Source organism: Aulostomus chinensis, chromosome 5 (assembly GCF_037954235.1).
Source record: "Aulostomus chinensis isolate RoL2024-O1b breed Wild chromosome 5, RoL_Achi_v1.0, whole genome shotgun sequence".
NCBI classification, from domain to species: Eukaryota; Metazoa; Chordata; class Actinopteri; order Syngnathiformes; family Aulostomidae; genus Aulostomus; species Aulostomus chinensis.
Window position 1 is genome coordinate 21172442 of NC_141324.1, and position 105092 is coordinate 21277533.

At 42.2% G+C, this 105092-nt stretch overlaps 9 protein-coding genes across 12 annotated transcripts; 5 read left to right on the forward strand and 4 right to left on the reverse strand.

The window, feature by feature from the left end:
* Positions 1 to 5304: 5304 nt before the first annotated feature.
* On the forward strand, positions 5305 to 9363 carry LOC147261701 (E3 ubiquitin-protein ligase TRIM39-like). The gene is made up of 2 exons (XM_086203853.1): positions 5305 to 5485; positions 6205 to 9363. The coding sequence occupies exon 2, from the start codon at positions 6214 to 6216 to the stop codon at positions 7858 to 7860; it is 1647 nt and encodes a 548-aa protein (XP_086059979.1). The 5' UTR covers positions 5305 to 5485; positions 6205 to 6213; the 3' UTR covers positions 7861 to 9363.
* Positions 9364 to 10974: 1611 nt separating this feature from the next.
* blvra (biliverdin reductase A) lies at positions 10975 to 16244 on the reverse strand. The gene is made up of 7 exons (XM_086205003.1): positions 16073 to 16244; positions 14974 to 15094; positions 14111 to 14230; positions 13559 to 13656; positions 13332 to 13439; positions 12273 to 12441; positions 10975 to 11749 (listed from the first exon to the last, which is right to left on the reverse strand). The coding sequence occupies exons 2-7, from the start codon at positions 15090 to 15092 to the stop codon at positions 11494 to 11496; spliced, it is 870 nt and encodes a 289-aa protein (XP_086061129.1). The 5' UTR covers positions 15093 to 15094; positions 16073 to 16244; the 3' UTR covers positions 10975 to 11493.
* An 840-nt stretch (positions 16245 to 17084) lies between these two features.
* Positions 17085 to 25102, forward strand: coa1 (cytochrome C oxidase assembly factor 1). 4 transcript variants are annotated; one of them, XR_015115835.1, is made up of 6 exons: positions 17179 to 17702; positions 18072 to 18223; positions 18329 to 18405; positions 18700 to 18841; positions 21531 to 21576; positions 24957 to 25009. XR_015115835.1 is itself a non-coding variant. In XM_086203856.1 (5 exons), exons 2-5 carry the CDS (start codon positions 17609 to 17611, stop codon positions 18815 to 18817), a joined length of 441 nt encoding a protein of 146 aa, XP_086059982.1. In that variant the 5' UTR covers positions 17085 to 17213; positions 17591 to 17608; the 3' UTR covers positions 18818 to 21485. The 4 variants fall into 4 exon arrangements, 3 of the variants coding, with proteins under 3 accessions (XP_086059982.1, XP_086059983.1, XP_086059984.1); XM_086203856.1 differs by lacking the exons at positions 21531 to 21576; positions 24957 to 25009 and having other exon boundaries at positions 17085 to 17213; positions 17591 to 17702; positions 18700 to 21485; XM_086203857.1 differs by lacking the exon at positions 21531 to 21576 and having other exon boundaries at positions 24957 to 25102.
* Positions 24971 to 26311, forward strand: ccr12a (chemokine (C-C motif) receptor 12a). Its single transcript, XM_086203855.1, has one exon. It carries the CDS (start codon positions 24971 to 24973, stop codon positions 26054 to 26056), a length of 1086 nt encoding a protein of 361 aa, XP_086059981.1. The 3' UTR covers positions 26057 to 26311.
* A 1941-nt stretch (positions 26312 to 28252) lies between these two features.
* On the forward strand, positions 28253 to 50343 carry cntnap2b (contactin associated protein 2b). Its single transcript, XM_086203859.1, has 25 exons — positions 28253 to 28689; positions 36364 to 36474; positions 36621 to 36814; positions 37488 to 37635; positions 37997 to 38200; positions 38343 to 38527; positions 38699 to 38842; positions 39152 to 39413; positions 39839 to 39988; positions 40341 to 40503; positions 40614 to 40720; positions 40835 to 40954; positions 41127 to 41242; positions 41916 to 42000; positions 42288 to 42444; positions 43003 to 43130; positions 43263 to 43433; positions 43917 to 44135; positions 44216 to 44452; positions 44540 to 44773; positions 44895 to 45028; positions 45423 to 45516; positions 45703 to 45933; positions 46020 to 46094; positions 46882 to 50343. The coding sequence occupies exons 1-25, from the start codon at positions 28602 to 28604 to the stop codon at positions 47079 to 47081; spliced, it is 3957 nt and encodes a 1318-aa protein (XP_086059985.1). The 5' UTR covers positions 28253 to 28601; the 3' UTR covers positions 47082 to 50343.
* A 608-nt stretch (positions 50344 to 50951) lies between these two features.
* tgs1 (trimethylguanosine synthase 1) lies at positions 50952 to 58154 on the reverse strand. The gene is made up of 16 exons (XM_086205004.1): positions 58062 to 58154; positions 57694 to 57827; positions 57455 to 57522; positions 57124 to 57233; positions 56933 to 57005; positions 56534 to 56644; positions 55750 to 56256; positions 55349 to 55466; positions 54823 to 54909; positions 54471 to 54627; positions 53867 to 54197; positions 53332 to 53481; positions 52945 to 53091; positions 51882 to 52100; positions 51566 to 51642; positions 50952 to 51363 (listed from the first exon to the last, which is right to left on the reverse strand). The coding sequence occupies exons 2-16, from the start codon at positions 57798 to 57800 to the stop codon at positions 51247 to 51249; spliced, it is 2379 nt and encodes a 792-aa protein (XP_086061130.1). The 5' UTR covers positions 57801 to 57827; positions 58062 to 58154; the 3' UTR covers positions 50952 to 51246.
* A 41-nt stretch (positions 58155 to 58195) lies between these two features.
* Positions 58196 to 66467, forward strand: tmem68 (transmembrane protein 68). Its single transcript, XM_086203860.1, has 9 exons — positions 58196 to 58334; positions 58770 to 58921; positions 59730 to 59903; positions 60036 to 60135; positions 60486 to 60653; positions 61007 to 61200; positions 61579 to 61639; positions 61970 to 62109; positions 62321 to 66467. The coding sequence occupies exons 2-9, from the start codon at positions 58862 to 58864 to the stop codon at positions 62423 to 62425; spliced, it is 1002 nt and encodes a 333-aa protein (XP_086059986.1). The 5' UTR covers positions 58196 to 58334; positions 58770 to 58861; the 3' UTR covers positions 62426 to 66467.
* Positions 66468 to 67405: 938 nt separating this feature from the next.
* xkr4 (XK related 4) lies at positions 67406 to 87245 on the reverse strand. Its single transcript, XM_086203861.1, has 4 exons — positions 85989 to 87245; positions 77400 to 77599; positions 76375 to 76729; positions 67406 to 75823 (listed from the first exon to the last, which is right to left on the reverse strand). The coding sequence occupies exons 1-4, from the start codon at positions 86681 to 86683 to the stop codon at positions 75223 to 75225; spliced, it is 1851 nt and encodes a 616-aa protein (XP_086059987.1). The 5' UTR covers positions 86684 to 87245; the 3' UTR covers positions 67406 to 75222.
* Positions 87246 to 88311: 1066 nt separating this feature from the next.
* Positions 88312 to 103181, reverse strand: rnf31 (ring finger protein 31). Its single transcript, XM_086203862.1, has 24 exons — positions 102991 to 103181; positions 101685 to 101882; positions 101285 to 101431; positions 100830 to 100985; positions 100202 to 100258; positions 99448 to 99652; positions 98697 to 98865; positions 98159 to 98292; positions 97774 to 97946; positions 96818 to 97051; positions 96549 to 96734; positions 96283 to 96450; positions 96024 to 96209; positions 95645 to 95851; positions 95373 to 95546; positions 94671 to 94769; positions 94496 to 94585; positions 93456 to 93570; positions 92717 to 92829; positions 92183 to 92293; positions 90652 to 90700; positions 90392 to 90488; positions 90106 to 90271; positions 88312 to 89767 (listed from the first exon to the last, which is right to left on the reverse strand). The coding sequence occupies exons 2-24, from the start codon at positions 101880 to 101882 to the stop codon at positions 89717 to 89719; spliced, it is 3285 nt and encodes a 1094-aa protein (XP_086059988.1). The 5' UTR covers positions 102991 to 103181; the 3' UTR covers positions 88312 to 89716.
* Between the last annotated feature and the right edge of the window lie 1911 nt (positions 103182 to 105092).

Below are 105092 nucleotides of genomic sequence, written 5' to 3' on the forward strand. Positions count from 1 at the left end.
GAAAGAAAATTAATTGCTTCCTCCCTCCCTGCTTCTATACCAGTTGGAACGGCCAGCACAGCGCCGAGAAACAGGGATTAGTGTTTGTGAATCCATAAAGGCTTAAATCAAATATGAAATATTTGAAAACAAATACGGGCATGAAAACACATACGTAAATAAAGCTTAAGAATCTGAATGTGCCGTTTGGATTAGACAGCAACATCAACCACTCATTCTCCCGTTGACATTGATAGAGACAGTGGACTGGACAACCCTTATTTGAATCCACACTGTGTCTTGCACACTTGCTGTACTTCTGTCTCCATCTTCTGGCAGTGAGAGTTGACTCATGAGTCTCAGTCAGTGGGAGTTATATACCGGCTTATTTTACTGACTCTATCTTAGAGGTAAATGTTTCTCATTTTTTGTGCGTGATCTCTCGATGTAAAAGTGAACATTTTCATGTTCAGTATTGGCTCTGTTGTTGTTTGCCATGAATTTAGATGTGGTGGACTCTGATGTCCTGGTCAATTCCTGTCTCTTTGAATAATAAATTCCAAACCTTCCTTTTTTTGTGTATTTCTAAAATGCTTGCACTGCCTGTGTAGGATTTTTTTTTCATACAGGTCACACTGTGTTTAGCCTGTGGGTTTACACACACGTCATCATCCCCGCGGGCATTTACAATGTCCGTCCCCCACCCGCCCCCTTGCACATCTGCATAGTAAACATTCTGCTGCGAGCGGTGCTCCTTCCATTCCTCTTCATTCTACATAGATTCTGCATGTAATCACAAAGTCAACAAGATAACACAACATTAGAATAAAAGCTGAACTCTACGCACATTACCAGCTAGTGCTGGGATCAAATCAGACATCATATCAATGTGTGTGATCCTCTATCAATATCAGTGTCTCGGAGCAGCTGATCATGTGTATGTAAACTCTAGTGTAGCGCTTTAGTCTCATCAGGAAACTATACGACTGAGCAGCTGCAGCCCCGCACCACAAACTAACCTTTTCTGGTTAAACCCTGAGCAGAACAGTCCTTTATTCCGGGTCTGTCTTTGCCTGCAGACACACTGATCAAGTTTTCTCAAAAGTGGGTAAATATTTTTGAGTAAATTGTGTGTTTTTCCTATTCAGTGAGTACTGATGAAGCTGAATATTGAACTGAAAGTGAAACAGAAAGAGCACCAGCTGCTGGCACTAATGGCCTTCAGATGATTTAATGATGCTTTCTCCTCACACAATGTTCTTTCTGTTAATAAGATGTTATCGGACATTGGTCCAGAGCTGAGTGATACAGCTGCATTCATTTTGCAGCAGGAATGCCAGTCTAACCACAGCATCATGGGTTCATTTTAGGCTTTGTGTGTGTGTGTGTGTGTGTGTGTGTGTGTGTGTGTGTGTGTGTGTGTGTGTGTGTGTGTGTGTGTGTGCAGTTTCATTGTTTGAATGAATTCTGAAAATGTCAAAACTACAGAGAAAACATTAAGAGAATGTCTTCACACTTTGTTCATTCTGATTTATGGAACATTTCAGATAGGATTTCAGGACTCGACATGCAAAACATGAACTAGCTTGAGGTTGAGCGGGGACACAGTGAAGTCTCGTACGTTCTCTCATGTCCTTGTCTTTCTTTGTCTTTTCTCTTCCACCCACATAAACAGTCAGGTCAGATTCAGCATGTTTTGGAAAATCATCTAAGTTCTGTCAGTCTCTTGTTACTCCGGTCTAGTCCGAACTGACCCTGTTCAATCACATGCTATAAGTGTGTGTGTGTGTGTCTCTTGTTACTTTCTGTCTTTCTATCTCTAAATGCACTCAAAATATTTGCGGGCTAAAAAGGATTCATGTTTACCCCATTTATCTATTTCATTTTTATATATGCATTTGTAACAAAAGAGTGTTTACTGTGTTTCAGTTGTGTATTTCTATAATCACGTTCCTCATGCCTTTGCCACACACCTAATTTCTTTTGTGGCAATAATTTCATTGTAAATAATAATCATTGTAAAGGTGAAGGACGGCACGGTGGTGCAGTGGTTAACGCTGTCACCTCACAGCAAGAAGGTTCCAGGTTCAAGTCCCGGCTCGGGCACAGGGTCTTTCTGTGTGGAGTCTCCATGTTCTCCCTGTACCTGTACCTGTGTGGGTTCTCTCTGGTACTCCAGCTTCCTCCCACAGTCCAAAGACCTCAAGAGGGGACGAGGCTGATTGATACTCTAAATTGACCGTAGGTGTGACTGTGAGTGTGAATGGTTGTCTGTCTCTATGTGTTGGCCCTGCAATGGACTGGCGACCTGTCCAGGGTGAACCCCACTCGCCCGTTGACGCTAGGATAGGCTCCAGCCCCCCCCCCCCCCCCCCCGTGACCCTTAATAGGAACAAGCGGAAGACAATGGATGGAAAGGTGAACCCTAGAGCTACACTATCTGTTGCCATTGGTCCAGTATTTTGTCTGTTGGATGCTCAGCAGGATTACTCAAAAACTACAGAGTCAATTTTGATTAAATTTAGTTGAGGTGTGAGGTGAGGGCCAAGAAAGAAGTCATAAGCTACAATTTTGGGGCCGATTGGTCATAGCACCACCCAGTGGAAATAGGAAATTACAAGGATTTCTTTTTTGGTTTTTGTTTTTAACGATTAAGTACTCCCCTAAGTGGGTCCACCAGATCCACCTTAAAAATTGTGAGTAACATCTTTAGACCTCAGTGCTGAGTTTCAAAGACTGACTTTTTGTTAGAGTGTTACTGTGGCGAAGCGGCCACATTAGACATTTCAACTTGGTGAACTCTTGGACTGTTAGATTTGAATCATCTCTTAGCTTGCAGCAACCTTTGCTCCAGGATAATCATCAACATGATTTGAGCATGGCATGACTTTGAGTGTTACTGCTCCAAACTGGAAGTTCTGCAGGCCATCCTCTGGGCTGTTTTGACATGGACAGCATGTCAATCACCTGCAGTCTGTTAGGGATGTGCACAGTTACGTTGAGTCTTCCAGTTGTCATGTTTCTTTGAAAAGAAGAGGAAAAATGGTTGTAATATTGTCTCTGTGTTCCTACACATGAAAAGTATTTTTGGTGATTCAACCTCCTCAAGGCAGCACACATAGAAATATTGCACACACTTCAAATACACACACACACACACACACACATGCATATTTATATACGGGGGATCACGGCAGAGTACAGTGTGACAAAAGAAAAGTTGGCAACCTGAGGGAGTGGAAAAGGAGAGAGATGTCTGTTTAAAGGAAATTGGACATGGCGTGGTGGTGAGGTAGAACAGGGAAGAACATGAACAGCATCCAGATCAGTTTAAGAATATGCAGTGAACTCCCAGAGGACTGTACAGCCACACTGCCAGATAGATAAAGGGTAGCATATACAACTTCCTTATGATGCATCCCCTTATGTTTTGTGTTTGCGTGTGTGTGTGTGCGCGCGAGCGCATCACTCTGATAACCCTTGCAATAAAATTGAATTTTCAACACATAATGGTGTTTTTAAAAAAAACAAAAAAACAATTTCAAGTTATCAGCTTATCCCCTGAGTGAAATCTTCTGACAGCATGAAACCTCTTTCTTTCATGAAGAAATTGCTCTTGTTTCTAGTGAGCATCAACAAATCTTGCTTTAATTGCTATTTTCAACTTTACAAATGTTTTCTCTTCTTCTGGCACACTTTTTAGATCAGAATTCTGACTGCTGCTGCTGCTGGAGGAGGCTACAGACCTGAAGAGGCTCAAGCTGCCACGCTTAACAGCACCTGCTCACGCCCCCGTCTGTCCATCAGTCTCTTCCCCTTTTCTCTCCCTCTTTATCTCTGCCCCTCTCTTTACTTCTGTGTATTTGTCTTCCTCCATGATCTGTCTTTGTCTCTGCCCTGCTCTCCTGCTCTCTTTCCCCCAACCGGTCTAAGCAGAAGGCCGTCCCCATTGAGCCCAGATCGGCTCCTCGTTCCTGCCTGTTAAAAGGAAGGATTTCATGGCCGCTGTTGCAGGATGTGCTTGCTCATGGAGAATTGCTGGGTATAGATTCACTGAAGGAGTGTGGTGCTACACCTGCTCTACTTGTAAAGTGTCAGATAACTTTTGTTGTGATTTGGCGCTATACAAATAAAACTGACTTGACCTGACTTGACACGTAACCTGGATGTGATCTCGTGTGAAGTTTGGTGGATTCCGCATGAAGGACATTTAAAATTACAGTTGTTGTTTTTTTTTGTTGCAACAGATGTTAAGCAAATGTTTGCCTCCATTGAAATGTGATTACACAGCCAACAATGTAGGATAAGTAACAGGATTTACAGGTAGGTCAAACAAGCACGACAGTATATCTTCAAAATTGAAACAGCAAATTTGCCAGAATACCTGTAAGTACTTCTCTGATTCATACACAGTTCAACTGGACAGTGATCACAGCGGGAGCAGGCAGGTGAACTAGTGACGCTGTCAAAGTTAAATTGTTCATTAATGTGTGCCAAATGGCAGTAATGAAGAGTATTTGTTTTCGTCCGTAGTTGATTTCAAACTTCTAGTTGCCTCAGTGCAGACGTGAGGGAGGAAAGGAGGCCAGAGACCTGCCTGGAGAGCAGAGATAGAGGGATAGAGGGGGAGGATCTGATGGTAGGTGGAGATCCAGTACACACTGATGTGGATTAGACTGGAGGCTCCAAGTTAATGGCCTTTATACACCAAGGTGCCAGAAAGGTTTTTCTCACTCAGCTTTAAATTTCCCTTTCTTTCTTTTTTTTCTTTGTCATACCTTGCACATGCAGCAGATCAGCTCTTTGAATGTGACAGTGCTACAAGAAAGTAGCAGCAGGCATAAGAATACGAAGCAAGTTGAATGAATGAATGATGTCATACAATTTCTATACAATTTTCTATATTTGATAAAGATTTGATGAATGGAATCAGGACTTGGGTTACTGGTTTTGACCCAGTCCCTCTGCCACTAATTAACTGACTTTAAATACTCAACAAATTCTTCTGGAAAACTGAAGGCGAACTCTTTTCATGGTGGGCTAATCCCAACATGACTTGGTTGATCTCTTTACTGATTAACCTATGACAAATGTAATAATCTTTTTTTTTAAATGCAATAATGTATAAACAGACAAAATAGATAATGAAGTTTTACATCCATGCGCATTATACACAGACCTCTGCCACAAAACATGAAGCCTGCTGTCCTGACAAGAACTCTGCCAAACACAAACGCGAAGTTAACACAAAGCAGGAAGACTAAATATGGACCTCTGATGACCCGATGGTTCACTAGAGGGAGGCAGAGCACCAGTGGAGAAGGAGCGAGGGCGTGACTTGATAGCACATTTCCTTGTTTACGACTCAAAGAACCAAGGCTGGAAGAGGCAGCGCTGTAGGATCCATGATTCTGTCTGTCTTTCTCTCTTGAAGTTAATAAAATCTCACGGGAATCATCAGATTTTTTTTCATCTTCAACCATCAACTGTTCCTCAGCTTACACAGGTACAGTCTGTCTGAACTATCTGCATTTATAATAGCAGCAATAAAAAAAAATACACTGACTATTATATATAAATATATATTTCTTGAAACACGTCTGCGAGGTATGCTCTGAATGCCAAACTGTTTTTTTTTCTGGCAGACAGTAATCCAGCTGTACTTTTATGCATTTGAACAAGTTTATTAGAACTACTGCAAGTTTCACTTTTGATCTTAGTGTTCCATGGGTGTGGATGCTTCTTAAAAACACTGCAATCCTGTCAGTGAAGAACCACATCGCTAACCTGAAGCCACTTCTTGTCTGACCAAGAACTGAACCCAGCAAAAGATTTACACAAAGCAAGACGAAACAATAAAACAAGTACTTAAGAGTGCGTGATAGTTCACCAGAGGGAGGCAAACTATCAGAGGAAAAGAGAGAGAGAGAGAGAGAGAGAGAGAAAGTGTGCGTAAGCTGCTAATTTGTTTTTGAGTCAAAGAATCTTGGATAAACAGGCTGCATCACATATGAGTGTCTATATCCCTGAATTAACAATGATGTGGATAATTACACCTTTTTCTATCCATACAGGTATAATACTTTTATTGTGTTTAAAAAAAAACACTGTCAAATGAGTGTAATCAGTAAGGTGTTCTCTAAAAATAATATTATTTAGTATACAATATCCAACTTAATGTTCATGAGAATCATGTTGTGTTCTAACTTTCATTTTCGATCTTAGTGGGTCACCATGTCAGCCACCAGCTGCTTGCTGTCTGAGGACCAGTTCCTGTGTTGCATCTGTCTGGATGTCTTTACTGATCCAGTCACTATACCATGTGGACATAACTTCTGTAAAACCTGCATCAGTCATCACTGGAATATAAACCAAGTTAAATGTCAGTGTCCCATGTGTAAGAAGACATTTAAAAGGAGACCACAGCTTCCTGTCAATACTTTCATTTCTGAGATGGCCTCTGAATTCAGACAGTCTGTGGAAAATAAAGGCATCAAGGACTTTAAGACACAAGTTGCCAAACCAGGGGAAGTCCCCTGTGACGTCTGCACGGCACCCAAGCTGAAGGCATTAAAGTCCTGCTTGACGTGTTTGGCCTCCTACTGCGGGATTCACCTAGATCCTCATCTGACTGCTAACAGATTACAAAAACATCAGCTGATTGATCCGGTGGAGAACATGGAGAGCAGGGTGTGTACAAAGCATAAAAAACCTCTGGAGCTGTTCTGCAGGACAGATCAGAAGAATGTGTGCTCGCACTGTAGCGTTTCAGACCATGTCACCCACAACATTGTTTCTGTGAAAGATGAATACGAAGCAAAGAAAGTCGAGCTTGAGCGGGCAGAGGCAGAAGTCCAGAAGATAATCCAGGACAGGCAGCTTAAGATCCAGCAGATTCAAAATTTAAAAAAGCACAGGAAGGAGGATGCAGAGAGAGAGATCTCCAACGGCGTTCGAATCTTTACTATTTTAATGCAAACAGCAGAGCGAAGCCTGAACGAGCTGATTGAGATGATCGAAGAGGAGCAGAAAATGACTGAGAAACGCGCAGATGGCTTCATCAGAGAAATACAACAAGAAATTTCTGCATTGGAAAAGAGATCTGCTGAGATGCAGCAGCTCTCATGCACTCAAGACCACCTTCACCTGCTCCAGAACAGCAGTCTACTAGACAATGCCCTACTCGCCAGGAACAGGATGGAGGTCAGCTTCCATCCACCACCTAACGAGGGGACTGTGATGGGAGCTGTGACTCAGCTGGAGGAGATATTCAAGACGGAGAAGAAGCAGCTGCTACACAAGTTCAAACTGAAGAGGGTCCAGCATTACGCAGTGGATGTTACTCTTGAACCTGACTCTGCTAATCCCTGGCTGGAGCTGTCTGATGATGCCAAACAGGTGAACTGTGGAAAAGTGAGGAAGGACCTGCCAGACAACCCTGAGAGATTCTCTCTTTACACCACTGTGTTAGCGCAGCAGAGCTTCTCCTCTGGAAGATTTTACTATGAGGTTGTGGTTTCGGGGAAGTCTGACTGGACTCTGGGAGTTGTTAAAGGGTCAGTCAACAGGAAGGGAATAATCCCAGTGAGTCCTCTGAATGGCTACTGGGCTGTGGGGTTGAGAAATGGGAATGAATACTTAAGTCTTACCAGCCCTGTTGTCGGTTTGAGTCTGAACTCAAGGCCTCAGACAGTGGGAGTCTTTGTAAGTTATGAAGATGGTCTGGTGTCCTTTTATGATGTGGATGCTGCAGTTCATCTCTACTCCTTCACTGGCTGCTCCTTCTCTGACAAACTCTATCCGTTCTTTAGTCCTGGTCTTCATCACGGTGACACAAATTCAGCTCCATTAATCATTTCTCCTGTTGATCACAGTGATTAGATCATTCTTTTGTGGTAAAAATATTGTTTTCATGTCTGACAAAAAAATTGAATGCTATCAAAGCTCAATTACAGCAAATTTGCCTTTCAAGTACATGCAAATAGGTGGTTTGCGCTCAGGCTATCATTAGCACCAAGCTTAATATACAGGGCTTCCTCTTTCTGCATCATGTCAGTCAGTGAGGAAGGGCAGAGAGAGAGAATGTCTTTGTGAGCTCAAGACTTCTATTAGTCAGCAGTTGGAAGGCACAGTGCATTCGTTAGGTACAGTATCACTTTCAGTTGCCATTAAATAAAACCAAAGTGTTAAACAAAGCAGCAAAGGAGCACTGATACACTGTTAGGTTACGCCAGACAACTGAATAGAAGCTCTAGATTTAAATCTGGTTTGGTTCATCACTCGCCATCACAGTCACTGTTTGTGGTTTCAACTTTTTTGACAAAAGAGAAACATGTGGTTGCAAAAGGAATGGAACATCTGACTGCTGCTGCAACGCCCCTTTTCCCTCACCCCTGCTCCTACCCACTCATGCCCACACATACGCCAAAGACTGCCTTGTGCATCAAGAGAAGATAAGAAAGACTATCACTGTCTGAAGAGTTGGGAATGACATCGATCGATGTGGGATGAAATTTCATGTGAAATGTTACTGTTATGTTACTTCAGTGAAGGCAAATATAAAGCCGCTGACAGCTGCTGTCACTGGACAAGCAGAACTTCATGCACTCTACATCAGCTGTAAAACTAGAGCTCACTCAGAGACACCGTATATTTTTACAACTGTGTGAAAATGACTATCCTATTACCATATCAGGTTCTTGCAATGATAGATTCTTCCTCGTCATATGCCCATCAGTAGCAAGGCAAAGCCAGTCTTTACAGTGATAACAGTGTTTATTTTTGAGAAGCTATGGTTGGGGCATTATTTATTCATTTAGTCATTCATGCCAGGTATTTTATGTGAACGAAAAGAGAGCAAGTGCTTTTCTTATTCTAGAGGAAAAAAAAAAACAGTTCAGCAAACCCACTTATATGTCAACTCCTCCCAAAAAAAACCTAACCTGTTCACTCACAGGATCAGCAGGTTATGAATGTTGTCTTCACTCGCTGTACTCGAAATGCACCAACTGACAAGAAGTAAGATGTACACTTTAGCCGGTCCTCACATCTTCAAAGGTTTGTTGGAAGGTCAAGACTTAGTTTTAAATTCAGGGTTAGAAATAGGTTATGGTTAGGATTAGGGTCGGGCAGTCAGTTAAGACGATTAAGTTTAGGGAAAGGGGCAAGGATGATGTCAAAGAAAGTCCTCACGAAGATATAAGTACAAGTTGTGTGTGTGTGTGTGTGCGTGTGTGTGTGTGCGTGTGTGTGCGCGCGCGCGCGCAATTCCACTTATCAGTACTGTATTTTCAAAGCATGTGTTTGTAATAGGATCATTCCAATAAAACTATCAGAATGGATGACTATGTCAGTGACTGTGGCGAGCAAAACTCTTCACAGTAAATCAAACAATGTTGCCACATCATTACAATCATTCATTTCCACCAAAGATGCTGTCAATGTCACAGAAATAACAAATGTGCAATATCTGGTGAGAATTTGCACTCAGGTGCAGGGGGGAAAAAACAAAATAGATCTGCACACTTTCATGCTCCCAGGAATTATTTGTTTTTAATTCTCGTTCACAAGGCAACATTTGAATCTGTAAGATCTTCATCAGGCAACAATCATCATCAACGACAACAACAAAATAATCATTCTGAGCTAAGATATCCAAATTTTGAATTAAGATGACGGAATTAGGATTCACCATCAAATGGGATATTCTTCTAAAACGAGAGGTTAAAAGGGAGCATATGCACTGAACATGGGATGTTTTGGTGCTTTTGTTCCTCTGAATCACTACCCAGCTTAACATTAGAAATAAGGCACTTAAATAGGAGCAACTTTACCCTTTACAGTCCCCTTAAAACTTCACACTGTGAGGTGACATTGCTAACCACTGCGCCACCATGCTAATGAAAGTGCATGATGTAAAATGAAAAAAACAAAAATACCAGACGTTAGCACCAGCACCACTCGTGATGCAGATCATGTTGGAGATATGAGACAAACACAAACGGTTATCAACATAACAGCTTTGAATTGGTTAAAAAAAAAAACCTGTACCAATGATTAGCTGAGGTTGTTCTGATTCCAACATGCACAAAACAAACAAGTTGTCTGCAAACTGAAACAGTTACAGAAAACATTGACCCAACATCACCATATTTATCTTATCAATCTAGTCCCTCCTTCCTCCCTCTATCTTTCCCCTCCTGCTCTCTGTCACTCCCTTCACCTTTCTCTCTCTCTTTTCACAAATGGTCTATGGTTCTCAGCCAGTGTCTAACCCTCCCAACTTGGCCCCACAACAATAGAAACAACAAACACAACCATATTCCTTGACACTCTTGACTACAACAGTCCTTTCACTACCGCTGTCTCAGCCTGACCTGCAGAACACAAGCCACCCGGAGGTGCTCCAACTCTCAACAATAATCTACCTTTTAAGAGCTCAAACTTTACAAAAGCGTCACTTATCACAGTGTAATGTTGGAAAAACAAACTGCCATGAACACCATATACTGTTGCAGTCGCATCACACTAACAAGTAATGAGTTATGTGCTCGTAGAGCTCCAGATCTAATTTTTTAACTAGACAAAAGCACATTAACGGTCATGTGTTTTTCAGTCCTCGCATAAGCAGTTTTGAATCAACATTAAAATGACAAGTGTTTGACTGTCACTTCTTAAAGAGCATCTTTCTACACTGAAATGATTTGATTACTCAGAGATGAGCAGAGCTGTATGTCTGGATCTCACCCAGACAGGCTGTCTCAGACACCTCACATAAGGGTTTCATATAAATGGAGGTGGACGACTAGGCTAGTTGATGCTGTTAGAGTAAGTTTACTGAACACTGCAGGTGTTTAATGTCTGTTCTCAATATTTGATATACATTAGATTACAAAAACCACCTATCCAGTATCCAGTTTTTATCGCAATTTAAGCAGATCAACTCTAAGAGAGCGTTAGCTGAAAAATGCTGTGTAAAACAACAAAACAAAAACCATGAGGGGTGATGTAAAGTTTATTTGATAAAACACAACACCGCTTACAGCTTTTCTGTAGCAATCGCAATCAATGAAGCATAGCATGTTAATGTAAATCTGTAACGATACGCATGCGTCTTTAATACGTGCTGCAAACGGCATCCCCGTGCCTTGTAAAATCATACAAACATTGCGTTTTGTTTTTTTCCCCCTCTTGTCATGCATTGCGTGCATATTGCAACTTAATGTTGAACCCTCAGTAACAAACCAGTTTATTGTGCCGGTCCTCCCGTCCAGCCAAAAACAGCTTTTATTGAAGAAATAAGATGAGCAGTTACATGATGACAATCATGGTCTCAGTCTCTGAATCTATTCACGAATGTCTACTTCCAGGCTTCTAATGGTTTGACTGCAAAATAGCATTATCCTTCTGCTTTAGCACGCACTAAAGTAAGGATATGGCAATGCACAATAAATATACCTTCAAGTTTAAATCATCTCAAGTCTTATGATGGCGAGCATAAAGCAGACTACCTTTTCATTTTTGGCAAAGTTGTTGGATCCTGTCTGCTACTTCCAAACAGTGCAGGATCCTCAGTTTCTCTCTCTGCAGCTCCTCTGGACTCACTTGACCAGCCAGCTTGGACGAGAAGTGAATCATGTCTTGCATGAAGAGGCCCACAGGCCCTCTGGGTGCCGCAGGGATCTGGGTAAGAGTGCAGGAATCAAAACGAAAGTTGATGTTCTTGTTCCTAGGGAGACCCGGTCCCCGTTCCTCGATCCACGTCAAAGGTCTAGAGGGAAAAATTATAATAAAAAGGTTCAAATGATTTCCATCAGAGCTGCAACAAACGATTATTCACATCATTGATCAATCTGCCAGTTATTGTTACAATTAATATTGTTTTATTTGGTCAATAAATCTGAAACACTATAATGAAACAGAAATCTTTCTGCATTTTTTGACTGCCTCCACATATGGGAGGGATTAGAGATTTTTCATTGTACGACTTGCATCATCTGACTCCTCCAGGCTTTAACTCTGTAAATAATTAGAAAATAAAGAATTCAAAGTGTGTGTGAATAGAAACTGGCAGTGCGGTTTTTGTCCAGGGGCCGTTGAGAACTGATCCTGTTCTTGTCACATGCTTACAAAGATGCCGTTTTTATGAATATGGATACAAATCAGTTCTGTTCTATGTTAATCTAGAAGGTACACACAGTTATTGCTATCGCAAAAATGTGGACGGCCTTTGGTATCAAAGACAGAGCAGTTATTCTTTAATCTTTTAACTTCAATAATTCATCATCGCTCACTTGTTGTTGGCGGTTAGCAGCTTTGCGGTCATCTTGCTGTAGCTGTTACTAGAATCCTCCTCCAGGGTCGCTTCGGTGACTGAGAGCTTCCCGAACATCTCAACCAAGCATGTAAGGCGAGAAATGCCACTGAATCCTGGGAACCCAAATCCAGGCTTCAGAACTCCACCTTGAACAAATTAACACACAAACATTAGTATGGATTTCCAATAAACGAATCAAACGTCGCTATTTTTGAAATCACATTATTGCCTGTTACGTTCTAACTCAAACCTCAAAATGGGCTCTGTACGGCACCAACCTGTCGGGATGGTTAAGTGTGTGTGTGTGTGTGTGTAATGTCTTATTTCAGGTCCTCCTTTTCCTCCCATCCTGTGTCATGGTATCCCTCCCTCTGGGCCAGTTGTGTCAAACAGGGCTCTACTTTCTATCCCTGTGAGTCCTCGTTACTGGCCTGTTTTTGTATTTAAACCACGTCTTTACTTTGCTGTATTCTGTGAGGATAAATCGGTGTGGAGAAAGTGAAGTAGCACTCGCTCCTCCTTCTACTGAGCGGCCCGCAGTTGTGAATGTCTAACGGCGTGAACCTGATCAGCTCCTGCAAAACAGAGCATGGTATTACCCTAGAAGAAAAGTGCAGTGTTTGAGACTCAGCCTGCTGTCTCGCTAGCTTGAGCTTTAACCAGCTTGCCTTTGCTGGCATCTTTAAATTATGCAGGTTCAGCTTTAGTGTCTGTGAACGTTTTGTGTTCTGAATATTTTCATGGGTGTTCCTCCATGCTTTATCTTGGAGTAAAACTTCTTCACTCAAGGCATGTGTGCGACTGTGGCGCAACATCTGTACCAACAGTCATACTTGTCACCAGCTAGTTCTCAGACAGATGTTTGGTGCATCTCTAATACTCATATTCACAACATTGCGGCTCTCAACTGGAAAAAAAAAATGAAGCAAACGAACCATATTTTGAAGATAAACTAGAAAAAAATAATTTCAGGACCAATTCTGCGACTGAGATGTAAGTTTGGGCACGACTCATGCAGAGACGCACATTGTCGTACCAGTAAAATGAAACGTTCCTTCCTGCAGGACTTTTCCTTCAACTTCTCTTTTCAGTAGTTTGTAGTCTTCTGACAGCAGCTCGATGTGTTCCTCGTGAAGAATCACCCCTGACACACACACACACACACACACAACACACACACACAAGCACAGAAGAATTAGATGCACCCTCCCTCCTGACATACACACGTGAATTCTTACACGCTATCATGAATTACAGTATCACCTTTTTCCTGGGCCAAACTCCAGAGCTCCACAGCAGCCTTGTAGTTCATCGTCATGGGATACTCCACGCAGACATGCTTCCCTGCCTGTAGGAAGGACCTAATGAGACAGGAAGGGAACAGCCTCGGTCAAAATGGAAGACTTCTGCTGTAGAAATGGAGTCGTCCATTGTCTGTGTAGGTTCTCATTCATCCAGGTCATCGTAGATCGAAGCGAAGTAAAATCTGGTCAACTGGACGTCGTCCATTCTGACGACCTCCAATAAATAAAGAGATTTGAAATTCTCTTGCAGAAAAACAGAATTGAGAATGGATCCCGTCCAGTTGGTGTATACCGCAGCACATTTGACTATCTGACTGTTCTTCAGGGTTATTTTGCAAGAGGTAAGAAAACGTTAGAACAGAAAATTGCTGTATAACATAACACAAGCACTGTGCACTTTAAAATATCCAACACTGCAACAGCTTCAACAGCCTCTGAAAAGGATGAAACTGTCGAATTTTCATTGTCAATTACAGACATTTCAATGTTGTTAGTCTCACACGGTCGTTACCTGATATTGTCTTCATGCAATACATTGTCAGTGCAGATGAAAGCCACATGGATGTCTGGTCTGCTCACAGCCTCGTCCACTGAGATCTGCTTCACTCCCTGTTCACTCTCCAGACTCCTCCTGCCGGCAGAAACAGCGGTCAGGATTACGCTGACAGGAATGTGGCCTCTGATAAAACCTGCCGTCCACTACTAAGTGAATCATTGTTGTTGGTTCATGATGTTTATCTGTATTTTATAAAGTGGATACATAGTGGGGTGGCACGGTGGTGCAGTGGTCAGCACTGTCGCCTCACAGCAAAAAAGTTCTAGGTTCAAGTCCCGGCTCCAGCACGGGATCTTTCTGTGTGGAGTCTGCATGTTCACCCTGTTCCTGTGTGGGTTCTCTCTGGTACTCCAGCTTCCTCCCACAGTCCAAAGACATCAAGAGGGGACGAGGCTGATTAATACTCTAAATTGACCGTAGGGGTGACTGTGAGTGTGAATGGTTGTCTGTCTCCATGTGTTGGACCTGTGATGGACCGGTGACCTGTCCAGGGTGAACCCTGCCTCTCGCCCGAAGGCTGCTGTGATAGGCTCCAGCCCACCCACCCCACCCCCACCCTTAACGGGATAAGCGGCAGAATGGATGGATGGATGGATGGAAATCTATACTCAAATAAATGTAAATATGGGGTTCAGGCGTTGGTTGTTTGATTGTTTTCAGGCACTTTTGGGAGATATAGGAGTTTAAAAAAAAGCATCAATTGTTAGTAGTTTTTCAATCAACAAGTTCTAAAAACGATAGCCCTGGTATGACATGATGGCTGCTTGACAAGGGATGAGGGAGACCATCACTGCCTGTGTTGACCTGTGCACGCTTACCTGGATACGAAGCCTTTGATTGAGAGTTTCTCTGCAGAGCTGCTGGGTAGAGGAGCCAACATGTCCCTGATCCTCACCCGCCCTGCCGTGCCGATACCAACCACCACTGCGCCAAACATGTCTGAGGGACAAAGTCAGACATCACGGGAATTCACAAACATACAAGAATATAGATTTCCCATCGAGATGAACTGAAACTCTGTACATCACCAGCATGCCAAAACATTCATATAAAAAAACAAACAACAATTCAAAAAGTAACAAAAAAGGATGGAGAAAAAGTGAATTTCAACATCAAGCAAAGAGGAAGCGCATTTGACTGATTTGGATTGCTGCCTGAGATTCACACAAAATTATTGATGAATATACGGTGATGTAAATGTACTTTTCCCTTGATTGTGAGTGTATGACTGCTATGTGGAAGTGACAGAAGGAATTAAAGAACTCGATCCATTTCTCGGTGGAAGTCCAAACCCCAAATGATGTTTGGCAGAGATATAGATCTATGGGCTTTGTGTAACATTAATAATCACCAACATATCCTATCATTATCATCTTGTTTTAGAGGATTTCTTTCAGATGATGGAGCTAGAAAGAGAGAGAGAGAGAAAGAGAGAGAGAGAGAGAGAGAGAGAGAGAGAGAGAGAGAGAGAGAGTGGGTGGAAGATTATTTCATAATAATAATAATAATAATTAATTAATCTATGCGGTTAAATTAAGAGCATTTAAGAGGAAATCAAAAGCATACGAATGGGTGTGTTCCTGGTGTGTTCCTGGCAAACAAAACGGTGCAAGATGTTTGACGCAATCATCTATTCCAGAAATTCGAGATTTGATCGGGCGTTTTGTAACAGCCCAATTCGCGTGAGGTTAATTAAACCGAGGCTATAAGATAGTGACGGAGGGTTTATGATGGTGACGGTTACCCACTGTGACCCCGACCACCTCTGAGACCTGATCTCAACCGGGTCCTTAGCGCGTTCGGACTCATTCCATGGTAGAGAATTCGCTAGAGGTGCATCTCGCTGGAGATCTGAATGAACCGGGTCAGTCCCAGCAGAGGGACTGGACGGGACGGGAAAGATGGTCGTTCCCTTACCTGATTCGTGTCCTGATGAGTCCCACACCGGGAAATATCTGGTATAGTTGTGCTTGCATAAAAGTTACCTTGCAAGACACAACGTAAGACACATGAGCCCAGTGCCCGCCTATTTTATCCGTCGCCGCACCGGAGGCGTCACGTGACCAGCACGGCGGAACGGACGGCTGCAAATGTCTTCGACACTGAACTTGCTGCATAACAACTCATTATTTTGTCATTTGGAAAATCAACAAATTAGAGGCAAATCATGGCCTTCCATTAATTTTCTACTGCTTTTCCTATTAAGGGTCTCGCGCGGGGGGGGGGGGGGGGGGAGCCTATCCCTGCAGCCTTCGGGCGAGTTTCACCCCGGACGAGTCGCAGCCACGCCTACGGTCAATTTAGAGTGCAAATACGGGCAAAAAAAACAAAAACACGTTCTTCCCTGTTGGTAATTTATAGTGCTTCAAGAATTTGTTTGGGATTTTTCTTTTTTTAAATCAGTGAAAAGCACGAAACGACTGTTACAAACCGAACCAATCACGCCGTGTTTATGTTGTGTATCCATGCTGGCACCAAGGAAGCGTAGAACCAGGTGTTTCAGCGGTACTTAGTGAACATCCGTACGTGTCTTGAGCATTGATAGTAAATTGTCGGTCTGACTGAATACCAGCTGTTGAGTTCCGAACTCAAGACACACCCATGGGGTTCCCTCCGCTGTTATGGTTAGATAAGAATAACACCCCCCCTCCCTCTTTCGTTCTTTTCTTATTTATGTTTTTTTTCAACTGAGCTTTAATCCTGATTATTATTAAATTTGCTTTATTTTTTATGAAATACAGGCACACATATGGTTTTAGTTCAGGTTTGTGTTATTGGTCTCAACATTTGGTTCGGTTCAGTCTCTCAGTGTGACGGTTGGTTTTTAGGGGGAAAATTCTGCTTTTTCCTGATTTTTTGGTAATATACTACCACTACTACTACTACTACTACTACTACTACTACTACTACCACCACCACTACTGCGACTATTTGCTTTAACACCGTGGGCATACGCCGGCGTCGTAATGCAGCGCACCACCGCCTGATTGGACGTCGGTTGTGTTACATACGCGGAAGTTAACGGGGAAGAGTCGCCCTCTACGGCATGTCCAGCTCGGTAAGACAGTTAACAAGCCTGGTTTCAGTTAAACCATCGACAACATGTGGGAACGGTTCAACTCCCAACACCAAAACTAGAGAAACTGAGCTCGCACCGCGCGTGGCTACGAAAACAGAAGCTGTCGCGTGGACTGGAACCATGTGATGAAGGACGGCTGTCAGCACTGAGGGCGACGTCACCAGCAGCGGGATTGAATGGAAACGCGCGGTGTCGTAATGATCATAATAACCAACAGAGAAACACGTATTTGTACCTATCCGTTCTATCTGTTGGAAGTTTGCAAGGGCACGTAATCGTTGTATTGCTGGAGGGTCCGAGAGCTCGGGCGCGCTCCTGTGCTGTGGTTAACCGCTTGTCGCTGTGTCATTGTGCAGCGTTTCTAGGAATTAGAGATGAGGGTTTCTAACGTCAAGCTGCAGCAGCTCACCATTTTCACCACTCTGGTGACGGGTGGAGGGATCGGCACCATGTACTACCTGATGCAGAGTGAGTACCAAAGACCTGTGTCCCAGTACTTGCATAGACCCAATACTGGATTTACTGCTCACACGAATGTGGAGGACGAACTCAGTTTATAAAATTATTTAACCAAATGCAGAAGGTTAGTTTTTTTTTAGTTGATCGTATTAAACTTATGAGCTTTTAACTGGAGAATCCTGGAATGGAGCTAATGGATCAGCCCTCTATCGGTGGAGTTTTGCTCCTACATGATGGTCTCTTATTAATTAGTCATCACAAATTAATTCAGAAGTTTTTTTTTCATCTTAATCTGCATCATCTTGACCGACCAAAACAATTCTGATAAAAAATATGTATATTTGAAATTTTACTCTTCGTTTTTTTCTGTTTAAAAAGAGAAATTTGCTGAGTCAGAGTACCACAGATTGGCTGTGCAAAAGTTGGAAGCATGTAGGGTTGCCATGGAAAGCCTGGGCGCCCCGCCTCTTAAAGTCCACAACATCCGGCTGACCGATCGAGCCAACCGTATGGATCATCTAACTGCACAGGTACAGCGTGTAGAAATGTTTTCATGTTCAGATAAGTGGCTGCGGTACCACATGATGACAGTAGGGGGCGCTCTAATATCTAATAACGCACCTTTTTTTTAACAGATGAAGATCCCAGTAACTGGGTCAAAGACAGGAGGTTACCTGTATACCGCTTCAATCAGAAACCCTCACACGAACACGTTAGTACATTCTGCTCTCTTCTGAGTTCCCTGGAGGTTTTGGTGGCAGTGGATTGGCATTTATTGTGTTAAAAGTAAAGTGTAAGATTCCGTCCTTCCTTTAGTCTCGGGGCACCTGGAGGCTGATAGAATCTCATTATTATTTCACAAGAGTGATAATAAATGAAGAACATCATCTCCACTGCACAGACCTCCTCAGTATTATCCTGAATTTATCTTAAGGCTAGTTGTCGTTCAACGTCTGATATCATTCCGTTTGTGTGTGTATGTGTGTGTGTCTGTTCCTCCCTGCAGATGGAGTCTGAAGCAGGCAGTTCTGAGGCTCAAGGAAGGACAGACTATCGACCTGCTGAATCCTCCTTCACAAGATGAAGCGTTTGCGGCCGACTTCACAAGCGATCTGGACTACTGACGCTGCCCAGCTGCTTGCAGGAAGGTAGAACTGATCTCGGTCCACCTGGTGATGAAGAGACAAAATGTTCAAATTTAACTCCAGCACAAAGTGGAAGCGCTAACAGTTATTCATGATGCACTACAGTGTAAAAGTCTCACCGAATCTATCATGTTGCTGCTGTAAAACGTCTCTCTGTGGGATTTTGTAGGATTTAAATTATTTTATATGATGTTTCATATTGATGTTTTTGTGTGTCTCATCCAGCCTTTAGATGGGGCTGAGGGGGAGTCATTCAGGTCCAGAGGCCCCAAATCAGGCCCAAATCCTGATACCTCAAATGTCAATTCTTTTTACAACTACAAAGCCATAAGAAGGTCTACATCAGGCTCATCCATTCAGTCAGGAACATTCTTATCCATTTGGCCTTGATTATATAAACACCACTGTTCCTCGATGTTACAGCCCGGTCCCTCGCAGCATACCAGACTATTGCACGCCCTGCTCTTGGCGTTATCTTTCCCACTCCTGAGGAAGGTTGCGAGGAGGTTGAATGTCCTCTAATTGTACAGGAACTGCTACACAAAATGTTTCATAACCAGTAAACCACAGTTCCACAGGCCTCCATTGTCAAGATCGGGTGTGGATTGTGAAGGTCCAGAGACCCCCCCCCCCCATGCTATGTAAGACAAGCGTGATTTTTGATTTCGTAAGTAGGTGGTGGAACAGTTCCTGAGTGTTCACAGTTTTAAGAAAGGTGTTGCATGAACAATCTCTGTGTCAGTGTGCAAACCAGTAAAAGTGTGTTCCACTGCCATGTATCTGCAAGAGCTTTTTGTTTTTTCTTTTTTTTCTAAGAAGTGTCAGGAATCTAACCACAAAACTAAAGATGGTAGGTATGCAGTTTCAAGTCAAGTTCCGTTTAAATGTCAAACCTGCAAGACAAAACAAATGTTCAGTGATGGTAACTTAATGATTTTATTAACTTGACTTACCTCACTTTATTTATTCTGGAAGCAACATTTAATTTAAGCTCTCATTTCTCATTTGCAATTGTGAACTGAGATCAGGAAAAAAGGAAGAAAAAATGCTGACTGATGTAGAAAGTCATGATAATAATGATGATAATGGAATAAGTTGCAAGAGTATTAACATTCACACAGACAACACTTTGATAATAATGTTTTTTTTTCCATAGGACTGAAAAGAAATTTTAGAGGAATTTTATGTGTTGAAAGAATTTGCCGGACACAAGAAACAGGCTGGAGACTCGGAGGCGGCTGACGCTGAACACTTTACTGGATATCAAATGCAGAGGTGTAAGGTCGGCTGTGAGATGAGGTCGATTTCAGCTCCCCCAGAACATCCGAGTCCCACCCCTCATAAACAGTCATGCCAGTAATGTCGGCCACTACCAGTAAAACCTCACTGGATCATCCTGCACATAGTTTAAACACAACAATGCATCAAGGCAACGCCGGGGCCATAAGAGTCAGCATTACTATCATTAGGTGTTCTAACAACAAAATTAGAGTTATAAAAGAATTTTGAAAGGCCCCACAGGTTCACTCCCAGACCTGGGTCAAGGCCCGGGGGTCACATCAGCTCTTGACCTTACAGATGAAGTACCTGAGGGCACCACATGAAATTCCTTATCAGAAATGAAATGTTAGTAAAGGGGTTATAAAAGTAAAGTGATAAAACCAGAGGCCAATTTATTTGTTCAAAAAACAAAAACTTAAACTCAGTTAATTTACCATTTAACATGTAAATTGAAAAAAAAAATCCTTTTTTAAAATTTTTTTTTAGAGAACATATATAAACTTAGTTCTATCTACAGTGAATAGTTGGAGGGTATATTGTGGGAGCGGGGCGGCGTGGCTCAGAGGTAGAGTGGCTGTTTAGCAACCAAAGGGTCGCTGGTTCGATCCTCACTTCCCCCGGTGACCATGTCCAAGTATCCTTGAGCAAGATACTGAACCCCTAATAGCTCCTGATGACCCTGGGATGAACTGGTGACCCGTCTAGGGTGAACCCCGCCTCTCGCCTAATGTCATCTGGGATAGGCTCCACCCCCCGACCCTTAACAGATAAGCGGTATAGAAAGTGGATGGATAGATTGTAGGATAATAAATGAAAATTGCAGATAAAACAGAATAAGATAACACCATGTGCATAGAAATTACCGGTAAGATGAAATGAAGGTCATGCAGTGAACATAGATGAATGATACAGAAGCTTAGACGGATCTTCACCACTGCACCAAACTCTGATTTAGTGTGGTCAGTCTTTTTGTTTTGTTAAGTTTTTATATTATAGCGTTAGCTATTGTTAGTAGAGGGCGAGGACCAGCAGAGCTAAATCCATATATGTGCTCAAAGGGCACATGCAAGGTTAGTTATTGTTTCTCGGTGTATTATCATATTGAATGCTTTATTTTACCTAGCATTGTGATTTAACACTGCAAAATAACAGGATGCAAATGAGACTTGAGTTTGATGAATGTCAGCAAAAATTAAGCATTGATACGTAGAACTGCCTGAATGTTTGCCATGTATATTGTGTATCTAAGAAGTGAGTGGGAGGGAAATGAGCTGTCACCCACAATTGCGGCTATCAGTTCCTGGAAGAGACTTTAAAAAGGAAGTATATGTAAATTCCTCTATCAAGATCGCTATGGGGATTTGGTTCACAAGTCTGTCACAGTTAACTCTTCACGTCCTCCACTTTGCAGTGGGCTTGGAAGAAGACCCGATGGGAGCATCGTTATGTTTGTGCAGGTACTTGATCATAAACCAAGGGAGCAGGCAAGTTGAGATTTGACCTGATGGTGGTACTGAAGGAACGTCAGAGGGTCACGTTTTGAATATCAGTACAACAGGCGAGGATTTTTTAAAGTCCTGCTAACTTAAAAAAAAAAAAAAAAAAAGTTCATTGAGAAATACCAGTTTCATTATCACTTCAAAATTGAATTAATTTTGAAATGTTTTAAATTACATAAAGTAATTGTCAACTAAATCCACATTTTATATTCATACAAACATGATTGACTCATCTGTAAATGGGTATCTATGACACAAGCACACGGTACTAAAACAGAAGTGCCAGTATCTACAAGTCCATCCTCGTGACTGCATGCACAAATGCCCTCAAGGTCGCAGGCCACAGTTTAGGAAAAACCTGCTGGCCAAATGATGTGAGTTGGAAAATGTGCATTCAAAGTAACCATGAACAAAAGGATGGCGAGAATATCGTATCAAAGTGAGTGCTTTGCTAACAGACAGTTCCCGTTCTCACTCTGCCTGTCCTGTTCTTCCAGAGCAGGATGATTCTCTCTCATGGATACGTTCAGATCCCATCCATGCATCTGCTTTTGAAATCTTCTGTCTTTGAGACTAAGTACCTCAAGACAACCACAGCGAATCAACACATGAGCTCAGCATCTATCACACTATCATCAGTTTGCAGGCTAAATACAGAATTAGCCAGCCGGCCAACACGTTTGCATCCCAAAACGCTGGCAACTTGAGAAGTAACGAGGCTTTCTCACGCCTCCTTCACTGTGCAGTTAATCGGGAATAATTGACTGATCCTGGAGAAAGTTAGTTTTGTGTTAGTATATAAAACACAAGTATAGAGAAACACATATCAAATCATATAATGATGATAAAACTGATAATAAAAATGCAATTTGCTGTAGAGAAAGCTGAAAAAAAAATCACAATAATTGAGTATAGTATAAATGATAATGCTGTCTGTATTGTTAGTTGAATCATTGAGAATTCACACACAAACACACACTGACAGGGCATTGGTCTGCTCTAGGGCAGCCCCCCGAATGGATGTCAGCCTCTCTCTGAGAATAAAACCAAATCAGCTGCAGTGCCAGACTCTCAGTGCGTCTTTGTGGTTCTGTGCTCCTCCACTTCACACCTAAAAAGCTGCACTGGTGAGTTTAAAAAGCTTTGCAACTGCAGCATTCAAAACAATCATTTAGATATTCAACTCTTGTATTTGGTTTGAAACAGGGTGTTGATAATCAGTGGGTTTAAATGTGTCCAATTAACGATACACCAGACGTATGATTAAAATCTGCAGTCAAGTTTAATGAGCTTTGAAGCACTGATTAATCATGTGCTAAAAGTTATTTATTCTACAACAGACTATGATGTAGTTAATATTGGCCTAATAAAACGTGATATTAGTGAATCATGTAACAGTTTCATGTCATGATGTTTTATTGCTAAACTTTGAATTTCATAATTGCATTATTTGGATGTTTGTTGCTGTTAGGTTTTGAAAATACATACGTGAGAGCATTGGTTTCATCCATAAAAGCAGCATCAACCAAGTACAGTTGTTAAACGTGGCAACAAAAAAAAAAAGAACAACTAAAAGTTCCTTTAAGTAAAAACAAGAACATCTTACAAATAACAAAGCTCGTAAGAAAATACCAAAAAAAAAGGTTATTTATGAATGGTGTATCAAAATAGAAAATGGCAGTGGAAATAGAACTGCCTTCCTTGCTGTATTTGATTTAAAGCATTTGATCACAATATTTACAGAAGCTTTGGAGCAACAGAAAGTCAGAAATAAGCCCCCCTTCTTTATTCAGTCATCAGAGCGATCTGCAGGCTCGAGGACTGAAGCGAACGCGGTATAGATTTACAAGTGGGCAGTCATGCGTTTGTGATCATGACCAAGAAATAATTTGTGAGCTGCAAAACTCTGCTTCCAAGAAACTGCAGAGAGAGGTGATGAGCTGCTTCCTACTTCTGGCAGTACACTACTTGATACAGGTATGAAAGGCAAACTAAAGGCACAAATGAAGGCGATCTGAGAAGTTCATCACAAGGAGCTCACGGGATAAACCGCGATGAGGTGGACGGCACGGAGTGTAAAAGTTGAATTTCGAGACGGATGCAGCACAGATTTTATTGGAAGAAAAAAATCTTCATGTCTTCATTTTTAAAACTGTTAGAGGAATGATTTAAAAAAAAAAGTTTGCCTTTTTTGCATTTTTCTGAAAAGATGAAATTTAGTGGGCTATGGGCACACACCACATACACATACACACCACACACCTCACACCACACACCACACCTCATGCTTTGTTGTTTGTAGAGACATGAATGGTTAAGATTCAACTGATTTTGTTTTGACAGGTCACTGTGCTGCACTGCACGCTGCACTGCACGCTGCACTGCTCTTGACTCTTATTGACTACACAAGATGATTGAACACTTTACACAAACACGCTTTAAATTCTTGCCTCTCAGAATAGAGAACAGAAACTGCTGATTCGCTGAGGAAAAAAAAAAGAAGTCTAGACTTTTCTCACTTCTTGTGCTCTTTTCTTGATTCATTTTCAACTCAGCAGATGTGAGTTTTGCGTTTATGTTAACCTCTGCATTTACATGAAAATCTTATAGTACTGAGAAGCGGCATCGCCTTACTTAGTGGGGAAATAAGTTACAATACTTGAGATACACGGAGTTGCTCATAATTGCTGGTTACTAATAGATATATCCTTTGCAGCAGAGGCCGGTTCATTGGTCTCCCATTCCTCTGGTGATTGTGATAAAAGCCTGACTCTTTAGTTCTGAAAATTCCTCATCAGCAATACATCCAACTTTGCGCATAGGATTTATTCTCTAAATGATCAGAATCATTAGCAAGCCTAGAAACGTTACTAATTAAAAATGTTTGTTGGAAATAGAAGTGAAACCCGGTGTGGCTTTCTTGACCCATGGATGTATTGAAGGCGGAAAAACCAAAATGATTCAACGATGACGTGTCAGAAGTGGATCTGCTGAATGATTACTACATCACATCCTTGGAATTATGCCAACTCTTTCTTCGATGTTAAAAAAAATACATTTCTCCCTTTTAGCAGATGAATAAGAAAACAGGATTTTGGGGCCAAAGTCAAATATATCGTTTTGCATATTGGTACTCAAATACATTACTAGAATAATTACACCTATTATTTAGAGGAGAGGGACTTAACTAAATAAGTTTTTGGTAATTGAAGTACATTTCTAAGAAAGTACTACAGACCAAACAGAGAATGTCATGGAAAATTTGATTGAAATGAACCCACAGAAAAAATCTATTGGCTCAAGCAGACTAATTTAACTATTCAATGTCTCTGCCGCAGGAACCTCCCCAGCCATGGATGATGACCAGTTTGACCTGTTCTGGGAGCTGTTCAATGAGACTGATAGCACAATCAATCCAAGCAACGTGGTCAGCAGGACCATCCAGCTGTGCTCAAAGACTGAAGCCAATAAGTTTGGTGCAAGATTCATCCCAATTTTCAACTATGTGAATTTCCTCCTGAGTTACCTCGGCAACGGGCTTGTCCTATACATCATCTACAAGTACGAGAAGCTCAGCACCGTGACAAATATATTCCTCCTCAATTTGGTTTTCTCCAACATCCTCTTTGCCACAAGTCTCCCATTTTGGGCGACCTACCATCTGACTGAGTGGATTTTTGGTGTGGCTCTGTGTAAGATGGTCAGCAGCATGTACACCATATGCTTCTACAGTTCCATCCTTTTCCTCACACTCATGACCTTTGACCGATACCTTGCAGTGGTGCACGCTGTGGCTGCTGCCAAGAGCAGGAAGAAGGGGTACGCCATCATTGGGTCTGTGGTTGTTTGGTGCATCAGTATTGTCGCCAGTACGAAAGAGCTGGTTTTCCGAAATGTGCGGGAAAGTCCGTTCAATGGACTGATGTGTGAGGAATTTGAGTATTCTGAAAGCACGATGAAGTACTGGCGTATGGTCAGTTATTACCAACAGTTTGTGCTATTTTTCCTCATCCCGATGTTCATGATGACATACTGCTACATCAGCATCACTTTCCGCATCTTGTCCACCCGCATGAAGGAGAAATGCCGCACCATTAAGCTAATATTCATCATCATTTTCACCTTCTTCGTCTGCTGGACACCTTACAACATCGTCATCCTCCTGCAAGGTATACAGATCTCCAGCCGCAAAGATAAGGATGGGGATTGTGATGACGCAGATCCCCTGGACTATGCGTTTTATGTGACGCGCAACATAGCCTACTTGTATTGTTGCATTAGTCCTGTGTTTTACACATTTGTGGGGAAGAAGTTCCAGAGCCACTTCAGAAGGCTGCTGGGTAAGAAGGTCCCCTGCCTGAAGAGACACGTCAGCCTCAGCAGCCAGAGCACCAAAAGTACGTCCCAGAGGACGCCACACTCGGGGTATGACTACTAAGACACTCGCACACAATCACAACGGGAAAAATGGGTACCAGTTAGATGAAGATTCATGCACAAATTATCAAAATTATAAGAAAGAATGTAAAGTTGTAACTAATGAGCGCTGGCAAATATGATTTGTGAATTCTGTCATTTTTTTGTAACTTTTCTTGTTTTCTACTACTGTTACTGTAAATATGTGATTCATTGTGACTTCGCTATTTTTATCATTAAAGTTGAATAATTGTCTTTGGATTCGTGTCTTTTTTTTTTGGGATGCCCTATACTTTTCTTAATGTCTTTTTATACGCATCATTAAGAGTCATACACACTTAAAAATGGGGGTACGCTGCAGCAACTGTTTTTTGACGAATGTTCCCTAAAAGGTGCAGTGTTGGTCTCCAAGAAGTCAGATGTCTGGCTCAAACAAAAAGGGTGTTAAGTGAAGCAAAGGGTACGCAATCGTCTTTCCAAAGGGTTCCCTTTTCAGAGAGAACATCTGGAGCCGTTTCCTGTCAGCTTACCACATTCTTCCAGTGAGTCAGTGTGTGATACCGTAGATGGAAACTGCACGTAAAAGTATTACAACATCGTAGTATTATGATGAAACGGTCAAGGTCAGCTCCAAAGACTCTTTGGACAAATACTTAATGGACTTTTCGACAGACTTGTTTTTTGTTTTTGTTTTTTTAATTATATTTAAAGTGTAGCTTAATATGTATTAGTTGAGAAGTAATCTGTAATTTGATGCTTTAGTTAGATTAGTGTATATTTTGTAATGCACTGAATTGCCTTTTTTAACATTAATAAATCCTCAATCCTTTATAATCCTTTATTGTTATGCAGTTACTGATTGAATGTCTTTAACATTGTAAAGTTAATCTCAATGGTAAAAGAAATTTAAATTGACAACATCTAAACGCTGGCTTGAGTGTTGAATTTGATGTTGAAAGTTGGGGAAAGGCTGGAAAGACATGTCTTCTTCTAGGAATTGTACTTCATTGTTGGAGTCCTCAACATAGCATGAAATACGGAAACTAAATCACAAACGTTTGACTTCCAGTTGACGATTATGGGAGCTTGAGCAAGGTTTAAATGCCACTTGAGGCTTTTTCATTTGTATTTTGCAATAGTGCCACCACAAGCAGGCAGTGTAGAGTGAAGTATACTACTTGATCAGCAATTGTGCTGGTACCACTTGCTGCAACATAAAGTGGAAACGAAACCATCCATCCATTTTCTACTTCTTCTTCCTGTTAAGGGTCATGGGGGCTGGAGTCTATCCCAGCAGCCTTCAGGTGAGAGGCAGGGTTCACCCTGGACAGGTCACCAGTCCATCACAGGGCCAACATAGAGACAGACAACCATTCACACTCACAGTCACACCTACGGTCAATTTGGAGTATCAATCAGCCTCGTCCCCTCTTGATGTCTTTGGACTGTGGGAGGAAGCTGGAGTACCAGAGAGAAGTTCAACAGTTCCAAAGAGAGGGCTGTTGACCAGTGACACACAAGGGTTCACCAAACGATTTTGCACATCAAATCTCAAGTCACTTGAACACCTAAGACAAACAAGTGACCCCTCCAATATCATGAATTCCCCAAATCAAGGGGTGTCTTTTGGAGCCCTATTGTAGCGGTAGAGGAGGGCTGAGGGATCAGTTTTTGATTTGACCAACTTTGAATATGCACATGGTGTTTAAAAAATTACATATGATGAAGTTTTACATGAATTTCTGTCTTAAAAGTGAGGGGAAATCAGCTAAATGTGAGAACCGTGGGCTAAATATCCAAATTATATCAGCCAGAACTCTCTAAATTCTACATGACAAGCAAGATATGAAAGGACCCCTCACACATAGTTTAAAAATCCAATTTCCCTGAATTGATTAATTTGTTCAAAAGCTTTGGCTGCATTCAGGAAACACAGACTGTGAATTTATATGGCCTTACTGATGCATTTAACTGTGTAGGATGTACAAGTTTGTGCTGTTTTTTTAGGGGGGGGGGGTATTTACTCTTAAAGCTTTATTGTTTTAGGCAATAAGGACCGTGCGTTTATTCTAGTCCGTTTTTATTGGGTCTCTTGTTTCGTGCACGTCTTTTGTGGGACCCTCCAGCTACCCCCCCGTCCCATCCTTATTTCAGGGGGTGATGGACTGCGTCGTGAGTCAGACCGTACCAAGTGTGGCAAGGAGTGGGGGTGCATTGATTAAGTCCGGGCAGGTTATTGACCGGTTGGGCATCTCCTGTCTGACCATGCACCCACAGCTTGAGGGCCCCTCCATACAACCTCGTCCTTTCCTCAAGCTCCTTCCAGAGATGGTCGGCCAAACCCCGCTGGATATGAGAGCAGAGGGAGACAGTTAACAAGATAATACAACAACAATTCGAACAGAGGCGCAGTGGGCGGACAGCCATTGCTGTTCATAAAGAAAGCGGCGTCTCGGCTGCGCTTCTCTGGAACAACAGCCAGTCAAGCAAAGGGGGGAAAAAGCCACCTGGACTCGCTCTATTGTCTCGGGTTTTTGACTCGGACTGAGTGGATTCTAGCGGGGAAGATGTCTCATCTGCCAGTGTTGTTGGTTTTTTTGCTGCCCGTCCTGTGTAGCATCATCATCACGTGCAGCGCTGGATCCTCAGTATCCTGTAAGTAGGCTAATATGCAGATACACACTAGCTAGCTAACCGAGCTAATTTGATGCCAGTGTGTTGATGATGCCAGGGATGCAAACCACCAGCACCATCTCTTTGTATTAACAGCGTATGTGATGCAAGGGAGGAAAACAAGTACCTGCAAGTGTATCATTAACACATCAATAGCACTTTTACTGAATATATCCTTTACAGTCCACCAAGTGGATTGGTGCTTCACAAGTAAAAAAAAAAAAATTATAAAAAAAATCCTTTCACACTGATTTTGCCGGGTATTACTTTTCAACATCCCGTTTACTAAATTTAATATTAATACACATAAATGGTTCATAACACAATGTAACTCTCTTTAGAAGAGATGTGGCTGATACTTCAGCTTCAATTTACCTTTAACCAGCTGGTACCTGGTTAAATATAACATAAGAAGGAAAGTAAAATTGTAACTGAAAATGAAAATTGCAGAGTTAGAAGTTAAACCATGTTTGTTTTTTACTGGTGTTAAGCTTCTCGACCTCATAATGTGATTAGGGTGACATCACTTGGATGTTGCATTTTTGTCAACTGATGCCACAACCTGCATTCAGCTAAATACTGACCTCCAGACACGTTGAAGACGAGCTGGGGGCCTGTGTGAAGTGGATGTTGGTCACCTCTGAGATATTGCGATCGCTGATATTGGGTGCAGGTGAACACCAAAAAAAGTAAATGTATTTTGACAGGACCTGAGCTGAGGAATAATCAATCAGACTGAATTAATTGGAATGAATCTAGAATCAGATCGAGCCACAACTCTGTCGCAAACCAAGAGGTCATTGTGTTATGCAAAGCTGAAGCCCTGAGTTTATCGTTCCTTGTCATAGAATCAGCATCATGGATATAGAAACAATCTCTGTCTCTTCCGAAATTGCCGAAGCTACAATTGCATTTGTTGCGTCGCTGTGTTTTGACATCATCAGAAGTCTTCATTAATTGTCGGTCTTACACAATCACTAACTTCCTGGTTCTCCCAGTGTCATACTTGTCAAGTTGCCGGTAGTTTCACCTGCATCTTACCTCTATGTAACAGGAAGTACCGATCTTCTTAACTCATCACTTCTGTACTGGACTTTTGGAACGGCGCTGGCGATTACAGGAAGAATATGCTTTTGCATGTGGAACACACTTCAATACAAGCTCCCACACTGATACGCTAATGATGAGAGCAGCAGGGCCGGGTCTGTCCACAAAGCTGAATGTGGAGAATCTTGAATTTTGCTCATTGTTACACCCCAAGTACTCACAGAAAACGGATCAGGATGAATAAAGAAATCAATAAAAATCTGCGTGCGAAGCAGGACGACCCTGTGCTCTGTGGAATTACGCTGTCATCCATTGTGTCGAAGCTCGATATTGGAACAATGATCCTATCAATCATTTTGACCGAGCCGTATGAGGAAGTAAGGTCCAGGTTGAAAAATACTACAGTTTCATTTAAGGTTACATCATTTTTCTTTCTTTCGTTCCCTGAGCAGGTTGACACAGAATCAAGTTAAAAAAATATGAAACAGAAAACACACCATACAATTACATTTCAGATCCCATTCCATGGCATACCTGCGCGTTAGACCCACACATACATAACATAAGAAATCTCAACAGTAGTGAGACAGACGCAAACTCACTGCTTCAGCCCACATCAACTGTGCCAAGCTTCGCTGACAAATTTTTAAAAAATAAGCCTGTCAGTTTCAGGTCGTTGTCAGTCACCTCTCTGTTGGACTGGGTCTAATCTGCTGCCACTGAGCAGCTACCTGGAGCCGTTGGAGAGTTAAGGGCCTTGCTCAAGGGCACAGCAGTGAAGATAACGAGGGCTGGGCCAGTTTATCCTGGGGATTGAACTCGTGACCCTCTGGTCAAAAGCTGGCTTCTCTAACTTCTAGAGAAATGTTTGCCGCTCTAATGGAAACCGCGCTGACGCTCCTGGCCAGTATCGCTCTCAGAACCATCACTGAAGAGCAAGCGAAGACATGAGAATAGAGCTGGAAGTTTAGAGATGTCATCCACAACCGGATCGATTCACACCCAACAGACGAATGCCGATCAAACGAAACGCTAAATCACTATCAGACGATGGAAGAAGGAAGGAAAGGCTGTTATCCACAGTTCGGTTTGTAAATGATGAGATCCCCAAGTACAGGGATGGAGGTGTTCCAGGGGCTGAGAAGAAAGAGGAATGAGTCATGGAACCATAAAAAAGAAATAACGTGTGCTTACTATAAACTTAATACATATGTAATTAAAGGCACAAGCCTTTTTTTTTTTTTTTGCATTAATCAAAGCATTCCCAAACGCTGCACGGGGAGGTGTGTAAACAGCAGTTTATGGTTTGCAGGCAGCGCTCTCCTACACTGTCTCTTTACTCCCCTGACAGTTCCTCTCTATCTGTGCATTGCGGGGAGGGAAAAGTGAATTAGGATTGAAATTTGTATTTACAACCACGAAAAGCAAACGGGCTAAGAAAACCAAGCTATTAGAAGCTGTTAATGATCTCGTCGGCTGTGTGTACAAGAGGCGTTGCAGCATGAGAATGGATTTATATGGACTTCTCCCTCTGGATGTGAGTGGTGTTTTAAGTTATGTACTCAGTTTCAGTATTTAATCATCAGCTAAATACTAAATCCTTTTGGGGGATTTGTGCGCTGTTCATACGCTGTGGTCATACACTCCTGATTTCCTTGCTGCTCCTCAACCTTGGTAAAAAAAAAATCTATTTGTTTTTTTTGTTTTTTGTTTTTTTTTTAGCGCTAACTGGACTGGAAATGGACTCAGGGAAATACTGCATACTGTGCAAATACTCTCAAAATTAGAGCCAGGGCAAGTTTTACAAATGACCAACGCATGGGCTGCCTGTACCTGTATGATGAAGCATGGAGCCAATCAGGGTTTCTTCATGAAAGTTAATTAAATAACCTTCCATCCACTCTCACTCTCACTCTCTCTCTCTCTCTCTCTCTCTCTCTCTCTGTCTGTCTGTCTCTCTCTCTCGTTTTATGAGTACCTTCAACAGGAAAGGTAAAAGAACTGCTAACATGAGGGGACGCTCCTTATTTCAGTTCGGTCCATCCGAATCAAGCCCTTCATAATATTGTCTGAACCATAATGTTACACTCAGCTGGATGGATCCTTATGTTCCCAGCCAAGTGTGCAGTAGATTGGTTAAATGATAGAAAAGAATATTCTTGTACAAAAATGTGTGTGTGTGTGTGCACGTTTGTGCATGTGTGTGTCGGTCAGGTGGGACTGCACAGAAGGAATCTCTCAGCAGTTCTTGAATATTGCAGTTTTATCCTGTATTTCGGATTCTCATACACCCTTGATAGAGAAGTGACCCTTCAGAGTGGAGCCACAAGGGGTCAGGTTGAAATATTTTCTCAGGAAATAGGACACCACTCGGAGTCCTTACATCATCAGTAGCTGATGACAAATTTGTAACACATCAGCGAAGAGTCTCTTGGCACTCCTCGACAGTAACAGTAGCCTACACTCACAACCTGGAAATAGTTCACCGACGTGTAATACCACAGAGGTCGAGGGCCTCTACAGTTGCTGCTATACTGTCCAAAACTCACAGAGGCTGAGCTTCAGTGTAAGGAGGTTTGACTCAAAGGAGGATGTGTGTTATGTGCAAGGAAATACAAGTTCAAAATACAACAGGCATGAACAGCTCTATAGCACACAAAGACACAACACAGCACCCCTATCTAGAGCCAGAATATACCCGCAGTGCAGCACAAGCAGCCGCAGGTAAGTGTAACTGTTAAAGTGATGAGGACACGAGAGCATTTATGCTAGCGCGACCCAGTGAAGCTAAAAACAATGGCTGCTTGATTGAATGTTTCACACTCAAAGCAAAAAAAACAAAACTGCTGTAAACGGCAGTGATGGATATGTCTTGATTAAAATATGTTTGAGAGCTGCGGGAGTGAAAGTTACCCCCCCCCCCCCACACACACACACACACACACACACACACACACAGAGGCATTGCAGGGCCAAGAAATACAATTGATATAAAGCAATGACTGAAAATGTTGATGCCAGATTTAACCTCAACTGTAAAACACTAGTTGCCATGTTCACCCATGAATTTCCTTTTTAGGTACCACTTTATAAATAAGTCTCCCCTTATAAAGGGTTAATAAATGGCTGTAAGTGTGTTATTATTTGAATTGCAAACACTTCATAAACCATTAATTAACTCTCGTAAATGAGTTACAGCCTTTTTTGGCAAGATGTAGACATGCTGTATCACTGCATTTTTTAGCCATCTAGGTAGAAAGATCTGATTGCCTATTTAAAATTAGCTTGATAAAATGTAGTTGTATAACAGTTTACGAGTACAAAACAAACAGAAAAAGCTGTTCGGGTGTGCACTCGCTCCTGGCTCCAGCACTGTTTTCAATTCATATTAATGAAGTGCTGTTTGTTTCCTTCAACTATAACTCTTCATCTGTGTTTGCAGAAACTCAGCATTTCAGCAGCTCTCCTCTCACTGTTGGTGGTCACAGACGAGCTGGTCAGAGCTTTACAGGAGATGCTGAACAAACATTAAACCACCATTAAAACACTAATGATTCTTTGCACTCAGCAGAAATCTTCTGATATGTACAAAGTGCTCCTAGGCATTAAAAAAAACCCTGTCTTTAGCACAGACATCGCCAGATTGTGTTGCGCCAGTTAGGAGGGCTTGAACTGTTTTAAAAATACATTTTGAAGCATGTCCTAACTGCTGAAAGTGGCACCTGTGGACTTGGCAAAACAGACAGAAACATGAAGTGGAACGTTAGCAGAAACTTTCGATTGTGTAGATCCTCTTTTACTCAGGATCCAGCGACAAAGACACACCCTTACCACCGATAGGAACATCACCAGGGCATTGAGCAACGTTACATGCACTGAAATAGATCGCATGGTGTAGAACACGGACCGTCTGCTTTTACATTCCTGTTTCTTTCGTGTGTTCATTTGAACGTGCCACAGTAATTTGAACATGAATGCTTCCTTTAAAATGCTACAAAAACGAAACAAACGAGAGCAGAATACTGTCTGTGGCGAGGCGGGGGGGGGGGGGTCTGAAAGAGCAAATAAGTCCTCCTACAGTTTTTAAATCAACACTGTTTTCTCTCGCTGCTTTCTTGTGCTACCAGATATCACGTAAGTGTGCAACCTTGTCTGGACAAGATGAAATGAGGTAGAGGACGAGGGGACAAAAAGCTGCAAGCACTTTAAAAACCTCTGCAAAACTTCAAAATAAGCCGATGGGAAATGGGTAAACATTTGCTGGCCAAAAGTGCAATGTGTCCATAAATTAATCTTTGACCAGCTTTTAGGGCTATACTTATTTAGCCAGTGGAATTACTGCTGTACTGTTTTAATTTTGTGTGTTTCATCACCATTTCAGTACATAATCACACCATCTGACTAAACCTCACAACTTTCGTACGCAGTGCACAGTTTGTGACCATGTGATCAGCAAGGCTGATTGGCCCTGACTAATCAGGAAACATCTATAAATCTGTCGTTTTTTTCAGTTTTCGGAAATCCAGTGAGCAGAACATTAAACTTGATTTTAAAGATAAAATCAAAAACGTTCATTTGGACGAATGTATTCTAAGAGAACAGGGATTGAACATTTAAAAAAGAAACATAATTAAATTATTTAATCTGGGGTGCTATTGAATCGTCCACTAAAGAGGCAATATACTGTATTTCATATTGTCAAATTATTCTGGAGTGTGTTTTGTTTTCCAGTATTTTTATCAAGCAGATGATCTCTCTCTTGGTCCCTCAACATGCTCAGCTTGTCCTTTTGTTATGCATATGAGGAAGCTCATTAGCATACCCTGCACCTGTCCCACACACACACACACACACACACACGCACACACACACACACACACACACACACACACACACACACACGTGTTATTACACACCTAACAATGATGGCGGCATTGTGACTCCCCCATCCCTATAACATGGCTAACACATGGTTTGTCACGTGGGCAAAAGGGGGAGGGGGTCAGCCTTGAATGATGATGAGTGCTCCTGCAGGATTTCCAGAAATACTGTGAACAAAATCATATTTGTCCTCTTGACCCCTCTGGGTCCTATTTGAAGCTGTATAAATAGACATCTTCTAGACTTATTCAAGTGGAACTGCGTAACAAATATATGACATTATTCTCTCGATATGTTGGACTCTGTGCAGTGAAATGACTGCTGAAGAACGCTGTTTCCCCTTTTAACGTTCCACAGAGCATCAACTCATTCTGTGCATGAGTTTCATTCATTATTTCACAATAAACTAGGAGGTTCAGCCAGTCCACAGACCAGTAAAAGCTGCCACAGTGTCCTACCAGAGGACTGGCTGTGGGTCAGAGTTCCAGTGGGAAAACACCCTGAGCCCGGCTTGTCAAAAGTGCTAAATGTCCTGTTTCCCCACTAAGACAGCAGTGGAGTGTGAGGGTTGTCCCATATACTGTTGGCTGCATCCATCGCCTCTGTCATGTATGAAAGACTGGCACAGTTACCAGGCGTGGTTCTCAGAGGAAGAGCACTGGTATAACGGTCGCATGCGTCGCTGTTGAAGTCCTTGCTTCTGTCTCGCTTCGTGCTCAAGTGTAGCGTGTCAGGAATTAGCAGGTGAAGCCATTTTCCAATTATTACAAGCTCACAACAGTTCTGCATATCCAGCACAAATTGTACAATGTCGATTAAGCCTTGATGGCTAGAAGAATAGTTTCCTTCACTCATACACAAAAACAAAAGCACACATTAAATAGATCAACCTTGGTGCATGATAGGAAATTCCTGGTTGCTGGAGTACAATATGAGGTCCTGTCTGTGTCATTGTCCCTTTGTGCAGTTGGGCTGTAAATGTGTATTTTTTTCATCTCATGGTGTGAATGAGTTGGGGGGTGAACAAGTCTGGCAAAACCTCTGGCTCTCTTTCCCTTATGTGGAGTTTATAGACTGAATGCTATCACGATGACAAAGCCTGTGTGTTGTTTTGATGAGTCACACAATCCAACATGTGAATCATGCATTAGAAAATAAACCCAGAGCCCCAAAAAAATGAATTGATCAGCATATACGACTGACTGATTATTTTTTGGGTTGCAAAACTGAAATGCTGATGCTTTGCAGGTAAAAGGCGTGCAATGGTCAGCACTGTCCCCTCACAGCAAGAAGGTTCTGGGTTTGAGCCCCGGCTCCGGGGTCTCTCTGTGTGGAGTCTCCATGTTCTCCCTGTTCCTGTGTGGGTTCTCTCTGGTACTCCAGCTTCCTCCCACAGTCCAAAGACATCAAGAGGGGATGAGGCTGATTGATACTCTAAATTGACTGTAGGTGTGACTGTGAGTGTGAATGGTTGTCTGTCTCTATGTGTTGGCCACCCCAGGCCACCCTGGCAGGGCCAACATCCTCATGACCCATCCAGGGTGAACCTGAAGGCAGCTAGGATAGGCTCCAGGCCTCCCGCAACCCTTAACAGGATAAATGGTAGAAGATGGATGAATGGATGAATGGATGGATGGATGGATGGATTGGCTTACCGGTAAATTTGACCTGGCAGTAGGAGACCAGTCTGACTAGACTGTTTGCTGTGTCTGTCTGTGTGTCTCTCAGGGAAGTGTGAGGACAGCCTGGCTACTCCTCTTCCCTACAGCTCCTTCACCAGTTCATCCTCGTACGGTCGAGCGTATGGAGCTGGTTACGCCAAACTCAATCGGAAACAAGGTATGACTTCTGTGGGTGTTTGAGATCAAATATTAAGAAGATTCAGTTAAATGGGAACATGAATGAATTCTTTTTTTTTTTGAATTTTGTTCCAAATGTTCCTTATATGCAAATCTTCCTTCCTTCCACTATACCCATGTGACTAGGAGCTGGAGGCTGGTCACCCTTGGATACAGATCATTACCAGTGGTTACAGGTGGACTTGGGGTCCAGGAAGCAGGTGGTTGCCATAGCGACACAGGGTCGCTATGGTAGCTCTGACTGGACCAGCAAATATCGACTGCTTTACAGTGATACACAGAAAAACTGGAGGCCTTATCTACAAGACGGAAACATCTGGGTGAGGAACATGTCCATACTTTGCTTTGAACCCCCTTATAGTTCAACTAAAATGTATAAAACAGACAGCTGGAATTTGTGAAACGCCAGAATCAGTCGAATATGATTTCAGAATCATGGCGTTGTTGTTGCTGGTCATTTACAGAGCTGGGCTTGGATTGTTTTTTTTTTTACCTTATTCCAGAACTGACAATATTCTGACTAATAAGGAAAATGAATAATCCATTAATCAAGTCATTTTGTGTACATGGTGCACTATCCCAACAAGTTATCCCACAGTAAGCGTGTATTTTCTGTTTGGCTAGTTCTCTTAAATAAATACCATAAAAAACACACTTCTAAATCTGCCTAGTTTCTTAGCCTCATTTTTCCATCTGTAGGAGAATTCTCTCCCCAGATGTGGATGAACAGATAGAACAGATAAGGACGTTATGTAGCCACCTCTTGCTCTTATGCAATGAGAAAAAGCATCGAAGTGGATGTTACTGGTTTTTGGTGGTAGGACCTTTATACTATATTTCTTTAACAAAATTCTCGAAATGTTTCCCCCAAAAATTCTTGAAAACCTTTTAGATGGAAGCTGTTCCACTGACATTCTTAGCATTGTAGGACCCAACCAAACCTGCCCCAGAATGTATTGTAATTTGTCTGTGCCTCTGTCTGGTATCACTCAGACGTTTGAGGGGAACGTGAACGCCGAGGGGGTGGTCCGCTATGAGCTGCAGCATGCTATTCTGGCTCGCTACATCCGCTTCATCCCCTTGGAAAAAAGCAGGGAGGGACGAATCGGCGTACGTCTGGAGCTCTACGGCTGCTCATACTGTGAGTATATGTTGAGAAGACAAGAGGCAAGGCTCCACCAACCTCTGTTTAGTGTTTTATCAAAGTTTCATCTGTGTGAGATGCCCTGGAGATTTTTGGTCTGTAATCTTCTTTATTGACATAATATGGATTTACCCAACACAAGAATTTTCCACATTTCACAACAAGTCAGACTTATGTCGCCTTTTAGGAATAGAAAATGAAATTGAGCCACTCTCAGTGACTCAGATATTTGGAATGTGTGTGTAATGGAGGCTTTGTCTGCAGCACAGGGCCTGCACAGTTTTCAGAATGTATCCCACTGCTTATGACTGTTATCAACTCTGATCAGGACTATTTCTTCTTTTTTTGGGGCATCCAGGGGCAGATGTGATCAGTTTTGACGGTCATGGCATCATCTCCTACCGCTTCAGGAGTAAAAAGATGAAGATCGTGAAGGATGTCATCTCCCTGAAGTTCAGAACGATGGCTGGTGAAGGGGTGCTGCTCCACGGGGAGGGTCAGCAGGGAGACTACATTTCCCTGGAGCTACGCAACGCAAGACTGCAGCTCAGCTACAACCTTGGTGGGCCTTCATCCAATCTGTGTAGTTCCACTGACAGCAAAAGCCTTGCACATATCCAAGGGCCTTTATTATCTACTTTTAAACTTGAAAAATGTTTTATTTACAAGCTGCTGGTCTGTGTGGTTTGTTCTTCTCTGTCCAGGCAGTAACCAGTATGGCTCAATCCAGGGTCACACCTCTGTGACCAGTGGGAGTTTGCTGGATGATGATCACTGGCACTCAGTGGTGATAGAACGTTACCGGAGGAATGTCAACTTCACACTGGATCACCACGTTCATCAGTTCAGGACCAATGGGGAGTTTGACCACCTGGACCTGGACTATGAGGTACAGACTCTCCGATATAAAGCAGAGATGTCACAGCACAAGGACAGAATATGTCCACCGCTGAACCTCATGTAGGAAATACTAGAACATTAAGATGAGAATACACAAGTGTTCTAACGTGAGGCTCGGTGTCACCCGGTTATTGTTCTTCGCTCTGCTGTGCGTCCTTAGATCAGTTTCGGAGGGCTGCCCTCATCAGCTAAGTCGAGCTCCGGTGGTAGAGAGAATTTTGTGGGCTGCATGGAGGGAATCACTTACAACGGAGAAAACATCACTAACTTGGCCCGCAGGAGGAAGGTGGACACATCCAGCTTTGTAAGTCATCAGTCTGTGTGTGTGTGTGTGTGTGTGTGTGTCAGAGATCTGCTTTACATTATGTTACCTCTTTCTGTCTGTCTTCTTGGCTGATAATGTTACTAAGAATGTTTTCATCGGAGTTACCAGTTCACTTTTGGCTTTACAAATATAAGTTTGATATAAAAAAAAAAGATCATTGTGTGACCTTTTTCACCCCTGCTGAGTTTGCATGCCTGATTCCTTTCCACATAATCAGTCCTTTCATAGAAAATATTGATCGGTATTGATTCTCTCCTAATGTCCATGTCTCTCTTCCTCTCATCGTAGCGTAACTTGACATTCTCGTGTGCTGAGTCCAACTCCTTCCCCGTCTTTTTCAACTCCACGTCTTTCCTGCGGCTTCCTGGTCAGAGCAACAGCGACGCCCTGTCAGTCAGTCTGTCTTTCAGGACGTGGAACCCTAATGGGCTCCTTATGTTCACGGCGCTGGCTGATGGCTGGGTGGAGGTGGCGCTGACAGAGGGAAGGATCACAGTTTACATGAATGTGACACAGAGAATGACCAACGCTCACATGGACATCTCATCAGGTGAGATCAGCTCGTCGGCCTGAATAGTTCAGCAAGCCACCAATAGTTTAGCTCCAGATTTAATGATGCTGCTCCTCTTGAAGTTCAGAAAGTAAAGCAAAGCTTTTACACACTTGTGGAGCAGCAGGTGCAACATTGAAGACCCCAAGTTAACTACAATAGGGAAAAAGAAACTCCTCCACAGCTTCAAAGATGCTCCTGCTGAGTGTGATATTTATTATGAGATCATTTTTAATGTTTCTGACATGATATTCAATTTGAGACTTTGTCAATCTTCTTGTTTATTCTGTATAATTTTTCTAGTCTTGTTTCATCTTTATTAAATCTCTCTCATCTCTTCTGCAAGAGAATGACACTGTTTTTATCTTTCCTCTCAAAGTTGCCGAACTGCATCATGTTTCTTTTCTTTTTTTTTTAACCATCAGGTTTCGGATTGAACGATGGCCAGTGGCACAGTGTCCATCTGAATGCACTGGAGTACTACGCTATGCTAACAGTGGATGGAGATGAGGCATCCACAGTCAGAGCAGCCATCCCCATGTACATCCAGACTGGTGGAACATACTACTTTGGAGGTGATGAACTCTAAAAAGATTACCAACAATTCATATAATTTTATTTGATAGTTTCTTTGACCAGGAGGAGAACACGTTGCCATTTGATGGACTGAAAAATATCAGTTATAGTTGCTTATTGACAAAAATTGAAATAAGAAATAAAGTATGCATTTTTACATTGTGAAGACTGCGTCGAATAGATACTTAGGCTCTTATGTTTGACCGTGATAACTGTGCTAATGGAAATCTGAAAGAACACAGAGGCAAACTAGGACAGGTTAAGAACAGAGGATAGTTCAGGCCGTCAGTACGCATCAGTGGTACTCCAAACGTTGTAACTTAACCAAACTTGACTCCTGTTTGTCTCCAGGTTACTTCCCTCACACTATCAGCCAATCACTTCAGCGCTCCTTCCAGGGCTGCATGCAGATGATCCACATAGACGACCATTTGGTTGACCTCAGGGCTGTGGAGCAAGGTCTCATCGGAACCTTTGAAAATGTCAGCCTGGATATGTGTGCCATCGTAGACCGGTATACAACTACACTATACTGTCGCCCAAGCAGCCCAAGGTCTCATTTCTGTGCTATCTCTTTAAATATTCAGAATTTTAATTCCACTGTTCAACTCTGGGTCATGTCAGGTGTGTTCCTAACCACTGTGAGCACGGTGCTCGCTGTTCCCAGACATGGGATTCGTTCAGCTGCAACTGTAGTGGCACCGGATACACTGGAGCCACCTGCCATACTTGTAAGAGCATGTGTATACACACACACACACACACACACACACACACACACATTCACACACTCTTCTGCATAGTACGTTTTGTCGGCTGAGCAGTGTGCTGTGTTTCCTCTGTAGCCATGTATCAGCAGTCCTGTGAGGACTACAAGCACCAGGGTAAGAGTTCCGGGACCTACTGGATCGACCCAGATGGCAGCGGCTCTATTGAGCCTTTCAGAGTCAACTGTGACATGACAGGTGAGGTGTCCCAGTGAGACAGATGAGCAGTTGATCTGTTACATTTTCTCATGCGGATCTGGCTGACACGGTATTTTCTCAACTACTTCCAACACTTTCCTGTAGGAGCTCCAGTTACTCCACTCCACCTCCACCTTGGAGACAATTAACATGATACTTTCTGGTGTTTTAGAGGAAAAGGTCTGGACCACATTGAAGAACAACCTCTCTCCTCAGACGTCAGTCACCAGTGCAGACCAGGAGGGGAAGGCTGCGCTTCAGATCACTTATAATGTGACCGATGAGCAGGTACAGTGTATTACCTCATTACTCTGTTTGGGTTCAGTTCGAGCTGGAGTTTCTTTTGTTTTGTTTTGTTGTTGCTTTGAAGTAGAAAAAAATATTAGTAAATGAAAGTTTTCTGTAAATGTATGAACAGATATAAACATATTTAATATAGTTCTATGGACGGTTGAATTGTGTCAAATTTTTTACAACTTTAAACCTTCCACTATCACTAGCAGATTCAGCTCTGAACAAAAGGATGCCCTCGGAATGGGGATGCACTGTGCCACGTGCACAACGGCTAAGTTTAAGTGGATTCTGGGGATATAAAAGCAGAAAGCTAAGATTCTTCTTACACGGGCTCAACCACAACATTGAATGAAGTTAAACATTTACAATATATTGATTTAAAGCAAAACTTATCCCAAAAAGGGTTTTTTGTCTTTCAAGTACTCACGATCAGGTATCTTGAGCTCTGCTGCCTCACTTATTTGTGACTGTAGAATGCAGAAAGAGCCAGGCATGTATATTTAGCTCGAAGCTAACGGCGCCCCTCAGTCATCAACTACAGACAACAGCAAAATGGTCTGGAAATGTCTGTTTATAAAACCGAGAACGAAGCATCAGTTGAACTGCAACCGTGGAGGCGTGGAATCAAAGAACAGTCCCATTCTCCTCTACATGTTTGGGTCTTCAGGTGTTGTCGATCACCAGCAACGCAGAGAAGTGTGAGCAATATGTCGCCTACGCCTGCCGAATGTCTCGTCTGCTCAACACTCCAGGTAACGTACGCTTAGAAATGACAAAAAAATCAGTTTCTTTTTACTCCACTCTATTTATTTATGGCTATATTTTCTAGATTAAAATGTTCTATGAAGCACAGTTTCAGATGGGGCCCCTTGTTACACTTTGTTTCTCTAATAATTGTTCTTTTAATATTTTCCTGTATTCTTCTCATGGTTTAAACTTCTTCTTATTCCACTTTCAAAGCCTTATTTTCAAAATAAGGCAGATCCCGGAAATTGTTCTCACTAAAGTGATCTAAAACAGTTGTTGCTTTGACTCCCAGATGGGGTACCCTTCACCTGGTGGATAGGAAGAGCCAATGAGCGTCATTCTTACTGGGGAGGTTCAGGACCAGGGATACAGAAATGTTCCTGTGGTATTGAACACAACTGCACTGACCCCAAACACTTCTGCAACTGTGACGCTGACCTGCGCTCATGGTGAGTGCGCTCTGACTATACCTGACAAACTAATATACAGAGGTTGTGCACTGACTTTAGAACAGTGACTCACATTATTTATGTCTGTAATGACCTGTACTTCTGTAATATAGGACAATATTTAGTTTGTAACAAGACTTTATGTGTTATTGAGGTCCCTGTGGTTCATGGGGGTGAAAGAGTTCCTCAAATGATTGTAGATGAGTTGGCCAAAATACCAGAAATGCTTCTCAACACTGCTGCAAACTGTGTTTAATCCAGGTATTTCAGCACCTCTTTAACAGTGCTGTCTGTATGCTTGGCAAAAAGAAGAGAGTTTTGTATTTATTAATAGGAAATTTGTGTTTTCAAAATGCCAATATTTAGGGTCGACGTGTGGGTCACCCTGCAGAATTCCCCCCGCTTCACCCTATCAAACAAGGTTGCGACGATGATCAAACAGCAATCACCACTCACTCTCCGTGTTTGCATATTTATGAAATCCCTGTGAGTTGCTGCTCATGTTGCTCTGTGCGCGTGCGTGTGCATATGTGCGCGCATGCGTGTGTTTGTGAACAGGAAGGAGGATGCAGGCTTGTTGGTGTATAAGGACCATTTACCAGTCAGGCAGGTTGTGGTTGGGGATACACGCAGAGCTGGATCTGAGGCCAAACTGACAGTAGGGCCCCTCAGATGCCAGGGTGACAGTGAGTGTTTCTCACACTCACACACACACACTCACACACACACACACACACACACACACAGAGTTAGAAATCTAAAATATATTTCCTGTTAAAAATTTCACTCTAAAAATAATATCGCTGTTGCTTTTGAAGGGAACTACTGGAACGCGGCGTCCTTCACCAGTCCTGCCACCTACATCCACTTCTCTTCCTTCAGAGGAGACACCAGCACTGACATCTCCTTCTACTTTAAGACCTCTTCCAATCATGGAGTCTTTCTGGAGAATGTTGGAACCACCGATTTCCTTCACATTGAACTCAGAGGTTTGTATGTGTGCACCAGGCAAAAGTTCTTAAGGACAGTTCCACATAACGGATGTTGGGGGGGGGGGGGGGGGTGATGCTGGGTGCTGATTGTCTTGGTTAACCAGAATTGACCTCCTGTGATGGTTTGTTGAATTTTGTTTACCCAACATAATGAGGAAATGCTGCGTTTTGTTTCATGTGATTCACAGAAATGTTGAAGAACTTTTCTTCCTAAAACCAGCTAGTAGCCTGATGCTTATCAATGTGCAACCATTTACTTGTGCGAATATAAAATGCATTTAATTTAGTCTGACCAGAATGAGGCATGGCACTAACCAGAGGCAGGGATAACACACAGGGATAAAAAAGAAGAAGAGAGTTTTGTATTTATTAATAAGAAATTTCTATTTTATGTTCAGAGATATTTTGAGTGTTGTAGAAAACCATAGAGGGGAGCTTTCCAAAGTTGCTCATGTTTTCTTGTCATCTTGTTGCTACCAGGAGGTTCGGTGGTCTCTTTCTCCTTCGACGTGGGCAGTGAGCGAATGGAGCTCAGCGTCCGCTCGCCGGTGCCGTTGAACAATGACCAATGGCATCGTGTTGAGGCTGAGAAGAACATCAAGGAGGCAGTGCTACAGCTCAATGGACAGTACAGAGAGGTCAGACTCACCCCCCCACAAGGACACACCAAACTGGAGTTCTACAGTGACCTATATGTCGGTAAGAGACACACACACACACCCCTCTTCAGTCTTCCTCTTCCATTCTTTCTTTATCTTCAATTATGTCTTGTTCGTCAGGTGCCTCAGGCGGTCAGAGGGGTTTCCTGGGATGCATGCGCTCTCTGAGGATAAATGGCATGACCTATGACCTGGAGGAGAGGGCAAAGGTGACTCCAGGGGTAAATCCAGGCTGCCAGGGTCACTGCAGCAGCTACGGGATGCATTGCAGGAATGGCGGGAAGTGCGTGGAGCAGTATAATGGCTACTCCTGTGACTGCTCCCTGACAGCGTACGATGGACCTTTCTGCACTGAAGGTAGTCTCCACCACTGGATTAGAAAAGATTACATCAAGTTTGACCACATGAAGCAGCCAACCCTTTCTTCTTCTGTGTACGTGTCAGATGTTGGCGGCTACTTCGACACGGGAACGCTGGTGCGTTATGACTTCTTGCCAGAGACGGGACCTTCTGTGTCGCAGGAGGTGAAGAAACTTTCAGGTGTTGGTGTTCTCAGTGAGGCCAACCTGACTCAGGAGGAGCTGGTCTTCAGCTTTAGCACCTCCAATTCTCCCAGCATCCTGGTCTACATCAGCTCTAGGACTCAGGACTACTTGGCTGTGGTGCTCAGACACAACGGTGGGTTCACCACCAATATACCTGATTTTATTTTTTTTTATTTGTTAGTTTTATACAAAGATACATTTTATGAAAATTATTATCCCTCATTAACATGTGCTGTGTCCATACGTGTGCCCAGGCACTCTCCAGATCCGCTACAGACTCGGGGGTCTAACGGAACCCTACACCATAGATGTGGACCATCGTAACATGGCCAATGGACAGCCACACTCAGTCAACATAACCCGGAATTTACGGGAGATACGACTACAGGTTAGTGTACTATTACTGTGGATGTAGTAGTACCTGAAGCAGTAGTTCCTTAGCACCAATGTAAGTTCAGGCTCAGGTTTACTCCACTTCTACTGCTGCTACTATTAAAACTACTGCTACTACTTCTACTGAATCTGGCAAAACAAAAATAAAAAATGTTGCAACCCATAAATGTCAAAAATTACACAGGTTCAAATCCTGCATTTTTTTCAGGAAATAGGAATGTAATCAAACAACCATTCTTGACTGAGGCTTGTCAAGAAGCAGGCCCTTCATCAGTTATTTGTGACTCGAGAATGCAGAAAGAGCCAGGCTCACACTGGAAGATGAAGAGTTCTCTGTGTTATGGGAGATGAAATCACAAGCTTTGCTTTGTTCCGTCCTTATTATCCAGCTGGACCACTATCCAGTATCCACATACACTCTCCCCGAGGCTTCCGACACCGAGTTCAACATAGTCAAAAGTATCTTTTTGGGAAAAGTCTTTGGTAAGTAAATACGTTTGATTGTGTGCTCACTATTGGCGGTATTTGGAGTTTTTGATCCTGTCTACATAGTGTAAACACTGTATTGCCTCAAACACTAGCTGGGGACTTTATTTAGCTGAGTTGTAGAGTGCGCCCAAGTCTTGAAGTGGTCTGATTGTTGGATCCATCGGTTCTTCTGTCTCACAGAAACAGGCCAGATTGACCCCATCTTGATCGAGAGGTACAACACACCGGGCTTTGTGGGCTGTCTATCAAGAGTACAGTTCAACAGTGTGGCTCCGCTGAAGGCTGCTCTGCGCTCCGGCCTGGCAGCACCGGTCAGCACCCACGGAATCCTGGTCCCATCCAACTGTGGAGCGTCTCCCCTCACCATCTCTCCCATGGTCTCGGCAAGTGACCCCTGGCACATAGAAGCTGGTAAGTATACAAACACAGTCAAAAATCCCCCAAAATAGATCAGTTTACATTTGAATGAAACAAGCGAATGTTTATTTTGCTCTCAGCTGGAGCCGTTTTCCCCTTCAGTGAGGACAAGGCCAGCGGTGACGGGGTGGATCGCAATTCTGCCATAATTGGAGGTAAAACTCATCTGTCGGCTCCACACATAGCGGGAACAGCTGCGACCACGCTGTCCCACATAATGATGATCTCAATCAACACACAGAGGACACAGTCAGTAGCAGCCTACAGAATCAGAACACGCTCATCTTTCTGAGTTACCTCAGATTACACTTGGCCTCAAAACGCATCTCGCGCAAACAAACACCTGCATTATTTCCAGTTTTACCTGACAGTTGGATTCATGACCAACTCACATAGATATGTTGCTCAGATATGGAGATAATGAAATAAAGTATCCATATAAGGTTCATTTCTCATGAATTTAGAACACTTACTTTTGTTTACGATGACCTGCCTAGTTTATTTCAGCTGATCACAGAGGAAAACAGAGGCATTGACTGATGCGAGAGAAAAATAAACTTTTACCCAGCCAGGAGCAGCACAGCAATATTTTTCCGATGTTTATTATGTCAGAAATTAGAAGCAGCAAAGAGAAAAATCTAAATAATATACATTGATTCTATTTCTTGGCATGTTGGTGTGGTCAAAAAGTGGGTTTAGTTCGATAGGACCCAGTTGCCCCATTGGATGACATGATCGCGTGCTCTGGAGCTGCAGGCGGATCGGGCCCTGCTCCAGACTGAAGTAGTTCTACAAACGGTTATTTTCATCACTCACTTGGACTAAAAAGTAAGAAGAATAAGGTCCAGGTCAGCAGAAACGGAAGTTGCCATGTAAGAGCATCCAACCTGTCAACTTTCCACTCAGCAATTATAACTTTTTGCCTGAACTTATTGTTTTCAGGCATCATCGCCATGGTGATCTTCACCGTTTTGTGCATCATGGTGTTCGTCATCCGTCACATGTTCCGTCATAAAGGCTCCTACCACACAAATGAAGCCAAAGGAGCCGAGTCAGCAGACTGTGCCGACGCAGCCATCATCGTCAATGACCCGGCGTTCACCGAAACAATCGACGAGAGCAAGAAGGAGTGGTTCATCTGAGTGCCCCCCCCTTCACCCCCCACCCCCTTCTCAACAACATGGACTCATGACTTTAGGATGTATGTAGTTTTCTAAGCATAGGGAGTAGTACTGATCTGATGGAGCCTCCGAGACTTGTCAATGGCTTCTTCTTCTTCAAATATTTTATGGACAATGGACACCATGACATTACAATGGCTGCCTGGCAGAGCCTGTGCAGAGATGTGACGTGGTTTATTTTAACTTAATTTATAATGAACTGTGTGACAGGATGACAGCCTTCAGATTTTGTCAAGGACAGTGCCATCAAGTTCCAGGCCTCGGGCGTGTGAGTAGAGCCAAGATGTGAGTGTGCTCATAAGCTTTTGTTTTTAGGACGGGTTTTATATCGTTTGCATAATCTATTTAAGTCCTATATTTTTCCTAAGTTATATGTTTGCCTTTATTTATTTAAATTGATTCATATCCTTATGCCTTCTTAAGATGTGCTGTTATTTCAGTTATATAATATGCTCCCCGGCCAAAAAAAAACCCAATCGCCACCTGAGTGTAATTAAGCAACTAGGTACTAACCTTCTATTGGATAATTACTGCATGGGTGATTAGCTTTCAGCTGGCAACAAGTTCTTTAACCCCAACGCAATGAGTAGCTTCTCATTTCTTAAACAACCATGTCGAAAAACACATCCTGTGGTTGTGGAAGAGGTCTGTTTGAGAGGGGTCAAATCGATGGCATGCATCAAGCAGAGAAAGCAAGTAAGGAGATTGCAGAAGCCGCTAAAACTGGGTTAAGAACTGGAAGGACACTGTGGAACCATCATCTTTGAGGAAGACGTGGTTGGGGGGAAAAAAATCCAGATTAATTATTATCAGCGATCACTTAAAGGATTGGTGAAATCAAATGAAAGAAACACAACAGTAGAAGTCAGGGCAGTGTTTAACAGTGGAAGTAAGAGCATTTCCAGTGTGAAGGGAGCTGAAGGGATTGGGACTGAACAGCTGTGTAGTCTGAAGAAAACCACATCAGTGACGCTGACCGGAAAACAAGGCTTCAATTTGTAAGGGAGCATAAAGATTGGACTCTGGAGCAATGGATGGTCATGTGATCTGATGAGTGCAGATTTCCCCTGTTCCAGAGTGATGGGCGCATCAGGGTATGAAGAGAGGCAGATGAAGTGGTGCCTACTGTACCAGCCTGTGGGTGCAGTGCTATGATCTGGGGGGTGCTGCTGTTGGTCTGGTCTCTGTTCATTAACATTATGTGCCCAAAGAATGAGCTCAGCTGACGACCTGAATATACTGAATGAGCAGGCTCTTCAAATTCTCCCATCATCAATACAAGATCCTGCTGAGAACATTGATGTAACACTGGATGGGAATAAATCTTGTGACATTGCAGAAACTTAAAGAAAACAATTCCACAGCAAACGCCAGCCGTGATAAAAGCGAAAGGTGGTCCAAAGAAATATTAGAGTGTGTGACCTTTTTTTTTTGGCTTGGCAGTGTTATTAGTAAATTATAGCGGGGAGTGTTTGCTGTTGTAGCAATGCTTATAAAAGTTTTGGATTTGTTTTGACTCTCATGTTTAATCAGTTGCCTTATTTATATTTATGTATTCTTATGTCTGAAACCTTGAGTGTGTGTGTGTGTGTGTGTGTGTGTGTGTGTGTGTGTGTGTGTGTGTGTGTGTGTGTGTGTGTGTGTGTGTGTATTGGCTTGCTAGCCATGTAGCCATGACTTTATCAGTATCATTTGAACGAGAGGAAAGGAAAATGTCACGCTTCTTATTTGTGCATCTACATAACTGACTGTCTCTTAATGACTTTATGGCATTAATTGTTGATTCTTTTATTACTTTCTACTGTTTGTGCTGCCAAATGTGTTCAGATTTGAAGGATGTACAGAGTCCTCTCAGTCCTCAAGACTGGGACAGAGGTTTCCTTTTGTAGAAATTGCAGCACATGACAATGTAAAAAAAAAAAAGAAGTGAAAAACCCGAATAGCAGTCAAAGGAATATTCCATCTTTTTTCATCTGGCATCTTTGCCGATGTCAGGAAGATTACATTCATCTCTGTGCATCTTGTACAGAAGTGGATGACCAATTTAAGTCTTGCTGTAATTTATTTGCTTGTTTATTTAACATCACTATGCAGTCTTTTTTCACAAAGGTAGTCCTGTACTGGTACCTAATCTTGAACCAGTTCTAATTTGACGGTTAAAGAACTGGTTCTGGGTGTGTTTACATCAATGGGATTCTTTTGGTCAATTAAAACCAGGGTCGAAGAAAAAAAAGAGAAACACCCTTTAGCATCACCATGTGTTCCCTCAAACAAAAAAACAACCTGATTTTAATTTTGGATTTCAAATTATTGCAAAAAAAAAATATTTTTGGCAAGATATTGTTCACAAATGAACACCACTTTTAAGTATAAATGCCGTCTATAAATTTGTTAATCTAATGTGAAGCTATTTTTGCTATTTTATCATCACTACAACCTCTGTAACAGTCTGTACAGTATTAACTGACACATTTGATGCCCTAGAACCTAATGTTAAACTAGCATAAGCAGACCTTTGAGACTAGGTAGCCGTGTGTTAGCAACGATGCTAACTTATTCAATCCTGCTGCACCACTCAATACGGTGATAAAATAACAACACCTCTTTTGATACCTAACAAAATGTACATAATCAGACTGGGGTGAGCGATAGTGAAGACCACGGACCTGTAACTACAGGAGTTGTTTCACCTGGTTCTGGTCTTTTTGCTATGCTAGACTCAAGGCTACTCTCAAGACTCAGCACTACTTGATGTCCCATTATGAAATTGGATGAAAAAGAGGAAACGTCACTAAAACTCTCCTGTAACTGTTCGTAACACAGCAAGAAATCGTTTGTTTGTCCTTCAGAGGTCACCTTCAGGTCACCCTCCTTAGGAAGAGATAATGATTTACCCTGCAGTAGGTTTCCTCTGTCTGGTTGAACTTGAGGATTTAACTCGTGAGGCAGGTGTTGAGGACCGAAACCAGCTTCTCCCCGGTTACTTGCACTCCTGTCTCGACTCTTTGGATGGACTGAAAGGACTCCTGGAACCTTTAAAAAAACTGGCCGATGTCTTTACATTTCATGGAGAAGGGCGAGAATGTTTGGTACCCACATACAAACTCTGGCTTACATCCTGACATTTGATTGTATTGCATTTCTATTTCTCTTGACTGCACCACAATGTAATGGCATGCTGTTTGAACCATGTTTCTGTTTGATAAAGCACTGTAGCATCTTAGCGCCTCTCTCATCATGTCGTCTGTACAAAACGTTGCCTGTTTTCTTTTTGATTTCCCATTATAACCCCCCCCCCCCCCCCCACCCCCACTCGTGCCTTTCAAATTGTCTTGAAAAATCTGGATCATCCTCTTGGAATTGGATTAGAATTTTAGTGAAGTGAGTAGCTACCTTACACAGCTTCATATCAGATTTAGATTTCTTTTTCTCTGAATCTAGGGGATTAACTAATCAATTAACTCACTGTTTCATCATAATCTGGTATCAATTAACATTACAGCTCCACTAGAACATGGTAATGTAATATTTACATTAAAGATATAATATATAAGTAATACCATGCCAAAATAACAACCAGGTAATATCAGGCAAAATTAGATGGTCATTTATCAAAGAGAATAATTATTATTAACGTAATGTTAAACCATACAGTAACAGTAAATACTAAAAATAGAGTTTTTATATCTGCAGTGTTGGGGATTAAAAAGAGACATTAAGAATGTAACAGTTTGTTGATATTCTATCACGTTATGTCAGCTTCATACTTTAAAACACATGAGAGTTGAATGACCACTTCAACAATATTCTTTAAAAAATATTTATTGAATATCATTTACAATAATAAAAAAAATGTTTAAAAGAAAAAAACTGTTGCTTTTCAAGTACTGATGTCATAAATCTCGTGCTAAATCAACTGCATGAACTCTTTCGTGCAGGGTGTTAAAGGTGAACATCAGCTTGAACTTGTATTAATCACATCACAATCTTTAATTGATAAAAAAGTACAAAAATAAGTTACAGTTTTACCTTTTGGCTCATCCATCAAAGTAAAAAGTAGAAATAGGAAATTTGACTACATATGAATTTTAGTTCCAACATGAGTTATAGACTGTGGTTTACCAGGCTAGGAGCTGTCTGACTTTATCAAGCCGCCAAAATAAGCAGTTATGGTCTTCAGTTTGTTGTTGAGGAAATTCTGCTCCACTTCCACCTTCCCCCCTGGACCCGCCAGAGAGGCTATCTGTGAAACGGAGAAATGGACATGGAGATATTAATAGTAACAGACATTCGAAGCTGTTAGTTTATAATCCTGAACGAGACTACAAGAGAAAAAAGACTGGCCGATGAATTCGCTCGAAAACTGGCCTATCTGTAAATCTCTCTCTCTCACACACACACACACACACACACACACACACACACACACATTGAATTACACATACTTGATCCATGTCAGCATTGCGAGGCAGGAAGTACACAATGTTGTCTGATATCAGTTTGGCCAGGTGGAAGATCTGAAATGTGTCTGGCGTTAAGGATGAAAACCAGTCAGTATTTGAAAGTAACTTCATGTTGAGTTTTGGGAGCTGAAGGAAAAAAAATTGAAATAGAAATGGGTCATCTTGTCGTATCATGCACACAGACGGGAATTTCGAAGAGACAATTTCGAAGTTGAATGATGAATCACGGGCGTCACCAGCTTTTTTGGTCACCACTGCGGTTCAGATAAAAATATCATATGTTTCAGTAGAAAAGGATATCCATCAGGCTCCATCATGGTCATGATGTCAAACACGTCAGCAGTCAGGTAGTCTGGCCCTCCCCATGGTGGTGACAGGAAGACTACATCACCACGCAGGCGCGGTGCCAGCTGCAGAAAATCCCCTTGCAGGAACTCGATCTGGTTATGGACGCCATAAACTGTGGCGTTGTGGCGTGCCAAATCCAACCGAACTGGATCGATGTCAACAGCCAGGACTGAGGGTGAAACACAGGCAAACACTCACGCTTTCAACTCTTTCATATCCATTTCCAATCTTCCTCACTGAACAGTCCATCAGTCATGACAAACTTAAGGAACCTTTATTAGAATTCGACATTCTTTTGTTTCACACTTGAAATGAATTATGGAGTTCCTCAAGGATGCATTCTGGGACCTGTAAATTGTCTTTATACTGCTAACAACCTCATAGTTGTTCTACTGATTAATACTTGTGTTCGGAAAATTTACAAAGCTTTTTTTTTTTGCATGGGAATATCAAACCAAATGAAATACATCACAGCGAAGTCGATGTAAACCCAGCGGGAGTAGAACTAAACCTAGCGTATCAAAATGACACTGTGCTGTCATCATGTGAAGTACAACATATCATTATTGTGTGCTATTTAGCACCACCTAGTGGAAGCAGGGAGTAATAGTTGCAATTCAGGAGAAAAAGAAAATTAGAATTGACGCATTAGTTTGCTATTTCATGCAAAAATCCAAATGTCAGGTTTCATGACGGATCTGCTGCACACCACAACTTACAAGAGTGCCGGTGCTTGCTGCTTTCAAGTTACGTTTACATTCTATAAACCAAAAAAGGATTCAAATAATTACTGTGTTTCAAGCAGGCTTTGTAGTGTTAAGGACTATTTTTAGTATTTTAAAATATACTAGTACCTGTTACTAGTTATTAGTCAATATATAGAAGGAATAGCTTAATAAGAATTTCCTCTATACAATTAATATACTGGATCTTCCTGTGTCCACCTCAGGATTTACCCTGGAAAAACGTCTCTGCTAATCCAAGAATACACATAAACTATCAATGATTCTAACCTCTCTTTCCAGTGAGTGCAAACTGGATGGCGTTCCCTCCAACACCACAGAAGGCGTCTATGACCAGTTGAGCATCAGAGAAACTGGCGTCCACTCTGAGGGCGATGTGCTCCGCAATCTTCTCTGGTGTCACTGAGAACCAGCCCTCTGAAACACACCGACCACCATAACAGTTTCAACAGTGCTAGGAAGGAGGTGTAAAGGTGCTAGAACGTTCAAAAAACATCCAGTAGGGAAGAGTGGAATGACATTTAGGATCTGATGGAAAAGAAAAGGAATTATCTATTTTTTATAAATATATATATATATAGAGAGAGAGAGAGCGAGAGATAAATATATATAGATATACATATATATATATAGATAACTATGGAGAGCTAATCTGACCTCGGTCGAGCCGGATCCCTTCATCGAAGCGAGAGAAAAGTCTATAACGCTGAGCCCAATATTTAGCAAGGTCTGGTTCAGCTACCATGTCTGCTGGCACCTGCTGCCTCCTCCTCGCTCGCTTACTCTTCTTCTTTGGCTTCTGTCCATCTTTCACATTCAACATACAGACACACACACACACACACACACACACACACACACACAATGCAATAAAATTAGAAAAGTAATTAGAGGGTTAAAACAAATTTTTACATTACCACATCTTTGAAAAAAAAAATCATGTTACATGTAAAAATAAATAAAACAGGGAATCCATGTCAAAATGTATGTGGTTTGATAGAAAAAAGCTCGTCATATAAAAAGGTACTTCAATAGGATTGCTTTTTCCCAAAATTTTCAGACTTTGTTTTTCAAAATCTTTTCCAATCCAAAAATTCCGTGACTTTTCCAGGAATTCCACAACTGTATGACCTGTCATGCTGAATTCAACTAAAATAATATTCAAGGTTGTCTCAGTTTTCAAACAGCTCACCACTGTTGCCTTCAGGTGCATCAGGCAGGAGAAAGTCAGGGATTTCCAGATTTTCTAACTGCCTGTCAGGGTTTTCTTTCTCTTCTTCCTCCTCCCACTCATCAGGGTCAGGAAGAAAGGGACCAGACAGTGTCTTCTTCTCTGTTTCTAAACTAAACAGAGGACTCTCTTCCACAACATTTCCATCTGCAGCAGTCTTCCCGCTCTTTTTATCCTCTTTTCTCCTCACTTCTCTCGGAGAGGGTGGCTGCGTGCTTCCTTCTCCCGTCTCATCCTCCTCACTTGGACTCATCTGTGTCTCCTTCTGGATCCTTCCCAGGAAGTTTTGAACCTGTGAACCAAACAAGGCATTAAGTTAATTACTCTTCTAATAAATGTCAATTCTGCTTCATGACATTTCTTTATAAGTCATTTCAAAACAACTAGATTTGTTGGTAGACATGCAAAGATGTCGGCAAATAAAATGTTGAACCCGAGCTTAAAGGGTTCAATGCAGTGCAGATGTGGCTGCTAGTTTTCAACCAATGCAGATGTTAAACACACACACACACACACACACAGACACACACACACACACACACACACACACACACACACACAGTACCTTGTAGAGTGTGGTACTGGTGTGAGGCTGTGGGCCGTCTCCGCCCGTGTCTGTGAACCTGGTGTGTTTGTTGACGCTGCTGACGGCTCTCTTCTCGCACCACTGCCTGGGACGCTTCTGAGCCAAGCTGCCTTTAAAACTGAAGATGCTGTCAAACCTGAGATGTGAACACAAGTCCAGCCTCATCCACAGGCCAACATCACATTACAGATATTTGAGAGGACTTTTAATAAGTATATAGTCTCTTTTTAAAGTATATGCATTTGTAAGGAGAGGATGTACTGGCCCTGTTTTTTTAATCACGTGATGGTTGAGACGTTTAGCAAACCCGGCATGAACCATTCAGACTTACAGAGGTTCTGGATTGTGTTTGAGTCCCAGTTTCGTCCAGGCGTCATCAGATGGCTGATGTGGGTTCTCCTCCACATCCAGCTCATGACTGAAGACAGGCAGAAGATAAAACTTCAGCATTTACAATATAGATAGAAGAAATATTAGCTCTTCCCTTATGAAGCATATCAAGTCCCATGGAGTCAATCAAAAACTTATACTTTATGTTGTTTTAAATCATGCACCTCACATCTTTACTTTTTATGCAATTTGGAGCAGGTTTTCTTTTCATTATGCCAAGATTATGACTCGAATATTTTTCTTCTATTTTCAAATACAGCATGGGCCTGCGACTTTGGAATAAAAGAGCCACCGTTACTATCATTTTTTATGCAAACAGGCCCATGTGACCACACGTGATGGCGCTTCCCATCCTTGTCCTATTTACGTTATTTCATGTATTATCAGAAAATAAATGTGGGAGCTATGAAGAAATGAGCTAGTTACTGCCAGACACAAAACCTTGCTCAGAATTTCTCCGAACTCACCTGCGTTTAACTTTAGCGTGTCCCCCTCTAGGCGGCTTGTCTTCATTGCTGTCATCTTCCCTACTTGACATCCTTGAAGAAGATTGTTGGCCCTGACTGCCAGAAGCCTGCTGGGAATCTGAGTCAAAGAGTAATCGTCAGCATGACTTACCCCCAGTACTCTCAGGAGGTTAATACAGACATGGAGTGCCCCGATAAAAAAAAAAAAACAATTTGAGGAATACTGATAAAAAATAAGGCTTTCACATGATTCGATTCACCCCCAGTGCAGTGATCTCACTTTCAAAATAAAAGCAAGTTATTGTTATAGTTGTCTTAGAGCTATATGCAGATTATCATTTAAGGTATAATGATATGATATATGATGATAATGATTGGCAGAAGCTCACAAGCATTATTACCTGGATGTTGTGCTGTGTTCTGCTGTGAGGAGGTAGCGGGTCTCTTTTCACTATTTCCACCATCTGAAGGATGATCAGAGCAGCAGACTTCTCCCTCTGACTGCTGCCGGACATCGGACACACTCACACTCCCTCTGTTGGTTTCTGAGTCTGTCAAAATGTTCCCACCTTCCTCAAATGTGCAGTTCTGTCCAAACAAGTCATTCAAATCCTCAAGGTCATCCTGAACAGTTATTCTATCCGTCCATTCCTCTAAACGCCTCTGAGCACTGTCGTCCATCCCTTCTGCTTCCTCACCACTGTTCCCATTACACTGCTCAGTGGTCCAGCCCTGGCCTGTCCAGTAGGAGTATTGTTCCCAGTAATAGTAGTAGGTGTCGGCTGCATGTTGGTCCCAGACAGCCTTTGTGTCTGGGTCGTCCCAAGGAGCAGTCACAGTTCCTGAACCTTCTGTCTCTGGATGTTTCTCCAGCCAGCTGCTCCACAGCAGAGCTTCAGCCTGTTGAGCTTTGGGATACAGAGAGACTTAAATGGAGAAGCAGCCTTTGAAGTTCACTTTTCAATAAAAAAAAAATTCTGGGAACTTCGGAAAATACTAAAAAAGATGATTCTCACTCCCTGTATGCCCTCATGTTCTATCACTCTTTTTTAAAAGGCAGTTTCTTTACACACTATGGTAATTAAAAAATATCAACATAATATAAAATTAATAGCAGGTTCATAAGATTTCAATTGTCACAGGAACAGGAATGTGTCAATATAATCTTCATGTCAAACATCTTACCCCAGTATGCCTCCCAGCCAGCGTCAGTGATGGCTGCTGGCTCTGGTCCTCCACCCACTGTAACCGACTTCACTCCTTCCTCCAGGGGTTCAGACTCGTCCTGTTCACCATCTTGGTTCGAAAATCACAAAGCAGAATTCCCATGAATATAGAACAGAGGATTAAAAAAAACAACAGATGCTTCTGCTGCTTCTACTCTTTCTAGAAAACAACAAAACTGTTGCCTTTCTTGGGTGGAACAACAGGTCGTGCAACTCCTGTTGGAACTCTTCTGGTGTAAACTAACAGTATACAGTGAACAAGTGTCTGTAAATATTTAAAAATAAAAAATATATATTACTAAAACACAAAAATCACAATTTAATGACCAAAGTAAAAACCCTATTTTCATGTTGTTACCTTTATCGACAATTTCTTCCTCTTCAACAGATGGTATCCAATATGTACCAGGCTTCATGTTGGACTTCTTCCCCTGTCACATGACCAAAACAATTATCAGTCAGTTCCAAGCATTCCAATTGAATTGATGATATCATAAAGCTTACTGAAAGAACAAGATAGCGCACAGAGATGCAGCAGCTCTGGCTTACTTCTCTACGCTGGTTAGAGGAGCTGGCAAAGGCCAGGGGCAGACCCATGCTGGCCATCAGCTGAGCTTCTTCATCCAACCTCTCCTCATCCTCCTCCTCACTGTCCACTTCTGTGAAGAGGGAATGTAAAATTCACGACATGTAACACAATAATATCACTGAAAACATAAAATCAGTGTTGGATTGACAATGCATGTGTGTGTTATCATTTCAAAGGGGAACCTCAACAAATGACCTAAAAGTCAAATCGAATCCAAAGCTTTCTGCTTTATAAATCCATTCTCAGTACAAACTTCAGTCACAATGTAAAACTTTAAATCATGAAACACACCTTGAACTGCAGTTTCGCTAGGATCGGAGGAGAGCAGTCTATTATCAGAACGATACAGCTCTCGATCCCTGAACGGAGGCAGAGGACACACACACACACACACACACACACACACACACACACACACACACACACACACACACACACACACACAACAGATGAGCTCCACAGCTTCATGCATTCATACTTCACCATGCTGATATGTCGGTGTCATGATTACAGAGACGAGAGATGCTCACTGTACGAAGACTCTGGAGCAGAAGCAGTGGATTCTCTCCTCAGACGAGTGTCTTCTGCTGAAGAATATATCCGCCACCACTGTCGCCCTGCTCCGGTCCAGCATCATTGCCACAGTGCACCAGTTACTGTTTGTCTAAGAGTGAAGGTGTACAGAACATACTGAGCACAACTGAAGTACCACGGCTTCCCTAGCGCCCCCCTAGCAAGACACACAACAACATTTCCGGTGATTTCTTTTTCTGAATGAACGTGTCAGAGACTTTAGGGGGGGAAACAGCGACGCGTCATCAATAGCTGGATTTCAGTATAGAATGAAAATCAAATTAGTTTTTTTTAAATTAAAAATACACATTTCTACAAGTCCTACCTGAACAATTACTTTATGATACAGCTGTTTAAAGGTTTTATATCGAAAACTGAGAATCACACCGGAAGTTTGTGTATTTGCACATGAGCGGAACTCGTCTGTCGGTTCGATGGTTTCTTGGGACACTGAATCAACGACACGTTACGTTGTGTCACACTCAAATCTTTCCGAAATTGTGGGGGAGGGCATTTGCTAGCTGACAGCATTTTTTGTGCTTCTGTATTTTGAAATGTGGGGTTATTAACGTCTCTGCTCTCAGCATAACTATCGAAGGTAACTGTTTTTGTGTTTATTCAATGTTTAGTTCACTGGGGTTCGCTGTTAACGCTTCACTGTCCTGCATGGATAGCCAATGTTTATCTTTTAGGATTGTTAACCTTATATCCGCAACCTTCGCTGCAAGTCTTCTGTGTACAAAATATTAATATTATAACCACATTGTTTTTAAGTGTATCATCTCTTCATAGTTAGGTTAATCTTGATTTACACCAAAGAAAGCCTCTGTTTAATCAGAATCACTGACATTTAACGTTGGATGTCTCAAGCAGTGCATTTCCTTTACTTTGCCTTCTGATTATTACGAAATCAAGGAAATAGATTCTACTGAATTGTTGCTGTCAGATGTATTAGTTTTCTAACACTGAGAGCTGTGTACCTACAGTGGGCCTTGATGTTTTGTTCGCCTCTTCTCTCTAATTGCCTGTACAGTATGTAGCAGCAGCATTGTGATCCTGCAACTTGAGGACACCTGACTAACTGATCCTGTCGTCAGCTGGTTGAGCTGGTCCATCTTTGGCAAGATGTCAGTCACGGGGAACCAGTCCTGTTTGATGGGAGCAGAAGGCACAATTTCCTTCCTAGTATGAGCCTTGTCTATTAAGCTCTGATATTTACAGTCTTTTAGCCGTTGGTTCTCTCTGTGAATGTATTTGGTCATGTTCATGCATTTTTTTGTTTTTTAAAATTATGTGACAGTTACAGTTCACCTGCTGTATTTCACTTGGTACAAAGGGGTGCTCACCAGCTACATTGTTGGGGAGCTTTTATATCACTAAAACCCCAATCTTCCCATGTGATTAATCAGAGAAACTTGTCTTCTAAATGTATTAGAAGAATAACTACAAGAGACAAATACACTGGACTTATTATGTATTGTAAGACAGTTGGGTGGGACAAACAAAGGCTCATTATCTGAAGATTCACTTTTTGCCAACCCCGTCACAACTGATATCATGATATTCCTTCATTATAAATGAGTAAAAGAGTGAAATTATGATTAAATTGACCGTAACCATTTTAGACATCAGCTACAGTTGTTTTTAAATAGGAAAGCCAACACTTAACTTCTTGTAGCTGACAGCAGAATCTGATAACATTCTAGCTGAAACCAGGAGTAAAACCAGCAGGTTCCTTCCTGTGGCTCAGTGGTGAACTGCAGATGTAAATCTCAAAAGATTCAAAGAAATACAGCACGTATAGAATAAGAAATAATTTGCTGCAGGTTGTATGATATTTGAAATAATAATAATGATAATCAGTTGTTGATATTCCATCGAGATTCAAGTCAGATGCTTGCAATAGAAGTAACCCCCTCCAGTTGATGAGATCATCAGTCTGGATAAAAGCTAAAGCTCTTGAATCTTGACGTGTGTGTGTTTTGGTCCACAGGTGTGTGTCTTTCACTCATGGGAGGAATGGGCGGGCCTCGGTCAGGTGGAGGACTATCTGAGTGTTTTGGAGTACCTGTTGTGGGTCTTCACCCCTCTGGCCATCGTCTTCATCTTGCCATTCCTCATCGTCATCCTCCTTTACCTCTCTATACTCTTTCTCCATGTCTATAAGGTACTATGAAGAATATATATATTCATATAAACTGAAAAGTGAGTTAAAGTTCATGCATTTACCACATTTTCTTAGCAGATTTTGTTGTTGTACAGCGATGAGTGGCTACAAACCCTGCTTTCATCTTAACAGAGGAAGAATCAGCTGAGGGAAGCGTACTCAAACAACCTGTGGGATGGAGCCAGGAAGACACTGGCTACACTGTGGGATGGACATGGTGCCATATGGCATGGTAAGACACCAGGGGCTCTGTTATGATTAGATGCTGATGCCATACAAAGAGTGGTGTTGCAGCTGCTGCCATTACATAAGAAAAATGAGACAGGGTATATAGAAGTCTGGTGAAACTGCATTTGTGTTTGTTATTGCTGTCGTGAGTCGTGAGCTTGGAGGAAGGAAATGACTTCGGATTTTTTGTAGCTCCTAATAAAGAATGCAAAAGTGGAGCAAAGAAATAGGCAGCGGTTGGGCCTGTGTTCATTTAGCTGGTACCACTGAGTGTACAGCCCTTCTCCTGCCCTTCACATCACATGGAGCCATAAACAAATAAATCTTCCTCATGTACCTCGTCCCGTGTACCAGGCTATGAGATCCATGGCATGGAGAAGATCCCGGACGAAGGACCAGCACTGATTGTCTACTATCATGGAGCCATTCCTATCGACTACTACTACTTCCTGGCCAATGTTATTATCCAGAAGGGACGAACCTGCCATTCAGTGGCTGACCACTTCCTCTTTAAGATCCCAGGTGCTCACTGTTCAACCGAAGGCATTTCTGTGCTCTTCCATAAAAGTGCAACCGTTCTTTCTCTAAAAACGTTCACAGTTGTCAGTGAATATTCCCATCTCGCCAAAGACCACAACTAAAGAAATTTCCTCACCAATTAGAAGATTTATTCATTGAACTGTTTCCAAAATTACAGTAAATTTGTACACTCCCATAACTAGTATTAATACAAGGAGCACAGGCCTCATTTTTAAAGCACAGTTATGAATTAAACACATTTATGTGCGCTGATTCAGTTTTTTCCTCATGCTTTTAAAATGCAGAACTCATCTATTCTCCCTACTTCCATTTTCCCCCCATTAACTCCTCGCCAGGTTTCAAGTTACTGTTGGAGGTGTTCAGCGTGATCCACGGTCCTCAGGAGGAGTGCGTGCAGGCTCTGAAGAACGGCCACATTTTAGGGATTTCTCCTGGAGGCGTGCGGGAGGCTCTGTTCAGTGATGAGACCTACCCGCTGCTGTGGGGCAAACGCAAAGGCTTCGCCCAGGTGGCCATAGACGCCGAAGTGGTGCGTTGCTGTTCCTGAAGTCTATTACCTCTGCATCACCCCGGAGTGCAATCCATTACATTCCTCCATTTACAGCTGACAGGTCATATTACATTCAAGTGTTTCCCAGTACAGTTACACTGCCCCTGCATGTTAAATAAATCTAGGTAAACAAACCAGAGATACACTGACTATAAAATTGTTGGTCTTCTTGCCATGGAAAAAACCCCAAAACAAACAAACATATATATATTTTCAAAGTATTTCAGTGTCTCACCTTTGAGCACAAAGTCAACGTGCATACAGAAATGTTCCTATATGTTCATGTATAAATGTTACATAGAACAGCTTTGCAACCCTTTTTGATTCTGTATCTCCTTGCTGTCTTCTTTCTCTCAGACCATAATTCCAATGTTTACTCAAAATGTACGCGAAGGCTTCAGATCTCTGGGAACCCTCAGTAAGTGCAGAAAACTCTTACTCTATAGTTGGTAGGAAGTTAAGCTAATTTAGCGTAGATCTTTAAAAATTCTCACAAATGTAGTTTTTTCTTTAAAGACTCAAACTGATTTCATTAGGCCTCAGGTTACTGTAGTTTTTAAATTAAGAAACAAGGAGTTGTTTGCATTACTTGTGTATTTAAATCTTTTTTTTCAGCCCCACTTAGACAGTTAAAAGGCCCTTTTTACCTTAAGTGCTTTATTGTGTTGCCTCTTGTTAACACATTGACGGCGGCGGCGTGTCTCTGTGTCACGTGTTTCCTCTCCGTCTTCTGTCTTTTTCTTTGCAGGATTTTTCCGCTGGTTGTATGAAAGGTTTCGTCTTCCTGTGGCTCCTGTTTACGGTGGATTCCCGGTGAAGTTTCGGACGTTCCTCGGTGATCCTATTCCATATGACAAAAGTGTAAATGCCTCTGAGCTGGCAGAAAAAGTGAGTTCAAGCCAGTTGTGTGTGTAGTAAACAGAATGTTTTAATATTCATATTAGCTGGCATTGTTCATCGCACTGAACACAGAAAGAACATTACACTTACATTTGTGAGTTTGTATCAAGACTACAGCTGCATCGAGTGTTTCCCTAGAGTGATGTCATCCGTTAACCACCAGTCATTTATAACATTGCCTTCATCCTTTGCTGCGCAGGTGCAACAGGCTGTCCAGTCCCTCATAGACCAGCACCAGAAGATCCCCGGGAACATCTTGAGAGCCCTGCTAGAGAGATTCCACACCAAACACAAAGGTGCATAAACACAGCTGCACAACAGCAGAGACGGACTGGTCCAGTGTATGATCGAAACGACACGTGGCGTTGGCTCCGAAGGCTGCAGTGTGCACAGTTTCGGTGGGCTCATAGGTTTTTATCAATTGCACAGTTTTCTTTACTGCCCCCAAAACATCGCTGACTGCAACTGGGCTTCCTTTTACGTAGATGTTCGTAGTGCTTTCTTGTGAACATTTCTCTGTTCGTTTTCAGGAATAATCTGTTTAAAGTCAGTCCTTGAAAAAAAGAAAAGAAAAAAAATCATACCTCAGAAGTGACATATACGTATATATGAGATCTAGATGTCTATTGAAATTTTATTGTCAAAGTAAGAGCAGGTCGGTGAGATATTCTTAACAGTTGCCACTCAGCCCATGAGCTGAAATGAATAAGAAGACACGCAACTTCGTTCTCAGTTTGTACAGCTTTAATCGGACTCGTCTTGATGTTTGTGGTCATTTTGTCAACCAAAATTACTACCTTTTTTTTCCCTCCATGATTTTAGAAGATAAAAATGAATCCTTGATGATAACATCTCAAATAAATCACTTATTTTCTGTTTTACTAACTCTGACCAACTACGAAGGATAAAAATATCAAAAACGTGCGACTGAAACCAATCAGCAGGATTTTCTTAGAAGGCCAATCTCTAAAATAGCTGCTAACCTTAACACTGCTTGGAAAACACAAACTGACATATCAAAAATCACAACTGTAATCCTACTAAGGTTTTGAATAGATTCTCAAATATCTCATCAGTCTTCTAAATGGGTCTTAAATACTGAATGATGGAACGTGATAATTTTGTGTGTGAGAGAGAGAGATGGTGTTGATGATCATTTGTGTAGCCTCAGCACATTGGAGCTCTCTGCTGCGGTCTGAAAGAAGCCTTCATCGGTCGGTAAGCAACACCACCACTGCTCGACCAGTTAAGGTTTATTGTTGGTTCATGCAGGTACATTTTCAAACTCCAGGGTTTTTCTGTCACCGTCCTCTTAACAGTGAGGGAGTTAGCGGCTCACCGTTCATCTTGAAGCAAGCGAGTAGAACCAAGGAGGAGTTTTGTTTGACATTGTTAAAATGCCTCCTGTCCCAATTTTATGATATACATGCTCTCTCTTTCTGTCTCTCTCTATCGCTTGCTCGCTCACTCTACACTACACACTACACACTACACACATCATACACACTGAGCTTCTCCTGATGGCTTTTGTATTATGCTCCTCCTGACTAACCCAGGTTGAGAGGTCAATTTTGCCTATTTTTGGACGTCTGTGCCAGCGGAATATCCGCAGGGAAGAGTACAGAGATCCCTGCAGAGACAGCAAAAGCTCATTCGCAGCCTGTTAGCTTGTTTTCGTTAGCACGCTGTCAACAAGCTATCTGATATTTGTGATAAATGTTGCCTTTTTTCAGAATTTTTTTATCAGATGTCAAACCTCCATATGGACAATATGTCAATAACAAGCTGCTCCCCTCTCACAGACTGGGTGTGCAGCAGGAGTTAAATTTTACATTCATTCGTTTCATTCATTTCAAGACTATTCTAGTGCAAGTTTTGTTACTGACTACCAAATTTCTGGTATGGTATTAACCTTGATGTTGCATCAAGTCTGTTCACACACCAAGAAACAAACAAAAGACAAAAACAACATATAAAATTCTTGCTTTTGGAATGGGGTTCAGACCAGTCATAGGAACAAAGAGTCAGTCTGCCTCCACCAGCCTCTGACACTCTGTTTGCCATTTGTATCCTTAAACACTGCAAGTAAAAGATACATTCCACCTGTACCAGTAGACCAAAATATTACACAGTAAACCTGTAAAATTATCAGTTGACTCCTCAGTTTTGGAAAAAACACAACCTGCAGTAACTTAGAACTGAGAATCGGAGGACAACTAACCAGAACACCTGACTCCCATCAAGACCAGTTCTGTTGTTGCTTACTAGATATTCCTCGAGAAATGTCAAAGTATATAGTCATTCTTCTCTCTCTCTCAAATCATAGCCCAATACTACCATTTTTTACTTGTTGTCTTACCTGTTGTCAGTTGGTATCCACGATATCAGATTTATCGGCGTTACCTGATTTGCAGATATTTTTACCAACCGATTTTCTTTATCTCCAAAACATTTTGAAAAGCACTTCAATAATATATTTACTGCATTGTTTCTAAATCATAAATGACTGGGGATAAGCAGAGATGAAGAAAGGTGAGCAAAGCTGTACCGACATAAACACTGGCCATCAGACCGCCTCCGATTGACTTCAAAGACGACCAGCATGTACCAACAGTGTGCCGATGTTATCACGCATCCCTGCTTGTCAGTGGCTGGGATGATGCTAGCAGCTTTGCTTTCTGTTTTTACGTCGATAAACTGAAAGATTCGACTGTTGGCTTGACAAAACAAAACATTTGAAGGTAGGGGACTTGATGATGATGTGCATGTCACACCAGTTTTCTATTTTACAAACGATGAATAGATTGAAAGAATCAATAATCCTTTTATACCGACCTATTTGCTCCGTAGTGTTGAAAATGCCAAAGTGAAGGAAGTCATTATGCAGTCTTTGCACTTATGTTCATATCCTCTGTGTTGCTTATTTTAAGTTCCAGGTCAGAGTTGAATTTTGTTTCCTGTTTAGGGTAAGAGTTGGCGTTCAGGTGTGCTGCAGTAATGAGTTCTCAGAAAGGTGTGCGTGTGCGCGTGTGTGTGTGTGTGTGTGCGTGTGTGTGTGTGTGCGTGTGTGTGTGTGTGTGTCAGTGTAAAACTGAGCCTTTCACCATGACTGATATTATTTCTGCAAACTCTCATAAATCCATCTTGAGTTATCTTCTTTATCACATTAGTTGAAATACTTGTGTATCAGTTGGTGCATATTGCAGTACGTGTAATGATGTACTAGAATCCTCTTCTTTTTAATGTCATTCCTGGATCCTCAGCGCTTTATCAGCAGTGTTATATAATAATGATCAGTAAATTGTGGTTTGGGGGTACAGAGTAATTGTCTTTGTGTGTGCATGTAAACATACTATTTGCATGTATGTAAATATTATGAATGACACACAGATTCTGTCTTATGTTTGGGACAAAGGGGCTCGGTGCAAAGCAGGTGTCTTTCCTTACACAGCGCTCGTTTTGTTTAGCTAGCAAGTGTATTTCTGCATGTCGTCAGCTGTGGGCAGAGCAAAACTTTTATGCCACCAATCAACAAAAACTTGGTCTTAAGTCAACACAAACTTGTCACGGTTGTCTCTCCCCACCAGTAATTTCCTACAACAACAGAACTGACTTCTCCCTGAGTGAGAGTTAAGACACAGACCATAAGAAACATGGCCGCTGGCTGAAGGTTCCATAATGTTATTGGATAATCTGAGCCTGTGAATTTGGGAAAAAAAAAAAATCACTTTTAGTGGACCGAAATTGGTGGGAGGCAGTCGCCCCATTAGAGGATAGCTGCTCAGGAGCTGCAGGCAGATCTGCACACCGGAACGATTTCACAAATGGTTTTAATCACTCACTTTGACAAAAACCAAAAAAAAGAGGGGAATAGGGTCCAGGTTCCCCTTTCATCAGTTAAACTGAAAAAGTAGTTGTGAACTTGACAGGCCAGAGGAACCTGGAGTGCAAATGAAAAGCTGTTTGCAGCCACACGGGTTCTTAAAGGCACATGACAGCGGCATGTTGTGGCCAAAACACTGTAACGACTAATTTAGAGACGAATGAGAACCCAGTTGCATCCAAGCCAGACTTGGTGCCCAGACTCTTCATGGTTCCACTGACCCTGTGCTTCTGAACGCTTTAGTATGACCCATGATCTTCAATCACTGCCAACTCATAATTTGTAATTTTTAATGACGCCTTTATGTTTTTTTGTCAAGTATGAACTGGATGTTTTACTTCTTTCTACTGGTTGCCTTTCATATTTATGTTAGTTTTGTGCTGATCTAACATGTATTTTTAAATTATGACTATATATATCTAAATCTATAAATTGTGCACTTTTAAATATTGAGATCCGATTCAACCTGTTAATAAATCTATTTTTATTAAGATGTTTACTTGCTGCTCCTCATTTTCTCAGTATTCGCGAGTGTGTCTGGTCAACATGTAAGACGGCTGAATGAAGCCTGAAGGTAGCAGAGTGCTAACACGAGGGGCGGCGATGATCAATAATGTCAACTCAGCAGGTTAAGAGTTGAGAGGAAGAGGAAATGGTTGAGTAATCCCACGCTGGATTACCTCAATCCCACCAGCATTCATCTGGAAAAAAAAGAACATCCGCAAAATTATCATGGTCAACAAATTGGAAAACATTTTCTTGGAAAAAACTATTTTCAATATCTGATGTTCATATTAAGTATGCCTAAAGTTTCCAATAATGAAAAAACTTTTGCCCTCCAACCATTTTTTTTTCTACTTTCACAATCTTCTACGCCAATTTCTTTATACAGTCCTCTGCTCCCGGTACAGCCTGCGAACGTGCATCAGCAAACACTGCTCCAGCGTTCATGCGGACCTGATGGGGTTGGGTCGAAAGTGCAGATGTTGAGTGTCAGTTGTACTGAGGGTTGTCAAAATTCCTTTGTTTCAAACCCATCCGATGATATAATAATGACTTAATTAAGCCATAGTCTGTAATCTGGTCTCCTTAACCTATGCATTTAATTCATACTTTATGCTTTTTGCTAAATAAATTCATCCATCTGACAGATGTAGCACATCAGGGTGCAAGTTTTTAAAGAGCGTGCGATCGACTTGCTGACTTTAGAAATCTCCAGCCCAGTACCGTGTGATTGTTTGAGACCAGCCATCCGGACCGATGGCGCGACGATCGGTTTACCGGACCGATGGGACACTCTGATTTAGCTCTGCAGCAACTTAACTTTCAATAGATGATAAAAAAAATCTGTCCTAAAGTTAAACTCAGACAAACAAACAAATGAAGAAACTTGAGCCCAGAAAAATGACCACAGTGTACTTTATTAAATGAATTTTGGTAGTTTGCGTTGCATTAGATTCAAATAAAAATTTTACAAAAATCCAATATATACAAAAAGGTTTTTTTTTAATCCTGTTTATCACTCTTGATTTGTTTTTTTACAATGAAATGTACTTTTCCTCCAAATGAATGCATTTTTAGCACTTCAGACTTTCATCACACAATGCAACTTACTGAAAAGACCATTTTTTTCTTAAACCTTTGTATCTTTTTTTTTTTTAAATACACCACATACACCACATTTATTGTTTTATTCTCTGTAGTATATTGTCAGTTTACAGCCATTGTGTTGGCAATCGAACCTAGGACACCCTTCACAGTCAGAACTCAAGAAGAGAGGAATGTTCTTTTCTTTTTTCTTTTTTTTTTTTAACATGTACACTTTGCATACATTTATTTACAGATAAGCTTTAAGTTGATCAATTCACTATCCGTGGTTTTTCTTGTTCAACCAACTCTCTAAACAGACATCTGTACAGAATGATTATACAAGTGTGACAGGATCAGAATCCCGTCATTATTCACCTGCTGCTTACTGTGCTTGTACTAAGGCTAATTTCTCATCTGAAACGAATGCTGAATTCATCCTGACCGTCCGGAATTTTCTTCCATTAAAAAGGAAAAACAAAAAACAAAAAAAAACCCCATCAGCAGAAGCGTAGACGACTGGGTTTTGTTGGGCTGGTTTGTCGATCCCTTACATCAGAAACAACAAACACGGCCACGCATAAAGACAGTATGGCTATGAACACACACACACGCACCCCGACACAGATGGTAATGGCTGTGTTGGTGGGAAGCTGTGGAGGTGTGAAATAATGCAACCAATGAGAATCATCCACCTGCCATGAGCTGAATTTGCCCGTTGGCATCAGATAGTAAGACTTTATCACGGCCCTCTGCATCTGATACACAAGTGTTAAACCCTGGCATGTGTCTGTGTAGGAACCAAAATCATCATCTCCAACTGCTAACTTTGTTTTTTCATGCCTAACCAGAACTTTAGAGAAAATCTGGGATTCGGCTTTTGTCAGTTACGCCTCGTAATTGTTGAAGAGCAGATATGAGGGAAGCCAGCTCGCTACGAATAAGCTTAAAACTTAGCCTTTTAACAGGATTTTACTGTTTTTCTTTTGTCATGAAGCACATAGAGCTGCAATTTTTGTACGAAAGCTGGTATACAAATAAAGTTTATAAGTATAATTATTATCATAGTGTTTATAAATCATAAATTGTTTTTAGATAACGCAATGAACCAAAGTCTGGTATTTGTTTGACCCATCTATCACCCACACCTTCCTCGTATGTTGACTTTTTTGCTCTATTTCTCTCCAGTGTTGCCAGTAAATGGTAAATTGATTTATATTGGATTTGGTTTAAAGTCTGCAGAGTTTTGCCCAGATGCCAGAGGGTGTAACGTGTCACCATAGACACAGGAAGAGTGATAAAGTGTCGCTATTTGACAAGCCAAGAGTGCTATTTAGCAACATGGGGTGAGAGCTGGAGGCTGGACACGCCTGAGAGACAGTTGAGGCCGGGAGGATCCGTACAGCCTCCTTACTGGGCAATGACTCAGTCCTAGTAGAAGCACAGTAACTGCTGTTGACACACACAATGCTATCAAATAGTAACACACACACACACACACACACACACACACACACACACACACACACACACTGGGGCTTACCAGAAAACCATGCTGTGCTTTCAGTCTCTGGGAGATGAGTTTGAAATAAAGAAAGATGTAGAAATATATTTTTCTTAAGGCAAACAAAACATCAAAAGCAGCTTGTAAAGTTATGACGTGGGTGGTGGTGGTGGTGGGGGGGGTGTCACACCTTGTTAATGAGTCCGAATACCCACCACCAATCAGACGTCGAGCACCTGTGGAACACTGGCGAAAGATCCGTTTGTATCAACTTGTATGTATTGCGGCAACTGAAGGCAGAACAAACCCTTCCTACTGCAACTAACCTTTACCATCATCTTTAGTTTGCTGACAAATCTTTCCATTGCAGGATACAAATAACATCAAAACAAAATAGCAGTTTTCAAAATGTGTTTTCAAAAATGCATGAATGTTGTAGGCAATTTGTAGAGAAAATGAACTGACCTTTTTCATGGTCCTTGGTTAAAAAAAGGGCACATTAATGATATAAAAAAAGAAACTTTGCAGATTTAGTTTGGCACGTTGCAAATTCATTTTATCCAAGGACTTGAATCATCATCATGTGCGTGCGTGGCTTTGGAGCGCACTGAGTATCAATTATGAATGAGTTCCTCCCAGAAGCAGGAGGAGGGGTCTAAAGTGCTGTGTTACAGAGAGGAGGGTCTATTGCTGATTAGAGGGTGGAGCCTATTCTGTCTACAGGATGAACTGAGGTAGCTTTATGTTCAGTGTTGGTTCATGAGATGGGGATGATACCAAAAAAAAGTTAAGACTACACTGAAATATAGAGACAGAGCAAATAAAATGCGACATCAACGTCCCCTTTCAAACAATGCTGTCGAAGGCTGCGTTTACACCAAGTAGGCCACAGAGGCGGCATCTGCTCTTCATGGTCAATCAGCCTTTCATGTCAAAACACTACACAACTTACGCAGTAAGTAAGTAAGTCCTGCAATCACGACCAAGTGTAGCAAAGTACTCTGAGGCTTATAAAATCGTGTGAAAGTATAAAAGTGGCAGAATGAAGTACTTCCTAACTCCACCTCCGCTTTTGACCAGAGGTAAAGTGACCTCTGTAGAGGAAGTTCATCATCTTTTTCTTGTTATTTCTGTGAACAGAGTTTGTATTTTGTTATTGTGTAAATAAAGTGTGTGTGTGTGTGTGTGGGGGGGGGGGGGTGTACCCTAACCCTAACCCTAACTCCCAGCTACGGAGGTCACGTGACTTCTTGTCAGTATTGGAGGCAGAGGTTATAATGTCTACCCTCTGCAGATAGGTACTCTTGGAAAAGACGCTACGCATGAGTGTCACGACAAAATCTCGCATCATAAGATGGATCAGCTCAGCCAATTTACTCCTCGTTATCAACTTGTTACTTTTACTATTAATAGTGCTCCAATTTTAAATATGATCGGCTACTTGAAAAAGAGCAACAGTGACTCGAACATGAAATTCCTCTTAAAGTTTTAACAATCCCAGCAATCCCCACAAAAACACAATGCATAAGCCCGTCCTCATTAGTGCAAATGAAAAAACAAAAAGGGCAAAAAAAACTGCATAGCAGCACTCAGTGTAAATGCAGCCTTATACAGTGTGTGCTCAAAGTCTAACAGTATTGTGCCATCCTGAATTCTGTGCTATTTCAACATTTTACTTTTTTTTTTTTTGCCAGTTTCTTATCTCTTTCTATCACAAAATAAATAAATGACACTGGGAGTTTTATTGTTCAACTAAACCAAAAACTCAGGATTTAGTGAAAAGGCAAATTAAATATTCTTTAAAAAAGTAATCAAACCAAATACTCATGACATTAAAACAGCACAACACACAGGAATGTAGTGGCAACAGGTTAGAAAAAAAAAAGCAGCTTAGAAGTGATGCTTGAAGTCACGCGACGCAAGCGTCAGTGTTCAAACTGCCTCAGCCACATTCTAAACTGAAAAACCGAGACACTTAAAAGACGAGCAGCAGATTTCAAAGTAATAGAAAACCCTTGACAAACTTCAAGTATGCTAATTTTCTATCTACATATGATGCATACTGTGTACTTCTGCAGACCGTTTTTAGATTTTTGAATGTATTTTACTAACGGCTTCAGGCATCCACTGTCTTCCATTGATTTCTGTGTGGGTTGATATGGTAAATATTGCAGAAAGTCTGCAGCGCATTCCCTCGTGACTTTCGAGAGAGATTTCACGGAGGCTCGTTGGACCAATTTTCACGTATCTTCCAAACACTCTGACACCACAATGACATTCAAACAGACAAATCAGCGTGGCTGTTGTTCCGGACTTGTTTCTTGCGGCGTTGAGGATCCACTCCTACCGTATTATTCCTACTGATTACGTCATCAAGTTGTTGTGTGTTCTATCTGCAGAGTATGTGACTTGTGTATACACAAGAAATCCCTGAATGTGTTCTATTATCAAGAATTGAGGTGCATCAGCCCCTTTCCTCTGATCATTTAGCACCAATGTCAAGCTTTCTAATGCAGCTAGACAGATGATTTATATTCAATGACCATCTTTCAAACACTTTTGAAAGTGTGGGTTGTCTGATTTTCACACCATACGGAAATTGAAGGGAACCAGTGGCTTTTTGAAATGGTAGTAAAAGTACATTCAAGAATCTAACAAAGCAGCAAAAAGCTCAGCTGTGATGAACTCAATGTTCTATTGTCTAAACGACGCTGGGTTGCTCCTTTCAATTGAGGTCTATCAGTATTCATCAACAAAACACAAGTATTTTATTATCTGAGTCATTTAAATTTTATGAGAAAAAAAACAACCAAACAGCTGGATTAATCCAATATTAGCCCGGATAGTGACTCTTGCCTGTGGTCTGCAAAAGATTTGCTGTACATGATGTGTTTGGGATTGTATAGACGTAGTTTGTGCGTCTTTAATATGAAAATAAAAAGACACTCCATTCGTGAATGTTTTGGATATCAACCTTCCATCGGACTTGGTGCACAGAGCAGCTGAGTTTCTTCTGGGGCTGGTTTGATTTCGCAGGATGAAAAGGGTTAAAGTCTCATTCTATGATTATCCCACTGACTTGTGCTTTTCTCTCCTCTCACCATCCTTAGAAGAATAAAATAATCGATTGCACTTGTGACACACCAAAACATAGAAACCAACCTAAAACCCTCTTTCGTGCAGGTATTTCCAAATTTGAGGACACGCTGTCCACATCTGGATGGCACTGCCTTAACTCTATCATGGTAGGTGAGACAGAGCTAAATTTGACTGACAGCTCCTCTACGTGATGATGTGATCGCCTCTGGCTTCCCAGCATTCCCTGAAGTCAAGCGGTTTGGGTTAGGAGGGTGCGGGAGGGTGCAGGCTGTGGTGGAGTGTTGATGGTACAACTCTCCATTCCGTCCCTGTGCACTGATTCAGATCATTGATGGTGGTGATGATGATGATGATGAGTCAGCGGGGCACTGATGGTCATTTTCTTCATCTATTTGTCCAACACTTTGGTGTCTTTGTGGTATTCATTGTCCTCAAGGAGGCCCTTGCCCCCCCCCCCCCACTTCCCCCGATCTCTCAACATTATGTGAGGATTATAAGCAAATTCGCTGTGTTTACGGGATGAATGCTGATGGTGGAGCTCTGATCGTTCAACCCACCACATCATCACAAACCTTTAAAAACAAAGGATCCAGTGCAGTCATGCCACGATCCTGCAGCAGCACATTTAATTCAGGCAGGCTACTCAAGCGTGTCAAACATCACAACTGTTCACACTGCAAAAACCAAAACCAAAACAAAAAACCCTCACTATGCACGTTTGCAGTTGTCTCCACAGGATGCATGAACAGTAACATAAGAAACAATCATCTGCATTTCAGTGAGATATAGGGACTTGTTTTTAGGATTCTCAAACTGGGGTCCGGGATCCTCCAGGGACCCTCGAGGGTCTTCCAGAGAGGACTCAACAAAATGACGAGTAGTTTCATTTCACTTTGGATTAAATGATTATGGAAGGATTCTTTCACAGGCACATGAAACACAGGAAAACCTGATTCAGCATCACTGATTAGGATATACAATTTTGTTAAGTCTTTTTTTCTGATACTTTGTTTGTTCCTCGTTTCCCGTTAATTTTTGTCCGGACTAAAGACTTACCAGTTCGAAAAAAATTAAGACATATAATTATTTGAAATTTCTTTTTTTTTTTTTTTTTTTTTTTAGGATCTCCACTTCATCTTGTGTTTCAAGGCTTGTGAAAGGCGTCCAAACGAAGCCCTTTTTTAAGATGAGGCTTCTGGATCCAGATTCATTTATTTTCTACTTGCAGAAAATGTACTTTGCACAGAAACTACACAAATGCATAGATTTGTAGTTTTTCAAACCAGACACACGAAGGATTCATTTTTACAACAGCTAAGAGCTCACTGCCAGTAGTGTTGTTCCAGAACAATTCAAAAAGATAAACCTGTTCACGCTGACAGCTGGGGAAGGTGGTATGACTGTCCTGGATCCAGGGTGGTGACCCTTTCACTGTGGCCCTTCAGCTGACACCTCTTTGCTAACATGTTTAGCTTGTCCCATCGCATGCTAACGTGTGTTGAATGCCAACAAATAGTTTGAGTAAACAAAAAACAAACAAACAAGTGTTTCTTGATTAGCACAAGATCATAAACATTAACCACCAGATGGTCATGTTAAAGGCAAAAATGTCAAACTGATGCACAGAGCTGATTCTGGCATGCAACCATGTGTCCTCCTGAGCTGCTTCTCATTTAAACACCACACTCGCTCATGAACGCGCGCACACACACACACACACACACACGCATACATACACCACTTATGGAGGCACATACACTCTCAGCCACAAAAACACAGAATCACAATGACTTGAGTACCCTCTACATGATCTCTAAAGTAAAAAAATGCTGCATGTTGTATCAGAGTACTGTACATCCTGGTGGTTGGTTCGATTTGGCTGAGATGGCTGCTTGTCTGTGTTCTCTCTTCTCTTCCATCCTTTCCATTTCTGCATCATCCTCTCCCTTCATCTCCTTTCCAATCTTGTCTGGTACTTTGCCCATTTCTCCCGCTCTCCCCTCCTCTCCACTGAGAAGTAAAGATCAGTGTTATAGCCCAGCCAGGTTTATGGCGCTGGAGCTGCTAATTGTTGAGCTGCCAGGAAGATATTTTTTCTTGGCATTTGGTGAGTTTGTCTTATTTCCTTATGAAAGAAAGACTGTGAACTTGTGTGTGTCCAACTTCCATCTCTTCTTTCTCACCCCCTCCTCCCCCCATTTTTCTTTTCAGGCAGGTTTCTCTCCAAACAAAACACAATGACTGAGCACAGATGCTACTTTGACCATGATCTTCATGTAGTTCACTTTCCGTTCTTCCGATCTGGATCAGAATTATCCCAAGACTGATGAAACGTCTAAGCCCGAAAAGAGGGTTTTTTGTTTGTTTTTTTTGACTACCCAGCCATCTCTAAGGTGCTCCACATCCTCAGAAGCAAGAGGACATTTCCAATGGACCTTTTTTTGGCACTAAGAACAGGAGCAATGAGTGCGATATCATATACTGATGGAAGTAACCGGCCTGTTGTGGATTTCCAAACAATGAGACAAATATGACCATTTCAAGTTTCTAATAATGCTGAGTGAGGGATCATTTCCTTTCCTCGTCACATTAGAGGAATGAGCGTGTAATTCAAGTGTCATTTAGGAAAAGTGGAGAATCTGATGACTGGACGTCTTATCCTACAACTCTTCTGACCTTAAACAAAACAGTGCATAAGCCTCTTAGGCTTTGAGCGGAGTGTTGAAGCACTCTGTTGATATGCATTTAGTTTGTATCACACAGGATTTCCCTGACGAGCCGAAGTAAAAATAACAGCAACAAACCTTACAAACACAACCGAACTTCAAAATCTCTCCTCCGATCACTACCAACGGGGCAGTAGGCTCCTCGGTGGGTACCGATTTGAAAAAGAAAAGAAGGGAATGAGAGATGAAAAGTGAGATTGTTGGTAGGAACATATTCTTATTGCCACAGTCCATGTTGCTGTTTGTGCAGAAGCAGGATAGCCCGATGACTGCTGCACCCTCCTGTTCTGAGAGGGAACCTACTATAATGTGGTTTCATATTCCAGTCTCTCCTGCACCAGGGCATCATCTTTATACTGCAACCGTGGAGGAGTCAGGGAGCAGTCTATGGCCAGAATTGCCTTGCGTATACTGCGGTCTAGAACGTGTCGCTCCCACGCAGGGTAACGGTTTCTACAAAGGTCGATCTTGATGACGGTCTCTTCAAGGCGTGGAGCACGCGATGACGGTGTTGATGGCACCGTAGGTCGGACCTGAAACACTGGCATGCAGCCGTCCCTCTCAGAGTACTTGGCCATGTCACGCTCAAGTGTTGTGGTGGCTCCCCTATTGGAGCGCAACGAGTTGGTGGCACCTTCAGAGGGTAGTGTGGAGAACTGAGCAGTGGCATCCAGGTCGAGGCCCTGGCCACTGGGTGAGTGTCCAAAACGTGGCCCATTGGGATGGAAAAAAGCGTAGTACATGAGCAAGAAAACCACACCAGTAAGGAAACTACTGAAGATGACACAGAGTGCTGGCACTGCGAAGGCGTCAGTGGTGTGAGGCGAGCGGTAGAGGTACCACAATGCGCTGAGGGCTGCGTTTTCCACCAGGATCACCAGGTAATAGATGAACAGCCGACACCTGCACAGCAATGTTAGACAGGACAAAAGAAAATATCAGACAGACCCAGATCTCCTACATTAGCAGTATGTTTGGAGGCTCCCATATCATATTTACATATCCTGGTCGTGGGCGGTAAGAACAGTTATACTAGTCCTTTATTCCGTCCCTAGCGGAGGCATGGCACAGACTGGTGACCCATCGAGGGTGAACCCCGTCTCTCCCCCAATGTCAGCTGGGAGAGGCTCCAGCCCCCACCCCTGTGACCCTTAACGGATAACTGGTCAAGAAAATGGATATTCCATCCATCCAACCCTTTGGGTCACGGCTCCTCATGCTTTGGTAAAATCCTGATCAATTGATCTCAATGGAACAACAAACATTACAGAACTCTGCTAAATTTTAAGAATGAATGCTTTCACAATCAAAACATTGTGTAAAAAAAAGAAGAAATTAACTACACGTCACTGCAAAACTGAACTTGGTTCTGAGTTTTAACAGTTGGTCAAACCACTGAAAATGTCTTCCTTCAGGTCTACACCACACTAAATGGAATCAAGTATCCTCCTCACCTTGTCCGTCCCTCTTTGACATTGAACCAGGAGAAGATGTAGATGATGCCCACCACCATGTCAAACACAATCTCCTCCCACTTGCTGATGCAGAAGTCAGTCTCACAGTGGACGATCCAGAAGGTCATGATGCACCAGTGCAGGACGATGAAGATGCCGAAGTAGAGTTGAAACACAGAGGCAAAAAGGGCGAAGGTGATGACCCTTGCTGCGATAGTGAAGAAGTGCCAGCAGAACTGGATAATGACAGCTAGGTAGCTGATTGGCTTCTTGTCATCTCGAGACTCTCGTAGGGCTTTCTGGTAGGAGGCCAGGGCCCAGGCCAGAGAGACTAGAGAGGCTGCTGCTGTCATACCTGACACACACACACACACACACACACACACACACACACACACACGGTGAGAACTTTGCAGAAACAGCAGATCAGATTCAGTCCAGAAACAGATTAGCCTAGCTTTGGACAAACACTGGAGGAAGCTCTTAGCACGGGATGTGGGATATGTGTTAATGAGCCTCTATAAATGATTATGGCATGGATGTCGGGAGAGAGCAGAGAACGCTATATTTAACTGGAGGTGGGAAATGAGGTGAAAGACAGAACTTAGCAATACAACATTATTTATTCAGCTCATTTTTGTTTTTGTGTGAGTCTGTTCGGTGGTAATCAAAGGTGCATTTATGAAGCTAAACTTCCACACTTCAAACTAGGGCTCCACAACCTGGACAATATCATTTGTGATATCAGATAGAATGTTCATTTTAAAACCCTTATTCTCATGCTGCGTCAACTCCATATTTAATTTAAACTGGTACTTTTATATATAGAATATCATATAGCGTGCCTTCCTGCAATTTGAAAACTGCAATATTGGTATTTTTATTTAATTTTAATTAATGTGCAGCACTTGTTCAAACACCACAGTTTTAAACACAGGTGTTACTATTCAAATTTATAAAAGAGAGTGGGTTTCATGTTAGTAAGGCTAAGGGTGCGTGCATGTGTGTGAGTGAATGAAGGTTACCTTGCACAGCCTGTAGTTTGTGTGTTTGTATAATGATGCACAGCTGCAGCACCAGTTGTGGAGCGCTCTCCAGGAAGGTGGCCAGTAGATGCAACATGCTCACATCTGCAAACTCGTAGACCATCCTCCAGTAGTAACGCCAGCGGTCGGTTTCAGAGCTCTGACGACTACGAATTCCCAGGTAGATGGTGTGGAGGTACCTGAAGGAAAATGACCATCAGTATCACTGATGTGTCCTTTATCGAGCATGAGTAGCTGACACACAAATCCATCCATCCATCCATTTTCTACTGCTTATCCTGTTAAGGGTTGCAGGGGGGCTGAGCCTATCCCAGCAGCCTTCAGGTGAGAGGCGGGGTTCACCCTGGACAGGTCACCAGTCCATCACAGGGCCAACACATAGAGACAGACAACCATTCACACCTACGGTCAATTTAGAGTATCAATCAGCCTCGTCCCCTCTTGATGTCTTTGGACTGTGGGAGGAAGCTGGAGTACCAGAGAGAACCCACGCAGGCACAGGGAGAACATGGAGACTCCACACAGAAAGATCCCATGCTATAGCAGGGCTCGAACCTGGAACCTTCTTGCAGTGAGGCGACAGTGCTGACCACTGCACCACCGTGCCATCCAAACAAAAATCCACTTGTCATTATACGAGAGCCCCTCTCAAAAGAAGACTTGACCAGTAAAATACAAGAGGCTCTTAAGTTGCTGTACATTGCTAAACTGTTCAAAGTTAATGTTTACATCTTTGATAAACCTTCAAAAAAAAGGGCAGAGTGAATTTCAACAACAGGGAAAATATCACATTTTACCATGTAGTTTCATCAGAAACGGCTTGTATGCAACACTTGCACACACACACACACACACACACACACAAACACACAAACACACACACCTACTTGTCCACCTGTACCTCTGAGGCAAGAGCTCTTTTAATAAAGTGAATTCTTTTTTCACTTTACTTCCAGTCCATCTGTGGCCTATATTGCTCTCTCTCTCTCAGAGAGAGAGAGAGAGAGAGAGAGAGAGAGAGAGAGAGAGAGAGAGAGAGTCTACTACATACACTTCCCTTCTTTCTCTCCCTCTATATCACCAGCACATGGCGGCCATTTAGCAGCTGGATAATGGGCCGTGAAATGAAGTTCCATTGTCAGTAAAGAATTTGAAAATGAAAACTGGGCTGAGAGCATTAAGGCTATGGTCTGTTCACCGAGATGTGACCCCCCCCCCCCCCATCCCCACCACACACACACACACACACACACACACGCACACACACACACACACACACACACACGCACACGCACAAATCCCTCATTGGGTTTTTTGATCCGACTTGTTGACCTGCCACTCCAGCTACATTAACTGAAGATGTCCCAGTTCTGATGGCAGTTGGCTCCCATCCACTGAAAGGAAAGTCATCATTTAGTCTCATTTTCAGTATTATAGCAAGGCCACCACCATCAGTACAGTCAGTATTGCCATGGCAACACTACTGAAGTACAGTACACATTCCCTGCCAGTGGTAGTTTTCATGTTAATAGTGTTATTTTATCATTCCTCCCACATGGTTCTAGATGAAGGCATCAGAAGATGTGGATGGTACTGGGCCAGAACATTGTGAACCTGGTCTGGTCTGGTAGCAGGTTGCTAAACCCCTGGCCTGATTAGCATTCACAGTGGGTGCTAATCCCATTGGCTGCTACTGATAGGGCCTCCATGTGTGTCTCTCGTGTCTGGGGACAAGCTGAATCCCAGTGTATTTAAAGGTTAGAGGGCCAGGAACAACTGATTCTGTTGCACCCCCACCTTGAAGACAACTTCAGCTTCTTACCATGAGCCTCATCATGTTCTTTTTGACTCCAGTTAGGTATCTTTCTTTTATGTTAACCCCCATTTCTCTCTCTTTTATCCTTTTACTCATCTCCGCTCTCAAAAATGGGGCTCAAAATGGGTCAGAGGGGGTTTCTAATGGGTCGGGGGCTGATTGCACTTCTAGTCTAGACAAAAAAGCGCCTCTCATTTCCTGTCAGCTCTGTACTGAATAACACAATAAAGTTGGAAAGTGTCGCAAAATAAGTCACAAATGCATCTTAATTTTCTAAAAACAAATTCTGCCTCTCAAGTAAATTGTCAAATAAACAACAGTACATCAGGATGTAGCAAGTGACAAGTCCCTCCAGGCCACTGCAGGACAAGACAGAGAACGCTTTCCCAATGTGCCCTCTGGTCCCTGACATGTGTGCTAAGTTAAGTTGTGTCTTAAGTTGTCTGTGTTTGAAGCTACGTCCTAGCTGCAGCTCCAGTGATCCCCACGTCCCTGGTTACATCTTCCGTGTGTTTAGTCCTCATAGAGGCAACAAATGCAAAGCCTTTAACAGCAAAGCAACCAGCCTGACCAACAGTCACAGATCTGTTATGGCTAAATCTGACCATAAATAACTTTTTACGATGAGTGCACGAGCTGTTTAACTGAATATACTGTGGTTTGGTTATGTGTCCCTCCACTCACCAACACACAACCGCAACATTTGTTAGATAGGCTCCTTTACGAAGACCTTTCTCCCCTTCAAACACACACACACACACACACATACGCATGAAACATGTTGTCATGGTAACAAAAAAGGAGGCGTTCCATCCAAGCATGATTGAAGAAGTCATGCCGCAAGGAAAAAATACCTTTGTGAGCTCAAGACACCAAAAGATGAGTCATTGAAAAACTAATGATACATGTTACAGGTGAAGTATCATTTTAAACAAAAAAAATGTCAGAAATGTTTAGGGTCACATGGTCTAAACAATGTAAATGAACAAATGAAACAAGCTCAAGTCGTGTTCTTTATTCACAAACCCAGAAAAGTCTTGCTGGATTAATACAAATACATTTAAATTCTTCTCTGTAAATATCTAATGATCCCTGCTGGACAGACAGGAGTGGAGGATGACATCATTATGACATCATAGATGGCGGCGCTGGGGCACATCAGTGACACTGAACAAGAAACTCAATGCTCACTAGCAAAAAAAAAATCATGTGCAATCAGAAAATGTGTGACCCATATTCCTCACTAGGAATTGGTCAAAGATCAACAGAACAACTATATTTTCCTTTCTCTCCACGAACAGCATTTATCCACCTTTTACCACATGAACTTAGAATAGCAACACAAATATCTCTGAGAATATAATATCAACTGAGCAAAGTCAATCTGCTGAGGATGCAGCTGGAGATCAGAGAGTGGATCAACTAAAAATATGCCAAAAAAGCTCTCTTTGTCTCTGAAAATCTATCACAAGGGTTACAGGACATTCAAGGATGGTTCTTTGCTTCCTGCACCTGTTCAGCTAGTATATAACATTGATAGAAAGAAGAAGAGAGTCCCATAATATTCCAGTAAAAATCCAAATGACAACTATTGCTTTCCTGAAAAAAAGATTTTCTGAAAATGCGGCAGCCACAACATCAAATTCACATAAACAAGCACCGCATACCAACATAATCGACCCCCCACCACCAACACCACCAGCCCACCACCCGCTTTGGCCTTTAATTTTATCTAAATTACAATGCTTACGATGCTTTTGCAATGAGAAAATCAACACCACACACCAAAGTACTCACCAGAATACCCCCAGAGTAGGACCTAATTTTAACAGGATGTCTCTCTCACACACACACACACACACACACACACACACACACACACACACACACACACACACACACACACACACACTTCTACTTATATCTTTGTGAGGACTTTCATTAACATAATACATTCCCTAGCCCTTCACCCTAAATCTAACCATCTCAACTGCCTGACCCTAACCTTGACCCTAAACCTAAACTGAACCCAATTCTAACCTCGACCCTAAAACCAAGTCTTGACCTTAAAACGGCCCTTTGAAGATTTGAGGACCGGCTAAAATGTCCTCACTTTCCAAAAATGTCCTCGGTCTGTTGGTTCAATACGTGTTCTAGTCCTCAATTTGTAGCAAGTACAAGAACACACACACACACGCACACACACACACACACACACACACACACACACACACACACACACAGCTGAACACAACAGCAGTCACACGCTACTGTGGCTGGTAATTAACTGGAACTGACAGTATTTCAGCCCAGTGTCACTCCTGTCCATCCCTGTGAACCCGCTTGTCAGTCACCTCTCAGACCAGCCAGAGTCTGAACAGATGATGCAGGGTCCACTCTGGCCCCAGGCTCTTGTCATTGAGTTCTCTGTAACAGTTAAATCAATTCACACAGGTCTGAAACAGATGCAGATCACATTGTCCTGAGCCAATTTATGTCTTAATCCTGGTTGGACTAAAACTGTTTACTTCCTGTTTTATTTTGAAATCACTGATGTCACTTCTGTTTGCAGCACATGAATCAAAACATTGTCCATAATTTAATGATTGCATATTGACATTAATGTGCAGACAATTGAAAATATCATTGAAATAGTAGTTAACCAGGAAAAAAGCATGATCTCTCATGTGTTTACATCATAAACCTCCATTTGACAGTGACAGTACTTGCAGGTCAGACGTGACATTAAAAGTATTACCTCATGAATAAATCACATACAAGAAATTTGTTTACTTCATCTTTCCTTCCAAAATTCACCATAAGTCGCTCTCCCTCTGGTTGATGAACCATCTGACTCATGACTGGTTAGTTGTAAGAAATGTCACAACACTGCAGGGATTCTGGGGTAAGACCATTCTCCCCTAATGGCAACGTGCGCACGTGCGCGCGCGCGCGTGTGTGTGTGTGTGTGTGAGAGAGAGAGACGGACCTCACCAACACACACCAGCCTGCTCCTTGTTTCATTAGGTTTTTGTCATTTTGGTAAGCGTTTAACATCTAACATCGCCACATTAAGTACATTAATGCTCTCATCACTTCCCTCACTGTCTTACTCTTTTTTTTCCCTCTGATATCAGTAGTAATCTGAGAGAGTTGTAACCTGAACATTGGTGACGGCTGAAGCTCTATGATTGTGCTACACTGTCACTCTAGAATGAACCAGAAAGCAGAACAAAACCCATCCACGATAGAATCCCAGGGTCTGCCTGTTTTCTGTCAGTCTTTTGTTGAGTTTTTCCACTTTAAATACATAATAAATGCACCAAGTTCCTCAGCCGGTCTCAATCTTTGCCTGCCTGCTATCTTGGCACGCGACAGGAGCTGTAGAGCGCCAGGGACTGGTTGATGTATACATAAAAAACACAGTCAAGGAGCTAAAATAAGCACACAAAAAATCATAGTGACCCTTTCACACAAGACAAGACAAGACAAAAAACAAATATGGAGGTAAGTAATCCAGTTAGATCGGGTCACGGTAGAAGCTTTCATGCTCTAAATTATAACACAAAAGATAACTCATCTTCATTATTATAACTGCAATATATCATAAACCCTGAAAACTACCTCTACAGTACAGTATGTAAAACATACATTTCTGATAGAAACCTAGATTTCAGTCATTATCTAATGTATGTACATGTACATGTGCACTGGTTTTGCTTGCACTAATTATACATACTCAGGCTGTTAATATTCTTTCAGTGTCTTTTAAAACGGAGACTGCAGATGTATTTGCTGAGAAACAAATTGTGCAAAGACAATCTGCTTCTGAAACACTTCCCACAGTCGGGACATTCTGAGTTGACAACAGGCACAACCGGTGGATCTGAGGGGAAACATCGCATCAATAAAAAAAAACCCACCCAGCTGTCCAGTTTAAATGAATATGAATGAGTCCCCACTGACAACAACAGGAGCATCAAATCGAACGACTGTCATGTTTTGCGCACACTGAAATAGCCAGGACACACACTTCAACTGAAGACACCACCGCAGTAATGAAACGCGACTTCTTAAATAAAACATTACACTGTAAAAAGAGAACGCTGTCTCATATTCCAAACTCTGCTCTTACGTTTGCTACGAATGAATAATTATACAGCAAATGGTCTATTTCTGAGCTGTACAGCTCCTCTTCCCCTAAATACACTCAGCACCCTGGTTCACACATTCACCCTCACACACACTGTCGCTAAGAGGCAGGTGCCCACCTGCTCTGATCAGGAGTAATTTAGGTTCAGTTGCTCCGGACACTTTGACTACGGAGGAGTCAGGGCTCAAACCAGACCACCGCTTACATAGAAAACACCAATCTTTCCACTAGAAAGAATATTAAAGGGACAGTGTGTAGGATTTAGAGAGATCATTTGGCATGATGTGAATGCAATATTCATAACTATATTTTTTTAAATTAAATGTTAGGTATTTGTTTACTTAGTATAAGCCAAAAAGAGTTTTGGAGGGAAAAAAATCCCATTTATATTGTCCATAGAGGAGCTAATTATCAGACATGTCATGATTAGCAGGGATCAGCTGGATAGCAAGCATGCACATTGTGAATCAATGGTATCTGTTCCTGTAGAGGCCTCAAATTCATAGGACATCTACATTATTTTAAGATAATCTACATTACCCACAATCCTAAAGTCAATCAGAGACGTAGTGGAGTTTACTGAACCCATCACTGTCCAACCTTTTTGACTTGGAATATTTGAATATTATATATTCAGTGACATCAGTGACAAGTTAGCTAGCAACATCAAAATGGTCAGCTGCAAACAAAATGGCGTTTTAAACATTACCAGGTTGGACATTCCATTTGCAATGCCTTATGTGGGGAGTAGTTCTTTTACTCTCTAGGTAATTATGTACACAGTGTTGTACCTTTGTCCTTTTCTCTGTAGTCCTTTTATTTTTTTAGCCTTGAATCAAATATTTTATAGTCTTGATTTATCTGCTCCCTGGTGATCTTGGTTCCAAGCTAAAAAAAAAACAAAAAAACTTGTTACATCAGGGTTTTCTGTGACATCAATGGAGGAATAGAATGGAAATTTAATATAGGGAGTGGGTCCGTTTCCAAGTCACATCTACAGAAGCCCACAACTTTAAGAAACTCCTACTCAGTTTATATATATATATATATATATATATATATATATATATATATATATATATATATATATATATATATATATATACATATAAATATATACTTATAACATTTATGGCTGATTTTGCACAACTCTGCTGTTCTATTGTTTATGCCAGCTGAACAGTAAAGCTTGCTGGCCCACTGGCATGGAAACCAGGACAACAGACACTTTCCTATAGAATTTACGAGGGTACACAGAGGATGAAGAACAAAGCAATGAAGGGAGACAGCTGACAACAACAGACAACACAAACTGTCGGAGAAGAAAAGAGATTTATAAAGCACTCCAAACAGGAAAAAAAAGCCTTTGAAAGGCTTTTCAATTTGCAAAAAGAACGGCAAGGAATGAAGTTGTGCTTGTTACAAAAGGGTGTTATGATATATTCACTATAAATGCTTAGGTGCAATTAAATCACAGCAAAAAATTGGAGGCGGCTGTCCTTGACAGCTCCTGGAGACGGCGCTGATAGTCTACAGGCTGTGTGCACCTCAAACAGGATTTGATTTCCCAACATGGGACTTCCACAAGTCCAACAGCAGCAATAACCAAAAGAAATGGTGTGTCTATGGGGGTATTAAGCTCCTGCTCATCTACCATTATGTAAACCAGAAGGGTTAATATTGGCTGGCTGATTGCTAACCAACCTGTTAGCACCTTCCTCCTGATCTCCAGTTACTTCCATCATGGAAACATTGACATTTTCTTTCCTCTCTACTGTGTTTGATTTTGTGTTGAGTCAAAGTTTGAGGGTCCAGCAAAGTTCTACATACACAACAATGTCATAGATGTGCCACACATAGTAGCTAAAACCTTAAGCTGGTGAGCTTCCTGGAGGGTAATGGAAAAGACATGTATCATGATATGATTCTATAGAATCAATTGATATAGCAAGATGTATTTTAAGGCGTTATCAATACTAGAGGCTGGCATATCAATACAGTACCGTGAAAAAAAATATTGTGATATATTGCTGCATCAATTTTATTGCACAGCCTTAAATTTCTGCACGAGTACTTTGCTCCTTCCTGTTTTAGAGTAGGAAATATAGGGACTCTAAGTACCCCAGGACTCCGGTTTGTCTCAAGCTTCCACTTCTCACCATCAGCTTACTGTCTCCTGCAGAATATTTGCTTTCTATCTAGATTTAATAAATACACATGGACTGGATATGTCCCATGGATTCAGGTCCATTTAAATTCATAACCCATCCAGAACCAGTCAAGGCAGATAAGGCCTGTTCCCGTCTTGACGTGAGGTGGTGCTAGTTCTCTGCGTTAATTAGCCAACCAGCCTGTTTGACTTTCTTTATCTTCCATGACAGATGGAAAGAAGCTCCTCCATGTGTGTTGGCCCGGTAGTGAGGGAGAGGCTAAAGATGCTAGCAGAGCTGTAGCATCATTCAAAGGCAATCATACTGCCAATTTCTGTCAGAGCAGCTCAATTATCATCCATATATTCAACACACACCACACACACACACATTTAAACAAACATGCACACACACTGTAATTTTTACCCATCCCGAGGCCTCCGTCCTACCTCCATATTTGGCCCAGCTGGAGGATGTGGATGAGGGACTGGCCGAACCAAACGCAGAAGGAGTAGGAGGCCGAGCGCTTCCTGCTCCTGCCGCCCGCCGCCGTGCTCGTGGTGCTGTTGGTGGTGGTGTTCTTGCTGGCGGTCGACGCCTGTCTCTGCGGCGTGGCCGGGTGGTGTTGAGCGGTAACGTCGGCGTGCGAAGCCGAACCACTCAGCAGTTTATTACCGTCCATGTGGGTGCAGTCCGCACCGGATTCCACGCCGTCTTCTGTGCTGAAGTCGTGGACGAACCATCTGAAGCTAAAAAGCTGGACAGAGAAGGAGCCCAGCACAACGAAGAAGAGCGTCAGGCCGAACCACCAGTAGTCGCGGCGGAGGTAGTAGTCAACCGACAGCCACACGTCAGTGCCCACATCGGCTAAATACACGGCCACTGCGGCTACGATCCACAGGCAGTCCCACACCGTGTATTTCTGTTGCTCCCTACCCAGCCGGAGACACGCCGAGTTAGAGCCTCCACCGCCGCAGCAACGCGACTCCCCGTTAGCGAAGTCACCGTCCCCGGTGCCCGCAGAGTCGGGCTGGCCGCCCGGGTGGAGCCCCTGCACGGAGCCGGAGTGCTCCGAGTTCTGCAGGGGGGTGAAGGCCACATCGCTCTTTTTCATCTTCAGGACCCCGTCCGATTTAGCCGCCATTATTCCAAGCTTCTAATACTACTCTATTATTTCTCTACTGTTCGGCGCCTCCTTTCTCCTCTCCCCGTGTCTCTGACAGTCGACACCCTTCTGTGCGTCTGTCCTACTCCTCCTCCTTTCTGGGCAGGACTAGCTCTTTGACACTGCCGCCAGGTCATAATACAGAAAAAAGACAAAAAGGAAGACAGAACGTAGTCCCCTGTCCGCTCCGGTGCGTTCGCTCATTTCACGTCTTTAATGGACCTCTACGGTGGTCGATCCGCTCACATCCAGCCAGCAGCGACAGGAGAGCTTCTCCGCTTCCTGCTCCCGCTGACCGGTTACCTGCACGGATCCCGGTCCTGCGGGCTGTCCCTCTCTGCCCTGGATGAATCCTGCTGCTAAAGCTGGGAATGGAGATAGAAACCAGAACGAGGGAGGAAGGCAGCAGCCATCTGCTTCATCAATGGCACAGACTAAAAACTATGACATCACCCTCCTCTCTTTCTGTCTCTCCCTCTCCCCGCCTATCTCCTCAACGTTTGTACCAAGTAACAAAAAAAAGAAAGAAAGAAAAAAAAAGTACTCCGAATTAAAGCCACAAGGTGGCAAAACAAATCTGCCTCTCGGTGCTTGTCTGTCTGAGAGAAATAAACCGAGGAGAAGCAGCTTCAACTGGGCTAGAGGGTTTTCAGCACCATGGACAGACCCAGCTGCGACTCCACACCAGCAGCTCGCCCAATACTGGTTTCCCCGGTCAAAACCAAAGTTACTCACAAGCGTGTGTTGACCAATCCGTGGAGAACTCTTCTGTTTATTTATCAGAATGCGGTTCATGTTTGTTTGTCCACTTTGCCTCTCTTTTCCGTGGACTATTCTGGGGCGTAGCTGCACCCTGCATGTAACCCGGCTCTACGGGCCCTTCCTCCCCTCACCCTGGTTCCTCAGACTGTAACATCCTCCTTAAGCCATATAAACGAGCCAGGGTCCTCTCGAATTCGCAGGAAAATAAATACTGGGCTGTCGTTGCAGCTGTTAAAAGTATTTTAATATAGATAGGAATTTTCAAAATCGTAATTAAAGCTTATTCCCTAGCGTACATCAACTGTTACATGTATTTGGTTACTTTTTATTGTTTTAGTGTTGTTTTTATAAAATAAAAATTGTTTGAAAAAAGATAATCATCAATACAATGACATGTTTTTCTCGGGCTGATTTGTAATTGAAAAGAGAAAACACCGGAAAGGCAGATTTCACTGCACAATGAAAACTTCTAATTCAAGTACTTTAAAGATAATACTTTCACTTCAGTATGGTGTTAAATGCAGGACTCTTACCAGTAGTGATTTAGATTTTTTTTTTTTTTTTACAGTGAAATGACGTAAGGAAATAAGAGAACGAGGCCCTACTTTTTAAAAAAATGAAGTTTTGTTGCGAATTTCATCCACTAGGTGGTGCAATTTCTCTCTCTGCTCATCAAAGAGCTTTTTAAGCTTCAATTATTCCGGTTTTCTTCATATTCAACCAATGTTGGCCACATAAAAATGTGCTGGTGGTGTTACGTAAAACTGTCTAACTACAACAGTGTTTAAATCACCATTTTTCATCCTGTAGTGCTGACATAAAACCAAACATTTATTTTGGTAAATTCACAAATATACATTTTTCTCAGTCCAAGACTTTTCCCCCAAAATTCTGGCTTTATTCATTTTCAATGAATAAATACATAAATAAATTGATAAATACATACATAAATTAGTCAGGGAAGTTGAAATATGTGAATTCCATAACTTTAACATTTTTTTTAAACAATTTTATCAAATAAGACGTCCTTTCTTACCGGCTTTTTGTACGGAGGTTTGTGCAATCACCTGTCCATTAAGGGCAAATTCAACCACATTAAAAACTATAACTCACTGTAACCACAACATTGACAAAAGCAAAATTCACATTGTGATATCGATTGAATATTAACGTTTAGGGCGCATTTCCACTGGCTCACTTTGGCTCGGGTCGGCTCGGTACAGTTGCGTTTCCACTAGTACTGCGTACCACGTCAGTGTGGGTGGTCTCACCGGCCGAGAGTTCCCCAGCGTAATTTGTGTGCGACACAACAACAACAACGGACGACATGGAGGCAGCGTGATGCCTGTTGCTCCGTCATTGGTTTTTGCTTCAACTAAAAGTGAGGGACGACAGACAGGCACGGCTTCATGCGGCAAAACAGAACACCCAAGAAAAGTATAAAAGACTTCACCAAGCGATGACCCGTATTCCACCGAGGCCAAGATGATACGAAGTAGACGACGTAAGCAGGTAAGTTACCCGCTATGTGTTTACATCACATTTTAGACCCCGCTTGGCTCGCTTGGAACCCCAGCAGAGCAGGGACCAAAATGGGAATGGTTAGTACCGTCTTGGGGCCCGTGGAAACGGGGCCAAACCGAGCCGACCCAACCCAACCTGACCTGAAGTGAGCCAGTGGAAACACGCCCTTACTTTCACATTGTCTTCAATAAATAAAAGACGTTAAGTTTCAGAGAACTGTACGAAGAAGACAAAGCAGAATTAAAAGCACACTGTTATCATGAGTTCATCAAGTTGCATCTTAACAACACCTTCACAGTAACAATGGATGCAGACAAAGAGTCTTCATAATGGACCAATAAACTCATTCGGATACGACAATCAAATGGCAGCTATAAATCTACCTATACAGCGGAGAGTCTCTGATTGTATCTATCATTGCTTTGATTATCTCAACAACTGCTCATCCAATCACCCTCAACCTTGACATGTGTGTTGTCGGTTCCTCTGACAAACACTGTGCGGAGTCCGAAGTCATTAGGATTAGCGGTTCTCATTTTAGGATGCAAACAGCTCTTTTTGTTTTCTCTTAGTTCACATTGTGATTGAATGTCTTTGTGACATAGTCAGAACTCAGAAGAGAATTCACATCTCAGGAGCCTGAGATAAAACATGCTTAACATGCAGGAACCAGTGACCATTGTGTCCAGAAGAGTTTTTAGTGTGAAACAGGAAATTCGCCATTTCCTATTTCTTGCGTGGGACCTTGTCGCCCAGTGGTACTTCATCCATCAGTTTCTGGAGATTGACCACAGAAGGATGTTAGTGTTATTCTATTAGTTCATAAAGCTTTGCAACAGCTGTATTTGTTCAAAACTATTTATTTCACTGTTCAGTAATAACATAGGAAGTTTTTATTATTATGTGTAATATAAACGTTCTTGGCATTTTGAAATGGAATTATCATCAACTATTTCAGGTATAAAAAGATATTTCAGGACCTCATTTTTACAAATGGAAGCATTACACAGTGTGAGCCTTGAAGGGCTCTTCCATCTGTCTCATGGTCTTTAGATTAAAACACACCATGAACTTTCTGGGAAGTCTTCATCAACACATGTACTGGACACACATACCTCCAGAAGTCTGCTGTAGTAGGTGAATCCATCCTCTCCCTCCCTGCGCGTGTCGTCGACCTTGTACCTGCGGCAGGCCAGCAGCAGCTCATTGGAGCTGTAGATGGGAGCAGGGTCGATGGAGTGGCTGTTGATCAGGCTGACCAGGTATTCACGGTAATGCTTCCTGGAAACATGATGCCAACACGTTACTAGGGATAACACGATACAACAGAGCAGCTACAGTCTTGACTGGAGGTCTAGAACGGGTTCTTGTAGCAGCTAATACTGAATGAAGGCATCATACTCGCAGAGGCCAGCGTGTCCAGGTTGGGTCTGAGCTCCGCAGGCTGAGTCGGGCTGCTGGCCTCCCTCGTCCTTCTGCTCTATCACTCCACACAGACCTTACACAAGGAGAAGATGAAGAGAGATAAAGAGCAGAAAGGGAAGAACACAAAAGCTCCACTCTCGCTCTGCTGTTTCACAGTGGCGTGGAATAAAACACATCTCTTTACTGTCGCGTTGCATGTTTATTGATACATGTGTGTCTATGGAGTCCAGGCCTACCTGTCTGTGTTCCAGGAGGAGGGTCAGTGTTGAAGGTGACTCCATTGTTCTGTGAGTCACAGACAAGAGAAGAAAACTGATCAATTAAATCACCCAATGTCTTCAAGAAAGCATTTCATCAACTCACTTTTTAGATAATCCTGAATAACAGGAACCTGTTTTTACGAATTCTCGGTTTCTGCATATTTCTGAGTTTGCTGTTTTGTTTTGTTACACGTTCGTCATTCTCTTCCCTTTCAAGATGGCGCCACAGTGATTACCTGACCTGACACTGTGTCTTTCTTCCCTGTCCTGTATTTAAGGTGTTTCCTCCCTCGTGTTGCCAGCTTGTCTTTTTCACACGAGTATTCCAGCATTATTCCTTGTTAGTCGTTGTGTGTTTTGACTTAAGCGGTCTGCTTTGTGGGTCGTCCACCTTTGTGTGGCTGGCAGACACTGGGCAGCGTTCATTAAAAGCCTGCTGGCATTTTGGGTGACACATAGAGGGACATGTACGTATGATGTAGGACCCTTTTGTCTTTCTGTGAACGGAAAACTTCTTGTGGTAGCTTCCAGCACTCTCCAGAAGTTGTCACTGACTGTAGGATTTCTCCATCTTGCAGAACCTCACAGAAAGATTAGGACAAAGGGGGCAAGTCAGTGTTGTAATCTGACAGAATGACAAATAGCCAGCAGATTTTTGTCTCGGTTACTCTATGGCCTCAGACTCTCAGCTGCATCTGACTCTTGGTGTTATCCTAGACTAATTGGTTAGCTCAGGGCTCTTATTGCTGCTGAAGATGGTCGTTTAAGTGTCCGGCTCTATAGCTGGCTAATTATCATGTTGCAAAAAAAAAAAAAGAAAAAAAAAAGGGACCAATCAGATGCCTCTCTGATGGTGTTGCCTGACTGGCTATGATTCTGTCTTTACTCCTCAATATTAACAGTGGGGCAACCCTTTAGCAGAAATGCTGCCAACCTGAACTTAATCTACACTAAACTTTATTGCAACCTGCAGCCATGATCTTTACACCTGCCTTCTGTTAGAGAAGATATTTCACATTTTGACACCTCAAGCCAGAGCACCTGCAGCATGTTTTTTTTTTTTTTTTATATTCCGGTTCCAGGGAGCTACGTTGCTTCGTTTCCACATCAAAGAAATGGATTTCAGCTGCAGGTCTTCGATAAAGATGACAAGCATTACTTTTTGTTACACCTCTCTGGACTACGCGTGGTTCACCAGGGTTTCATTCATTTCTGCCACCTCTGGAACTGCTTAACATCTGTTCCACATCATGATTTCACTTCCATCTACCTTTTATGGGATTGTTCATCAGCATCTGCTTGGTATCACCAGAGTGCTTGCAGCATGTTTTTAACTTGGTATAATGTCTACTCAAGAAAGTAGTCTGGTAAGCTGCATTTCCCTGTGTATTTTACTACTTCCAGCAGGAATGTTTAGAGACCTGAAATATTTTTCTGTTGATACACTAATGGTAGGAATTCAAAAATGTGTATGCGCATGTGTGTGTGTGTGTGTGTGTGTATGTACCTGTAGTAAAGCCTGTAGTCTGGAAGGTTCCCAGTCCCTCAGATAGAAGAGACAGTCTCGAGGGTGATGGGCGTGTAGTCCAGATACACTACACTCATCCACTGCACAGGTCTAACAGGAGGACAGGAGAGGCAAAAACACGCACCGCTTGTTCAGCTCTTCCAAATGTTTCTCACCTCTAGAGGCACTGTACTGGACCTTCAAACAACATTTTTTACTGTACTGAATGAGGTTAATAAGGGAAATTGGACAGGCATTAACTAGGTTGTTTTTAACAAATGTTCATCCACAACTTAACTAGTCAATCTACTTGGAGTTGGCAGGTTAAGAACAACACGAGTGAATGAGAAGCTAGAGGTTGTAAAGCAGCAAAAAAAATTCTAAATATCCTGAGTCGATGGACAGTTTGATTTAGGACATCAAGGCCAAAAATTAAAGCAACTTCCATCTCTGAAGAAAAACTTTCTAATATATAAACCTAACCCCCACCACCACCACCACCACCACCCACTCCCTTGACCAAATCAGACTTACAGTGTGGAAAGGGTTGTTGCAGCCACTGCAGAACTGGTAACGACACTGAGAGCAGCAGAAATGCATGCAGCCTCCTTTAGACAGCGCGTACTGAAAGCGACAGTTGGGACAGGCTGGAGTGAGGAGAGAGGAGGAGGATGTAAATGGTGAGAAAATGATGGGAGGCAAACAGAGGAGCAGGAGGAGGAGAGGAGGACAGCATCAGTACCATACATTTTAATTTTATATACAGACCATGTGTAGGTTATATATTTATCGCATTAATGTTTCTTCTTGAAATTGATCATATGACTCCATCTGCCCCTCGATAAATAAGGCTTGGAGATGGTGATGTCATGGGGAAGATGATGAATGGCCGCTGAGGTCACTGATGGGCTGATTCAAAAATGTACAATACATTTGATATCAAGCAATAAAACAGTTGAGGGGTCAAATGCAGGGTGTGTGTGTGTGCGCACACGCACACATGCATGTGTGTGTGCATGTGAGTGAAAAGTACATTGTGCTGAATATATCAAGTGATGTGGTTTAGACTACAGATGATTCCACTGCTCCTCTGTCAAAGAGGGGAGGTGTTGAAGTCTTTTATAGACCCGTCTGGAAGTACACCTACAGAAAACTGCAGCATTGTAATGCCACTTCTCTGCAATATATCCTCATCATCCATCCATCCATTTTCTATACCGATTATCTGGGCCAAATATTTGGAACACTATATTGTGTGTGTGTGTGTGCTCACTGATGCCGTTGTCTCGTAGGTATCCAGCCAGGCCCTGACGCTGATACTCCGGATCATTCTCTCTCTTCCAGGACTGATACTGTTCGCAGGACAGACCTGCATGCTGAGACTCCCACTGCACAAGGACGACACAGGAACAAAAGGTCACATCAACATCGGCTCCATCCTGTTAAATAGATGCTTTTAAAATAGAGCCTGTGTTCTGTTGAATACACATTTAGCTGACACGGACTACATAACTAAAATAAACAACTGACAATCTGTATCACTCTGATATTGCTGTCATATTACCTACTGTAAAGATTAAAGATTTAATATACTAGAAAACAATGAATACCACAATGTTACTTATTTCCCTTGAGGTGAGGCCCAGAGAGGTGAAATAAAAATCAAAGCAGTAATCAGAATAACCATCTCCCTCAGTGTGCAGTGTTCTTAAAGGTCCAGTGTGTAAGACAGCTGTTTTCATTTGGTTATAAGCAGTTGAAACAAAGACTATTTGTGGTTAGAATCAGCCTTTTACATGTTAATGTACATCAACAGCAGATCCTCCTCCATGGAGCCACCATCTTAAATCTACAGCTGCCAAGAACAGAAAACCATCACCTTGGTGTTCTCGATGCTGCAGAGGTTGCTCGGGCTCATTCTCTTGTTTCTTTAATTCATATTTTTACTTTAATCTGTACCCTGCTAGACCGTAGCAGAGCCTTTGAGAAGGCAAATAAGAATGAAATGCGGGATTACACAGCACATGATTGATTCTGGAGGAGTGAGAGGCTGCAATCTGCAGCTTCAACACTAGATGTCACTAGTTCCTACATGCATCAAATTCATCTGTACCAATGACACTAAAACGCTTTCCACGCAACCTGCGAGCAAAGAGGAATTCACTGAAAGTCCAAAGTTAAAGCTTTTTATTCTTTGTTTATATACAGTAAATCTAAATCTCGATAGTCATTTCAATAGAATCAACAGATTTGTACATACATTGTCATATTACATGGCTGGAAATTCAAAAGAACGGGCAAATGAATACTTACAGGTTTTTTACACTGAGCACAGAAACTGTTACGACACTGAAAACAGGTGACTTTTAACTGGTCTCCATCATAGATGAACCCGTATGAACACTGTGAAGAGGAGAGGAGATGATATCAGATATTACAGATGTGTACTTCTCCGTCTGTATTGCAGAATGACTCACTGTGTACTCACATGGCAGCACCAGAGGAACTTGGGGTCCTTAATAAGGGCCTGTTCTGTCAGCTTCTTATGGAAGAGCTCGTAGACTTCTGGCTCCAGACATTCTCTCAGCTAGAAAACACATTTCCATAAAACATGCAGTGAATCAGTTATTTGTGCCCTCACCAAGACCTGGAAAGTAAATCTCTTCAAACTGGCTTCTACATCGCAAAGACTTCTTTTTAAAATGCTACTGTTGGATTACCCAAAATGCAGTGAATTTCCAAACATGGAGAAGCAGAATTAAGTTTTAACATTTCATGTATTTGGAAAGAATTCACAAAAAAACTAAAGTTTACTGCAACTCTTTCTTTAAAATCAAGACTTGAAACTTTTCAATGTACCACTGTGCAAACTATAGACGACATTCATAACTCACGCGATGATGCTACGGTGGATTATTTTTAAGGTTTATAAAATGCTATGTATTGCCTTATAGTTAACAACTTTAAAGTCACTATAAACTAAGTATAATTAGTAACATTTCAGCAGCGCTCAAATTGATATTGAAGCCAAAATAAAGAAGATTAGATCATCTGGACTAACAGGTTTCTTTCTTACCATGTCACCATGTTCCCACTTGACATAAGTAAATATTTTGTTATTGTAATAAAATGATCCCATATGTAAAAACTATTGGCAGATGTGTGTCTTATTCCTTGTCTGCATCCCTACCTGGATGTCCAAGGTGGAGAAGTAGCTGTTGAGGTGCTCAGGGTCATTAATGTCAGGCTCCCAGCAGACTGGACACACCATGTCTCTGATATGTTTGTCCCGTACAGCGATGGTGAAGTGCTGCTGGAAACAACCGCAACACACCGAACACTGACAGGATGTCAGAGACTGCATCTGTGAGAGGAACACAACCATGCAGTTACAATTTTTACTCCGTAGAGCCCCAAGGCAAGTGTAAAAAAAAAATCAAATGCAGTTCAGCGCATTAGTACCTTACTATGGGGGAAGACTGAGAGGCAGATGGGACATTCTTTAGCCAGCACTCTTTTGATGAATTCTCTGTCATGAGACTCCCGTACAGCCTGTACTACATCCTCCAGTGAGTAGGGGGCGCTGTGCTCCAGGAGCAGTGACAGTGCCAGCTCACAACGGCCCCAGCTGGGTAGATCGTACACTGCTAGTAACCTCCGACATATCCGCTAGAAGTGGAAAATCAATCCAGTAGAAAAAAAAAAAGAATCACAGGTTTAGTTATAATCACACAATAACCTCAAGGGTCTCCAATAATCACCGACATAGATTTGTGAATTCTTACTACCAGACCAACAACTGAATCAGTTTTTCCACTGCTGGACTCTCATTGATACTCACCTGTTTGTCAGGGTGATGGATATCTACAGCAGGCTCTGGCTTGTCACTCCATATGCGTTCATGGAAAGGTTCCAGAAGGGGGCGCTGCAGCAAAGCCAGAGCCCCTCTCACCTCACCCCCACTTTGCCTCAAAACTTCATGACAGCGAACCGTGTCACTGAAGCCCAGCATGCACAGCTGCTTAACCTGAGAGGAGAGAGCGACATAACACCAAAACCAGACCATGAAGGCTGCAGTGATGTTACAGTACGTTTGTCACCTTGGCGACCCTGTCTCTCAGAGCTTGTCTGGCAGCTCTCTCAGTGTCGCCACCTGCTGTCAGCCAGGCCTGCTTGGCCTCTGCACTGGACAGCTGGACAACAACTTCTGTTTTAGTAGGGTCCACTTCTCTCCCAGAATCCTCAGCGGAACCATTACATGGCCTGTTCTGTGTTGGAGAACAATTGACTTAGAACACTATTGACAGGGACAGTCAGAGGAACATCAAGGCTCAGGGATGGACTCTGAGTGTTTGACAGTACTGACTATGTGCTCTGCTGTGGTCTTGTCAGATACAGACTGAAGGGAGGATGTTGCTGCAAACATCCTGATCTTATCTAACAGCAGAGGCAGCTCGGTCTTTAACCATTTGCAGGGTAGAATGTTGTTATCTCCAGCTACTCTCAAACTGGTGTAGACCTCCTCAGGGCTGACTCCGTTCTTCTCCCCATCCTGACCAAGACAGACAGGCAGATATTAGAACACTGAACTGAAATGAATAAAAACAGGAGTTCCAAGTGATGATAGGGAAGTACTCTAATCAGCTGAATCAGCTTCAGCCCCTCCTCCTTCATTAGCCTCTGCCTCCAGGAGTTGAGGTCTTCACGGGGGGGTTCTTTAGGTTTGATTGGCAGGGCAGGGACCCGTCTAACAGGGGAGGGAGGGCGGAGCTTGACAGGTAGGGGAGCAGGTTCAGGACGAGCCAGGTCGCACATCTCACACACTGTCGCAGGAGAGTAGTTGAGGTAGGTACAGAACTGACACACCCACTGCAAAGAGGGAGAGAGAGGGAGAGAGAGAGAGAGAGAGAGAGCGAGCAAACCGTAAGCAGTGAGTTGCATCCAATTCACAAACAAACTGGCTGCTGTAACATCATGTGGCGATGGCCTGACTGAGAGGCACTAAGCCCATTTTGTGCTCATTGCAGATGCTGAGGTAACAAAGTACCTAAATATACAGCTAAAAGTTTGACTGATGGGTGGATGTCAGGGTATTACATGCTTATGTCAGTAATAACAACAATACTAATATGAATATAATAATGAATTCCCCATCACACAGCTACAAGGCATTTGCTCCTCTTGCGAAGCTGTGCTGTACATGATGATTGTGGCGTTTGGCGTTTTTGGAGTGTTTGACGTATCAGCATTGCATTTATGACTTAAGTAGTACTTAAGTAGTAGTTAAGTAAGAACTGTGGGTCCACCCAGCAATCACATCTAATTATACACTTAGGAGGTGTTGATTAAATGTGAAGAGAAAGATTCTGTGTACTTTGATGTTTAAATGAAAAGGTTTGTCATGTGTCAAACATGCTGAAACAGTCATTTCAACATCGACCCCAGTCAGAGCAGCCAGCAGTCTGATGCATTCAGATACAAAGTCGTCAACTTTGCCTCAATTCACTAGAAGCTTTGTAAATATGCAAAGATTTTATTCCAGTCACTTTAATAACCAACACATGCATATAGGTCAGCAGGAATTGACTGACCTGGCTGTCAGGGTCACCGGGCATGCCCAGTACAGGGGCAGGTGGTCTGGGGGGTGTGATAGGAGGGTGTGAAGGGGTAACTGGAGGTCGTGTAGCCAAACGAGGTCTCTCACACACCTCACACAGTATGCTACTGGCTGCATTCATCATAGTGCAGCTCTTACACTGCCACTCTGGGAAGAAACAATAATATGCTGTACATACATCGGTTTATTCAGTTTAGTTCATGTGTGCATCATTGCTTCCTTTTAAAAGTAGCGCATACATTAGGTGACCACGAGACTGTTGAACAAAAAGCTGGAATCTCTATTATGACTTCTACTGGATATTAGACAATGGACTGAAGGGGGGACATGGGATGTTTCAAAAGATAATAAAACCAGACCAGAGATGGTGGAGGGCTGAGAGTCATCAGCCGCGGAGCCGATGGACTCGGAGCGGGGGCGCTCACACTCCTCACACAGCACATCCTGGGTGGAGTTGACTTTAGTGCAGTGAAGGCAATTCCAGGTGGAGGAACTGGAACATGAGATGAGAATCTGCTACACTGTTGATTCAATTTGTGTGAACAAACACTTAAATAGGCTTTGTGTTATAACTGTGGCTACACTTGGCTAGGTTTAGCTTTAACCACAACTACAGACTTTGCGTAGCTCAGAATTTGATTGGTTGAGCTTGTTCAGGTAAATCACACTGCACAGACACTGGGACTGAGAATGCACTGGGAGTGGAAAGAGATGCACCTGAGCAGCAAAGCAAGTCACTTCACAGGCTCGAGGTGCTGACAAACACCTGCTGAGGCCTTGACAGGGAAAGACATACATTTTGAAGAAGCCCTGTGACACACGTTTTTTTTAGTTGTAGTCAGAAACTGCGCCGGTTTTCAGTCGGTGCATCTGCAGTTTGTATGTGTCCAGACTAACCTGTGATTATTCCTGCTTTTGGATGATGATGATGATGAGACAGCAGTCCGGCGATGGTTGGCTCTCTCTGGATAGGAGTGGTAGAGTCTGTCGCATTCTGAACACAGCCCTTGGAGGCAGGTGACGCAGTGGACAGAGATTCGAAATATTCCACAGATAGTGCAGTTCTCTGAAACAGAGCGCAATAACACAGTTACACAAACAGGGAGCAGGGGGACACAAATAGCTCCCAACTTCCAAATTGAAAATGATCATTGAGCGCATCGCATCTGCTTCATCTCATTATTGCAGTTCTGCAGACGTCCTGATAAATCCAGAGCTCCATTATGTGAGCTTCCTCCATTGCGCTCTAATGTATTGTTGTTTCTTAGAATTGTTTCCTTAAATTATTGAATCCATTATTCAAATAGCACTGCATCAAGGTGCACCTGGCTCTAAAAAGAGTCAGGGAGATTACATTCTGATTGGTTTTATTCACGTTACTCTCAATGAATGCCTGCAACCTATTTCGATGATCACCACTTTTCCTCTGTGTAACGGACTTTCCACCCAGCTTGTGGATGCTGTCGTTAATTTGAACGAATCGGACTCATCCTAAATGCTACAGGAAGACAATGCACTTAAGACCTGTGACATGTGAGACATAAATTGTGTGTGCGCAGAGTAACAACACTGCGGTCTGTTTAGTGATGGACACAAATAAACACAGAGGTAATAAAATATTCAGCTGCGTTGCTTTTTTCCATTTTACCTGGATGTTTGCTTGAGGAGGTGAACAAGACCTGAATGGACTTGAGGTTTTGGCGGTTGGAGGACAGTGAGTGGCCATGGCTGCTCTCCCTGGCGGAGTGATGGCAGAGCGGGAATGCAAGTGACTTGGTCTGACTGTCTGAATTGCATGAAGTGAAGGAGGAAGAGGAGTGGTAGATCACCGCATCAGTGTTCAGGCCCACATCCTTAAAGCAGAGAAGGACAAAGAAGAGTTGGCACCTCTTCGTGAACATTTAAAAAAAACAACAACACATATGGTCATTCAGTGTAATGAGATACCAATTCAAGCATTTCACCAAAATAAATGGCTCATTAAACCAAGACTAAGTCGACAGCTGTGTCAGTTCCTGCGTTTCATGTGTGCGGGGTGTCAGTTGGACATCACCCGGCTCAGCCAGAGCGGGAAAATAATACCCTAAAAAAAGAACACAGTAACTCTGAAAACCTGAAAACGTTTAGGATACTTCCAGCTTGTGAGAAGGTCTCAGTGAAAAGGCATTCCACTGTGTCACTGCACTCTAGGTGTAAACTATGAAAATAAGCTTAATATAGTGAAGATGTCCCCTATAAAATGACAAAAGCCTAAATGAAACGAATATATACATACATAACATCTGTACCGCACAGAGCAGTGCTCCACGTGTGATTCAGTGCTGATTTAAGCTGTAATACAGAGTTTGCTTGTATATTCTTTAAATGTTTACATCAAAAGCGTGTTAAATGATGGACTTTACCTTGTGTCTCAATGCAGGAATGATCCTCTCATAGAATTCAGGGTGGGGGTGGGCCTCCTGGGATGAAAGAAAACACATCATTCATTGTTTTTGGATGAAATCCAAAAACAAAAAAATCACAATATAGTTGTATAAGTTGCGTCTGTTGAATAAAACCCAACATTACAACAATTATCAAACCATGCAAACCTGAAACGCATCATTTGCAGTGACAACTTGGAAAAAAACAAACAGGAAAAGTCTGCATATTGCAGCTTATTTTCTGTGCAATTTATTGGTCCGTCCATGCAGGGAAAGGGAGCTGCAGCGTGCCAGTGTTCCAGTGTTTAAGTTGTTCTACTATCATCTGGTCCAGCACCTGCCGTGTTTTTATCCAATTTGCAGGGACCCTCCCTTTTTCTGGAAGTGTTTATGTACATTTTTAACAAAGATATGAATAAGGATGGTCAAGTGCTTCTGTTGCATATTATACATAATCTGACATTCTGAGGAAAAGAGTTACAGGAATTTTTCTGGAGTGAGCTGACATGTTAAGGCTTAGTTATTGAACCTCTCCTGCGAGTACTACAAGCAGATGAAGAGGATTCATTTTCTCCATCACTGAAGTGTAACTTGCTGTAAGAGACACCTTGAGGAGCATTTCTAGCTCCATCCTGAGGCTCATCACTTCTAGCGTTACTGCAGCAACTCTGCCAACATCAGGATCGGTGACATCATCAGGGAAGCTTAACCCATCTTGCTGTTGATTGGAGTAACCATAGAGACAGAGCACAGCCCGTCCTCCCTGAAAGACCAAAGAACAAAGAGGGTTCGACGTGTTTTCTCAGACTGGTGGGGGGAAACTGGGTGGATTCATTTGGGGTTATAAATTTGTTTGATACTGAATATGTTATGTTATACCGCATTAAATGTACTTGAGATTTTTACAGGTAGATTTTGTGTATTTTAGTATGTGAAAAAAAAAGGAATGAGCTACTCTTAAACACATTCTCTTGTTTCTACAGTTGGCTGTATTGAGGAATTCAAGAACTGAACTTCTTCTTTAACTTTTGGTGTAAAACATTACTTTATCTATTTCCTTACCTGGATAGCGTCGACAGTGGCCCTGAACACCGGGTTGTTGTGTTTCACAGTTCTCCAGTACTTCGGCCTGTTTGGATTTGTCAAGTTACAGCCGTATTTCTCCAGGATGTTCAACGCTGTAGACAAGCGCTGGAGGGATGAAAGAGTCTGAAGAAGAAGAAGAAGAAGAAGAAGCAGGTAGAACCGTAAACTAGACAAACTGAACAGTCTCAACATACACAAACTGGTTTAAAGGGAGGTTTGGGCTTTATTCTTTCAACTTCTCTCAATGAGTGAAAACTGTAATTGCTGCACAACCAACAGAATAATTGTGAAGATGTATCCACCCTTGGAGGTTGTGTGGATTGATTTCCAGTGGACACTTCCTGATGGAGAAATCATAAGCATACATCTTACTTACCTCTTTCCTGTTGCTGCCAAAGCTGTTTTCTATGACCATGGTCTCTGCTGCTATGTGGTGGTATTTGGAGCAGGGGGGTAAAGGCAGATTAGCCATAGCCATGACCCCAGCCCGCACCTCCACCACCCGGCCACCGGAGTACAGACACACTTCAGCCCGACTCCGCACCTCCTGCAGCTGCTCCGACAGAGACGGCATCTTACAAACACAGACACACGCATGTGTTTATTGAAATATATTTTCTGAAATTGATACTTGGTGCTTTTACTGGCTCATAAAACAGAGAAGATGAATATCTATCACAAATCATTGCAAAATAATATTGACTGACATAAAAAAATTGATTTGATTTTAGCCCCTAATGCTGATCAGCATTAGCTCAAAAAACAAATTCAGTATCAATCAATTTGTAGTTATTATCACATGTGAAGTGAGGCTACTGTTCTTTGGACTGATGATGAATGAGTTTATTGTTATACTGTAAATGAAATCCTGAAATGATCACATATCTTTCACACGTGTTCCCCATCGAGTGTTAAATAGCCGATAAATCAATGCCAGAATTGTGTTCTTTCCTACAACCACCATCAGACCTAAAAATCCTTTCTAGGTCACACCTTTAATAACACAACAAAGATTAATTTTGTCATGTCATATCCTTTAGAGGGTCCAAAAAACAAAAACTGCATGCTTCACCTGCACCTTCAGTAAAATAATTGGTGCTATTACAGACTTGAATAAAAGCGTGGCTGAACTTGAAGAGGGGACGCACTCTCTCCAGGTATCTTCTGTTAACTACACTTAAAGCAGCTGTTGTATCTGCATGTTGGTTCTCCTGGCATTTCGGAAAATAAACCAAAAAAATAAAAGTCTGCCTGTATCACTAAAGTATGCTGGAGACATTCTATGGATTCTTTTTTTTCTTCTTCTTTTTCCAATTTTCAGTCAAATGATTGCTGTGTGTATTCTGGCAAACACAAATCTGCTTAGCCCCCAAACATGACTTGCTTTAAACTCTCCATATTGACTGTATATATTTCCTTTGCTATGGGCAGCAATCACATCCGCTGTTAGAGAAGAACATTAGGTTTAGCTCGGACGCTGCAGTTACATTATAATGCAGTTTATCATTGCCTGCAGCCCATTCAGAACTTGTTATACGCCCGGGTGGATGTCCTGTACTGAGCTGTGCAGCAGGTTCAAAACATGCAATGTTAAATGGCCATTAAATCTCTTGTGTGTACACACATTAGCTAGCAGGCTCTCCATGCAGCCCTGTACAAAACGTAGCCTGCGTCCTATTTACCGTTGCGTCGCTCCACCTGAGAAGCCGGCCCAGTGGAGGTCGGCGGCTCTGCCGTGAAGCTGTAAGCGACTGTGCGCTGGTCCTGCCCACCTCCGCTCCACTGTAACAACGACACGGCAGGAAACGACGCGCTTCACTCCCGGCACGCTGGTTTCCGTCAGGCGAGCTGAGGGGAGAGCGTTGCAGGGCGAGAGGACTCTGCGGGTAGGACGGAAACAAACACTGTGACGCGACGTACGTGACGTCACCATCACGTTCCTTACCGGACGCTTTGTGGATTGTCGCTAAAATGTCGTCAATATTATTGTTTTTCAAAGTATTGCTGAGATAATTATTACTTTTTCATATTAAATGTTTGTGTCACATGTGCAAAGGTTTGTTGCTTTTATGTATACTTATTTGAATAAATGTAATGTGCTTTAATAGTTTTGAGGCCTGGACATCATGTTGCTATCATTTTGGTCCCAGGGTAATTGCAATGATTTCACACTGTTTTTAGATTTTTATTTTTACTTTTCTTATTAATACTGCATTCAGGCCTTTATCAACATATGAATAAATAAAACAAAACAGTTGCATTCCCTGTATTATGAAACCTTTTTTCTTTTAATAATTCTGTACATTTTCCTTAAATATTTACTGATTTTTATTTAAATAATGTGATCAATGCTGACAGATTACACAGAATCCACAGTGGGGTCAAATGAATTTGAGAATAAAACACATTCATTATCAAGCTTGTGATTGAATTGGACTAGACCACAATGCCAAGCCTCTCAGGAATATAGCATAAAGGCAGAGTCCAGGACCACTGCAGAAAAACTGCTACAGGTCCTTAAAACCTGCAACTCTGACACTTGCAGAGTGAACAGTGGCTGCACCAAGGCCCAGGCAATGAGAGACATTTTAGTCTAATGAATTAAATAGTTCAACGACCGTGAAAATCTGGAACGTATGCGGTGAAGCTGGGATATTGTAGGACCTTTATCCACAAACATTCCCACATCCAAACCCACACAAAAACAAACTCTAGACAAATATAGGTCACATGGACATGTTTATTTGTCTTGCATATTGGTAACAGAATCAAAAGACCCTATCATTCACTATCTATTTGTTGATTGACAAATAATGAATCTGACTAATCATCATGAGCTTCTGTTACACACAGGAAGCAAATGAGGACCGAAGAGATGAACATCAAATAAACAATAACTGAAGGAGAGGAGGCGGGAGAGATATAGAAGCAGGTGTGGAGTGTCTGTTTTTTTTGTTGTTTTGTTTTGTTTTTTGTTTTTTTTAACGATTATACAGTAGCTAAATTATTACAACAACAAAAACATATGTGTTTTTGAGAGGTTGTGCATAAGAAAGTCTTAGCAATGTTTACACGGTCCCTGATGCGCAGCAGCGACAAACCAACTCCGTCTGTGCCACAGAACCACATCTGATCACCAAAACCAGGAGTTGAGCCAGAGCAGAATGTATTATTCCTCCACCACGTCATGGTTTACATTCGAGTTGAGTCAGTTTAGGGGAATTTGGTCATAGCTTTGGAAAAGTCACGTTAGCTACATTAAATGAATATTTTAACATTAGTAATTTGATGTAAATGAAGTATATCATTTTAGAAACCTTCCTGGGTAGTTCTCTTCTTTTTATTGGGGCAAAATTAAATTTAGGTGCTTCTTTGCTTCACTATCAGCCACAATCGAAGCAAAAGCCATTGCCACCGTCCCGTTCTTTGCTGTTACAAATTTACACTTTTCATGGTTGTTGTTCCATTTAGTCAGGCAATGACAATTAGTGAGCTGGCACATGGTTGGTGTTGCATATCACAACTGAGAATGATATCACACAATGTCTGCTGTGCTTTTTGAAAGTTTCTTGGCTTCAATGAGAAAGACACCAACATATTTTCCTCTCATTTTTTTCATAAAAATCACACATTTTGTTAGCACATCACATCGATGAGTCAGCCCTGTTTTAGAGTTCGAGTTTCTTCAAGTAAGGTAGTTGCACAGTCACACACCAAAAAGACGATTCTGCACCTCTATCTTCAAGTTGAATTGATGTAGGAGAGCAAGAGTAGGTTTTTCCTT

Bases quoted from the DNA above. Each gene is read 5' to 3' on its own strand.
- LOC147261701 (XM_086203853.1), top strand. From the start codon at position 6,214: ATGTCAGCCACCAGCTGCTTGCTGTCTGAGGACCAGTTCCTGTGTTGC.
- blvra (XM_086205003.1), bottom strand. From the start codon at position 15,092: ATGTTTGGCGCAGTGGTGGTTGGTATCGGCACGGCAGGGCGGGTGAGG. The intron at 14,231-14,973 runs GTAAGCGTGCAC...TTCTGCCGGCAG, and splicing joins ATCAAAGGCTTCGTATCCAG to GAGGAGTCTGGAGAGTGAAC. The intron at 12,442-13,331 runs GTACGACAATGT...AATTTGTTCAAG, and splicing joins AGGAACGTTTCATTTTACTG to GTGGAGTTCTGAAGCCTGGA.
- coa1 (XM_086203856.1), top strand. From the start codon at position 17,609: ATGAGGGTTTCTAACGTCAAGCTGCAGCAGCTCACCATTTTCACCACT. The intron at 17,703-18,071 runs GTGAGTACCAAA...CTGTTTAAAAAG, and splicing joins CATGTACTACCTGATGCAGA to AGAAATTTGCTGAGTCAGAG. The intron at 18,224-18,328 runs GTACAGCGTGTA...TTTTTTTAACAG, and splicing joins TGGATCATCTAACTGCACAG to ATGAAGATCCCAGTAACTGG.
- ccr12a (XM_086203855.1), top strand. From the start codon at position 24,971: ATGGATGATGACCAGTTTGACCTGTTCTGGGAGCTGTTCAATGAGACT.
- cntnap2b (XM_086203859.1), top strand. From the start codon at position 28,602: ATGTCTCATCTGCCAGTGTTGTTGGTTTTTTTGCTGCCCGTCCTGTGT. The intron at 36,475-36,620 runs GTATGACTTCTG...CCATGTGACTAG, and splicing joins CAAACTCAATCGGAAACAAG to GAGCTGGAGGCTGGTCACCC. The intron at 38,201-38,342 runs GTGGGCCTTCAT...TTCTCTGTCCAG, and splicing joins GCAGCTCAGCTACAACCTTG to GCAGTAACCAGTATGGCTCA.
- tgs1 (XM_086205004.1), bottom strand. From the start codon at position 57,800: ATGATGCTGGACCGGAGCAGGGCGACAGTGGTGGCGGATATATTCTTC. The intron at 56,257-56,533 runs GTAAGATGTTTG...TGTATCCCAAAG, and splicing joins TGGCTGGGAGGCATACTGGG to CTCAACAGGCTGAAGCTCTG. The intron at 51,364-51,565 runs GTATGTGTAATT...TCCGTTTCACAG, and splicing joins GCAATGCTGACATGGATCAA to ATAGCCTCTCTGGCGGGTCC.
- tmem68 (XM_086203860.1), top strand. From the start codon at position 58,862: ATGTCAGTCACGGGGAACCAGTCCTGTTTGATGGGAGCAGAAGGCACA. The intron at 61,201-61,578 runs GTGCGTTGCTGT...TCTTTCTCTCAG, and splicing joins TGGCCATAGACGCCGAAGTG to ACCATAATTCCAATGTTTAC. The intron at 61,640-61,969 runs GTAAGTGCAGAA...TTTTCTTTGCAG, and splicing joins CAGATCTCTGGGAACCCTCA to GATTTTTCCGCTGGTTGTAT.
- xkr4 (XM_086203861.1), bottom strand. From the start codon at position 86,683: ATGGCGGCTAAATCGGACGGGGTCCTGAAGATGAAAAAGAGCGATGTG. The intron at 76,730-77,399 runs GTAACCTTCATT...TGTGTGTGTCAG, and splicing joins CAAACTACAGGCTGTGCAAG to GTATGACAGCAGCAGCCTCT. The intron at 75,824-76,374 runs GTGAGGAGGATA...ATTGCTGTGCAG, and splicing joins GTCAAAGAGGGACGGACAAG to GTGTCGGCTGTTCATCTATT.
- rnf31 (XM_086203862.1), bottom strand. From the start codon at position 101,882: ATGCCGTCTCTGTCGGAGCAGCTGCAGGAGGTGCGGAGTCGGGCTGAA. The intron at 96,451-96,548 runs GTCAGTACTGTC...TCTCCAACACAG, and splicing joins AGACCACAGCAGAGCACATA to AACAGGCCATGTAATGGTTC. The intron at 94,586-94,670 runs GTGAGTACACAG...TCCTCTTCACAG, and splicing joins AGTTCCTCTGGTGCTGCCAT to TGTTCATACGGGTTCATCTA.